At 37.3% G+C, this 129,357-nt stretch overlaps 1 protein-coding gene across 13 annotated transcripts; it reads left to right on the plus strand.

Annotated features, from left to right (window-relative positions):
• Positions 1–35,115: 35,115 nt before the first annotated feature.
• Positions 35,116–116,888, plus strand: LOC149575725 (delta-aminolevulinic acid dehydratase, chloroplastic-like). 13 transcript variants are annotated; one of them, XM_089815501.1, is made up of 14 exons: positions 35,116–35,147; positions 35,236–35,346; positions 57,176–57,533; positions 57,731–57,842; positions 58,022–58,095; positions 58,254–58,322; positions 58,397–58,480; positions 58,578–58,647; positions 58,773–58,828; positions 59,347–59,468; positions 59,577–59,648; positions 59,750–59,831; positions 59,969–60,046; positions 116,523–116,888. In XM_089815501.1, the coding sequence occupies exons 3-14, from the start codon at positions 57,231–57,233 to the stop codon at positions 116,688–116,690; spliced, it is 1,290 nt and encodes a 429-aa protein (XP_089671627.1). In that variant the 5' UTR covers positions 35,116–35,147; positions 35,236–35,346; positions 57,176–57,230; the 3' UTR covers positions 116,691–116,888. The 13 variants fall into 13 exon arrangements, with proteins under 13 accessions (XP_089671627.1, XP_089671637.1, XP_089671636.1 ...); XM_089815511.1 differs by having other exon boundaries at positions 57,189–57,533; XM_089815510.1 differs by having other exon boundaries at positions 35,236–35,337; positions 57,154–57,533.
• Positions 116,889–129,357: the final 12,469 nt, after the last annotated feature.

Genomic DNA, 129,357 nt, shown 5'->3' on the forward strand with positions numbered 1-129,357 from the left:
GTTAAGAGTATTTAGCCCTCTAAGTAAGTGGTCTAGGGTCATGTCAAACACTTTGAATAGGTCTTTGCATGGATCTAGTTGTTGCCTCCATTCTACTTTTCTCCCCCTATTTTTAGCCTTTTTCTAACAACTTTCTCTAAGAAACTAAAGACTTTGACTTTCTGGGTCAATGATTACCTGAAGGGTCAAGGTTGACCTCAACCCTAACCTAGATTAATGATGAACTCAATCCTAACCTAGGGCAGAGTCAACCTTGAATTTGTCCCTAAGTCCAAATTTCAAGTTCCTAAGGTTTTAGGATATCGAGCTTCAGAAAGTTTCATTTTCCTACTTCCAGGTCAGTTGTTTCGGGTTTTAGAATGGTAAATTCTTAAGTTGGATTTAATCTAGGCCCATTTCTAGGGGTTAAGATTAATTGGGATTTAATTCTCCAATGTCGACCTCTTTAGAAGTTTGTGCCCTAGATCACTATATAAGGAAGCCTCCTTCTCATTTTCTCTAACAAACAAGAAATAGAAGATAATACGAAACTAGAAGGAGACAATTTTTTTATATTGGGTGATCTATTATCAAGCATTCAAGAATTCAAGAATCTAATTCATCAAGGAGATCCATTGTTAGCCATTGAAGGATTTAATCTCTATGGAGCCCTCTTGTTGAATATTTCTCCATCCACTTTCATTCAAGCCTCTTCCTATGCTAAGATCCATTCAGGATTGGTGTTGAAAATATAATGTCATTGATTTGAGACATCTTACACACAATTCTACATTCATTTGGAGCATCCATACTTGCAGATTCAAGGATTCAAATCCTCAACAAGGATTTCAACATAAGCAAGGTGAATAGTTCCATTTACTTTGTTTATACATATTGCAATTTCAATTACATTTCAAGGTTGATTCCAAACTAGGTTTTGACCAAGGCAAACCCCCTATCCAAACAAAAAAATCATTTTTCTTCTAGGTAGAGGTACAAGATAGCGAATTTAAGTTCAGATTTGGATACCCTTTTTGGAAAACTTCCAAGATCTGCGAACAAAATTTTCGTCAGAGTAGTGCAGGTCAAGGTCAACTTTTTAGGGTAAGATTGTGCCCCATTATCTAGATCAAGGTCAACCTACCCTTGGAAGGACAATTTTTTTTGGGTTTTCTTTGTCTTGACATTTCTAGTTTGAAGCAAGTTGCAGAATTCCTTGAAACTATGCACAGATATTAGAAATGAGTATTTTCCAATTTTTCCGTACTTTGAGGTTAGTATTTGTCTTCTATTCATTCAAGATTTCAAGTACATACTTTCTATAGTATATTATAGCATTTCCTCCTGTAATGACCCTTTCCAATAGGCCACTAAAAAAAACCCTAAATTTAATACATTGCTGAAAGTATATTGCTGAATAAAAGAAATAATAGTGCCAATGTATTCATTCAATGAAAACCAAATGTTTTTACAAATTATATGGCAATTTTTAGGACCAAAACATTATGACCTAGCACATTACAGAGAAAACCTAACTGGCTATATACAATTGACAACTTGTTACAACTACAGATTGAAATGAAGAACCTGGATTGATCAAATGGTGGAGACTGAATGCTGAAGATGATATGATGAAAATGCAACTCCAACTGAAACTCCAAACCAACAATTAAGCACAAGTGAAAGGACTAAAATATCCTTCCCACAGCTGCAATAATTCAAGTGATCTTTCACACCCTCAAAATTGCATACCAATTGAGAGTTTTCATTCTCAATGGCCAATTATGACTACTTGCAGAAATCCTAGGCTCCACAACGCACATCAGAAAAAAGAAATAATAAATCTCGATGATAGGCAATGAGCCCTCAATGCTTATTTATTCTTTTTTCCTTGATAGATCGGCCTCCTTTTTATTTTTTCTCTGCTTCTTCCAGCAACCTCTAGAAGATTTTTTTAATATTTAATTTATAAAGTTACCTTGTAATATATATATATATATATATATATTTCATTGGTAACTTTATAATTAACTCCTCCAAAAAAATGGGACATTATAGGTCCGCCCCTCCTAAAATTTCTTGGCCTCAAGCAATCTTAATGCTGGATGCTACAAAATCACTTCTCCCTCCCAAGTAGCATCTTCAATAGGTAAATCTTTCCACTTAACTAGATACTCTCTGATTACTCTCCTACAAAGCTACTTCTCTCTACTATCTAGAATGGATTCTGGCACTAAGATCAATTTCCCCTCATCATCCAAGGGAGGTAATACTATAGAAGGCATCACATTCTGACCCAATGCCTTTTTGAGGCATGATACATGAAACAAATTGTGCACTCTACTATCTGTGGGAAGCTCCAACTCATAAGCCACCTCACCAACTCGTTTGATGATCTTGAATGGTCCATAATAGCGTGGCTTGAGTTTCTCTATACCACTCTTCTTGAGAGTGGATTGCTTATATGGCTGCAACATGAGGTAAACCATATCATTTACCTCAAAACTATGCTCAGTCCTCTTCTTGTATGAGCTCTAGCAATGTTGTCTCTGAGAGTAGCAACTATATCCTTACTTTCCTATAATAGTTCACCTGCACAGGGTACTCAACTGTCTCCCAACAACAAATCTAAGAAACTAGGTGCCTCATAACCATAAAGTGCCATGAAGGGTGTCATTTGTATAGTCATATGATATGTAGTATTGTAACCATACTCATAGAGATATATCCATCTAACCCAAGCTTTCTGTTGATTTGCCACATAATTCCTCAAATACCCTTCCACCCATTTTTTTACAATCTCTATTTGACCATCAGTCTATGGGTGATAATTGGTACTAGGTGTAAGCTCAGTGCCACACAACCAAAATATCTCCTACCAAAAGTGACTCATGAAGTGGCTGTCCCTGTCACTCACAATGCTCCAAGGCAAATCGTGTAATCTAAAAATCTCCTTGAAGAAGACCTCTACCACCTGAGTTGTTGAGTATGTAGTAGTGATAGGGAAGAAGTGAGCATATTTTGTCAACCTATCCACTACCACATAGATACAATCACCCCCCTGGGCCCTGGGAAAGCCCATAATAAAATCCATAGAGATGCACTCCCACTTCCTATCAGGAATAGGAAGTGGCTATAGGAGCCCTGCTGGATAAGTGTGCTCTTATTTTTTCTGATAGCAAACATGACACTCACACACATACTACAAAACATCAACCTTAAGTCTCTTCCAAGTGAACCGTTCTCGTACTAACCTGTAAGTCTTGAAATACCCAGGATGGCCTATTATAGGTGAATTATGGAATGCTCTCAAAATCAATTGCTTCACTTTCGATCCTCGGACTAAGTAAATCCTATTCTTGTAAATGATCAAATCATCTATGAGAGTGTATCTGGTGTCGATTGTTGTCCCCTCCACTATAGCAAAGGCCCACATGTCTTTAGCATGTTTTGCTACAATCAAGTGTTGCCAATCCTCTGATATCTGAATCATAGAAGTGAGGTGTGGCCTATAGGATAAAGCATCTGCAACAATATTCTATGTCCCCTTAACATATGTGATGTCAAAATCATATGCTTGTAACTTACTCACCCACTTCTACTAACGATCATTCAGGTCTCGCTGTCCGAAAAAGTGCTTCAAACTATTATGATCAGTTTTAATACAAAATTTGTTGCCCACAAGATACTATCTGAATTTGGCCAAGGCATGCATGATGGACAACATCTCCTTATCATATATGTTGAATGATCTCTTAGCCCCTCTAAGTTTCCTACTCTCATAAGCTATAGGATGCTTGTCCTGCATGAGTACAACATCAACTCCCTCTCCAGAAGCATCACATTGAAGCTCAAATGGCTTTGTGAAATCAGGTAATGCTAATACTAGACATGTAGTCATTATTTCCTTGAACTGCATAAAACACTCTTGTGCCTCCCGAGTCCACACAAATGCCCCTTTCTTCAGCAAATCCATCATGGGCACTGCATGTCATGAGTAGCCACTAACAAACCTGCAATAGAATCCACATAGACTAAGGAACCCTCTTAATTGTGTAAGGTTCTCTGGTGGTGGCCAATCAACAATAGCACAGATCTTTTCAGGATCCATTCGCACTCCTTTGGCACTAATGATGTGTCCAAGATACAACAATTCTGTCATCCCCAAATCACATTTGGACTCCTTGGCATACAAGGACTCACTCTGTAAAATGCTTAATACTATCTCTAAATGCTCTAAATGTTCCTGCCATGTCCTGCTATAGATCAAAATATCATCAAAGAACACTAGCACAAATTTCCTCAACTGATGGTGGAAGACCTTGTTCATAGTGGACTGAAAAGTGGCAGGTGTATTAGTCAAAACAAAAGGCATGACTACAAACTCGAAATGCCCGTAATGACATCTAAAAGTAGTTTTTTCAATATCCTGCTCTCGAACTCTAATTTGGTGATAGCCTGATCTCAAATCATTTTTTGTGAAATAACAAGCCCCATGCAATTCGTCTATCAGCTCATCGATGCATGGGATGGGATACTTGTTCTTTATAGTTCTCTTATTCAACACCCTGTAATCAATACACATTCGTAGAGTACCATCCTTCTTTTTTACCAAAACAATAGAAGATGCAAAGGGTGACTTACTTGGTCTGATGTGTCCCATTGCTAGCAACTCATTGATGGTCCTCTCAATCTCATCTTTGAGTCATTTTGGGTGCCGGTATGGTGTGATCATGACAAGCTTAGCACCTTCCTCCAACTCGATAATGTGCTCAATACCTCTGTCTGGTGGCCTGCCTAGTGGAATCTCACTGAATACCTTCCCATACTTGATTCTCAATTTCTGAATATCTAGATGATATTCAATCTTATGTTGCCCCTCCTGGGTAGGCATCAAAGCACATATTGCCGCCCACTCTATATTGTTATGTTTGGCTAATCTATCCAACCGCGTAAATGAGATAGTCTTGACATCACTATTATGGATAACCTTCAGCACATGAGTCCTGCCATCCACCACGAATCATATCTCCCTATCCTCCAATCTTAGGGTAACCTTCTTCAAAGAATGCAACCATTTCATCCCAAGCACTATGTGCATTTCACCCATGTTGACCACATGATAGTCCACCTTAAATGCATAGTTGTGTAGGTGCAAAGGTAGATCTCGCACCATCCTATCACAACGAAGAGTATATCCATCAGCTACCTTAACTCTCAGTCCCTTGAACTCCTCAGTAATGAGTCTATGCCTCTCCAAAAATTGTGCATCAATGAAATTATGCGTGGCACCTGTATCCAACAGAGTAATAATCTTTTGTCCTGCCAAGACTCCCTGAAATCTGAAAGATCCTTCTCTTTGAATACTAGACAAACGTGCCTCCTGTAAATGTCTCTTTGGAGCCTCTTTTTTCTTAGCACTATCTACCTCTCGTTCACCCTCTACCTCATCAGGATCCTCATCATGGTGCTCTGAGATGTCTGAATTTGAAACTTCATAATAAGCCCACATCACCCGGTTAGCCTTCCCCTTAGGCTTCATGGGACAATCATGACCAAACTCATAGGGAACTTTGCAAAAGAAGCATAGCTTCTTCCTACATAGGTCATTAAGTGTTTCCTTATCCCAAGGAGTAGCTAGCTTGTCTTTTGAGTCACTAACCTTCTCTTTACCCTTGCTGAATTCCCCTTTGTTATCTCTAAATGATGAAGAACTCTTTGAACTAAACCGATTTGCTGGAGCTGCAAGTTCCATATTGCAGGCTTTCTTCATCACTTCCTATAATGTAGGAGGATCAAAGGCCTTTATCCACCCCTTGAGTGGTTTAGTTAATCCCTCTATGAATAAAATGAGTAGCCTCCTTTCTAAAATGTCGGGCACCATCACTGCAAGCTTCTAGAAGTCATTGATAAATTGTTCTAAGCCTCCTGACTATCTCAATTAGGCTGACTCTCGGAAATAAACTTCAAGATTTTTTTTATCAAACCTTTCTATCAATCTATCCACAAACTCCTGATAAGTGGTTACTTGATTGTGTTGCAATGTGATCATGCCATGTGTCGACCAATCATGTGTTGCCCCATCTAAGTGTAAAGTGACATACTTGAGTGCTTCAAATTCTGTCATCGTCTTCAAAGACAGGAAAGTATCCACCTTATGAATCCAAGCACGAGCAGTCATTTTTCCACTACCATCAAATGTGGGTAATACCAACTTTTTGGTGACCTGTTGCAACTCACTATGTTTATCTACTTGCTTCTGCCTGGTAGCTCTATAGTTCAGGTACCTGTCAAATGTCCATCCATCCTGTACATATTCTGGTAATGAATCCCACTCATTCCTCACTTGTCAGAGTTCATCTACAATATCTATTACCATAGCATCAGGTGTGTGTGCTGGAGTTTCTTCTCTGAATGTAGGACGTGTAGGTCTGTCAATTATTCCAGACTGTGTCCTATGTTGTGATCCTGCTATGCTCCTGTCATCCTGGTCATTATTATGATTATTCCTTCTATTTTCCCCAATCAAATGTTGCATCATAACCATCATTGCATGTGTACTTTCCTCTATTGATTGTAGAAGCCTCTCTTGTTGCTGTAAAGTCTCATCATCTCTCACACTTCTGGACGGGCTTTGAGAATGTCTCTCGGCCATATTTTCAGTTATGTTGGTTCTTTTGTAAACTAAATTAAATGGTGGTTGGATAACCCTATCAGGCTGGCAGGAAACTGCTCTGATACCACTGTAATGACCCTTTCCAATAGGCCACTAAAAAAACCCTAAATTTGATACACTGCTGAAAGTATATTGTTGAATAAAAGAAATAATAGTGCCAATGTATTCATTCAATGAAAACCAAATTTTTTTACAAATGATATGGAAATTTTTAGGACCAAAACATTATGACCTAGCACATTACAGAGAAACCCTAACTGGTTGTATACAATTGAGAACTTGTTGCAACTATAGATTGAAATGAAGAACCTAGATTGATCAAATGGTGGAGACTGAATGTTGAAGATGATATGATGAAAATGCAACTCCAATTGAAACTTCAAACCAGCAATTAAGCACAAGTGAAAGGACTAAAATATCCTTCCCACAGCTGTAATAATTTAGGTGATCTTTCACACCCTCAAAATTGTGTACCAATTGAGAGTTTTCGTTCTCAATGGCCAATTGTGACTACTTGCAGAAACCCTAGGCTCCACAATGCACATCAGCAAAAAGAAATAATAAATCTCGATGATAGGCAATGAGCCCTCAATGCCTATTTATTCTTTTTTCCTTGATAAGTCGGCCTCCTTTTTAATTTTTCTCCACTTCTTCCAACAACCTCTAGAAGATTTTTTTATATATTTAATTTATATATATATATATTTAATTGATAACTTTATAATTAACTCCTCTAAAAAATGGGACATTACACCTCCCTTCTTCAGATTCTCCATTGTTTGATTCATTTGTGCATTTATCACTTCTTTGTGATTAATCCATTTGGATCTTTCCTTTTGGGAATTTGGGTTAAGGATAGGTTTGATATTCCCCCTCTTATACCATACTCATATATTTCACTATTCAGACATCATCATCTATTTCCTTTCTATTCATTTTGGTGAACCTGACACACTTACTCTCTTTTCTTTTGTGGAATTAGATGCCCTATTGTATTTATTGATGTTAGATTTCCTTTTATCTTGTTGGTGTTAGATTTGTATTTTATGTTAAATCTTGCATGCTAATTATGTTTCTTGCATTTATATTTCAAAAGTACAAAAAATTGCAAGATCTTTTTCAAAATACAAAAATATTCATGCTTTATGTTTTCTTAGTTTAGTTCATTTGCATTGCATTGGTTTATGAGCTTTAGTACTTCTAGTCCTACTTCTAATATTTTGGTTACGCGAAGTCGTAGACTTATGGGTACCTTTGAGCTTGATTCTTCTTCTCCTTTCCTTAGAATCTCAGATGATAATTTGGTTAATCCCAATTTTAATCCTATTATGGAGCAAAACACTTCTCACTCATCTCATGATGAGGATGATGCTTTAATATTTTTTCCTAAACAAGTCCAAAAAATTTCAACTGAACTTGATAAAATAGGTAATTGGCTCATCCAAGAAAACCATAATCAAGATTCTATTCAAGCTATAGAGGCTATTAAGAAAGTTCTTCATGATATTAATCAAGGTGTTAACCTCTTGCATGGTATTACTCACCTTGTGCATTCAATTGTTAAACTTTAGCTCAAGAAGCTCAAGTTTCATGGTTGATTCCTCCTATCACTAGTGTAGAACCTTCTTCTATTCCTTTACATAGTATTCCTACCTATACTCCTTTAGTGACTACGATAGTTCCCTCTATTTCTATGAGTGTTCCCTTTGTGTCCCTTCCTACATCACAACCTTCTTATCATAATGTTCCTTTTACTATTCTAATCCTTTGCAAATTGTAGTTCCAAGTATTCCTGCAGTTGTGTCTTCCATTCCTACAGCTTCATACACTATACCTAGTGTTTCTAATGTTGTTATTCCTCTTATTTCTTCTAATGATTCCACAATTATCAGTTTTGCTCAAACTTTGTCATCTTTACAACAAAAACTTGCATCCTTGACTCAAAAAACGTTTAGTAATCCTATGCGTGACATGGCAAGTCCTTTTTCCCAAGATATCATTTGTACTCCCATTCCTCAGCAAGCCGATATGCCTCATCTTGAGAATTAGAATGGTAAGGGAGACCCTATTCCTCATGTTAAAACATTTCAAATCCTTTGTCATGATTATGCTCATGACTATAGGTTTTTAGCCAAGTTGTTTGCTAGAACCTTTTGTGATAAGGCCTTATAATGGTTTTGTTCTTTGCCTCTTTATTCTGTTGATTCATTTTCACAACTTTCCAATGCTTTTATTCAACAATTTCAAGACAACATTGGTCCACAAGTGTCTTTGACTATTTTGATGCATTATAAACAAAGTGCTAAGGAAAAATTGATTAAATTTATTGGTAGATTTAAGCATTTACATGCTCATATTTCCTATCCTATTTCTGATATTGATATTCAATGTGTGGTTATTTCAAATTTACAAAAGGATATTAGAGATAAGATTATGGTTACTAAATTTACTTCTTTTGAACAACTTTGTTAGTGCTTCATCATTTTCAATTATAAGTGAGTCAATTTGAGAGCAACACTGCAATGGCTCCTATTCTTTTTGATAAAAGTGATGCTACTCCTAATCTCAACAAATTTCAAAAATTCAACAACTATGTCAATGTAAACAAACCAACAAGTGTAGTTTTTGATCAAGTTGTTTTTGCATCTCACAATGCCGGATTTGCATCCACTACTTTTCTATTAAATCACACATTTACTCCTCTTTCTAAATCTTTACATTCTATTATGAATAGGTTGTTAACTGCTAACTACTAATATGATTAGTTTACCTCCTATTTGACCTCTTTTACCTACTATGATTGCATCTAAATCCTTTGATCGTAAATCTTTTTGTCAATATCATCGTTAGACTGGTCATGATAGTACGAAATGTTATTGTTTAAAACATAAGGTTCAAGATTTGATCGACTCTAATGCCTTATCTATTGATAATTTTGATGGCACTAGAAACAAATTTGTTTCTCTTCCTAATCAAAGTCTTTAAATCTATATGAAACCTTTACCTCAATATGATGCTAATACCATTGCTCAACCATCTTCCATGAATATTGCGTATGATTCAAAGATGGATGATCTTAATCACATTATTAATCAAGTGAAGCATATTGTTCAATATGTATCTCCACCTCAACCTTAGCTTCAATCTCAAGTTATATCACAACTTCAATTAAAACCTAAGCTTAAATTGAAGACTCAACCTAAACCTCAACATCAACTTAAGAATAAAAGACCTTGGGAACTTTTGATTACCTTTGATGATTCTAAGACTATTAAAGCTCCTAATGGTCCCCTTTATATTTATGCTAGGATTTCTCACATACCTACTTGTGGTTGTCTTGTTGATCCTACATCCTTAGTCAATGTTATTACTAAATAAAATCTGTTTATGAAAACATTGCAACTCGATTCTTATGATACATCTTATGTGTAGATTCAAACTTGTAATGGCTTTCTTTATTCATCATTTTATTTTTTTAATTTTATCCATTGAATTTTGTTGAAAAATTGTGAACACTCCCTTTTTTGTTTTTCCTACTTCTAATTAATTTCAAGTTAAGCTTGGTTTTTTATGGTTAAATACCATGCATGTTGTTGCTTCACCTATTCTTAAATGTCTTAAATTTGTTCATGATGAAGAAGTGAAGATGGTTAATCATAATTTATATCACCTTTCTAGGCCCAAAGAATGTGCTACCCTGGAATTCTTTTAGACTTCATTACTTAATTCATGTCCTCAACTTGATCATCTTTTCTGCTCATATCAAGCCTATAAGCATCGTAAGATTCTTGAGTTAATCTTCCCTCCTATGGATCTCAATAGTGGTCTTTTGTATACACCTTCCATACCTCCTTTTACCTATGGCTTCTACATCTATTAATAAATCTTCCCCTATTGCTTATCTATTTTTTGATAATCCTATTAATTCTCCTATATAACTTATGAAGGATCCAGTAATTGATCCTCCTAGTTCTCAACACATTTCAAACAAGACAAAAGGTAATCAATCTACTAATGAATGTCATAAGAAGCATCATGCTCAAGCTAAAGCTCATAATTTTTTTCTTCAAAAATCTTTAACTTCTTTGGATACAACTATGCATGATGTGTTAGAAGAAGTTATTGTCAATAATGATGTTATGATGCATGATTATGATGATTCCATTCATATCTTAGATCCTACATTGATTACTTTAGATAAAAATGATACTCTTGATGATACTGATGATGTTAATGATGAATATGAAACTATTGATATTGACATTGATTTATCTAATATGCTTTCATCACAATTGACACTTACACCTAGTATCGAACATTGTGATTCTCAAGAGGATCCTTGTTTGGAACTGGCTATCATTCTTACTATGTTGGATATAGTCCCTCTTGTGATTTATCCACCTTCTCTAAATGATATAAAATGAGATGGGGAGAGTAGGTGACACACTTGATTGGCTTTTCTTCTATTCATTCAAGATTTCAATTACATAATTTTTATAGTAGATTATAAGATTTCCTCCTTTCTTGATATTCTTCATTGTTTGATTCATTTGTGTATTGATCAATTTTTTGTGATTAAATCCATTTGGATCTTTCCTTTTGGGAATTTGGGTTAAGGATAGGTCTGATATTCCCCCTCTTATATCATACTCATATATTTCACCATTCACACATCATCATCCATTTTCTTTCTATTCAATTATATCTTTTCACAATTACAAGGAATTTATCAACTCATAATATTCATAACTTTCCACTCATTGACCATATGATTATGTGCATTAAACCAAGCCATCTTCAACATGCCTTCAACCTCTATCTTAACTCGCTCAACCAAATTCTATCTCTATTAGGAGATAAAATCCACACAACAGTAGCCACTTTTTAGAAATGTTGTCTTAAAAATTCCTTCACCAAAATCTTCATAACTCTGTCTAGTCTTCATATTTCCATACACACTCTTAGTTGTAGCATCTAGACATACTCTAGAACATAATCCAAAGTGCACATAAGTTGATATTCATCCCTTGAATTGCATGAAGCTAATCTATATTTTTTGCTCTGTCAATCTTTATAGAATAACCAGTATGTTGACATCAATGAAAACTTTGTCATGAATGCAACATATAATCACTAAATCATGTTTCCACACTACTAGGATACTCCCCCATAGGAATACCATCAAAATTTATGCTAATAGGAGTATCCAAAAAAAGTATGATCTTAGACACATGTAGGACATGATGTCTAGATTAATCCCTTAGGTTTGCAACAAAAGATTATCCAAATTGAAGGTCCACTACCATAAACATTGTGTTAACATAAATAATTTAGTTGATGAATTTTTTGAAGATGATAAGTTTTTGATGATCAACACACAATTGATAAACATGATATAAAATGTACTATTTTTCATTGATGTCAAACTATTTGACATATTATTTTGACTTGTTACCATATCTTTAGAATAAAAATCATCGTAGAAATTTTGAGAAGGGCACACAATTATGTTGATAAGGATCTTATTAGGTAACAATTAGAATGTGAGGCCTCACCCAATCTACCATAGCATAGATGACATAATTGCATTATGATATTTCCAATTTAATGTTTTGATATACTTTCGAGACTATAGGGTTATGTTATTTTAAAATCTACACTTTTGATGGCCTACACTTATGTCTCACATCAGGACCTAATTTATATATTTAATGATCCCAATTCATGTTCTAAATTATTGAAATCTCCTTGATAGAAAATAAATTGTAGAGATGCTTGAAATATCATATTTTAATGTTTAAGTGGAAATTAGAGTTAAAGGATAGATTGTGATATGCACTAGACCTAATCACATGCCCGAGGACTCAATAGTTATGGATTCAATATTTCATCACTATGATTGCAAATAGATTATGAGGTTATTCAAATTATTAGTTTGATCATGTTAAGTAAATTTTAATGTAGATAAGAAAAATTTGATATTTTAATTTTTTGAATGTTAATGTGAAAGTGATTATAAAAGAAAGTAAGTTAATTGGAAATGATGAAGTAGGAAACTGTAATGTTGAATGTGATAATGATTTATTGCACATATTTACATATTGCTTGCATTATTTTGTTGGATTATGAATGCTCAAGTTTAGTGTGCAAGAATTTGACCATGGAAATAATTGGGCAATCAAGGTTCAAATCACTATAAACATGACATAGCCAAGGTTGAATCTATGGAAAGATTTAGACCTCATTGTAATGTATTTTATTTCGTAATGTGAATAGTATGTGTGGAATAGTTAAATTCATGTATTATTGGAGACAAGTCACTTAAAATGTAATGTGTTTTTTTTTGTGTCACTTGACACTTTTGTTGTCCATGTGGAGATGACTTGGCATTTAGGGTTTTTGGGCAAATTAACCTAACCTAAATCTAACCCCAACATAGTACCCAAGTTGAACTCACATTGGAAGATGTTAGGATAAGTTCCTATCCATTTGAATTTCGAGTTCCAAATTTCCATTAACTTTTAGGGATCATAAGCGGCCCTAGGGGTTTACTTTGGTGAAAAATAAGTGCCCACGTGATAGCACTATGGGTTGGTGGTCTAAAATTAACTTTTAGTGAACCTATATTACTTTTGAGACCCTCCTAACAAGTCACTTTCATAGAATTTTGAAATTGAAGAGTTCACATGTTTTCTCCTGCTTGGTCAAGGTTATAATTTTAGAAAGGGGCAAGGATGCTAGAAAAGGGAGGCTTCTTTTTTGGGCCATTTTAGCTAAGTGAGAAGTTAGAGGCTTTTTAGAGGACTTGGGAAAAATTAGTGAGTTGTCTACCCACTCTCTAACTTTAGAGACTCTGAGAGTTTGGAAGCTTGGAGGGAGCTCTTCTACAACCTTTCATTACCATTTTTCAAAAGGATTGAAGGTTGGTGTTTCTTGCCCATGAAGCTTGTTTATTACATTTTGAAGTTGAATAATTGTGTTGCATTCATGATCATGAAGGAGTGTGAATTCATATTGTAAGTAGATTTCATTGTTTTTATTGTGATCTAGCATTTATGCAAATGTTGGAATGGTGATTTATGTTGTGGGAAGATTGTGATACTATTGTGTTGAGATGAAAATGTGTTGTTGCATTTGATTTTTTCTTTATTTCTCCATTTTGTTATGTATGTTGTTTATGGGTGTGAGGACTTCACTCACCCTTTGGGAAGGGAAGACAAGTCTAAGATGAAAGGCTTAGTTGGGCTTGACGATGTAGTTGAGAACCTTAGAGTATGGGCTCCATTACATGCCATATTCTTTTATATCTTGATTTGGGAGTGATAAGATAAGTATGGTGGAGAGGAAGTTTATGGAGTATGGGTTCCAAGAAAGTTATAGTTTATGGTAGTTTGTTTGGGAATTCATTGTGAAGAGGAGGATTTTTGTGAAAGCCTCAAAAGGGCATGGAAATTGTTTATTGTAGATATTGTTTGATATGGAAAGTCCCCTCTTTGTAAATCCCACCTTCATCCTATGTTCATGGTTCCATTTGTGAACCATTGTGAAATATACCTTGGGATGGGATTGTTCAAGAGTTACAATGTAATGTATATGAATTTGCATGATTGTGCATGAAACCTGGTTTGAGCCTTGTTCCTCTAGCTCGGAGTTGGTCTCTTTGGAGGCCTATGGTTTGGAGAAGAGTATCCATGGTTCTATTTGTTTTTGTGTTTGTAATTGCAGGTTTTGTGCTCTTTGGATCCAAGAAGAAACTTGGGATTTCCTTATCTAATGATGTAGCAAGGGATGTGCCATTTGTGTAATACATTGGAAAGATGAAAGTTTCATTTATGTAATTGAGTTTTGCATTGCAAGCATGCACTCCTCATTTAAGTCATTAGTGTTTTACAATTGTAAAAGTGAAATCTCCATCTTGTTCACATTATGTAATGCATGAGTTACATGATAGAAAAAAAAGGAATATGGAAGAAACATATATAATTATAATATGAATTAGTATGAAATGAAATTGGCAAGTTGAAATATGATTGCAAATGTAGTCAGGATGTGGTAAGAAATCACTCCAAGTAGATAATATAGTGTAGATAAGTATAAGTGAACTATGTCCATTTGGTTTAAGAGATGTTAAGAAAATCTACATTTATCATATGTTGATCTTGTAAATGATGCTTGCTGTATATTTAGATGTACTAACAGCTACATGGTAATAGTGAATAAATGAACAAATTGGTTCTCATGTAGGTCCATGTTTCAACACAAAAATTAGAATCTCTTTTCAATTTGAAGTAGTCCCAATATTTCCAATAGGATCCAAAAATATATTCATTTTGATGCATTAAATAAAATGTTAGTGTTAGCATTAAAATTCAATACTACAATTAAAATTCAAGCCACAATATATTAGTAAGGAAAAATAGAACTAAGAGGAGATCATTTGAAAAAAAAAATAGGAGGTAAGTGGAAATCTAGAAGTATACATTTACTCCTCTAGAATTTGTATGGGGATGAGATAAAATAACTCACTCTCTAACACAAATACTGTCTATTAAAATATCTGACCAGAATATTCGCCTAGTTTCTTGTCTCATTAAAAATAAATAAACAAACCTAAATAGACTCATAAGAGTCACATGCATGGAAAAAGACATCACAAAAATTTTCAATAAAAAGAGGAGAACCTCCTAATGGAGGGCATAGCCTTGGTCTTGGCATCCTCAACCAACTTCATAGGTGAATGAGGTTAAGAGAGGGGTGACATGGGAGAGATTAGAACAAAACCACGTCGAACAAGGGAGTATGGGGTTGGCCTAGGGAAGGGATAGTTAAGAAAGGGTTTCAGTTCAATTAGGAAGAGGTCACATGGAGTATGGGAGGAGTTAGTTAGATGGGTAATTGGGTAGGAAATAAAGTAAGTTAGTGGAGATTGATTAGTAATGAAAATATTTAGTTAGTAGATAAAGAAATTTCTTTTGTTAGTGATTAAGATAGGGTTGAAGAAAGTCGATACTGGTTAGAAATCAATATTAGATAGTAGTTAATGGATGGATTAGCAAGGTAATTAGGTTATAGAAAGAATGCCTATTTAGTAGTTGTATATTAAGTACCATAATTTAATTGGGGATTTTGATGGTAAAGTGTTAAAGTTAGTTAGGATATAGTATATAGTTAGTAGAATATAGTTGGATGAAGTAATAGCTATTGATGGTGGGTTAATTTCTTGTGATTTAATTATTATTTGTTAGTAATATTTCTTTCATGGTTAGATGATAGTAAATGGGAATTTGTTTATATCCATAGTTAGTAGGAAATTATTTATATGTGTGTGTGTGTGTGTGTGTGTGTTTCTATAGATAATTAAAATATTTTTAATGAGGTGAGGTATAGGAATTAATTAAAATAATTTAGTTAAAAAGAAATTATCCCATATCTGGTAGTAATTATAGTGTCAAGTAAATTTTAGAAGGGTATAGGTTAGAAATATACATATGTATACATATTGCAAACAAGTCTAATTTAGTATCATACATAGGTATGTTAAAAATGATTATATATGCATATGACATATTACTTAGTGTGATTGTATTATAGGTTTTCTAGGAGGTGGTTTTTAATATGTATGAATTCATTCATTAAAATCACCTTGTATATCAAAATATGAAACTCGAAAGGAAGGAAATGAAGCAAGGTTGCTATGTGTAAATGTTAGAAATATATGATGTATTATAAAGGTAATAAAATGATATTGGAGTTAGTTATGGATAATTAATCATCTATATATCCATTTATTTAAACTGAACTAATTTTGTGAACCTCTTCATAAAGATTTTATAATGAGTTGCATTGATAAATGAAAACACTCACAAGGATAGGTAATGGAACCAAATTGATGTCTTATATCTATGTCTATATAGCTTAAGTTTGGTAAACAAACATACCTTATGAAATTGAGTATCTAACAATGGTTTATAACTTGAGTTCTATTAAATGAAAGTATTGATCAATCATTTAACATAATAGATCTCTCATTGATCTATTGATGTTGTGATATTAGATTATTGAATGGAATGAGTCTTTTGACCTTGTCACCCAACTAGAATTATACACTTAATCTAACCACGTCCTATAGGTTCATACATCATAAGTATATGGCCCCTGTGATGCCTAAGGCCTAGTTAGAAAATGTTATAGCATCATAAATCTGTAAGTGTGGGTTGTTCGGTTAGTAAGTGCTTACATTATGGTTAGAAGGTGGTATAGGTTAGAGTAGTATAGATAACTTGATAATTGATATAGGGTTATGTTAGAAGTTGAATATAATATCATAATTAATTTAACCATAAGATATTATTGTTTTATCTAGTTCCATTAGGTTATGTTAATAATTGGATAGTGTAACCTTTAACTGTAGATTGGTTTCTCTAAGGGTCCATCCTAGTATTTTATAACAAGTGTATGATAATGAAACAAATATAATGTGACTCATGTTATGAATCAGATCAAATGATGTGTAACTCAATATATTTAAGTAAGGTTTACTAATCCATTATGTAGGGTTGAAACCTAAATATATCAATATTGCAGAAGGGTTCCATCCACATGATAGAAAATGATACTTGTGAACCTAACATCATTAAGTTTTATGATAATGAACCAAATCTAATGTGACTCATGCTATGAATCAAATCAAATGATGTGTAACTCATTATAATTAAGGTTGACTAAGCCATTATGTAGGGTTGAAACTTGAATATATCAATATTGCGGAAGGGTTCTATCCACATGACAAAAAATAATATTGTGAACCTAACATCATCAAGTTATACCTACTTATCTCAAAATAAACTTAGGGACTTGCTAACCTGAAACCTCTTAACCTATGAATATGCCTTTTAAGACCAAACCCTTTCATGTATACTTGTCCAAGATAATGTTTTAATTAGAGACAAGAAACCCTAGGACACTAGAAAACTAATTGTACAACTTCAAAAGACTTGAAATTGATCACCACAGTTCCATGGTACATTTGATGCCAGTATGTATTAACTTTTTTTTTATCACCTTTAAAATAAATAAAAAATTGTCATGTTTTTTCCCTAAAATTTTGGGCATGACATAGAATTGACAATGATGGATAGTTAAATATTTTCATTATTTTTCAAAAGATGGATACGCAGATAAATATGAGGATACTAATAAATAAAAATCCAAGTTAAAGTATGGAAGCTATAATAATTTTCCTTAGGGCAGAATTCACCCAAACCAAGGAACTCAAACCCAAGCACAAAATAGGCCAGAGTATGATCAGAATAACTGTATAGTATTCAATATAATGTACAAGTACATTAGGGGTGCCTATATATAAAGGCCTCTAAGATGCATCTAGAATGCCTAGGAATCAACGTCATGATAAGTCATACAACCAAGCACATGTCCACTAGATATGGGTTATCCTCCATTAAGCACAAAAGTAAGTGTGATGATGAGAGGATAAGTCTACAATGGTGTAGCACACAAATCAATGTTGTAGACAACATGTGCTAAATTAGGAGTGTGAATAACTGTGTTGTCTACATGACAAACTCAGTGAATGATGTAAACTCCAGTGTTGTAGACACCATGTGCTAAATTAGACTTGCACAAGTCTGTGTTGTCAACATGACAACTCAAAAAGGTACACAAACTCCTAAGTGTCTCATAAAAATAAATAATAAAATAATGCAATAACCTAAGTAAACTCAAGTAAAGTGTAAATAGTAAATATCAATTGACACCAACACCTCCCCTTAAGTGCAACTTAGGGGAATGCACTTAAGCTTACAAATGCATAGTGGGTCCCAACTATGAGGCCATGTTAGGTACCCATGTACAAAATTAATGCTCTACATTTAATGATGCAATGCAATCTCTCATAAGGTGGAGAAAGAGGGAAAACCTCATGGGAAAAACCCTCCTCCAAAAAGAGAGATAAGTACAATAAAGAAGATGAGAGAGAAAAAGACCTCGGATGAGGAAAAGATCCTCCTAGAAGAAGAAGAGAGAAGTTAAGGGACTCCCCTTTCTGCAACATCCCACAACCCCAAGAGATCTCACAAATGAGTATACTTGACCTTAGTGAAGGGTTTGGTGAAGATATTGATGACTTGCTCTACTGTAGGACAATAATATAGTGCAATGATCTGTTCATGTATCAACTCTCTGATGTAGTGCATATGAACCTCAATATGCTTTCTTTGTTGATGCTAAAATGGATGTTTAGAGATCTCAATAGCACTCAGATTGTCATAATGAATAACTATAGATTTAGGTAGATCAAATCCAACCTCCTCCAGGATGTGCTATAACCAAACAGCCTCTGTAGCTACATTGACAACTCCTCAATACTCAGCCTCTGTGGAAGAAGGAGTAAGATTATTTTACTTCTTACTTTATGAACAAATAGGGCTAGAACCAAGGTGAAATATGTACCCTGAAGTAGACTTGTGAGAATCAAGGTCTCCTGCATAGTTTGAGTCTATGTATCCAACCAGTTGAAGTCTTGTACCTACTACATAATGTATCCCATGTGTATGTGTACCCTTTATGTAGTGCAAAATGCACTTGGCAGCCTTCCAATGAAGCTCATGTGGTTCTTGCATAAAGCGTGAAACCTTGCCAACTACAAAAGCTATATTAGGGCATGTATGTGTCAAGTAGATAAGGCTCCCAACCAAATGTCTATATAATGTAGTATCAACAAGTAGAGTGGTGCACTTAGCCTCTAGCTTGACACTTGATAGAAAGGGAGTGGGAGCAATCTTGCCATCACTCATGTGAAACTGAGAAAGAAAGTCAAGAGCATACTTGGGTTATGAAAGTGTGATCCCCATTGAAGACTGTGTGATCTTAATACCAAGGAAGTAGTGTAGCAAACCCAAGTTTTTCATAGAAAATCTATCCTGTAGAGAGGTCTTGATAGTGGCAATGATGGATGAAGTGCTCCCTGTAATGATCAAGTCATCTACATAAAGCACTAGTATTAAGTGTGAGTTATCCTTTTGAAGAATGTAGACATTTGAATTAGAAAGACACCTGGTGAATCCTACAGAGAGAAGAAAGGAATCCATTTGGGCATACCAAGCTCGATGAGCCTACTTAAGACCATAAATAGACTTCTTCAATCTGCAAATCATAGTAGAATCCTGTATGAACCCCTGTGGCTACTCCATATAAATTTCCTTGTTAAGATCACCATTCAAAAAAAGCACTCTTAACATCCATTTGGTGTACAACCCAACCATGAGCTGCAACAATAGATAGTGTTAGGTGAATGGAGTTCATCTTGGCAACTAGTGCAAAAGTCTCTGTATAGTCAATACTTGGAACTTGAAAGAAACCTTTGGCAACTAGTCTAGCCTTATGCTTATCTACACTTCCATCCACTACAAATTTGGTTCAATAGTTCCACTTACATCGAACCACTTTTCTTCCCTTAGGAAGGAAAACTAAGTCCCAAGTTTTATTTTTCATCAAGTAGTTATATTCTTCCTCCATAGCCTTGTCCCATTCTGGAACCCCTGATGCTTCCTTAAATGACTATGGATATGAAGCAATGGTTATATATGCATGTGAAAATGACTTGTGTTGTGACCTAGTCCTTTGATTGTTTGAATAATTTCCCACCAATGAACCTTCTACATCAAGGGTTTGTTGTGCCCAACGAGGTTTAGTGGAAGAAGAAGAAGGAATGGCCTCAACTGTTTGTGAACCCTACAAAAGGCGGTGTCCTATGAGTCAAGATTGAAGGAATCACATCTTCCAAGTCACTATCGTCACTATGATCACTATCCACGAAGGAGGAAGAAGGATGAGTTGAAGAAGCCAAACTTGGACAAGTTTCTTCAAAGTGAACACTCCTCTCATAAAAGATTTCATGTGTCTCTGGATCCATTAGTTTGTATGCCTTGAGATGGTCAAGATATCCAACAAACGTACATTGTTTGCTTTGTGGTTCTAATGCCTTTCGCTTTTGTGGAGGTATCATTGCCCATGCTAGACAACCAAAAACTTTGAAGTGTTTGACACTTGGTTTTTTGCCACACCATGGCTCAAAAGGTGTTATTCCATCTAAGGCCTTATGCAAACTTTTGTTTTGGATGTAGTCAGCACAACACATAGCTTCTGCCCAAAACACTTGATCTAGAAACTTATGTTGAAGCATACAAGTGGTCATTTCCTTTAGGGTTCTATTCTTTCTTTTGACTACACCGTTCTACTGTGACGTGTATGCAACTGAATGTTGAAGATCTATACCCTCATGAGTGAAAAAGTCTATAAGCCTGGAGTTGACATATTCTCTACCATTATCTATTCTTAGGATCTTGATGGCTTTCCCTAATTTTTTCTCAACTTGAGTTTTGAAGATGATGAAGTTATCAAATACTTCACTCTTATGAGCAAGACAAAAGACCCAAGTGTACCATGAAAAGTCATCAATAAATGTGAGAACATAGCGGGCCTTACCAAAGGATGGTATTGGAAATGGACCAACTACATCACGATGAACCAATTTTAGAACAAAAATTGCCTTCCAAGACTTCCCCTTGTCATATTTCTCTTCAGGATGCTTTCCTATTTCACAACCTAGACATACACCCTCTAAAAACTTGACTTGAGGTAGACCAATGACCATATACTTGCTGCTGAGTTGTTGAAGATAGTGATAATTAAGATGTCCAAATCTCTCATGCCATAGTTTACTTTGTGTATTTGAATGAGTCTACAAGGCAAGGGAAGTGGACTTAGGCACAAAATGTGAGAAAGAATAAAGTCTTGTCTCATGATTAGCCTTTCCAACCACCACCATTGAATCATCTTGGACATTTTTCACCACAACTATATCAGGGAGAAACTCTACTTTATTTCCACATCCATATTCAGTTATTTGATAGATGGAGAGAAGGTTGGAGCTAAGGTTAGGAATATGTAGAACATCCTTGAAGATGCCATTGTCCATCTCAACATTTCCTTTCCCTTCAACTTCAACTTGAGTATCATTGCCCACATAGATGTAAGGTACATTTGATGGTTTCAAAGAGGAAAACTGCTCCCTTGAAGCACCCATATGATGTGTTGCTCTTGAATCAAGAACCCATTCCTTAGCATTGTTTGTACTTGCTACCAAAGCTTTTCCCTTACCCTTTGAAGTGGATGAAGATCCCTTGTCTTTATATGGATTTGGTACACCAATTTTGTGTTTCCTCATTATGTTGACAAATTCATCAATCTGCTTAACCTTGTACTCATGTTCATCATGACCATTCCTCTTACAATAGGAACAAGTTTTCTTCTCCTTTTTGTTAGAATTGTTCCCCTTTTGGTTATTTTTGGAAGAAGACTTTCCTTGTTGTGAAGACGATTGTTGAGTGGAAGCAGATTGATTTAAGGAAGATTGTTGTTTTGAGGAGGATTGTTGCGTGTCATCTTGTAGCTTAGCCTTCCACTGCTTCTACTTCTTGTTGGAGTTTTTACCACTTGAACTACCTTCATTTTCTACCAAGGCTTTGGTCTTGGAGGACTTAAGAATTCCCATACCCACTAGATTGTCATGTTCTAAGATCAACATTTCTAAAAATTTCTCAAATGAAGGCTTAATATAGGCACTACCCATCATTAATTTGTGTGTATTAAAACTAGAAATAAAAGGAGCATATTTAGGTGGAAGATGAGTCATGATGTGTTTGATCATCTTTCCATCCTTGATGGGTTCACCATAATCCTTAAGTTGTGCCCTATGCATGTCTACTTGCGTAAGATAGTCTTTGATGGTGTTGAAATTTCTAAGATCCAACTTGAGAAGTTTATCCTCTACGGTGTAAGTCATGTCTTCATCTACTATCCCATATAATGCTTTAGGTTTAGCCCAAACCTCTATTGGATTGGTAAGCTTCCTAATGTGAAATTTGATAGAATCGGAGATATTTTTCAACAAGGTTCCTAGGGCCATCTCTTTTTTGGATTCCCAATCTTCTTTCCAATCTTCATCAGCATCAACAAGAGGTTTCTTTGCTGCACCAGTTACATAACGTAGTAAACCTTTTCCTACCAATGGTTCCTTAATGTTTTCTTTCCAAGTAGCATAATTATGTGGAGTTAACTTTGAAAAAGAACCCATAATGAAAGAACACACAATACACAGTACACCCCCCCATTCACTCAATCAAAAAATCCCCCCCCAAAATGAATGATTTTGGCACTTTATATATAGTGCGTTTACAATAGGCCACTTATCAAAAATGGACAAAGTGGACTTTTTGATTTTGCTGATTATAACCTCTGTATAGAGTACCAATCTGGAATTTTACAATGTAGCTCAAAAATACAACAATTGTGAAGCAACACAATGCAAAATAGGACCTTTCTCTAAAAATGGTATTTTTTGTAAGGAAACTTGGCAACAAAGAATATAACTGTTTCCACATAACCCATAATAGATCTGAAATAAATACGGAATTAAAAATCCACATGCAAGAGAATAGACAACATACCCACAGAATGTGACAAAAGATATACCCTAGGAAACCCTCATTGAGGGAAAAACCTAGCCTCCAAAAGCATCCATCATCATGTATTATTCAGCAAAAATACCATTGCCATACAACCATGGAAGCCTTCATGGCCATAGCCACAACCGAGCAAACTATGTGAACAAGCATGAATCCACACATCTCATGCCATGCTTTCAACCTTCACAAATGCTCCCTTGGCTAACCTGTCAAGCCTTGTCCTGCTCGACTCTTGCCTTTTGTCTTCTCCTTGTCACTCTCTTACTCTCTCAACAACAACTACCCTTGTGGCTGCTTATATAGTAGCAAGTCCCACAAAACCACTAAGTGGTATTACATAAACCATGTGCTACCTAACCCACTGACCCCACATTTAATATTGGGCATTTAATTCTTTTTCCCAATATTAAATAATTACATGAAATATTATCACAATGTTACAATACAACTCATCAAAAATATTCTATGGGAATCTTTACATGTTGCACGTCCATCTAGGTGCAACATTACATAATAAAATAAAATAATAAAATAACAATATTATGCAATGTGTGCAACACCCATTATCTCAACAATCTCCCACTTGTTGTATACATTGCATAGGGTCAATCCGTAGCCACATAAATGAACAAGGGAACAATCCCTCCCAGCACATCCACCATCATGGATCAAAATACACCAAGTGCTCCATCCTGGTACCCGCAACAAAATCAAAGTATCCAACATCTCGAACATGAATGATCTCACCTTCTATTATGCCACTCCCACTGGACATACATAGAAGCCATCCAAAGAGAAAACCACCCAACCTGTCACATTAGAAGATCATAAAATTCTGTACCAACTAAAATTCCAAGCACAAATAACCTGATCCAAAGGTAATCACATGTATCCATAGTTGTCAAAATATCCATAGCTGAAATAGCACCCACAACAAGTGCCAAACCCATCCAACTATCCATACCTCAAAGGTATAACAAGTGAATCTCATATCACTGACATATCCAATCTGCAACCTGCAATCACAAGCCTCAAGAGCAATACCTACCACATATATACCAAGAAGCTCCCACTGCAAAAGATAATGTCAAATCTATAACCAATCCACTCAACACATCTCAAAGAAGTGAATCCATGTAGTATCAAGGACATCCACAATACATAAACTAATATCCTGCAAGAACAACTCTCGTAACAAATCTCTAATGCTCTCCCAAGTTCTCCACAACCAACAGAGGAAAGAGATAAAGGAATAACCATGTCATCTCTCACATGAAATACATGAGCACAAACCAGTGATCACAATCTCTAACCAATCTCAAATCCAATGTAGGCAAAATTGAACATCCAAGAAGATAACCACGACTAGAGAAACCATGCAAATCATAACCTGTATCATGTCCTTCTACACACACCTCTAGATGTAAACTGTGCAAGTATGATCTCCTCCATAAAACCCCAAAAAGAAGCCTCAACAACACCCAAACCATACCATATAACTAATCATGGATGTAAGCCTCTCACAAGAAGATCAAACTTAATAAACCCATTCCTAATCCAAGGAAAATCCATTCCTAATCCAAGGAAAATGCCCAATATAAAACCATCTCCCAAACTCAACCAGCATAACAACATATGCACATGGAGATAACCAATGCTAAACCATCTCTCAAATGAACCCTCCAGAACTAACTCATGTACCATAGCTCAAGATCCATATCCATGAAAGACAAGTATAAATATAATGCAACTGAGAGAAACAATGGGCTATACCTCTCAAGTAGCAAACCATCGAGTAGACCAAGAGTGGGGAATGAGAATACTCATCAAGATACCCAAGTCTCCAACCAAGACTCATCTAAGAACAATCTCCTCTCAAGTCCATATCAGGTGACTGCCCCTCAGACTTCTTGTTGAAACCATCAACCATCCCAATAAATACTTCTCTAATCCAAGAGAAATCAGCGTCACCACCATCTCTAAGTATCCATGAGCACCTGTAACCAATCAATCCATGCCAACTCCAAATGCAACATAGCAATATCATGACGTATCCAGCTTATGATCAGTGTACTCAATACCAACAAACTAAACCAAGATCAATGTCAAAGTTCCAACCATGGCCTCAGGAACATAAACATGACAACATGATCTTACCATCTCAACTAAAGAGATAACATGCTCCACATGAACACACCATAACACGTCACAACTCTAAACGCGTATCAAGAGTATACCATGACATAATAATGAAACCATCCTCACACCAAGGATAACATGCCAAATAAAAGCATAAACCACACCTTTGCCAAGAACCCTGTGAGTCCTCAAGATGCAACCATCTCCACACACCATGAAGAAAAACATCTCCACATACCAGGAAGAACCATCTCCATACACCATGAAGATAACCAAGAACTCCATGAGTCCTCAAGATCTAACCATCTTCAAACACCATGAAGATAACAAGTGCACCATGCAAATGTCAAAGATGCTTCTGCAGCAACAAGATCTAAGACAAACCTCCAACATTTGCAAACACTCAATAAATATATCAATGCCAACAACTCCCACTCAACCGTGGTACCAAATCACCTATGGCATCATAAAATCCATCTCCTATATGAAGATCCAAATCAAACCAGGAACTAATCCTGAACTGTCACCCCATCAATGTCACAAGCTCCCACTAAATCATGTATCCAAGTTATCCATGACATCATGATGAAAAACCATCCTCTAACCATGAGAATCAACCAAGGCATCAAACTATCAAAGAACTCAAAGTGCACATCATGAGCTCCTCAAAAGAAACCAAATAACCATGATCCTAAACCAAGAAGATATACCACCATAACTGAATCAAAAAATTCAAGCTAATGAACATCAAGGATGTACCTATATATCCAATCATGTCATGCCAAAATCCATGACACCATGATCACATCCATGAACTAAGCATCTGGCTCTCAAAGTGTCCAACCTGTCAGCATAAAATAGTCAACCACAATCCTCCACCATGACTATACCTGGTAACAACATCTCATCCCTTCTACATGAAGATAAAATCATGTGACTTAGGGCATAGACAACCCAAAACCAAGCCACCAATCTGAATATGCATCAATAATGAAAGATCAATGGACAAAGACAACCCATAACCAAGCCATAAATGCAACCTATAAGTATAGATCGCTTACAACACTACACAACTTGTAGACCCAACAAGTCATCATGCATATCCAAACCAAACACTGATAACCATATCATCATGAAACCAATCTGAGATATGAACTAAGTATACAATGACATCAAATCTTAAATCTCCAATGCCATAAACTCACAATGTTACCATAGTCAAAATATACCTATAAACTATTCAGATCAATATATCAACAAATAAATCATGCCAAACTTGCACCAAATCTGAACCAATTTGTAGAGCTCTCCAAGAGCTTTCCGTTGACTACTTGAAGTCCAAAATTCGACTCCGTATGCCCAAGTTATGCCCCAATTCATGCTCAAAATAAAAAACATCTAACTTTAGGGCTCTTAAAACCTAACAAAATTTCAAAATCATAAAACCAAACCTACACCATCTTGTAGTGCTCTGAATTAGCTTTCCAACGCCTATAAGAACTCTAAAATCCGATATTCTGAGAGAAAGTTATGGCCATTTTACTAAGACAGTCTTTTTACCATTTTCAGTACGATTTTTCATTTTTAATTTTTTTCAGTGACGAAAATTCCGACGGGATTAAATTTGACGGCCATCATGATCTGAAACCAAAAAAACTCTTTTATTTCCTCTTAACATGGCCAAACTAGGGCATATTATATATCAAATTTTATGGAAATGTCGACCCGGATCCAATGGTGAGGTTTGTTTTTAGCCAGGAGGTCATTTCTGGAAGCTACCCACTAAAACCCTCATTTAAATGAAACATCCGAAAAAAAATCTTTTTTTCAACAATTTCACATGCCCAAATCTTTTAACATCTCATCATAACATCAAACCTAAAGTCCTCAGATCTGCAATAAAACATTCATATATCTTGCCCTTTCTTTTATCCTCTCATGCATTCTCATGGATTCAATCTAGGGTTACAATAATAAAATCATAGCTCTGATACCAATTGTAAGGAAACTTGGCAACAAAGAATATCACTGTTTCCACATAACCCATAATAGATCTGAAATAAATACGAAATTAAAAATCCACATGCAAGAGAATAGAAAACATACCCACAAAATGTGACACAAGATATACCCTGGGAAACCCTCATTGAGGAAAAAACCCAGCCTCCAAAAGCATCCATCATCATGTATTATTCAACAAAAATACCATTGCCATACAACCATGGAAGCCTTCATGGCCATAGCCACAACCAAGCAAACTATGTGAACAAGCATGAATCCACACATCCCATGCCATGCTTTCAACCTTCACAAATGCTCTCTTGGCTAACCTGTCAAGCCTTGTCCTGCTCGACTCTTGCCTTTTGTCTTCTCCTTATCACTCTCTTACTCTCTCAACAACAACTACCCTTGTGGTTGCTTATATAGTAGCAAGTCCCACAAAACCACTAAGTGGTATTACATAAACCATGTGCTACCTAACCCACTGACCCCACATTTAATATTGGGCATTTAATTCTTTTCCCCAATATTAAATAATTACAAGAAATATTATCACAATGTTACAATACAACTCATCAAAAATATTTCATGTGAATCTTTACATGTTGCACATCCATCTAGGTGCAACATTACATAATAAAATAAAATAATAAAATAACAATATTATGCAATGTGTGCAACACCCATTATCTCAACATTTTTGTCCACATAAGACTACAATCTGACTATAGATCTAAAAAGTAGATGCAAAAATATGCACTTTCAAAAAAAATAGAACTTGAAAAGGAGTCTAGATGAGCCTGTACGATGCATTTGAAGTTGTAAAATGCAAGATTAGATAGGTACAATCACCAAAAAATGTTATTTCTAACAAATCCATGCACCAAAACTAGAAAAAAGATGCACCATTGAAAATTTTAGGAAATTTTACCCAAAATAATAAAAAATTGCACATGATTTGGAGTTCAGATAATCGAGTTATGGCCTCTGAAAGTCAGGTTGCCAAATCAAAACTCCATTTGAAGAGGGGTTTGGAGAGGAAAACATGATGTTAAATTTGATAGTCAAATTACTGTCACAACAATTCAAAATTTTCCTAGAATGGCGGTCAGATGACCTACAAATTTAGGCCAATAGATTGATGATGTCAGTGACTCCAAGCACTTTGCTGATGTCAGCTGTACAGCTTTGTATGGATGGCCGCGTGGCAAGGTACAATAGGGTAACTGAATATCAAGTTAGCGCTAACATGTCAGCTTACTCAATGTACAATTTTGGTGATGTGTCTGCCAGCTGTTTGGTGACATGTTGCTATGACCTCCTGCGTGGGTAGCTGCATAAGCAGTATTTTGTCTGACACGTGTCGCGCATTATGTGGCTACAAGTCTACATAGGTGGCACTGATGGGGTCTTTGTGACTATTGCATGGATGAGATATTGGATGAGTGGCAGATGCATGTCAATGGACATGGAGGTCAATGTCTATGCCAGGGTTGAGACGTTGGCTGACTTTTGGTTTTGCCGAGCACCGCAAAGTATAAAGTGACCACTAGAAACTTAACAAAAATCCTACATTCATGGGTTGAGCGGCTGTGGTGTTGTTTAAAACCACTAAGCTTGTAGGCTTATCACAAACAAAGGCCTCCCAGGTGTGTTGGAGCTCGCCACGGAATGGAGCTCGGCTAGTCCGGTAGTATGTGAACTACTAGATTTATTGTGGATGCCCAGATTTAGATTGAACTCGACCATATGGAATATGTCGCTTGTAAAATTGAATATTCCTCCTTGTAGGGCCAGGGTGTAATTGCCCAGTTCTACAAAAAAAATTCTCTGCCCAAATGCCCAACTAGGCTAAAAATTCAAAAAATATACAAAGAAAAATAGATCTGAAAATGAGTTAACCAGATTGATAAATGACCATACCCAGCTTGCAAATTGGGCCTTTGGGTTCCGATTTGCAAAAAAAATTTGTCTCATGATCGACTTTGGCCTAAAATAGGCAAATTTATAGTCGATCTTCACCGAATCGTTGCTCCAAATGCAATGGTGAGGTTAGCTTCAACTCTAGATGTTCCCACATTCGTGCAGTCCTTTGAACTTATCATGGCATTAGTAGAGAACTATGTACCTGAAGAGAAGGTAGTAAGGAGCATTACAGGGGAGATAGTCCTAGACCTTAGACCTAGGAACATTGAGAAATTATTCCATCTCCTAAGAGCTGATCAATATGTGAAGATAACCTATTAACGAGCAAAAGATGGTACAAGGAGAATGAAAAAGAAGTTACGAAAATGATATAATCTTCATTTTTGATTGATAGAACACCTATGGGATGCAGAGTTGGAAAGGTAGACATGAATCAGGCATATATAAAGGATGACATTAGATATGCTATAGTACTTTTGAGCTGAGTCATGGGCTTACCAATAGCTAGCCATCTTAGTATCTAGATGGTCCATTTCACAGATACAATCAAAATGACCAAAATGCTAATTGAATGGGCTACTATCCTTAGTGATAATCTACATGAGCAAGTCATAGGAGTACAACCTGATCCAAGATTCTCTATGACATTATACATGGTGTATTTACTAGTGGCTAGAATGATGGATTGCCCAGATCTTTATAAGAAGGGGAGTATGCAAGATGCTAATGCATGGCCTTATGTGGTATACCCCCATTTGGTGAAGAAAAAGCTCTTAGATCAAAGCAAGGAATAATAGATAGTGAATGATGCTTTCATATTTGTAGTCATCCAATTCATAGAGGGTGATTATGCTAAGAGGATGTTAGTAGAGCCAGTAGTAAGGATCACATAAATCGATGCCTATTACATCCAATTTAAAATATTCACTTATCTAAGGTAGTTGACACATAGGTGAACCCAAAGAAGCTCTTGAGATATCCATTGCATAGACTCATTCTGTTGAAGATTGCTAGACAACTCACATTTGCATATGATAGAGCAAGGAAATAACATAAGAAGACATGGGTATGGCAAATCACCATAGGTACATTTGAGGTCAAACAAAAATAGGATATCATGACCTTTGATTTAGAATGGGATCAATATCCCTTAGAGGATTACAACTCCCCTCATCCTTATTTTGACAATATTGGCAGAGTTCAACATTTGGCAGGGAAGCAGTTTGTGCACAAAGATGCTATAGAAGACCATTGGATGAATGCAATAGATGACTATGATATTTGAATAAGGGATTATTGTAGGATGACTCCATATTTGGCAGGAAGTGCCTTGAAAATGAAGATCCCACTTAAGGCTATCCAACAAGACACTAAGGATGACTTGGATACCTTGTATAACTACGACAAGATATATGACATGCCAATTATGAATGTAGAGATTAATAGGGATGAGAATGCATATATTAACCACAGAGCTAGGCATATAATTTAGTTAACAAGATAATGGATTAAGAAACCCTTTAAACTCAATCCAATTCCTCAAGAAACTATCTTTCAAGCCACAACACACCCAATTAAGGGTAAAGGTACAAAAGTTACAACACCAACTTTCCCTACTCAATCCCTAGTTAGACAAAAAATGGTGCATCAACATGAGAGGGAAGTTGAGTGCTTTAGGGTGGATAAGGGAAAGAATAAAAGAAAGAGGGAAACAAAGGGCAACAAACAAATTGATTAGGCCTAGCCATCTTAGCAACCTCAACAAGATCTGGTAGAAGTAGAGCCTCAAGATGAGTAGGCAACTCAAGATCAAGAGATTGAACAAGTGCCCCCGCCTAAATAGGAACATGAACTGGAGCAAGAAGCATAAGAGGTGTCACCACTTGGTCAAGAGGAAGAAGCCACTCCTTCAGCTACTAAGAAGGCTAAGGTTGGACCTACTGTGAAAAGGACACGAAGGGGAAGATTACAAAAGAAAGTTATTCCCTAAATACAATCCCTGAAGCTAACAATGAAGATGACAAAGGAGAAGAGGATAATCTTCCCTTAAGTCAGAGGACTCACTTGGCTAGAGAAACTCAAGAAATAAGAAGAAGCTCCACCATAACATTGCCATTTATTCCTAAGGAACCTATTCAGGTTACCATTTCTGAAGATGAGCAGTAATAGTGGATTGATGATCAGGAGGGGCAAGAAACAATATCTTTAGCATGTTTGATTTCAACTTGATGCTTGTGGGCATTGAAATGGTGGGTGATAAGATACAAGATACACCTACGAACCAACCTTTGGGAGAGGATTGGAACCAAATGCCACCTCTACCACAAGGATCTCTAGGTACACCATCACCACTATTTCAGGACTTGTCTTTCTTGGACAAAGGTTTAGTCACTGCTCTCCCTCATGTCACTAAAGAACAAGAGCAAGTAATGGATGAAGAAGAGCTCAAACAAATTCCAACCAATGAAGTATCAAAGGAGGGACAAATACCCAAAGAATCTCAACATACTTCTCAAGACACGAAGGCAATGACTTTGGTTACAATAGATATAGGGACTCCCAATATAGATCTCTCTTAGAAGGAGAAGACTCCATAAAGGAGTGATAAGGGAAAAGGGCCAGTAGTGCAAACCTCCTCTTCAACCAAATACATGTTTCCCATGGGCACTACACTAGCATGGCTGAAGAGGGAGGTTATGGCTCAACAAACGAGGTAGCTGGACACGACTCTCGAGGAAAGTATGGATTAGCTGATAAAAGCGATCAAGATGCCTGAGCCACCTATGGGTAATGCACAACAATTGGCCTTCATAACAAAGAATAAAGATAAAGACTTACTTTCCCATATAGCCATCCCTCCTCCACATGTTTATACTAAAGATTTGATTCTTAAGGACTATCAGATTAAAGGAGTCTTGTTAGGAAAGCCCATGGTAGACATGACTAAAGTAATGATCACTATGGGCATCAAGGAGGTGTTTAGACACTTAGATGGAAATGAGTTTGAATTGGTGATGCTGTGCAAACAGAATGAGCTTCTAAAAGGCTATTTGTATGAAATTGTAGGCCCTTTGGACTAGTATCACCCAAAACTTACTCTCTCTATGACATTGGAGAAGAAATATAAAGCAAATGTGCAAGTTGATTCATTTTCGGGAGCATGCCAATGATGGTGTGACAATTTTGAGCAGAAAGGTGTATAGATAATATAGGGTAATTTGAACTTTTTACACTTCATTCAGTCTAGTGCAGAGAAATTGGTATCTATAGTGAACTAGGAAATTGGTTTGATGGATGAAGTGTAGACTTGGGATAAGGACCTTAAAGTTTTGACAATAATAAAGGGTCAAAGATATCACACTCCCATGGGTGTATATATGACGTAAGAACTAGATAAATTGGAAGATTGGATTGAGAAGATAGATGTGAGGAATAAGGTCATGGAAGGGCTTCATAAAGATATTCAAAAGTTAAAAGACCAGACTCAAGAGAAATTTTTGGAAGCATAGAGGTATTATGATGCTATTGCCCTTGAGATTTCTGAAGATGAGTAAAAAATAAAGCTCAAGTCAGTGCAATCAATGGTTAAACAATTCCAAAGAACTTTTGAGGTTGCTTCATCTGATGCAGATATTAGGCAAGCATTTAAGACTGAAGAGGTATTGTTGGAACTTGACAGTAGACTTGAGGATTTTGCATAAACTCAAATGGATGTTAGTAATATTGACAAATAGTTAGGCATAAATATGAGGCTTTAGATATTTCAAAAGCTTCCCAAGTAGTTGAGATTATAGAGAAATTCAAAAACAAGTATCCAAACATCGCTTTGGGGTAAAGAGAGGAAAATTTCAAATGTTGGAAATTCATTTTTGACACTTGGAAATTTTTTGGATTTTTTGAACCTACCACTAAGGTGCGCAAGGTGTGCAAGGTGCACTATTCTAGAGGTGCATCGACAATTTTGAAAAAGTGATAGTGCGTAGACAATTAACTGTTAGTTGTTAATTTAGAGCTTTTCATGCACCAGAAACACATTTTGGCAGCAATTTAACTCTTACAAGCACTTAGAGAAGCTCAAGCTTCTATTTTTAGAGCCTCCAGTGACTCTTAAATCCTCTTGCAACTTCCTTCTTCTTATCTATTGCTTCTTTCTTTGTTTTAAGACATGTAAAGACTCATGCACCCATTAATTGATATAAACAAGGGTGGAGTCCTACTTAGCACCATTTAAAGAGTTAGTTTGTACATAATTATATTTTTTAAATTAGTTTTAAGCATATGTTTGCATCAAGAGATCTTTCACTCTCAATACAAATTAAGGAGATGATTTCTTATAAATTCAGGAATGCAATATGTATTCCAGGTCATTATTTTGATGTAATAATATGTGCTATTGGTGCTCTCATTCTGAGTGTAATTATTCTTGCCAGAGTGTGTTATTTTTGTAAATTTTCGTTCATGAATAATAATGGAGCCAATGGATTTGTTGTGTTGATTTGATTGTGCAATCTTTTAGTTTTGGTGTTTGCCACATGTTGATGAATTCCGCCAACGTACTAAGTTGGAGAAGAGATCACCCTATTGTTCCTACATAGTTACTTGTCTCGCATGAGCACACTTTTCGTGGCCTTGCGATTCGATGAGAAGTGAAACATCTTTCAGTTTTTACTAAGTTCCCATTGACGATTGCATCATTGGATTTGAGGAAACACTACTCCTATTTTTATTGGTTTCCTACCCAATATTTTTGATGATTTAACTCACAAGCATGTTGTTACTGTGGTTTATGTACGTTAGAAATTTCTCTTTCATGTCATTTGCTTTCATCTCTCATTACCTTATCTTCATTTTTTGCTTTGCTAACACTCACTTAAAATAGGAATTCATATAGTTGCATTGTTAGATTGCATTCATTATAAAGCAAAAAAAAACCAAAAAAATCTCTTTTGTGGTTACTTTTTGAGATAGCAAGCAGATTGAACATCTTATCCGAAATTGGTCAGAACCAACAAATGCCTACTTGTGAACAAATACATTTATCTTCAATTGAGCACATTCTAGTGGGTCACAAGATCGCTTGAAACCTTGGAGTTGATCCTAGGTTAACTTTTCAAGAGAGGAGTTCAAAAGGATTCCTATTGTTAAGCATCGTGCATAACAATAGCTCAACACATACCTAAGGAAAAATATCAAGTGGAGAGCTCAAATGCTCATAACATAGCTTAGGACAAGTTCTCATCATTTGAGGTGTGAAACAGGTAGATGGATGATACTTACAATAGAGTGATAGGACAAAATATGTTTATTTTGCAACATGAGAGTGATAGAGATAGAGACATTTTATCATGGAGTGACCAACATACAATGACATCTGCACCAACTACGAAGATATCCTAGAAGCAGACAATTTAGGTACTCGTTTTGAGAAAACACTAGACATGACAACAAACTTAGTGATCAAAGTTCATTATTGAAAAACGGAAATATAGAAACAATTTTAAAGGGCCTAAAATTTTGGCACCCTATTTTGAGGTGTATGGTTTTTTAAGGTGGTCCTATCGACTATTTTGGCCTCCATAAGTTATTAAAATATTTAATTCGTTGATTCAACTTTTAAGAGTAAGTGAAATATGACCAGGTAAGTGTTAGAAGGTTCTACTTTCTATATTTTACTCCCATACAAATAATTTAATCGGTCACTCTCAGCGGTCAAGAGGTACTGAAGACTGCCACCTGATCGATTCAGAAATGACATGGCAGGCGATCTACCGTCCGATTCAGATTACATTTTCTCGATTTACTGCAGGAATTTTGATTGGATTAAGTAGGTCAGATCCATTCCTTTCTGCCACTTCTCAAAACGCAGGGGTTTATTTTCACAGGTATTCCATTTAGTGGGTTCGTGTAGTTATTACTTACCTTACGATTTCTATTGTTTGAAATTAAAATGGTTGTCATTTGACTCAATAGTCCAATTTTGCCACTGGGTTCAACTTAGGTGGATCTTTTCATTCTCTGAACATACGTGTGAAGCAAGGGGGAGGTCTGTGTATCATAAAGACCCAAATTAATGTGCGTAAGGTATTTAATCCCTTCTTTGAATATTTTCAAGTTTATGCCAATTTTGTTTATTTGGGATTGGACCCCGTAGTGGGTTGGTATCACGGCATAGGTAGCAGTGGCTGTTCAATTTTTTAAGAATATTTGTGGAGTTGGCGGTCCATTAATATTTACATTTTTTTCTTTCATTTTAAATCAGATATCTTAAAAGTCTTGTTGATAATAATTTGTGGAAGTCAAATTTGAGTAAGGAATATAAACAAAATAGTGAAAAATAGGAAAAATATTTGTGGAGCTACGATAAGTAGTCACAGCTTATTTTAAGTACTCCCATTTTCCCACAGTTTATTTTCAGTTTGTAAATAGTAGCCGCTTCACTAAAATAGGAAAATATTCTAAATTATCCCTTTTACACAGTTTAAAATTTTCATGGAAACACTTCAACTGCTTAAATTTAAGAATAAAATGCACTTAAGCAATCACATGAAAACATGGGGTTATTCATCCATAAATGAGTCATCATTGTACCAATGACATTTTTTCATACTAAAAATTCATCATACTAAACAAATTCTAAACTATTAACGTGATGGTTTTTAAGTGAAATTATATATATTTCACACCCTATAGTAGCTTTTGTTTTAAGTGAAAATGCATCATGTGATATGATTTTTCCAAATTCAGGTTGCCATTTATTGAGCTGAGTGTCAAGTAGATTATTCATGTTCTCGAGAGATAGGATTCTGTAAATCGTATCATATTGGTTTGTATTATATGAGTGGTTACAATAGCCTAACTTTGTGATATAGAATGATCCAACTATACTTATTGTGTCTAGACTGATGTAAAACTATACATTTGAATCCTGAAACATCATGTATCTCATTGGTCTCTCCCATTGCAAGTGAATAGTTTTTTTCGTTTCCAAAAAGGATCTTATATGAAATCCAAGGTTTGATTTTATCGCATTCAATTTGCTTATCTTTTCAGTCATATTGCTTTCAATTTCTACCTCTATGGCAATCTGTTGTTATTTAATCTGGTTAAGAAGTTTTCTTCCAGTTAAACAGATCGAGGGGTATTAGGGCAAGTTGATTTCTTTGGGGGATGCATTGTGATTATTTTGTAGGTTCATACACACGACAAGGTCAAGTGGAGAGAATATCTAACCTTTACAAAGAGGCATTGAATCTTGAAAGATGAAGGCATGGAGAAGAATGGCAAAAAGAGGGGATATGTAGATGCTGAAGCAAGATCCCGAAGGATGGAGCATGCTGTTGCAATTTTATCTCAATCTTTGGGGTGTACTTTGTATATATTGGCTCATTATGTATGTTGGAATATTGTCTTTAAAGTCAAAGATGGCAAGATTTTGTCATTGTTATCAAAGGGCCAATCTATAGCATTCAAGTTGAATTATTTCAAGTAGAAATAATATTATACTTTGGAGAATATCTTTACGTGCTTTTTGGCGGACTTATTTTTTTACAAGTTGTTTTTTGGGCAGCAACCTCTATTTATGCTGGTTGCTTTTTCGTCAACCTATTTATTCATGGCTTGCTTTTTACTGACCTACATTTTTGTGACTAGTTTTTTTGTCAATTGAGTTAGAAAAGAGTATTTTAAATAAATAAAATTATGATATTGCTATTAGGATTCAGCTGTGTAGTTTTTGAGTCAAATTGATTGCCCCATGTTCCATGGGTAGTGGTTTACAAGAACCCATCTCTCATACGAATAAATGGAACACTCAACACTCATTGCATCTAGGTGATGCTCATAGAGGTGAAGCACTGGGACTTCTTGGGAGGTCACCCATCCTAGTACTACATTTAAAGTGTGCTTAATTTATTACGATAATAGATAGTTTCTATTATTGTCTATTATTATTTACTAGTTATCTATTTGTAATCTATTGTAGATATTATAATGTTTCTAATATTTAGTTAGTTAACTGTTAGCTAGATTAGAATGTTTCTATTCTTTACAATTGTTTCTTAAGGAAACATCATTTATTCATTTGCATATAGTGATCTATTGATCACTGTTAATAACAAGCAAGTATTTTACCAAATAATTTGTAATATGGTATCAGAGCAAGTTGTTGGGATTTCGTAAAAATTGGTAATTTTTAAGGAAAATTCGAGCCTCTTTTGATCTGGATTTTTTTTGAGAAATTTTCTTTTTCGATTTTTAAAAATAAAAATCGTTGGATTTATTTTATGAAACTTTTGTAGTTCGTCTTTGAGGATTTTTGCTGGGAATCACAAGCTTGGTAAAGGGTTTTGATCTTGCGATTTCTTGGTTGTAGCAAAAGTTTCTGTGTTTTGAGGGTTGCATGTTGCTTGTATGTGCTAGTTTACCATGTGAAGTCTTGTGTTTTGTCGTCCTTAGAAAATTTCTGATAGGTTTTTTATAAATTTTTCCTTTAAAATTTTCTGATGGGTTTTCATTTTTTTTCCTTCGAAAAATTTCTAATTTTGTAATTTGCAAAGTTGCATGGGATTCTTTTGTGGGTTTATAATTTTTTCCTTAAAAATCATATGTTGAGTTTTACCATTTTTCCTAAAAAAAATGAAGCTTCGTATTTTCTAGTTTTCATTGATTTTTCATCTCAAAAATCATGTTGGATTTTGATCAAATTTCCACCTCAAAGATCGTGTTTGGTTATTTCGATTTTATCCTAAAAATTGTGGCTTTTTGCAGTTTATTTTTGACGTAATGCAAGTCACGAAGAATCCCCAAACCCCCAACAGTAACCACACAATGGAAACACAACACAAGATACAAGATCTGATACCAAACTCAACTTCTTTATTCATTTCATAAAAGAATTGATTACATGCAATGTCCTAGGCTGTAAGGCTTTCTTGGTTATGACCAAATACAAAACAAGTAATAGTTCTGCAAGATCTCGCAAGTAATAGTTCTGCAAGATCTTGCAAGATCCAATAAACCCTAGCTAGTCCAAATCTGTAACAACACGGTGATCCTGTAGAAACCCCAAGCAATATCTAAACTTGTGTTCGCAACCCCTAAGCAATCTTCTTGTTTCTTAAACCCACACTTAGCTACTAGCTTTGCTCACAACTGACAACTCCAGATTCCTTCCTGAATCTTTGCTACCGTTGAATGCCTACAACTCTACCCGAACCCCTTTTATACTTGCACAACCACAAGTCAACCTGTTATAAATAGAATCATCTAGAAACCCAAAGAAATACAAAATGCTTTAGTCGGTTTACAACAAGCATTAAATGCATATAGGATAAATAACCAAGACCCAAAATAGGTCCTCATACATCCAAAGATCGATCCACGTCACGATCATGCGCAACATGAATTAAATGCACCAAGTCGGCTGATCAAATCTCCCAAGATCACCATTCGATGAGCCAAACCACCGAGCAAGCCAAGCATACAACGAGCATATTGAGCAAGCACGTCCACAGGCTCCTACAAGCACCACCGAGCACAGGTTCCATTGAGCAGATCATCAACTGAGCACCTTAAGCATCACTGAGCTCCTTTAGTCAATGAGTTTCTTTGGTGAAACTAGAACCAGCAACTACCCCAATGGTGACCGAGCATCATCTTTTTCAACCGAGCTCGCCAACTCCAAGGTCAAACCCACTCCAACATACACAAATGCCAACTACCTGAGGATGCTCCTGCATAAGACACTCTAGGTGCAAGAAGATGTTCTTAGTAGCTAGAACATATTTCAGGATTCAACATATAAACCCTGAATTGGTTCTTCACATATATGTCCTCCAAATCTTCTACTTGTACACTCTTCCCCTTGTTCCACTTTTGCAAATTCTTTCCTAGCAATAAACAACTTCACATCTGTCCTCTTCACATCCTTCCTCGTAGTTCTTTCCTAGCAATAAACAACTTCACATCTGTCCTCTTCACATCCTTCCTCATAGTTCCATAGGTCTATTTTCCACGCTGGTCTCTAATCCCATGAGAATCCTTCAACTCAACTCACCTACCAAAACTTAGGTTCTTCCTACCTAGCGCTTCATTCTGCAAAGGAATTGGTGAAAACTTCCTGCTACCCTTCTTAATAGTAAATACATTCTTGACACAATCATGCATTGCCTTGCAATCATACTGCCAAGGTCTACCAAGTAATATGTGGCAACTACTCATGTCCACAATATCACACAACACCTGATCAATATACTACCCAATCTAAACATCAACAAGTCACTGCTCCCTCACTTCTAAAGCATATTCATCTTGCAACCAACCAATCCTACAAGGACAAGGATGGCTTACCCTCTTCAAGCCAAGTTTTTCAACCATCTCCTCAACAACTAGGTTATCAATATTACCACTATCAACGATTACATTCCAACATTTACTTTCAGACTTACATCGAGTCTTGAACAAATTCTTCCTTTGACAAGGTTCCAGTACCTTCTTACCAAACAACACTCACAGAATCAACAAGTTCTCCTCCTCCCGCTTGGGCTCATTCACCGAGTGATCAACCTCATTCACCACAACAGTTCTACAATCACCAACCTTCTAGGAACACTCAAAAGATCTGTGATCTTCTCCACATTTGAAACAAGTACCCTTAAATCCACCTTTTCTTGTTCTTCTCCTTTGTTCAATAGGTTTTGGTTCATCCTTAACAATTTGTTTATCCTTCATCGAGTTATCATTCTTCTCCTTCGCTCGAGAACTACCTTGATGTCTTCTCTTCAACTTATCTCCTGCTTTTAGATCATACTGATAAGCATCCTCAACTGAATCAATCTCTATGATACCAATTTCATCCTGAATATTGAATCTCAAACCATTAATATACCTAGCCACCTTTTCATTAGAAAGTTCTCTGTGTCCAGACTTAATTGTTAAGTTGTAAAACTCCTTGGTATAATCCTTCATAGACATCCTTCTATTTCAGAATCTACAATTTCTTAAACAATTCAAGTTCATAATCAACACAAATGAACTTTGCTTTCAATTTAGTCACCATCAATCTTTACCTAGTGATCTTCACTTCACCTTCCTCTTCTCTATCCCACTGCAATTCTTTCCACCATAAAGCAGCACGTCCTTTCAACTCAGTCTATGCCAACCTCACTATGAGTAGATCACCAATATCCTCTAATTCAAAGTAGTCTTCCAATTCACCAATCCAATCAATCAAGTCTTCAGGATTCAAAGTACCCAAGAAATTAGAAATATCCATTATGCTTCAGCTTCAACTAAGCTTCAGACCTATTTAACTGACTAGTTTTGTCCTCTACAGATGTCTCAATACAATCGGTTCTTTCTTCACCACTAGTCCTAGCAACGTCAAAGTTTTCAACAACTTCCTCATAACCATCTTCCGTACCCACGTTCGTCAGTACACCAGATATAGCTTTCATGATCTTGTTGACCATATCATTCTTCATCAACTCCATCTCAAATTTGAAATTTGATCTAACCTTCTCTAAAATCTTAGTCTCCATAGCATCACAGAGATTTGCAATCGCCCTAGGGTCCAATCTTCTCGGAGGCATCTTCCAAGAACGTCAAAAACTCAAAGCAACAAATCACCCACCAGATCAACCTTCACTCTGATGCCAACTGATGCAGTGCAAGGCCCAAAGAATCCCCAAAGGAGAGGTCCAAGCCCCCAACAATAACCACACAACAAAAAACACAACACGTCCCATGTGTCGGGTTGTAAGGCCTTCCTGGTTACATCCAAATACAAAACAAGTAATAGTTCTGCAAGATCTTGCAAGATCCAATAATCCTAGCTAGCCTAGATTTGTAACAACACAACAATCTGGTAGAAACCCCAAGCAAGATCTAAGCTTGTGCTCGCAAGCCACTAAGCAATCTTCTTATTTCCTAAGTCCACACTTAGTTGCTAGCTGTGCTCACAACTTGCAACTCCAGGTTCCTTCTTGAATCTTTGCTACCAGCGAATGCTTACAACTCTACCCAAACCCCTCTTTTATACTTGCACATCCACAAGTCAAGCTATTACAAATAGAATTATCTAGAAACTCAAAGAAATAAAAAATGCCTTAGTCATCTTACGACAAGCATTAAATGCACATAGGATAAATAATCAAGACCCAAAATAGGTCCTCATGCATCCCAAGATTGATCCACGTCACGATCATGCACAACACAAATCAAATGCACCAAGTCGGCCAATCACATATATGACCTTGTTGAGAGCCCCACTTAGCTTGCAACTTCATTTGCAAAATGTTTAGCAAGTGTTGTGCCTTATGAACCGTTCATTATAAAGCCTTTTTAGCTCATCAATTAATAAGTAGGATATATTTTCCAGAACAAGTCAAATTGTAATATTGCTATTAGGATTCTGCATGTATTTTTGAGTCAAACTCATTGTCCCTATGTTCCATGAATAATGGTTCACAAGAACCCATTTCTCATGAGAATGAAAGGAGCACTCATCACTCATTGCTTCTAGGTGATGCTCACAGAGGTGAGCACCAAGACTTTCTAGGAGGTTACCCATTCCTGTACTACTCCAACTCAAGCACACTTAACTAGGGAGCTTCTTCCAAGGTTAAGTCCACTTAGCTTGTAACCTTATTTGCAAAACCTTCAGAGATGTGTCTTATGAAACATTCATTATAGAGCCCCTCTATTTCGCTCATCAATTGATAGTTAAGTAAAAATTGTTGGCCGACCTTGTTGAGAGGCCTTAACCTTTGGTGAATGATCACATTTGAAGAGATATAAACAGAGCTCACTTGAAGTTCATTTTACTATCAATACATTGAAATCATTCATTCTTTAAGAGCAGAGCTACAACAAAAGAAGAGCAGTTTTATGAAATAAAAACAGACCATTTTAGAGCAGATGTAAGATATAATTTTGCGAAGATATCTTTCAGATTTGAGAGCATTCATTGAAGATTCTATTGCAGATCTGAGTGGAAGTGTGTTGCAAATTTAAGAGCAAAGTATTACATGACATAGTGTTGATGTGATCATATTTTAAGATAATTTAGATCAGATTTAAAACACTATTATTACCTTGAGATTTGAAGGTTGAAGCCTTCTACTCGAAGAGATTGAGAGGTTGGTGCCTCTCATTGATGAGTTGGATCTCAATGGAGGGGACCAATGTCTCATGTGGGGTGATGCCTATGAATTTGTAAGAAGTTTTCTAAAACAAGCAATATTTTTTCATGATTTGCTCTCACAAGGGTTTTCACGTAAAATTGTGTGTGCATCTTGTGTTCCTTTTGTTAGATCTTAATTGTGTGGATGCTTTGTTCAGTGCTTTATGATTACATAAAATTGCTAAAGTTTTAAGGTGAAAATATTATTTCTTATACTGATTCATCCCCCCTCTTAGTAGAAGTGTGTGTGTTTTCTTCAATTGTTGTTCCTTCGAAAAATTCCAACTGCTTGAAGGATAGGTCTTAAGAACAAACACAATGAGCCAAGAAGTGTTTTTTCTGAAGATGAGCTTCATTGGTTGATGGGAATTGTAAAGTTTCTTACCAGATTTCAAATTCGATGCTGATTGATGCACAAATTTTATTGCAAGTATGAACACTTATGTCAAAGAATAGATTTGCTCCAGAATCTATATATGTTAGTACAGAAATAACAGAGATAATAAAATGCTCTTGAACTTGGAATGTAAATCGATCCTTTGATGTGCTTGCATTAATTGATTTCGATGCCTTGTTTATTTGGGCAGATCAAGTATACATATCACACGGAGGGGTGTGATGGTGAATGGGCATGTCTCCAAGTGGAGACATGAACATTCACAATCACACCTATTGGGTGATGGTTTAACAAACCCGATTTGTATAGACTTAACACAAGTCTTAATCATGTATTACCAATTCATTGTGAACTGTAACCCGATATAATATAGATCGATAGTGATCTAAAATTAAAGGAATCAAAATAAGTTTTGATCATGCCTGAAATGATCTTAGATCATCGGTTTCAATAGTGCATTGTTTCATATATATATATATATAATAGTATGTGCATCATACTGGTATACATATATACATATGTATATATATGCTGGTCACAGTTATTGTCGGACCGAAGCTACATGCTTTAACAAGAACAACTATGTTTTTTGAGTTTAGAATGTACACCTATTTGATGGCCAATGGACTTGATATATGGAAAGTAATTGTGGAAGGCTTTGGGTCACCATTGTTTACCGTATGGGGTAAATATATTAATGCACACAGACAATAGATAAGAACAGCATAACTCCTTTTCTTATTCGCATATGCCAAAGACATTACATTATGCTTATGATGATGATTACAATGACCCAAAAGGGTGTATATATACTTTCTGCAAAACCTTCCTGAAGGGGTCCATTGACTACATAACAAGAACCTTCCTGAAGGGGCCCATCAGCTGATATACAATAACCTTTCCGAAGGGACCCGTCGGCTACATAACAATAACCGACGGTACCAACCCGTTGGCTACTCAATATTTACTGATGACAACCATCTACTCCTATTGACAGCCGAAAAAGAGCATTCGAGAACAATGCAAAAGCTATGAATACAATCCTAAGTGTACTAATCAAAACCAAATTAGTCAAAGTAATTCAGTGTACATCAGCAAAAGAAATATGGGATAAGCTTCAAAAGACTAATGAAGGAGACGAAAAAGTGAAGAAGGCCATGCTCCAAATTCACTAAGTCAATTTGAAAGCCTTAAGACAAAGGAAGAAGAAATTGTTTTTGCCTACTATCTCCATTTCAACGAAGGTGTAAACACTATTTGTGGTTTGGAGAAAAGATTGAAGAAGTTTTTATGCAAATATTATTTTGATCTTGCCCTATGATATTTGATGCATAAGTTTGAGCTATCGAAGAAATGAAAGATTTAAATACCTTGAAGATGGATGAGTTGCATGACATTCTATCAGCATGTGAAATGAGGAAAGAAAATGGAACAACATCAAAGTGAGAAGCTGCCTTCAAGGCATCAAGGGAGATGAAGAACAAAGTTCCAACATCAAATGAAAGGTCAAGCAATGAGGAAGAAGCCTACTTTGTGAAGAAGTTCAATAGAGTATCCAACAAGTGCAAGGGTAACTATGCAATTAAATACTTCGATTGTGGTAATTATACAAGGAGGATGGTGTAGTAGATCCTGAGGAAGAACTTACTATTGCTATTGACGAAATCAAGATACTCAAGAAAAGGAAATCAAATTCAAGAGGACAGTGAAATATCTGAGAAGACAATCATGGACTTAAAGAATCAATTTGAAGTAGCCAAACAAATTGAGGTGTCTTGAAGCACAGAGAAGAACAAGTTCCACCTTTGTTTCCCATCTGGCGATGAAGATTGATTCCTCTAGAACCCCAGTGAAGGCTGCAACAGTAGAAAAAAAAGGACAAAGACCTAAGTAGAAGGCCACAAAAGCAAAACCAGGTTTGGAAGAAATGATTGTGGAAGATTGGGTGAGAAACTGTATTACTGATGAAGAGAAGGAGAAACAAATTTTTTAAATGAAGAAAATAAACAAAAGAGTGAAAGAAGAAGAAGAGAAGAATGAAGATGAAGAGGATAATGTGCCCCTCATATAGAGAAAGAAAACCAAGGTCTCTCCGACAGAGACACCTGTTGAAAAGAAGAAAGAGAAGGAAAAAGAAAAAGGAAAGGAAAAGGAGAAAGAAAAAGAAAAGGAAATAGAGAAAGAAAAGGAAAAAGGGAAGGGAAAGGAGAAGGGATAGAAGAAGACAAATGATCCTCTAATTGATACTTCTTATCAACCTATAGATTTTAATAGTTTGGTGAATGCTATCAGTTAACATGTTGCATTAGAGATGACTGCTAGATTGTACACGCATGCCCCTCTAGTAGACAAGGTGACAATAGAAAAAGCTATTATCCAGCACATGATTAATTTTGACATGGCTATAGATGATATATCTGAAAAACTTTTGAAAGAGCTAAAGGAAACCTTGAGTAAAAGGAGAAAGGAAGCAATATTAAAAGAAGTGAGTATCAAGAGATATGCATTGGATAAGGTATGTGGTTCCTTGTCTCACGAAGACAAAGCAAAGATTGCCCTAACACTTGGCATAAAATTCAGAACAAAAGAAAGGGTTAACTCCCTTATGGGTGAGGATTTGGATGATTATCAAAGATTGATCAACTGTATAGAAGAATAAAGAACATAAGTAGCAAAAAAATTGAAGAAGATTGATACAAATAATGTTACGGTTGACCCCTCTCTTCTAGAAATTGAAGTTAAAACTGTAAATAGTGTTTCTGAAGACACAAGTGTTGGTCTAGGTCCAGAAAAGGAGACAAATGAACCAAAGAATATAGAAAAAGTTCTAGAGATGAGTTCAGAATAGATTCTGGAGAAGAAGATGAATGTGGCGAAGAAGAAGACTAAGGAAATGATGGCTGTGGAAAAGAAGGCTGAAGACGAAAAGAGTGTGGAGCTAGGTGGTGAATCTTTTGGACCCTTCGGAGGTTCTATTTCTGATTTATTAAGTCTTTAAATACAGTTTGAAACGGTTGTTACTCCAAAGGTATTGCAAGTACCTATGAGACAAGGTCAGGTGGACCTTACCCAGTTAACTACCTCGCATAAGCTTCATTTGGGTGATATCCTTCACTATTCTGTCTACAAGGAGTTTATCAAATCCTATTTGCAGACACAAAGTTGATGGATGATACGGTGAAGGTCCGTCATGATGGACTTCTGGAGATACAAGTGGATGAATCATTGACTAGTGCGGAACAGTTGCAGTTGCTGCATGAAGGTTTTAAGGAATGTAGTCGGCAGATTGTATATTTTGTAGCCGACAGGGTGTTGTCGTCGGTAAAGATTTTGTTGCCGACGGGCCAACGGGTAGATTAGGATTCTTTTGGAAGGTTCGGCGGAAAGTATTTATGCCCCGTCTGGGATCATTGTAAATCATCTTATCTTATCGCCAGTTATGTAATCTGTTGGCATATGCGAATAATCTAAGGAGTTCTGCTGTTCGTGTTCATTATCTGTGTGCATTTCTTAATTAACCTATGCAGTAAACATTTGGCGCCGTTGCCGTATGAACCTGGAAGGTGGGAGGAATGAAGATTAATGCCAAATCAGCTTAACAAGGATTGAAATAAGGCCAAGGGAAAAGATGGAATCCGTACTATGCAAGAACATTTAATTTTGGCACAGCAAGCCGAACGCCGAAGGAGATTCCAGAAGATTGCCGACGGAAATTAGAGCATGGAAGAATTATTGGAGGAAACTCGGCAGCGGGTGGAACTGGTAGAAGAAGCATAGGAGGAGTTTTTGAATTTGTTTTTGCCGAGGGAAGAGAATCTAGATGAAAGAACATCGATTCGCACGGCTTGGAGTGCTGACGGAGCAAGAGCGTGGAGTGAACTCTTCGTTCGGGATATACTTCCGCAGGGGACAACTTCAGAAGACCCTTCTTCACCAAGGTTCATAGCTGTTGAGACCGCCGGTGTCGGAGAATAGTCCGTCGGTGTGGGAGTGCAAAGCCACGGTGTGGGAGTAAACATCGCTAGTGTTGCAAGATCGAGCAATGTCTGTTTACAAAAACCAATTGTGATGGCAGGACCAAAAGAGAAATTGCCGAAGTTTGATGGCGATGGTACGACCGATCCCATTCGACATTGCAAAACATGTGAACGATCTAGAAGGCAAATGGGATAACTCATGAAGACGACTGGATGAGGCAATTTACGGACACCCTATGGGGCGTGGCAATTGATTGGTTTACTAATACAGATCCGCAGAAGCTGGATAGTTGGTATAACATTAAAAAGGAGTTTCTGCCTAATTTCAATTGTTGCGTGACGATAATGAAATTGTAGCAAAGATCTTCAATACTAAGCAAGGGAAGAACGAAACTGTCTGTGTCTACGCCAGGAAATTAAAAGATTTGATAAACAAAATGGAAAATAAGCCGGCGGATGGACTTCAGAAAAGGTGGTTCGTGGAACGTCTACGCCCAAACCTGCGGAAGAAAATGAAAATTGTGCCGCCATTGTCATACACGGAAGCCTATAACAGAGCATTGAACCTCGAAAGTGAACAGAAGACAAAGAAGAAGAAGAAGACTAGCTCATCTGATTCGGATGATGATGAGCCTTCTGGAGAAGATAGCAGGGACGATGAAGGCAGTGGTAAGAAGGTCCGCACCCTACAGAAAGACATGATCTGCATGATGAAGGAATTTAAAAATATGCAGAAGGAGACGAAGGGCAGTGAGTTGTGGTGTATGGAGTGTAAGACCGATGGTCATACTAAAGGATCCTGTCCAAAGAACCAATTCTGTGACATTTTTCAGATCATGGGCCATTCGACCAAGGAATGTCCCTTTAACATGAAGACCAGAGGATCTCTGCAGGTACTTCTTACACAGGAGGCGTCCCCGTCAGGCAGTAGCGGAAATACCAATAATGCTGGTGCTACGTCGGGAGGATACAAGAATAATAGACGCTGGCAGAATAATAATAACAATGCAAACAATAACACTAACAATACCAGCAGAAGCCAAGTATGATGCGAACAAACGGTTGATCGTACAATGCCGCGCATGTAACTTGTGGGGGCACCTTGCCCTGGAATGCCCAACTGCAAATACACCCCAACTATTATGCAGATGGTGTGGACCTGGCGACCATGACAATGCCAAATGTCCAAAATTCGGAGTCAACTTAATCATTGTTGGGACAGCTGAAGAAGAGGTGTTGGCAATCACACGAAGGCAAGCGAAAGAGTACTCGGACCCGGCAGAGGAAATTTGCGGAAGCGCGGGCGGAGATTGAAAATGCATCACAAGCGGAAACATCTCGGTTGAAGGACATCACTAGCATTTCGGCAAGGAATTTTGCGGAACAAAACATAGTACGGAAAATTTTGCAGACAGAGGTACCAGTCAAGATAAATGATTTGCTTCTCACGATGCTCCAGCTCCGATCTGCTCTCACAAATATTGCACCAGCTTCGAGGATATCAGGAGAACAAGGTAGTGGGAAGGAAACTGATGCAGGCTGAGAAGACCAAATGTTGCTAGCCCTCACATCTGGCTTGCACCACACGGTTGTCGAGATGGGGATCCTCGGACATGTTCTCATAGATACAATAGTCGACGGAGGGTTTGGTGTAAATGTCTTACCCGAGGAGACTTGGAAGAAGCTGGGGCAACTGACATTGTGGCCCCCTACATTTCAGTTGCTCACAGCGGACCAGCATGGCATTAAACCTTTGGGCATACTCATGGCACAACCGATGACGATTGGCACATAGTCGTTCCTATTGGACTTTGTCGTCACCCCGTTGAAGAGAAAAGGGTATGATGCTATCCTTGGCCGCAGATGGCTTATTCAAGCCAGAGTAAGACACGATTGGAAGAACATCTTGTCACTCGAAAGTAAAGGCCGGCAATTTGTTATTGATCTGCACACTCAAATGGTCGGGGAAGAGGCCCTGCCATCAAATTCCGAGGGAGAGGAGGATGAAGGAAGACAACCTATGGAACTAGATGGAGAGGGAGTCTTGCGATTGGACGGAGGATCAACAAATGATGACTTGGATTCGGTCAACGGTCTCTACCACTGGCAAATAGAGGATTACAAACTATTCCAGAGTTGCAATGTACTAATGATTGAGGAAGGTCCGAAGGGGGATGAATTTCCAAAGGAGTTCATGGAGGTAAATGAGGGGGATGCACCGTTGGATGTTACACCTGCCCATGCATTCAGTGAAGGGGAGACAATCAAGTATAATGAAGCTACACTACAAGCAATGAATTTGGGAGATGAAGTAGCACCGAAGAACATTCTGGTAGGAGATAATTGGGATCCTGTACTCAAAGCGGCAACATTCAAGATATTCCTGGAATACAATGATGTATTTGCATGGACATACAAGGACCTGAAGGGAGTACCGCCGGAGTTGTGTGTGCACCGCATTCCACTGATCGAAGGAGTAGTACTTGTACGGAAGTGACTCTATAGGATGAACAAGAACTACGCGGCATGGGTCACGGAAGAAATCAACAGGATGTTGGAGGCCGGAATTATTTTTGAAGTGTAGACAAGTGAATGGGTGTCACCTATAGTTATCTCACTGAAGAAAGACACCACCCAGATTCGGATATTCGTGGATTTCCGATGCCTAAATGTAGTCATGGTCAAGGATCCCTTTTCGATTCCATTTACAGACAGCATTCTGGAGGTTGCTGGACATGAAATTTACTCCTTTATGGATGGGTTCTCCGGATATAATCAGATCTCTGTAGCGGAGGAGGACAAATTAAAGACTACATTTGTCGTTGAAGATGGAGTCTATGCATACAATCGGATGCCATTTGGATTGTGCAATGCGCTGGCAACCTTCTAGAGGATTATATTGCACATCTTTGACAAGATGTCCGTGGGCAACTTCAAAGCATTCCTCGACGATTGGTCAGTATTCAGTGCGGAAGATAGACACCTGGCAGCACTCGGTGAATGTATGGAGAGATGCCGCAGGGCGTGATTGGCATTGAACCCCAAGAAGTGCAGATTCATGGTTCCGTAGGGAAGATTGCTCGGACACATCGTCTGTAAGGAAGGATTGAAGACGGACCTAGACAAAGTGAGAGTCATCCTAGAAATGCAGCCATCTACTAATGTGACAGAGGTAAAGTCTTTTCTCGAACATATAGGCTATTACAGGAGATTTATCAAAAATTTTGCCAAGGTGTCATACCCGTTGGACAGGTTAACCTGTAAAGGAGAATCCTTCAGATGGGACAAAGAACAGGATGAGCCGTTTGAAGGGTTGAAAGTACGACTGGCTATTGCACCCATCTTAGCATATTTCGATTGGAATAAGGAGTTTCATGTGCATGTTGATGCCTCAAATTATGCGATCGGAGCAACCCTGGTACAGACGGGCAGCCATGGGTTAGATCATCCAATATACTTTGCTAGTCGACTGTTATCAAAAGCGGAGCAGAACTACAGTACGACTGAACGGGAAGCACTGGGAATGGTCTACGTTGTGCAAAAGTTCCGTCATTACTTGCTCACCACACCGTTTGTATTCTATGTAGATCATTAGGCTTTATTGTACATGATTAATAAACCTGTCATTCAAGGGAGAATCAGCAGATGGCTACTTCTGTTGCAGGAGTTTACTTTCAAAATCATTGGCCGGGGAAGAAAAATGTCAGTGTTGACCACCTGTCGTGGATCAAAACAGGGGAACCGGCAGAAGGGGTGAATGATGACTTTCCTGATGCACAGCTGTTTCAGATTGCAGTACTTCTAGACTGGTACAGGAGTAGTGGAGAATACCTGTCAACAAGACAATTTCCTAGTGATATGCCAGCAAATGAAAGGCCCAAGTTGATAATTAGGAGCTGTACTTTTCAGTTGATCAACGGATTGCTCTACAAAATGGGACCGGATCATATACTTCGGCGGTGCATGTTAGAAGAGGAGATACCGCGGGTGTTAAAAGAAGCACATGAGGGTCTAGTGAGACAACACATGGGACTTGACACCATTGCGTGGAAGATATTGCTCGCAGGACTCTAGTGGCCGATGGTGTACAACGACGCAAGGGAATGGGTCGTCGGATGTGACACTTGCTAACGGGCCGGGAAGCTACTCAAGCGAGACTTCATGCCACTTAACCCATCCCACGCGCAGGAACTCTTTGAGCGGTGGGGATTGGATTTCATTGGACCCCTGAAGGTGAGCAAGGCTAGGTGGTGCCGATACATCATTGTCGCAACAAAGTAGCTCACCAAGTGGGCGGAGGCACGCGCATTACTAGATAACTCGGCCGTGAGCATAGCGAATTTTATTTATGAGCAGATCATTACCAGGTATGGCCTTCCATTGCAGCTAACAAGTGATAGGGGAGGACATTTTGTTAATCATGTCATTCGACTGCTCACCACCCAATTCAAGATTTGTCATTCATTGTCGAGTCCGTACTACCCGAGAGCAAACAGATAGGCCAAGGCTACAAATAAAATCCTGTATCAATCATCTACAAATCCTGCGTGGTTGAAGTTGCAGATTGGGAGGAAAACTTACCCGCCGCCCTTTGGGCTTACCATACGGCGTACAAGGTGACGATAGGGCACATACCATTCCAGTTAATGTTTGGATAGGAGACGGTACTACCAACAGAATTCATGATTTCGAGCTTGTGAATTGCACTGGAAAACAAGCTAGGTGACGTCGAAAGCTTAACGGAGTGGCTGCATAATTTGAATAAGCTCGAGGAGAAGCGACTGTTGGCGTAGTGGGTAATAGAAGTGACACAGAACAGACGCAAGGTTTGGCATGATAAGCATCTGAAACTCAGCCGGTTCTAGCCCGGGCAGTTAGTGTTGAAGTACAATGGCTGCAATGAAATCAAACCGGGGAAGTTCAAGATTAGATGCGTCGGACCCTACTAGATACGGAGGTCAGCGACAATGGAGCAATAAAGTTGTGGACGTTGGATGGGCATAAGGTACCTCATGCAGTCAATGGGTCCAATTAAAAAATCTATCATGCGAGAAAGACCTCGCCGTCGTCACAGAAGAACCAAATGACTTTCTGGAATGGCGACGCCTTGAGCCAAAATTGAAGAACTGTATTTTGTTCAAAAAAAAAAAAATTATTTAAAAAAAATTAAAAAATTAAAATAAAAATAGTGAGTGTGCTAGCAGGTGTGTTGCTTCTTGGGCAAGTTGTCCCGTGGGCATAATCTCGGGAGTAACTCCCGTGGCTGCTACTCCGCGGACATCATCCCGCGGGTTGCTGTCCAGCGTGGATGATTTTCCGCAGACCTCCCTATCTTCTTGTGGGAAGCTTCATCTTCCGTGGAGTTGTTTCTTCCTTCAGCGGTAAGCTTTGGTTCTCGTGGAGATTTTATAGTTCCGTGGATGTGGTTTGGTTCTTGCGGAGATTTTATAGTTCTACGTGCTTGTCTTGTCTTCATGCAAGATGCTGAACAGGTGCAGGTTCCAATGGTCGTAACACAACAGACTTGTCTAGTGGATCTCCAGGCACTATGGACCAGTGATCGAAGACGGCTTTGCTTCATCAGTTGTGACATGCGCTCGCCTACGGGACAACACCGTATAGATTGTAGGGATACAGTCAACAGGAGTTTGTTGAGGTCAGGGGTTCAAGTTTCTGTAGGTTCAGGTTTTTACGGAAGGCGTGGAAGTTGTTCATTGCAATTGCGATCTGGGAGTTAGACGGGTTTTTGGAGACGGACCTTCAATGGTAAAACCTGGCCCCTATCTTTCCACAAGGATATTTTGTTGTTTTGCGGCTGGGTTCCCTCGCTTCTGCAGACGTTAGTGGCCCCGCTTGTCGTGGACATCAGTTTACTTATACTTTGCAAGATTTTCCCCGCATGGAAGAAGTGATGGCGGTTCTTGTGGATCCATGACCAATGTTGGGGCGTGTACTCCCAATATTCTTCTTATACGTATAACCTGTTTATTCACTAGCATTCTCTGTTCTGTTTCCCGTGGCGTGAGAATCTTATTGTTGTATCCGTGGACAAGAGGAAGTATTGCGTATTGCTGAAGGGATATTCAAACAAAAGTAACAGAAGGAGGTACTCTATAAATGCACAAAAGGAATCGGTAGGCAAACAGAACCAGTGGAAGAGTCAACTGGTGGCGAATATGGGAAAAAATGCAAGAGTTTTGGCTTCTGGGATCCGAGTTGCAGGCTTGTCAGGTTCTAGCAATAAGAAACAGAAGGTCAGGGAGGAACTCACTCATCTCACTGTCTAGTTTGAGGGTCTCAATGGCAGCGAATGCCAGAAATGGTGGCTGGAGACCTCGGAGGCAGACCAAATTAAGCAGATTTTGGTACGGGCACGTATATTGGGCCATCCAGCTTCCAATTTTCTCCATCCGGTTATTTGAATCAGTTTTGCGAACTATGATAAAGACATATAGTCGGCATAGTAGAACAAGTACATTTATGTACAAAACATATTAGATGACGATGTCCTTTAATCCAAGGGATTTTACTAGGGGTTTAGGCATCCCTGGCCCTAGTGGTAAGAAGGTGGAAATTAAGAACCGCAAGCTCTCTCAGGAAAGGAAGGAACATTGGATACGACTAGTGGGCCGCGATCTTTCACCTGATGAGATGGATTCAGTGATTTAGGGGTCGAAATGTAGAGGGCTCTGCAGAGATTTCATTCGGGAGGGTCACTGGAGGTGCATTATGGATGTGATCAAGAGTAGGTTGACAGGTGTGACTCGAGCTTCAGATATTGCATTACCATAGGTTGTATTCATGAATGGTATCATGCAGGGTATGGTGTATGATTGGGCTTCAGTCCTTGCCGACAGGATGGAGGAATTCATGACGCTTCAGCACTGCACTTTCTTCATGCCATATCATGCAATTGGCTTGTTTCTGGAGGCAGCGGTTAATCAGATACCCATGGATGATTTTGAAGCGCCACCTCGGGGGAAGTTGGCACAGGGAGAGCCTCTTATATTTTATTGGAGACATCTGGACATGGGTGGGACAGCCGCGGGACAGAAAAAGGTAATTCAGGGATTGCAGGTAGCGCATGGGGACATTGACAACGGACGGGAGGAAACTTTAGAAAGCAGCGGGGTGGAGTATGAGGAAGAGAGTACTTCTGCGGAGGTTGGCAACGAACCAGTAGATAGTGAGCCCACATTTTTCACCCCGTCACAGTTGTCAACTTCGGCGCACTTGTCCGCTTCCACGTCACACATTCCCCCTTTTGGTCAGCGCCATACACCAGTTGTGATGATTTCGCCGGCCATAGCAGATGTCCCTCCGATAGTAGCAGAGCACGTCCCACTGCCAGCTGTTGCTACACTGGCATCCACTCTAGGAGAGACTTTTTCCGCAGGCATAGCAGATGTTGTTCCAGTGGAGCCAGCCTTGCAAGAATTACTAGTGCCGGAGATTGAGCCCCAGGTTCGCTTGGAGGTGATTGATTGTGATGCAGTCGTCACTGTTTCGTCTTCCCTGTTAGCATCCGCTGAGCCAGTAAAGACAGTCCAGTTAGCCCAGCCAGCATAGCAAGACGAGAGCATGGAGTCCGCAGAGGAAGAGCCGAAGGTGATGGATAGAGCCAGTGCTTTCTTGAGACAACAGTTCCGACTTATCCCTGCCAAGGTTGGTCCGTCCATCCAATCCCTCGGGCACCTCGGTGTATCAGCTACAAGACCAGAGCCTTAGAAGGTGGGGGTGTCACAGGCCGTGGTTGCATTGAGAGCAGAGGAGGCTGCACGGGATGTGGGCATGCTCCTCGCAAATGAGGAACAAAATCGTGATGCCGAATGGAAGATGGAGGGCTTTGCAAAGGAGGATTATGGGTCGGATGAGGACAGGTGCAGAGACTACCTCAGGGCTATGAAGGTTGTGCTAAGGAAAGGACATGATGTGGCACTGCAGGCTATGACTTGGCGGAGGAAGTGGCATTTGGTTCGAGCTTTCATCAGGGAGATCTGTCCACAGCGGTTCCGTTCATGTTTTGAGGAGAAGGGTTGGCCAGCAATCAAGACACCAGAGATGTTGGCGGATTGGACCAGTGAGCCGGAGTTGGGGCCGCGTAATACTCCATTGGAGAAGCTAGCACATGAGATTGTGGCACTGTATAAGGAGATTTATTATGCTCGTAGGCGCGAGGAGGCGGACAGGGCAGCAGAGAGGATTGCGGTCGAGAGATCTTTGGCGGTTGAGAGGGAGGCTTGAGAGAAGTTAGCAACGGATTTGGCCACTCAGTAGGCAGCTTGGGCAGTTGAAAGGGCAGCGTTACTGCAGGATAAGGAAGCGGCTGTACGGGATAAGGATGCAGTAGAACAAGAGTTGCAGGTAGCAAGGAAGTAGGCTATGGATGCGGCACTTCTCCTGAAGGAGGTTGTCGAGGTTAATTCACAGATACAGAAGGATTTGAGCATCCGGACGGAGCAGGTCTATGAGTTGCGTCGGTAGCAGTATTCTTCAGGGGCACCACCTTCTCTTTAGTGTTTCTTTGTTTTACTGTATGAGGTTGTCTCCTATTTTTTTAGTCGTTAGGAGACGACTTTTCTTTTTGGGGGGGATGATGTAGTCGACAGATTGTGTATTTTGTAGCCGACAGGTTGTTGTCGTCGGTAAAGATTTTGTTGCCGACGGCCCGATGGGTAGATTAGGATTGTTTTGTAGCTGATGGACCTCTTCTGGAAGGTTTGGCGGAAAGTATTTATGCCCTGTCTGGGATCATTGTAAATCATCTTATCTTATCGCTAGTTATGTAATCTGTTGGCATATGCGAATAATCTAAGGAGTTCTACTATTCGTGTTCATTATCTGTGTGCATTTCTTAATTAACCTATGCAGTAAACAAGGAACATGCTTCTAGATTGGAAGCTACAAATTTGAAAGATGTAGAAAAAAAGTTTAAGGAGAAAAGGTTGGAAGATCTGGTCAACAGATGGACAATAGCACATGTCCGGCTGTAGAAGAGCCTAAAAGATTTTAAAGAGTGAAAATGAAGTAGTTGTGGTGTACCAATTTTGTCCCCAGTGGCCCATATCGACGAAAAGCATTAATAATCAGATTGATATTATAGTCACAAATTGTACAATTTACAAACATAGTTGATTTGAAGAGGGATGTGGATGTTAATGGCAGAATACAAATAGAAAATCTTTACGTGCAATTGAATCTTTACCACAAGGACACAATTGAGAAGCCAGATGAGAACAACTGAATTCTTTTGGATTTCTAAATGAAGTATCAATACCATTTATTAATGATGTTCGCAGAACTATTTCATACAGACAGTTCCATGCTAAGAATAGTCCACTTGCATTTAAAGCAAGCTTAGTGTATAATTTTATCCAGAAATACTAAATCTAACTCAAACAGTTTTCCTGTAGACTTTTGATAAGAAAATTAAAATAGATCTCTCAGACTGTGCTTACCTCCTAAAACTTGCTGACAGCTAAAAATAGTCTACACCATAGATAGCTCCTGCCCAAATTTTGACTGGCAGCTCCATAAACAATTCTGGCACTGCTCATATTCACCGTTCATGGAAAATCCTGTGATTAACTTATTTAACTTTGATAATCCTGTTGATATTCACACTCTTTATTGGGGTTTTTGTCCTGGTCACCGGCTGTATGAAGCTGACAAAATACAATGTTTCTGTTGGCCTGTTGTACAATGATCCTATTCCCCTATTCCAATGGAATATGTCATGAAGTGCTTAATCTGTGTCATAGAAGTCCTTTGAGAGGCTGAAACATTAGATAAGGAGAGAGGGCTACAGAGTTTATGGCTATGTCAAGTAATGTTGTTATACATGCAATGGATAGCAGCCTGTGCACCAATTGATATTGACAACCTCAAACGTAATGCTACAAGCAAGCATGATCTTTTTTCCAACGACAATGGTGCCATACTTAAGAGAGAGAAAGCTAGCAATCTCAAACATTGGTCCCGCCAAAACTGACTAAAACATTTTTTGTACATAAAGATAACTGCAAAATATTTTCAGCATGCTAATGCACCGCTTTTGACAACTACAGTGCTTTGGTGAATGTAAATTGTGAAATTTAAGTGAAGCTTTTATAATGGTCTCAATTCAGATAATATTTGACTGCTTATGTGAAATATCCAGCAGATATCTATGAAATGTGTTACCACTCTCTATTTTCCAATTTGAGTATTTTACATAACTGTGCTAGAGGGGGCCATTCTGCTCTGGAATATTTATAGTTTTCCGTTGTCTTTAGTATTTGTTAGCAGATAGTTTCTCTGTCGCTCAGTCTTTTTCTATTTTTGATGAAGCTCAGGGTTTTTGTGTTTTTGATTAAGGCACTTCTTTTAGAATCAAGGTACCAAATATTCATTTTTCGAGCGCACAACGACGATGGCCTTTGCAGTGTTTGGTGCACCCTCAAATACTTTGGCACTGAAAAGCACAAGTTATGACAGACACACTTTGCCACATACAGGATTTTTATGTCAGCCATCTACATTGTGTTGTAAGAGTGAAATAATTAGGAAAAGACAGATAATAAGAGCAGTTGCTGAGAATATCACCCTGAGAACAGGGACAGCAAAAAGTATTGATGAGTGTGAGGCTGCTGTTATATCTGGAAATCCACCCTCTGCACCACCTGTTCCAGCCAAGCCCCAAGCTCCACGAGGAACTCCATGTGTCTCACCTCTTGTACGTAACTTAAAGACATCATTTCATTGAGATAAAATTTAATTGTTAGAGTTTAAATGTTATAAGAGTTATAGATATACATTGACATCTGACAAGAAGAGAAATGGATAAAGCTAGCACGGTCAGTCACTATATTAGGAGACATCATTCTAACTTTCATGCTGTCTGCATTGCACATGTTTTGCTGCTGTTGATAGCCACTAAGTAGACGCCTTCGTCGCAACCGTAAGTCAGTTACTTTGAGAACTGCCTTCCAGGAAACATCTTTATCACCAGCGAATTTTATCCTTCCTCTTTTCATTCATGAAGGTTGGTAAACAATTTGTACATTTTAATGTTTTGAGTCAATTGATATTTCAAACAAATTTAAAGTATAAATCCACTGATACTAAAGGCTAAATGATTTTTCCCTTTTATTGCAAACATGCAAATGCAAACACCGATCTCTTATGTCATGTTACATTGGTTTTAAAATTTTCTATTCACAGGTGAAGAGGATACCCCAATAGGGGCAATGCCAGGTTGTTCCAGACTTGGTTGGAGACATGGACTAATTGAAGAGGTTCTTACAGATACTTTCTGAAAATTTTAAATTATAATGGGATTTTTATGTTAGTTTTCCTTTAATTTCTGGTCGTTCTGTTTAGTTGATCATGTTGTGATCTTATTCAGTTCCCTACATTTCCCATTGAGTTTATGGTCTAATTTATTGTTGTGCAGGTATATAAAGCCCGTGATGTTGGTGTCAACAGTGTTGTCCTCTTTCCCAAGATTCCTGATGCTCTAAAGGTGTGTATGTGTAGGGTTTGATATTTTCTGCATGTTGTTTTGCTTGATGTTTCGGAAACTAAAATCTTAATCAGTCAGCAACGGGGGAGGAAGCCTGCAATGAGAATGGACTTGTGCCACGAGCAATACGTCTTCTCAAGGACAAGTATCCCGATCTTGTAAGTTGAGTCTTCCATTCCTTATCTACTTCAAAATTTTTGTTGGATTTTTTATATTTATTGTAGAAACTATATACTTTCCATTTCTTGCTTTTAGGTAATTTACACAGATGTTGCATTGGATCCATACTCTTCTGATGGACACGATGGAATTGTTAGAGAAGATGGTATGTATTGCAAGTACATTCTGCTTCTTTTACTAATTTTGATGTGAGAAGCATTCCTCCAGGGTTAGAAAAATAGATATCTTCTATTTTCCAATGGTTTTGAAAAGATTGCATATATTTTTCAGGAGTGATTATGAATGATGAGACAGTCCACCAGCTATGCAGGCAGGCTGTGACCCAGGTAAAAGTTGTGCAAGTTTTTACACACTTAGAGCAGGTCCCCATGTTGCTGCTTAGCTTCTTTTTGCTAGCAGCAGCTGCTTATTTTTTTGTGACACAATTTGTGGAGCTGGTGGTCCCATGGGTCGTAATGTTTGCTGCTAAATTTTAAGCAGTGTTTTAAATATTATATTTAAATAAAATTTTTAATCATTTTTGTAGCAAATAATTCTGAAAACTAAATTGTAGATGTGTCGCTTTCTGCTTATTTCTAGCCCCCTCTTCCCCCACAGCTTGTTTTCATTTGGTAAAAAATAGCTGCTCCACAAAATTAGGAAAATATTCTAAATTTTCCTGTTCCCATAAGTTTTATTTTGCATGGGAACACTCTAGTACTTAAATTTAACCAGAAGTGGCAGAATGGGGACATGACATTAAACATGTAAGATGTTTTTTTTGGGGATTTTTTGGTTGTTTTTTCTCTCAGAATAGTCATTATTTAAATGACACCGCTGATTTGTAAATCCATTGTTGAGACAGGCTCGGGCAGGAGCTGATGTTGTAAGTCCAAGTGATATGATGGATGGGCGTGTTGGAGCCATTCGATATGCATTAGATAGAGAAGGATTTCAAGATGTGTCCATCCTTTCTTATACAGCAAAGTACCATTTGAAACTTGCATAGACACTATGTTATTAACTCATTCTTCAGCTTATGAATTTATGTAGAAATTAAATTTCCATTTGTAACTAATCTATGTTTCCTTACAGATATGCAAGTGCATTTTATGGTCCTTTTAGAGAAGCTCTTGATTCTAATCCTCGATTTGGAGACAAAAATACGTACTGCCTATCCTTTTCTCCAGCAATATTTTTATGCTCCAATGGATTGTTGATTACAGGATTGCATGATTTCTTGTATCTAAACACAACTTTGGAAACAGATACCAGATGAACCCAGCAAACTACCGCGAAGCACTACTTGAAACATCTACTGATGAGGAAGAAGGAGCAGATATTCTTATGGTATGCATTCTTTTATATTTTTTTATCAAACACAATTTCATCAAGGAATAAACAATTAGGTGGTTTCTCTTTGTTGCATTACTACAAATAAATGATTCTGAAGTAAGAGAATGTGGATGAACTATCTTGGAGGACAGGTCAAGCCAGCTATGCCATATTTGGATGTGATTAGGCTTCTTCGAGACAACTCATCATTACCTATAGCTGCATACCAGGTAACACTGTGATCTGTTCAGCACCATTTTTTAAATTTCTAATTTTAGAGTAACGAGAGTTTTCTGAAGATAGTTGAGATTTATTAAAGATTGTGTCTCAAAATTTCAGTTTATTCTTTTCATGATAATTCATTCCAAGAGGATATTTCAGATGTCCAAAATTATAATATGTCTAGAGGCTTTGATCAATACACTTTAGGGGTTTTGGGAAGTAAATTAGCATTTTATTAGTTATCAACAATTTTGGGATAAAAATCCCTCTTGTTTTCTAAGGGGAGGCTTCCTTATGGAAAACCAAAATCTAATTAACCATTTACGATAGTTATAGAGACTTTACAAATGTTCATATTTGAAAAGTGTAGGGTTCACAGCTTGTAAATATAAGATGGTAAAACTTAAAAAAGCACTGTGCAATTAAGCTGCATAAATACAGAGTTCAAATTAATAACGCACGGGAGATTATGTTATTTTTAAGGATAACAACTAAGAGTTGTCACCATATTTTCTAGAAAAGATAGAAAGAATATGAATTTTTTTGATTGGTAAATTTAATTTTATTAATATTTATGAAATAGAACAGTACATAGAGCTAAACATCTAGAGTCCTCTACATAGTCTCAAACACCAACCACCCCCCTAAAACCATCCACCCAATACATTCATCAGCTACAAAATAAGCATCTGAATATAATCAATTACTTCCAAGTACTTCCAATCATAATTGCGGCCCTCCTGTACAAATCCCAAAACAGAACTGATCTGAAATACACTTAGTTATCCACTTAAAATAAAATAGCCCACCATTATCAACAATGGCATTCAATTAGGGTTCTACAGCAAAATACTATACTACAGACTAAACACCAGACATAAATCAACCACACAATACCCAAAACCCATATGCACCCGCCATATAACTATATAGTATTCAGCTATAATGAAAAACATATATCAAAATTGTCGTCGGTAAATATTGTGTAGCCGACGGGTTAATGTTGTCGGTAGAAACTGTGTCAGCCGACTTGATTGTTGTCGGTGTTTTTGTATTATGTAGCCGATGTCGTCAGTAAAGATTTTGTAGCGGACGGGTAAACAGTTTGTAGTGGACATAATGTTTGTAGCCGACGGACTCCTTTGGGAAGGTTTGGTGGATAGTATTTATATCCTGACTAGGATCATTGTAAACCATCATTGATCTTATCTTATGAAGCATAATGTAATGTTTTGGCATATGCGAATAATCTGAGTTCTGCTGTTTGTGTTTATTATCTGTGTGCATTTCTTAATTAACCTATGCGGTAAACATTTGTTGCCGGTAAATATTGTGTAGCCGACGGGTTAATGTTGTCGGTAGAAACTGTCAGCTGACTTGATTGTCGTCGGTGTTTTGTATTATGTAGCCGACGTCGTTGGTAAAGATTTTGTAGCTGAGGGGTAAACAATTTGTAGCGGACATAATGTTTGTGGTCGACGGACTCCTTCGGGAAGGTTCAGCGGATAGTATTTATATCCTGACTGGGATCATTGTAAACCATCATTGATCTTATCTTATGAAGCATAATGTAATGTTCTGGCATATGTGAATAATCTAAGGAGTTCTGTTGTTTGTGTTTATTATCTGTGTGCATTTCTTAATTAACATATGCGGTAAACATTTGGCGCTATTGCCCTATGAACCTGGAAGGTGGGAGGAATGAAGATTAATGCCAAATTAGCTTAACAAGGATCGAAATAAGGCCAAGGGAAAAAAAGGAATCCGTACTGCGCAAGAGAATTTAATTCTAGCATAGCAAGCTGCATGCCAAAGGAGATTCCAAAAGATTGTCGATGAAAACCAGAGCATGGAAGACTTGTTGGAGGAAACTCGGCAGCGGGTGGAATCGGTGGAAGAAGCACGGGAGAAATTTTTGAATTTGTGTTCGCCGAGGGAAGAGAATCCAGACGGAAGAGCATTGACTCGCACGGCTTGGAGTGCCGACGGAGTAAGAGCGTGGAGTGAATTCTTCGTTTGGGATATACTTCCAGAGGGGACAACTTCAGAACACCCTTCTTCACCAAGGTTCGCAGTCCGTCGGTGTGGGAGACTAGTCGGCCGGTGTGGGAGTGCAGTCCGTCGGTGTGGGAGTGCAGACCGCTGGTGTGGGAGTGAAGAGCACCAGTGTTGTAGGACCGAGCAACGCCTATTTATAGAAACCAATCGTGATGGTAGGACCAAAAGAGAAACTGCTGAAGTTCAATGGCGATGGTACGACCGATCCCATTCGACATTGCAAAACATGTGAAACGATTTGGAGGGCAAATGGGATAACTGATGAAGACGACTAGATGAGGCAATTTCCGGCAACCCTACGGGGTGTGGCAATTGACTGGTTTACTAGTACAGATCCGCAGAAGCTAGACAGTTGGAATAACATTAAAAAAGAGTTTCTGGCCGAATTTCAACTGTTGCGCAATGATAATGAAATTGTTGGCGAGATCTTTAATACCAAGCAGGGAAAGAATGAAATTGTCTGCGTCTACGCCAGGAAATTAAAAGATTTGATAAATAAAATGGAAAATAAGCCAGCGGACGGACTTTAGAAAAGATGGTTCGTGGAAGGCTTACGCTTGAAATTGCGGAAGAAAATGAAAATTGTGCCGCTATCGTCATACACGAAAGCTTATAACAGAGCATTGAACCTCGAAAGTGAGCAGAAGACAAAGAAGAAGAAGAAGACTAGCTCGTCTGATTCTGATGATGACGAGCCTTCCGGAGAAGATAGCAGCGACAATGAAGGCAGTAGCAAGAAGGTCCGTGCCCTACAGAAGGACATGATCCGCATGATGAAGGAGTTTAAAAATATGTAGAAGGAGACAAAGGGCAGTGAGCTGTGGTGCACGGAGTGTAAGACCGACGGTCATACTAAAGGATCCTGTCCGAAGAACCAATTCTGCGATATTTGTCAAATCATGGGCCATTCAACAAAGGAATGTCCCTTTAACATGAAGACCAGAGGATCTCTGCAGGTACTTCTTACACAAGAGGCGTCCCCGTCAGGCAGTAGCGGAAACACCAATAATGCAGGTGCCACGTCAGGAGGATACAGGAATAATAGCAGAGGTAAAAACAACAACAATGCGAACAATAACAATAATAATGGCAGTCGAAGTCGAATCCAGTATGATGCAAATGGACGGCCGATTGTTCAATGCCGAGCATGTAATTTGTGGGGTCATTTTGCGCAGGACTGTACAATGGCGAACACACCAAAATTATTATGCAGATGGTGCAGACTCGGCGATCATGAAGATGCCAAGTGTCCAAAGTCTGGAGTGAATCTGATCACCGTCCGGACGGATGAAGAAGAGGTTCTGGCAATTACGTAGAGATAAGAAAAAGAGTACCCGGACCCGACAGAAGAAAAGAGGAAATTTGGGGAAGCACGGGCAGAGATTGGAACGGCATCGCAGGCGGAGACCTCACAACTGAAAGACACCACCGGCACCTCGGCAAGGAATGCTGCAGAACAAAACATTGTACAACAGATTTTACAAACGGAGGTACCTGTCAAGATTGGCGATCTATTGCTCATAATGCCTCAGCTCCAATCGGCAATCACAAATATTGCGCCAACTGCCAAGTTACTAGAAGAACCAAGCAGAGGGAAGGAAATTGCCGCCGGTGGAGAAGACCCAATGTTGCTAGCCCTCACATCCGGACAGCATCCGGTGGTTGTTGAGATGGGGATCCTCGGACATGTTCTCACAGACACAATAGTCGATAGAGGGTCTGGCGTAAATGTCTTACCGGAGGAAACTTGGAAGAAGTTGGGAAAGTCGACATTGTGGCCACCTACATTCCAGTTGCTCATGACAGACCAGCACGGGATCAAACTGTTGGGAACCTTAAGCGCGCAACCGGTAACTATTAGAACACAACCATTTTTATTGGACTTAGTGGTCATTCCATTGAAAAGAAAGGGATATGATGCTATTCTGGGACAGACTTGGTGCAAGCAAAAGTAAAACATGATTGGAAAAGAAATACCTTATCAATGGAGCACGGAGGCAAAAGATTCATAATTGACTTGCACACACACAAATGGTAGGTGAGGAGGTAGCATCGTCAGATTCAAAAGGTGAAGGCGAAAGTGACGACGAAGGAAAGAGGAGAATGGAATCGGACGAAGGAGGAGTATTGACACTAGGAGGAGGATCAAATGACGACGACCTAGACTCGGTGAATGGCCTTTACCACTGGCAAATAGAAGACTATGAACTCTTTCCGAGTTGTAATATGTTAAGGGTCAATGAAGGTGAGAAAACAGAGAAAAATGAATGTCCGAAAGAATACAGAGAAGCAGAAGAAGGAAAGGCGGTTACGGCTGAAGTTGAGGAGAAGAACATACAGTCCAAACCCAAAAAAAGGAAAGATCCCACCATCCGGTACACGGTGAATGGACCGCACAGGAAGAAAAGAATGCATCGCACCATAAAATTATTTGAAAGGTGTTGACAGCAAGGAAATAAGCTAGATGCACGACGACTGCAGGCACAGTGGGCGACGGAGGTGACACATAACAGACATAAGGTGTGGCATGACAAACTCAACAGGTTTTAGCCGGGGCAATTGGTACTCAAGTACAACGGTCGGAATGAAATCAAACAGGAAAGGTTTAAGGCAAGATGGGTTGGACCATATCAGATTTGGGAGGTTGGCAACAATGGAGCGATAAAGTTGGAGACGTTGGATGGGCAAGAGGCATCTCACACAGTCAATGGATCCAAATTAAAAATATACTATGCTAGGAAGAATTTGTCGCCGTCACCGTTGCCGTCGCAGAATGATCAGATGACTCCCTCGTCGTTGTCGTTGTAGAACGGCGATGCCTCAAGGCAAAATTAAGGTGCTGTATTTTAAATTTAAAAAAAAAAAAGAACAAAAAGAGAAAAAAAGAAAAAAAAAAGAAAAAAAATTGAAAAAATTGAAAAAAAAAAAAAAAAACAGAAAAGGTCCCGTGGATAGCCTGTCCATGGATTGTGGCCCGCGGGCAGACTGTCCCGTGGACACAGGTCCCGCGGGTAGACTGTCCACGGAAGGCTTTTCTCTGCAGGGTCTTGCCTTCCCCCGGAGCCTTTCTCTCTTCTTCGGAGTTTCTTTTCCCGCGGAGCATTCTACTCTTATTCCACGCAAAATGTTTTCTAGCCTGAGGATTGGCTGCTCGCCGAAGATCACTAGCTCGCATGCGGACCTCATTCCTTTCTTCCGCCACGGATGACTTCATTTTTTTTTTCTGCATGTTCTGTCTTACTCTCCACGAGCTGCCTTGGCTTGCGACTCAGCTTTGTCTGCAGGCTTTTCGCAGGCAGTTGTCCGCGGGTGTTTTCCTGTGGATTTAACATCTTTGCACTCGAATCTTTCCATTGCGGATTCAACGTTTTTCTGCATTCCCGTGGAGTGTTTGTTTTGGATGAGATGGCGACTTCCCTATTCGACGTAGTGCAATAGCCTCACTCAACTCTTAGCTAATATGTATTCTTTGATACTTATGTGGACCACTGAAACTATTCTCCATCGATAGGAACTGAGAACTGCTACCTCTGTTCCCAGTTTAGGGAAACAATGGCCCCCTTTGATGCCGCTGATGTTTGGTATATTCTTTGCCTTATTCTCCAAAGAAGTGGTATGTGTTCACTATTGGTTTCTCGGCCTTATTAGCTGCAAGGAGAAGGGGTTTCCATCAGATCAGAATGCTCATAGTTGATGCCGACAGATTTCGTGGGGTGAAAAGTATTATAATCTTCTGATCAAGGAACGTCTTCTATTCTAGCTCTCCCGCGGCTAGCCTTTCTCTCCCACAGATGGTATTATGCGGATTGTTTTAAATTCTTCCGCGGATGGTTATTTAGCTTGCACCTCATTTGTTTAGTTTGCATGCAAAAGGAGGAACCCTATACTATATAAGGAGGAAAGACATCGTTATTATATGGAATCCGTGCAGGGAAGGAGAAGAATTTTTGTGTGCCGAGGGATTTGTGGTGGATTGTAGAGGAGCAGGAAAGAGGAAGAGGAAATCGCTAAAAAAAAAAAAAAACGATAGATTGAAACAGTTCGAAATGAGTAACGCATGATGCCGGAGGAAGGGAAACACATAAAAGGTAGTAAAGCATCAATGGTTGCTAGAAAGAGTGTGGAATCGGCAGAAAATGTCAGAAATAGTCCGTTCCGTGCATTTTTGTGTGAGTTTCAGAGTGCTAATTTGGTCTTGGCGGCGAGGGGCGTTGCCCCCTGGACCCCCAATCATTGTGGATATCAGTCGTGAAGTGTGACCAGTTGAGAAGACTTGAAGCTGCTGTAGACATGGAGTGTCTGTGTACCAGAGGCACTCGGAGTAGGTGTTGGCCGAGAGGCTGTCTTGGTGGATGCATAGAGAGCTCGGGAGGAGTGGGTCATCCAGAAGGCAGTACAACAACACTTAGCTCAGTGGACCCAGTGTTGGAAGTAGAGAAAGCAGCAGAGGTGGCTATCAAGGTCGGCTTGAGGAGATAGTATTGTGTTAGCAGAGGCTATAGATGTAACGGGATGAATGTGGAAGTGATGTGACAGAAGCAGATTTTTTGTTGTAGTCACTCTGTTAATGTATTTTGTTTGTTAATTTATCTTAGATATTTTGTAATTGTCGTCCGAAGGCGACTTTTTCTTTTGGGGGGGATGATGTCGGTAAATATTGTGTAGCCGACGAGTTAATGTTGTCGGTAGAAACTGTGTTAGCCAACTTGATTGTCGTCAATGTTTTTGTATTATGTAGCCAACGTCGTTGGTAAAGATTTTGTAGCTGATGGGTAAACAGTTTGTAGCGGACATAATGTCTGTGGCCGACGGACTCCTTCGGGAAGGTTCGGCGGATAGTATTTATATCCCGACTGAGATCATTGTAAACCATCATTGATCTTATCTTATGAAGCATAATGTAATGTTCTGGCATATGCGAATAATCTAAGGAGTTATACTGTTTGTGTTTATTATCTGTGTGCATTTCTTAATTAACTTATGCGGTAAACAAAAAAGGAACCAAAAGAGTAAACTATGCTTTTCTTTCCCGGTTTTCCTAGAGGCTTTACTGACCCAATAGTCTTTTGGACCAAATTCCAAGGAAGGTATTTTCTCTATCTTTTTGTGCTCGGCTTACATCTGCATCTTCTTCAGAAAGGCTTAGCCTATAATCGCATCCTCTCTCCACTCTTGCACATTTGGCACTGCACTCCATAACAAAAAGTGTTGAAAAGAGATTGCTCTCATTCACAAAATGGCAAAAGCCTTTCTCTGCATGGAACCCTTTCCCTGGTTTAGTCGTAGCTACTATTGGTAGCACCCCTTCGAGCCACTCAGAGAAAACACATGCTTTCATAATCCACACCGCTTCCTCTCCCGATCCCAACTCCAATGTTCACGCCAAAAGCATGGAGGCAATATCATTATTGGAAGAGTACTTTTGATCCGAGTTGAGAAAGTCCTCTCTAGTCAGCAGGTGTATAATTCTCCAGAATTCCCTGTTATCCAGAGAGATTACTTTTTCATTTGCTTCACTGAGATTTTCCCTAAAAAGCATTTTTGTTGACTAGCTGTGTGAAGGGTAAACTTGGCTGCCGTTAGTGCTGAATCCACACCATTACTTGCACTCGCAGAGAAAGGTGTTAAAACTTGAGCCTAGAAAATAAAGATGATAAACAACAATGAGAAAGATCCAAATTTGAAACAATTAACACTAGAAATATCGAGGGAAAAACCCCTTAAGAATTGAAGGGAAAAACCTAGCCACACACAACAAAGATCATTTAATTGATAATGAAATTCAAGTGTACAATCCTTTCACTTGAAGCGAAATATACAACCAATAAAGAGACCCTTCACATAACAATCGAAAGTCTCTTTAGTTTCCCATAACTCCTATAAATCATTACATCTCTTCCTATATTCATGCCTCAACACATGTGAATGACACATGTCATTTATAGTTAATATTACAATAAATGTCATTTTCAGCTGAAGGTGGCCATATTGGTAATAACATCTAGATTTTGAGAGATAAAGATCTCTATTGCAGATACAATCTTTAACACTCCCTCTTAGCAAGAGAGATCTTTTGCTGAACAGTCACACAAGGCTGCAACCAAAAATGTCAATGATAAATTCTGATCATACAGATTCAAAAACATAATTCATGGAATCATTCAACATGAAAACCTGTAACAATTACTCATATTCATAGAATCACTCAACATAAAACCTATAACAATTGTTCATATTCATGGAATCGCTCAAGATGAAAACTTGTACAATTGCTCATATTCATGGAATCACTCAAGATGAAAACCTGCCAAAAATCGTAATCAACTATCATCACGGATTTTCTCAATGTGATGCTGTCATGAAATCTCTCAACATGACAAGTTAGTAAGGTTTACAACCAGCATTTTTTAATCACAGACTCTCTCATCGTGATACAGTCATGGGCTCTCTCAACATGACTTCCAACTCTCATTACAAAATCTCTCAATGTGATGTTATCATGGACTCTCTCAACATGATGTTCACTTCCTAGAATGAAAGAGTTATCAGATTGTCCTTACTGACTCATTATGAATAAGAACTCGCAATCAGAAAGAAATGCAATCACAGTTAAAACTCATTACATTAAGAGTCTCAAAAACCTACTATACCAAAATTTTAACAACATGTGTAAGAATAGAGGGGATTCAAAGACTCCCTCTTAATCAAGAACTACTTTCATCACCAAGAAGAGGTAGCAAATGAATCCTCCCTCTGAATCACAAGCTCCCTCTAACTCTCAACATCTCTCTCTGAATCAAATTTCTATTATATGATCTCCCTCTGAATCAAAATCTGCATGACTTTGCATGTAATCATCCCATTGCTTCATAATAGAATCAAACTATCATAAAGAGAAACGTAGAGATCAATGCTAAAACAAGTCAGATTGAAGTCTAATCTCAGTATGTTCACAAATATACAGAAATGACAAAATGGTCAAATCAACCAAATATTAATACTATACACAGATAAGAGAAGGTAGCACAATAGAACTTATCTGTTTAAAGGAATCCCTGACTGAAATAAATTAACAATATTGAGGAAAACTTGCCATTAGTCTGCAATGTTGCTGAAATGCTGCCCCTTGCCCATCCTTTGTGGACTGTAAGTTACAAAGACACTTGAAAGCGTGCTTCCTGACAATCCTGTTGAAGTCCTATATTATTTCTGAGGCTATCCGTAGAGATTCAGTTTCCGGAAGACACCACTTTTATAAATCTTGATAACTGACACGAGAAAAAAAGAATGGGACCTCACGATATATTGAAATCTTAGAGCTTGCGAAAGAATTGACACCATTCTGCCGTTACAGACAGAAATGGTTTTCAAATAAAAGATACGTCAAGAATGAATCAACATGATTCCAAAAATACCAATACCTTTTGATTAAAGAGTCACATGAAACAGATTGGTAAGCCAACTTTACTCTCCTCCTTCGAATTGTCAGCACTCGTGGCCTTGAATAATAGAAACGTTGGACTTTGATAAGAATGAGACTTCATCATGTCCAGACACCATATAATGAAAATAGTATTCTCCAGCATAGATAGTAAAAAATGGAAAATAAAACCTCTAGACCGAGCTTGAATTTGAATGGGGTTCCCTAACCCACATTGAACACTATGACTTCATCTCTGGAGTTAGGAGTCTTCTTTAACAAGGAATTTCTTTAAACCCAATAGCCTTGTAATAGTATTTAACAGAGAGCCAAATCAAGAAAATGCTGTTTTAAAATCTTCAAATCAAAAGTAACTAAACTTTAAGATAAAAACGTACCTTGAGAGAGCTGTCAAATATAAAGAAGACAAAACAAAACATTCACAATAGGAGGCTTTTGCCAGTTGAAGAAGACAAAAGCGATGCGGTCATCAATTTCTCCTCTCCTTCCAAGAACGATATACAAAGAAGCAACCAACATGCATTAGATAAAAATCATCCTCCTACTCCTATGAAGCTATGATCACATCACAATGGTGTAGAGACAGACATTTGCACCTAAAATAAGGAGAAATCGTTCTGCAAATAGGGGTTATAGAACCACAAAAAGAAAAAAAATATTGACATGGTAACTTCCAGATTTTACGCCAAAACTAAGCATCCAAGCACTTGTATACTTCACGATAATTCCAGACTTTGCCTTTCAAATCATGCACACTTGCTTTGCTGTCATTCTGATCTCCCATTCTAACTGATAGCAGGGATGTTCTTTTGGATTCCTATATTGCTGATATCAATCCTGGCTCTGATACCTTGTTAAAACTTGAGCCCAGAAAATAATGATGATAAACAACAATGACAAATAGCCAAAATTGAAACAATAAACACTAGAAATATCCTGGGAAAATCGAGAATGAAGGGGAAAACCCAACCACACACAACAAAAGATCGTTTTATTGATGATAAAATTCAAGTATACAATCCTTTTGCTTGAAGCAAAATATATAACCAATAAAGAGACCCTTCACATAACAATCGAATGCCTTTTCAATTTCCCACAACTCCTATAAATAATTACAACTCTTCGTATATTCATGCCTCAACGCATGTGAATGACACATGTCATTTACATTGAATAGTACAATAAATGTCATTTTCAGTTGAAATTGATCATAACAATAATAATGTCTAGATTTCGAGAGATAAAGATCTCTATTGCAGCTACAATCTTTAATAGAAGGCACTTGAGAAATATCTAGAAACCCATCAAAAGGAAAAATATAAGCCAGTCCCCGCACACAGGCCAAAGGCATCATTATTATGAGAGGTCATAGGTGCAATGGTACCAAGCAGTCATAGGGCACGCTATGTTGTCTTATCAATTGGTGAATTACAATTCATCCCCCACTCAAACACATAAGCAATTTGGCATGATTTGTGGCATCATTGTGAAAACAAAGTCCCCCAAAAAGTAAACCAAATACCCAGCCAACCCTACAAATTCATTGAGTACAAAACTAGTTAAAGAAATTGTCCCATTCGAAAGAAATGTGAAAAGCTTAATCATGTATAAGTGCCTTTACTTGTCATTAATAGTCATAAATTTAAATCTGCCCCTTTATTGAACTCCAAAAATGAAAGATTGCTACCTCTGAAATCTTCAAAGACACATCCAAGACCTTGGAAATGTTGAGGATTGTAGCTATGATAGAGATCTTTATCTTTGATTTTGCTATATGTTGAAATTGAGATAGTACATATTTATTGTTTTTACAGCTGGAGAAGATATTGTAAAGTTTCTGCAAATTCTTAGGTGAATCAAACTTAGATTATACCTTCTTTATTTGCTGTAGATAAACTTCAATGCTCTGTCTTGAATTAATCTAGAAATTTCTTTTACTTCTGCAAGTTGTATTCAGGCAGTATTGACTAAGGAGCAGACTTTCATTGTTTCTTGTGTGTCCTTAGACTTCAACCACACCCTTATTAAATATATAGATCAAGTAAGGACACGTCCCTTTCAAAGTCTACTTTGAATCATCTTCTTGAAGTCAGTGACTTTTCATGCAAACATTAGTTTAGGTTCTAAACTAACCAAGGGTGATTAGTAAGTTTTCAAACTAATATTCCATTATAGGCGCCGATATTCTAAGAGGATAATACAATAAATTTTAGACCTATTTAATGCAAGATCAGATCAGAATGATTTGTACTCAGACCAGCATGATTGAAAGTTATGGATTTAACACTACCTTTTAACTTGATAATCATACTGAGAGATATCATATCTAGCAACATCAATTAAGATGAGCAAGCAAGGATTGATACTCTATATTTATCTGAATCTTCTTAGCATGTGGTATGAACATATGATACAATGTCATATTAAACTTGTGATATGACATATAGCTAATACTAGTAATAATAGTATTGCAAAGAATAAAATATATAGGATAAATTCGAAGAATAATGAAATTCTTCATTTATCCAAGTTATGACTCAGAGGTAGTGGTATTCCTATTTCACAACATGATCCTGAGTTTAAGATCTACCAGAACACAGGATAAACTCTGGAGAATATTAAAATTTTTCCTTTATCCAAATTGTGATTTATGAACATAGCAATGTCCACTTCACAATGTGATTTTAAACTCATCTAGATCTTACAATAGAACTCTACTATTTATGTAATGGGCACCCCTGAATGTCCCAAAAAACTAAACCAAATTGCTGAAAGGAATTATTTCAAACAATTTGCATTCAACTTTTTATTTCTCCGTTTAATGTTCTAAACCCCTTATAACTCCGGAAATCAAATGTTTATTTGTTTGTTGTGTTTTGTGCATGGAATTGGTATCATACAACATAAACAAGAAAGAAACTACAATAATATGCAAAGTGGAAATGAATTGCTGCCAATAAAATGTTATTTTCAGAATTTATAAAACCAAATACATGGTAGATTTTATCAACTCACTAATTACTTCAGCATTATTGACATAATACTCCAGCCCATGCTTTCGAACTTGCTGCTACAGTGCCGCGTGAATAGTGTTGCGTGAATAGTGCCGCGTAAATAGTGTTGTGTGAATAGTGCCGCATGAATAGTGCTGCTACAGTACTTTATCCTTCAATCAGTCCACTACCTTCGTAATATCATTCCCTCAAAGCGGCATAAGCGTCAGACAAGTAGTGAAGAAGATATGAACAAAATACCAAATCTGCCTGTAGTTGGAAATGCAACTGAACTGCCTGATAATAAAGCCGATAACAAAGAATTCCAAAGGCCAAACCCCAAGGGAATGATGTCTAGAATGTTACAAGAGAGGATAAACGTCCTCAAATGCCAAGAACGGAGCTGCAACTCACACACCAATTTCTTTTCATATTCAACCTGTCTAATGAAGCCACAAATGCTTCCTTTTATTCTATTTCCAAGGGTCCGCTCAACTCATATGGGCAATGTGGGATAAAAGATGTGTAATATATAAAACATATATTAAAATACCCCTTATGTCTCCCTTGGGTACACATCCCCATAAAATAAATATTAAAGTAACACTTCAATATTTTACAATTAAATTAGACGTTACTTTAATAAAACTTCAGGCATTAAAATGTATTAGCAATCAGACTCCGAATAATGCGAGTGATAGCTCATCGGAAAGCTCTTACCGAGGAGTATCAAATCCAATCACCAAAATTGACTTGCACTGTGTCCTGTCGACTTACTAAAAATAGTAAGTATGCCTGAAACTGAGTAAATCAACTTCGTTTTGGCCCAAACTGGAAATGACTAGGCCAAAACACTCGAGGATCCCATTAAACTCTTCGTTAGCTCTCGGGACCATGTAGAACAAGGCTAACGCACACATACTTGGTCAACTGCTAAAATGGGGACATTACAGTCCACCCCCCTTGAAATTGCTTGTCCTCAAGCAATCTCAGTCTAGCCTGCTGAATAACCTGCTCACTCTCCCATGTAGAATCTTCCTCCGGTAGGTCTTTCCATCTGACCAAATACTCCTTCACTATCCTGTTTCTAAGCTTCCTCTCTCTGGTGTCCAGAATAGCCTCGGGTACTAACACAAGCTTCCCCTCCTCATCCAAAGGGGGTAAATTTGTAGAAGACACTACATTCTGACCAATGGCTCTCTTAAGCCTAGACACATGAAACACATTGTGCACTCGATTGCCCTCTGGAAGCTCAAGCTCATAGGCGACTTTGCCCACTTTGCGAATGATCTTGTAGGGACCATAAAATCTAGGTTTTAACTTTTCAGCTCCGCTCTTCTTGAGCGATGACTGTCTATACGGTTGTAGCCTCAAGTAAACCATATCCCCTATCTCGAAGCTACGCTCTATTCGGTGCTGATCAGCATACAATTTCTGTTGATTCTGAGCCTGTTGTATATTCTCTTTGAGCACTTTCAGGATGTCTTGACTATCCTGCAATAAGTTTTTGGCTTTGGGCACTCTACTGTCCCCCAAAACTAAATCCATGAAGCTAGGTGCTTCATAACCATAGAGTGCCATGAAAGGAGTCATCTTGATGGACATATGATAAGTGGTGTTATAACAATACTCTCCCATATGCAACCATCTGATCCAAGCCTTTTGTTGTGCAGTTACATAGTTCCTCAAATATCCTTCCACCCATTTATTCACAATCTCTGTTTGTCCATCTGTTTGCGGATGATAACTAGTGCTAGGTGTAAGATCTGTACCACACAACCTAAACAACTCTTGCCAAAAAACACTCAAACTTACTATCCCGGTCGTTGACAATGAATTTGGGCAGCCCATGTAACCTGAATATCTCTCTAAAGAAAAGATCTGCCACCTGTGCTGCTGTGTAAGTGGACGGAATAGCAAAGAAGTGAGAAAACTTCGTTAAGCGGTCCACCACCACATAGATGCAATCCCTTCCCTGCACTCGTGGTAAACCAGTGATGAAGTCCATCGAAATACTTTTCCATTTCCTATCAGGAATGGGCAAGGGCTGTAATAAACCTGCAGGAAATGTATGCTCTCCCTTATTCTGTTGACAAACCACACTCCCTGACATACCTCTGAACATCATCCTTGGGCCCTTTCTATGAAAACCGCTCTCGGATCTGCCTGTAGGTCTTGAAGACCCCCGGATGTCCAGCTGTGGGTGCATCATGAAATGCCTTCAGTATCGCCTCTCTCAAATGTGATGACGGAATCAAATAAACCCTGTCCTGAACTGTGATCAATCCATCTATCACCTCATATCGATCATCCTGTATGGTACCTGAAATCAATCCAGAAGCCCAAGCATCTCCGACATACTCTGCTATAATCCGATCTCTCTAATCTCCTAAAATCTCTGCCAGAGCACATAAGTGAGGTCTTCGAGATAAGGCTTCATCCACCACATTTTTCTTACCTTTGAAAAACTCTATGTCAAAGTCATAAGCCTACAATTTAGTCACCCATTTTTGTTGCTGGTCATTAAGATCACGCTGGCTCATGAAGTATTTAATACTGTTGTGATTAGTCTTGATTACAAAATGTCCACCTACCAAATATGATCGAAATTTGGCCAATGCATGCATTATGGCCAACATCTCCCGGTCATAGACAAAATAACTCTTCTCAACTCCCCGGAGCTTCCTACTCTCGAATGCAATGGGATGCTTCTCCTGCATCAATACTGCTCCAATCCCATCACCTGATGCATCACAATGAAGCTCAAAAGGCGTCATGAAATCCGGTAGAGCTAGAACTGGACATGAAGACATTACCTGCTTGAAATGCTTAAAACACCTTTGTGCTGCCCCTATCCACACGAAGGCTCCTTTCCTGGTAAGATCTGTCAAGGGTGTAGCAATCTGTGAGAATCCCTTAACAAACCTCCTATAAAAACCACATAAACCAAAGAATCCCTTAAGCTGTGTAAGGTTTGTGGGAGTAGGCTACTCTACAATAGCTCTAATCTTTTTGAGATCAACCCGAACGCCATCTGCACTAATGATATGATCAAGGTAAAGGAGCTCAGTCATGCCAAACTCACATTTAGATTCCTTGGCATACAATGACTCTCTCTCGAGAATAGATAACACCTCCTCCAGATGATGTAAGTGCTCCTCCTAGGTCTTATTGAAGACCAAGATGTCATCAAAGAAGATCAAGACATCTCCTCAGTTGCTTCCTGAATACCTGGTTCATACAACTCTGAAATGTAGCGGGTGCATTGGTTAGACCAAATGGGATAACCATGAACTCAAAGTGGCCATAGTGACATCGAAAGGCTGTTTTCTCAATGTCCTTTGCTCTCATCCTGATCTGATGGTATCCGGATCGCAAATCAATTTTAGTAAAGAAGCATGCCCCATGCAACTCATCAATCAGCTCATCAATCCTAGGAATAGGATACCTGTTTTTAATTGTTTTCTTATTCAGTGCCCTGTAATCGATGCACATGCGCATCGTCCCATCCTTCTTCTTTACCAATACTATTGCTGAAGCAAAGGGGCTCTTACTGGGCCTGATATGCCTCATCGCCAACAAATCCTTAATCGCCTTCTCTATCTCATCCTTGTGTTTCTTAGGATGACGATAGGGAGTAATCATAACTGGTTTGGCTCCCTCCTCGAGCTCAATAACATGTTCCATCCCTTTGTCAGGAGGAACCCCATGAGGAATATCGCTAAATACTTTAGCGTGTCTATCAAGTATCTTCTGGATATCTGGTGGATGACCCTTTTCTTGTGGCTTTGGTGAAGTTGGCATAATGTAGCACTCTATCGCCCACTCTATGTCATCATGACGAAAAAGTCTCTGCATTCTCCTCAAGGACACTACTCTGTAACCTCCATCTGAAAATCCTCTAAGTACCACAGTTCTGCCCTCATGCTGGAAGGTTGAGTGCAAACTCAACTAGTGAAGCCATCCATGTCATGCCGAGGATGACATCATAATCTCCCATGTCCACAACATAGAACTCATCCTCCAACTCGTAGCCATCTCCAAACCTGATGCGAAGATTAGATATCTTCCGAGTGCATAATAATTTATCACCGTTAGCCACCATGACTCTAAACCCATCATGCTCCTCTGTCTGTAACCCTTTCCTGGCTACCAACTGTGCATCTATGAAGTTATGTGTAGCGCCAGTGTCAATAAGAGATATCACTTTCTGCCCCTGGATAGTACCCCTGACCTTAAATGTGATTGCCTTTTGGGCCCCTGTCAAGCGTGCCAACGATCTATCATCCTTAGGAATGCTGCTCTCCTCTACAGTGTTACCCTCATCTGAATCAGAGTGCTGATCCTCCCCCTCTGACTTTGACTCTTCTGCTGAAAAATACTCCATTTGATTTGCCTTAGCCTTGAATGCTGCTCTCCTCTATAGTGTTACCCTCATCTGAATCGGAGTGCTGATCCTCCCCCTCTGACTTTGACTCTTCTGCTGAAAAATACTCCATTTGATTTGCCTTAGCCTTGAGAGAACATTTATGAGATAAGTCCCAAGGCTCTCTACGATGGAAGCACAACTTCTTCTTTCAAAGTTCATTCAAGGTTTCATTGTCTAGTTCTTTTGATCCTTCTTTGGGTTTGCTATACTCTTTTTGAAACGGTTTTTGTCTTTGTCCTTGCGGTAGGAAGAATCTGTTGAATTGTTTTTTCCTTTGTATACCGAAGGGGCTAAATCTCGTGCCTTTTTAGTTGCTTCAGCTAAGGTGAGTGGATCATGTCCCTTCACCCAACTTCGTAATGGATCAGCAAGACCATCACAAAATAACACCACCAATCTCCTAGGAGAGATATCAGTAACAAGTACGGACAAGCGCTGAAACTCGGCAATGTAAGCATTCACAAAACTTGACTGTTTTAACTGTGCTAGCTCCTTGAAATGTAACTCGGGATCCCTAGTGTCAAATCTCTCAATCAATGTTTCGGTGAATTCCTCATAGGATGTAATCTGATTATGCCCCAAAGTCACCATGCCATGATGCCACTATTCATGTGCAACGCCATCCAAGTGCATAGCCGCATACTTGATAGCCTCCTCCTCAGGCATAGGATTTAGCTGCAAGTATGTATCTACCTTCTGCACCCAAGCTCGTGCAGTCATCTTCCCTGAAGCATCATAATAAGGTAAAGAAAGTTTTCCAACTTTCTTTCTCAACTCAAAGTTTTGATTCCTCCCTCCTGCTCTAGGCATGTGTCTCATCCTCAAGTCCATATAATCTCTGAGGGAAATATCCTCCTGAAACTCCGGTCCACTAGCCTCCCAGTCCCTCTTGAACTGATCTTGTAACTCGGTAATTTGCGGTTCGTTTACTAGTTGAACTGGATCTCTGGGTGGGAAAGTGGGTAGAAGAGGTCTCGAGCTCGCAATCCGCTCTGGGCGTGCAACGTGTCTAAAGTTATCAGCCTCATTCCCATTGTTGCCATGTCCATTATTACCATTAATGTTATTCTCAAGACCATTGTTGTTGCCTTGGCCTCCATGGTTATTGTTTCCCCCATTGTCTTTGTTTCCCTCATTGTTATTGTTTCTATTGTTGGCATCACCTGGATTAATATTGACACCCATCTGTCTAGCCATGAGCTGCAACATCATGTCCATTCGCCTATTCAGCTCCTGCTGCATACGCTGCCCCTGCTCTAATGTATCCAATAATTGTCTGAACATTACCTCCCCCTGATTTGGACCGACATTCCCGCCTCCTCCTAATCCTGTATTCCTGTCATCTCGATCACCCATATTGTTGTCCTGATCAAAGAATATCTCCTCTGTGTCTGTATGGCTGGATTCAATGTCCACCTGCACGGATGTACTAGACTGTTTGCTTTGCAAGTCTGAAATCCTATTTTGTCTTGCTCTGGTATCGCGGAAATTATAAGGCCCTTGTCGCATGCTCAAACATAAATGCTTAGCCTGTTTTTATTTATTTATTTCTGATTTTAGTGTTTTGACATTTCGTCAAACACTTTTCCCTCTATCCGACTGTTCCAAATTCCCTATAAGACCTTCGCAAGATGGCAGGACTTATAGCTCTGATACCACTGTAATGGGCACCCCTGAATGTCCCAAAAAACTAAACCAAATTGCTGAAAAGAATTATGTCAAACAGTTTGCATTCAACCTCTTATTTCTCCGTTTAATGTTCTAAACCCCTTATAACTCCGGAAATCAAACGTTTATTTGTTTGTTGTGTTTTGTGCATGGAATTGGTATCATACAACATAAACAAGAAAGAAACTACAATAATATGCAAAGTGGAAATGAACTGCTGCCAATAAAATGTTATTTTCAGAATTCATAAAATCAAATACATGACAGATTTTATCAACTCACTAATTACTTCAGCATTATTGACATAATACTCCAGCCCATGCTTTCGAACTTGCTACTACAGTGCCGCGTGAATAGTGTTGCGTGAATAGTGCCGCATGAACAGTGCTGTTACAGTACTTTGTCCTTCAATCAGTCCACTACCTTCGTAATATCATTCCCTCAAAGCGGCATAAGCATTGAACAAGTAGTGAAGAAGATATGAACAAAATACCAAATCTGCCTGTAGTTGGAAATGCAACTAAACTGCCTAATAATGAAGCCGATAACAAAGAATTCCAAAGGCCAAACCCCAAGGGAATGACGTCTAGAATGTTACAAGAGAGGATAAATGTCCTCAAATGCCAAGAATGGAGCTGCAACTCACACACCAATTTCTTCTCATATTCAACCTGTCTAATGAAGCCACAAATGCTTCTTTTTATTCTATTTCCAAGGGTCCGCTCAACTCATATGGGCAATGTGGGATAAAAGATGTGTAATATATAAAACATATATTAAAATACCCCTTATGTCTCCCTTGGGTACACATCCCCATAAAATAAATATTAAAGTAACACTTTAATATTTTACAATTAAATTAGACGTTACTTTAATAAAACTTTAGGCATTAAAATGTATTAGCAATCGGACTCCGAATAATGCGAGTGATAGCTCATCGGAAAGCTCTCACTGAGGAGTATCAAATCCAATCACCAAAATTGACCTGCACTGTGTCCTGTCGACTTACTAAAAATAGTATGCCTGAAACTGAGTAAATCAACTTCGTTTTGGCCCAAACTGGAAATGACTAGTCCAAAACAGTTCGGGATCCCATTAAACCCTTCATTAGCCCTCGGGACCATGTAGAACAAGGCTAACGCACACATACTTGGTCAACTGCTAAAATGGGGACATTACAATTTAACAGATTATCTAAGAGATCGTTATCTCTCATGGTGCTGTTCATACAAGTGTTCATTAACTCAGAGATTGTCACCTCTAAAATAATGAATACAAATTGTGGAGCCCATAACAGTCAATAGCAGTCAATAGCCTGACAATAAAATTATTTTATTAAAATTTAAAGAATACAAATGAATTACAATTTAACCATACCAAGTCTTTTCTTGAAGTGATCCATCTTCACTCTAGGGTTTGGTGAGAATATCTGCTGTCTGATCTGTAGTGCAAATGTATTATAATTTTACATTATTCCTATCTACCATATCTCTTACATAATGGTAAGGAATTTCGATATGCTTGGACTTGTCATGGAAATCTGGATTCACTGAAAGTTTGATAGAACTTTGATTATCACAATAAATAATCGTAGGATTCATGGCTTGACCAAATAATCCCACAAATAACTTTCTAAGCCAAACTGTTCTCGAGAGGCCATTGCTGCTTCAATGTATTCGGCTTCTGTGGAACTTTGTGTTACTGAAGATTGTTTTCTGCATATCCAAAATATCATTGTTGATCCTAAACTGAAACAACATTCTGAAGTACTTTTTCTATCCTGAACACTTCCACTCCAATCTAAGTCAGTAATCCATGTAAATCCAAGTCAACTTTCTCATATTTGAGTCCAAGGTTAAGAGTGTCTTGTAAGTATCTCATAATGTGTTTGACTGCAACTAGGTGAATTTCCTTTGGCTCACATATAAACTGACTTAAGGCATTAACAACATAGCAAATATCAGGTCTTGTATTTACCAAGTACATAAGGGACCCAATCATTTGTCTGTAGAGAGTAGAATTTATGGAAGGTGATTTTGCTGCTACTTCTTTAAATTTATGTAGATTAGTCTCCATTGGAGAAGACATAGACTTGCAATTCTACATTCCAAATTTATTCAAAATATCTAATATATACTTCCCTTGATTAAGTATAATGTTGTCAGAATTCTGCCGTACTTCTAGTCCTAGGAAGTAATGAAGGAGTCCAAGTCTTTCATCTCGGATTCTCTAATTAGATCTTTCTTGCATTGATCTATGAGATGATCATCACCTGTTATTAGTAAATCATCAACATACAGTATCAAAATTACCATATCATCTTTATCCCTTTTATAATATAGATTTGGATTGGCTTCATTTTTGGAGAATCCTAAGCCGGTGAGATACTTATCAATTCTTTCATACCAACCCCTTGGAGCTTGTTTAAGCCAATAGAGAGCTTTCTTGAGCCTGCAAACAAAAATGTTAGGATTATGAGTTTCAAATCCTTCAAGTTGCTCCAAATATACTTCTTCTGTAATCTTTCTATTCAGGAATGCTGTTTTTACATCCATCTGATGTACTTTCCTTCCCTTCGATGCTGCAATGGCTAGGACTAATCTTATAGAGGTGTATTTGACAACAGGAACAAAGGTTTCTTCATAATCAATCCCCCCTTTCTGAGAGAGTCCCCTTGCTACAAATCTGACTTTATATTTTTCAATGCTACCGTCAGCAACATGCTTTATTTTAAATATCCACTTGGAACAAACAATAGATTTTCTTTCAGGTCTTGGAACAATTTCCCAAACGTCATTTATCATAATAGATTGGTATTCTTTTGTCATAGCATCTTTCCAAGCTGTATGTTTAATAGCATTGGAAACATTGGTTGGTTCTGATTTAGACAAATCATTCATGTTTGTTGTATAACTAGAAAATCTTTTAGGTCTTTTGCTTTCTCCGATTGTTTTGGATGGTGCAGCAAAGTCTTGTGCTTCCTCTACTGTCTTAATAACCCAAAGTGGTCTTTTCTTAAAATTTTGAGTTTCTTCAAGATTACAATTTTGAATTTCATCTTCAATTTCTTCAATGTTCTCCCTCTGAGACTCAATTTCAATATTTCTTTTAGAACTAAGTAAAGGAGAGGGTTCTTCGGAACTTAGGGTTCTTTTGAATGCTAAATCTTTTTCAAAAATGACATCCCTACTAAGTTTAATTTTTTTTGTCCAGGTATGAAAATCTTATATATTTTAGATGTTTCACTGTACCCTACAAAATTACCTTTCCTCCCTGAGGGTTCGAACTTATTTTTCTTTAGTTTTGGAACATGGATATATACGGGGCACCTGAAAATCCTAAGATGACTTATATTGGGTTTAGCCTTAGTAAAGACTTCTTTAGGAGTTTTATCTCTAAGGTAGGAGTGAGGGCTTCTGTTTTGAATATAGATAGTAGTACAAGAGGCTTCTGCCCAAAGATAATATTCTAGATTTTGATCAAATATCATAGCTCTAGCAACTTCTATAATTGTTCTATTCTTTCTTTCTGCTACCCTATTTTGTTCTGGGTTATAAATAACGGTATACTCCCTCTTAATTCCTATTTCTTTACAAAACCTTTTAAACAAATCTGAGCTGTATTCCCCTCCATTATCAGTTCGAAGATTTTTAATTTTATGTTTTGATAAGTTTTCAGTTAAGGTTTTAAATTCTTTAAATCTTTTTAGGATTTCTTTTGATTCTTTGCATTTTAAGAAGTAAATCCAAGTTTTCCTAGAGAAGTCCTCTATGAACAGAATATAGAACCAAAATCCTCCAAGAGAAGGAACATATATAGGTCCACATAAATCTGAGTGGATTAATTCCAAAACATTGTTAGTTTTTCTAGTGCCATCATGAAATGGACTTTTGGTGTTCTTACCCAGAGTGCATCCTTTGCATATGCTCGAGTGATCTTTATTTAGTTTAGGTAAACTAGTAACCATCTTCTCCATGGTTGATAAAGTTTTGAAATTTAGATGTTTTAACCTTTTGTGCCATATTTCATTTATGTCCGTAGCTTCATGAATTAAGGCTTGACTAGTTCGACTAGGTTCTAAATTTAATTCACAAAAATACCCTGTTCTTTGACCAATCAATTTTGCTTTCTTAATTGAGGAGTTTTAAGCCCAGGTTATGACTTTACCGTCCATGAATGCAAGATTATGTCCATCATCTTCAAGTGCCGTAACCGAGATTAGATTCCTTTTTATTCTTGGTACGTAGAGTACTCCTTTGAGAAGTAGAGAACTACCTAACTTTAGTTTCATGGTGCAATTTTCAATTCCTTTGACAAAATGTGCTGAATTATCATCGATGGTGACTTCACCATTAACGTTTTCTGACATAGAGTCTAGAGCTTCTTTGTATCCTTTAATATGACGAGAAGATCCACTACCAATCACCCATGCTTTACTTGAGACTTCATTAGATAGTGCTGAATACAATACGTTATTCTCAGGATCATAGTTATCTTCTTCCCTAGTGATGTTTGTATAGTTCACTTGTTGTTTAGAATTCTTAGGGTAATTAGATTTGTAGTGTCCAAACTTTTCACATCTGAAGCATTTTATTTTGAATAGATCTTTCTTAGGTTTGTCATTATTTTGATTACCCTTTTTCTTCTTGAAATGCTGCTTCTTTCTTTTATAGGAATTTGTATTAAGAACATGAAGTTCTTCATCTTCTGTTTTCAATTTTTCTCCTTTCTTTAGTTTTTTGGATTCTTCTTGAAGACAATCTCCCTTAAGTCTATTGAAGTCAGGAAGATTATCTTTGGCACTTACTCCTTGTGCGAATGTTTTCCATGAGTCTGGTTATCCATCTATACCATCAGTGTTAGTTCCGTGTCATTAATGATGGTTCCTATACTTGCAAGTTCATCTCTTAGGTTGGCAACCCTTAGGAAGTAATAATTCATTGATTCTCCCTTCTTTATTTGTATATGATTTAGTTGCTTGTTTAGTGCGAGAACTCTAGTTGCATTGTTAACCTAATATGCATTTAGTAATGCATTCATTATAACAAATGCTGTTTGATGTTTCGTTAGCATAGGTATTATATCATTTTTCATTCCATCTTAATATGATCTGAATGGCTTTCCTATTTCCTTTACTCTAGATAGATTAATGAGGTTTAACAGTAGGTTGTTTGGATGTTAAATCAACAAATTGTTTTACATCATTTTCTTCAAGAATCATCATGATCTTGAATTTCCAGGCATCAAAGTGTTCTTTCTCATCAAAACTTGTCCTCGGGTCTAATTGTGTATGCCATTGAAGATAGGAGAATGATGCTAGATATATATCAAGTCTGATTATTTAATTTGCAAAGCCTAAGTTCGACTACTAGAGCTCTGATACCATGTAAAGCTTCTGCAAATTCTTAGGTGAATCAGCTGTAGATAAACTTCAATGTTCTGTCTTGAATTAATCTAGAAATATAAATCTGGAAATGTCTTTTACTTGTGCAAGTTGTATTCGGGCTTTATTGACTAAGGAGCAGACTTTTATTGTTTCTTGTGTGTCCTTAGACTTCAACCACACCCTTATTAAATATATAGATCAAGGGGCACGACCTTACGAAGGACATGTCCCTTTCAAAGTCTCCTTTGAATCATCTTCTTGAAGTTGGTGACTTTTCATGCAAACATTAGTTTAGGTTCTAAACTAACCAAGGGTGATTAGTAAGTTTTGAAACTAACATTCCATTATAGGCGCCAATATCCTGAGAGGATAATACAATAACTTTTAGACCTATTTAATGCAAGATCAGATCAGTATGATCTGCTGTACTCAGACCAGCATGATTGAAAGTTATGGATTTAACAGATATTTATGGTAATCTTTGATATAATATTATATAAAGAGACGTGTCTTGCGAAGAGTCATACGTTTGGAAATATGAAGAGTCTTGTAATTTGGAAATTAAAGAGACCTTCGATTGTAATGTGAAGTATCTCTTAATTCTTTATATATGTGTGATTTCTTTGGATGTATATAACAACTGTATCATGTGGAAAGTGTTGTACTTGAACATTTATTACCAATAAAAAGAGATTTTTCTGGTGTGGCTGGGTTTTTCCCTTCAAGTATAACGGTTTTTCCAAGGATAATCTCTTGCGTCTTTTGTGCAATTATATTTGACTTTTCTTTTTGTTGTATATCATTATTTTCTGGCCAAAACATTTATAGGAAAGATACTGCCTATTTTTTTAGAGCATCAACTATCTGATTGCCTTCCCTGAGTATATGTGTGAATTTAAGTTTAAAATTTTGCCGACTTCTGACGAATAATATTGACAATCTTAGCAACTTTCCATGTATAAAACTTCCCTTCCAAATTGTTACACAGGCTAGATGATAGAGTAATGGGGTGTATGAACAAAGGACAACATTCTTATATATTTTACAGTTTAAGATGTTTCTAAAAAGGAACATACATTAACATAATATAGAATAGGAAACTTTCCTATACAGACTAAAGATGACTAGATAACCATTAAAGAAATGTTCCATCATGGAAGATATTATTCTAATACTCCCCCTTAATGGTCAATGATGACCACTAAAGAAATGTTCCATCATGGAAGATATTATTCTAACACCCTCCCTTAATGGTCATTGTACGAATGTCAGAACATTTTGTAGTGGTTGAGATCCTCCCCGGTTCTACAAAATGCTAGAGATCAAGAACTTTTGTAGAAGAGTATGATGACTCAAAATAGTCTGCAAGAAGCCACGACTTTTTGTGATAAAAACTGAAAAACCCAGAAACTGAAGTCTTACAAAGCATCAACTTTTCTTAGAAATGGTAAAAACCTTGAATCCCACACAACTTTGCATATTACAGAACCCAAAGAATGATTTTTTGAGGAAAAAAAACAAACCCAGGAAAAAATTCTCATTCAAACATCGTGGATTACGTATGACTGGATATGATTTTTGAGGAAAAAATTGATCAAAACCAAATAGGCACGTATTTCAAGACAAAATTATTGGAAGACCCATAAAAATCTGACAAAGACCCAGAAGAGATTTCAAAAAACCCAGATGAATTTGAAACCAAAATAAAATTTCAATTGGTATTGAAATCAAGGCACGAAAATCAAAGCACCTTCAAAATTCTGATGACAATCTAGTTAAGGGTTTGAAAACCCACCAAGAATTTGCAAGTAGATTTTTGAACTGACAAGAGAACATTGATTTTCGAAGGAGTGTAGCCTTCTAAAAATACCTTAAAAAAAGTGCAGGTTACTGATAACTTATGGATGAGATATGGGGTGCAGAAAACAAAGGGCAAAATGAGAAAGCAGCAGAAATAGACCAAAAAACTGGCCTTGATTGAAAAAAGGAGTCATTTTTAGTAAAAAACGACACAAAAAACCGTCTCAAAGGTCGTGCAGGTAAAAGATAGCAAAATCACAGGTAGCAGAAGAAAAGCGGACTGTTTCAGATGGCGTTGAATGCAGGAAAAAACATGAGGCCTGGATTGAAGTGTTCAGACCAGAACGAAGCAGAAAAATGTGAGTGGAAACATGAGCCAAAAACAATAACCAAGAATATGGCAACAGTTTGAAGAAATGAGTCACGCGAGTTATAGAACACAATAGCAATCCTAAGAGGAGGGGGTGAATTAGGATTGTACTTAAATTCTTTTACCAATTTAGTTTTGCTGCTGTATTTATTGTTTTAAAACATTTCATTACAACAACATATTAGCAACAATAGAAGAGAACCAATAATCCAGAAACATAGTGCACAGTATGTAACGTGGAAACCCAACCTGGGAAAAACCACCAACAGAAAAGCTGCTATGATCTACTGTCCTAATCCAGCTTCAAATCTTAACCAATTACACTGTGAGGGCTACAATCCTTAGGAGCTTCAACTCCTATTCTCAGAGCTACGGCTCTTCCCAACAAGACTTCTATTCTTTCACAATGATCAACAACTCAACTGTCAATTTTGATACACCTTCTGAATTCTGTATATCTTCTTTAATCAAATACGAAACAAAATAGTATTCAACAGTTTTCACTATTTTGAAACACTTACCTTTTAACAGAGAACGAAATAATAAACAGATTTTTACTGTGCAGTACTGTTTGTGAATCTTCTCAAAATGAATTAAAAAAAAACTTCAGATAGGACTGTATTAATCTGACTCCCTTTTAAGTTCTTAAATATCAATCTGAAACTGGCTCTAGATCTGTTTGCTTGATTAATACATCTGAACAACTTGGAATCACTCTGAGTATTAAACTTATCAAGTTTCACTGTGTTCTATGTACTGATAAGCTAAACAATTTCAAAACTGCAGATTATATTGTCATCTCTGTTACTTGCAGCAACATTATTCAAACATGAAGATAATATCAAGATATGAAAGCTTTAATATTCTGAGAATAATATACGTGTTCATAACACTGAATTGAATACCTGTATATTCCAAAACCTCTTCTTTATTAATAGACCAGAAGTCCTCTTTCAATTCCTCCAGTTACTTCTTTCCTTTGTCAATTCCTTTCACATCTGCTTGCTTAGAAAATCTTATATCTGCAATTTTTTATCCTCCTCAGATTATGCTTTTTCATCGTGTATCTATGAACAGGTGTAGCTTTGTTTTATAATGTTTGAAGACCAGTTATTGTGAGTAGTTTTAGTTTGGTTTTAAAGCCTTCTCAAACTGCCTTGTACATAATGGTATTTTTATAACAAAACTATTACTTAATCCAAGACCCAGTAACTTTATTCCATGATTCAGATAACACAAAATCTTTATAATGTATTGACCTTGAACATATTAATTAGTTTGGTAAAGAGGTATCGGTTCATTGCTAATAAATTAATAATCACCGTTCCAAGTAAAGTAATCTGTTTCTTGACTCAAATAAACCTGTTGCTTGTCAGTCACATATGACATTTTTATTTTGTTTTTCATTCACCTCCTGTGTGTCTGCTTGCCTGATAAAATCCTTATACTGAGAATGTCCAAAATAAAGATAAAATTCCCTGCCATGTGTCTACTTGGTAGGATGCTGCTCAACAATACTTATGGCAACATTTATCATTAATAAATAAACATAGACACACCACGTCATCCAACTCAACATAGATGTATACCTTTCTTCAATATTGGCGGCTTGGTTCAGATAATCGTCTGGCTTTGAAACATGAAGAATTATCACTGTCAAATAGGTATCTGCGATTATCAATATGAACTACAGGAGAATGTATATCATCATCTATAAGCACCTTTCCTTTTATTTATATATCAATTCACTGTTCTGAATCAGAGTATTTAGATAAATTTACATATTTCTTTATGAACTATTCCCTGTGTATACGCATATGAATGAAGCATCCCTGTGAATATCATGAGCATCCTCTTCACTGTGAAATTACAAATATTTTAGACAAATATCTGCATCTGACTATTACTGCCATTTTGACATTAATGACTTCACTGTTCAGCAGTTTTTAATAAAAAACAACACAAAAAACCATCTCAAAGGTCACATGGGTAGAAGATAGCAAAATCACAGGTAGTAGAAGAAAAACGGACCGTTCCAGATGGTGCTGAATGCAGGAAAAAACATGCCGTTCAGATCAAAGCTTTCAGACCAGAACAAAGCAGAAAAATGTGAGTAACATGAGCCAAAAACAATAACCAAGAATATGGCCACGGTTTGAAGAAATGAGCCACGTGAGTTATAGAAAACTATAGACGGGTTGAATAAAGGTAGAACAAGAAGACCCACGAAAACGCTACAAACTTATTTTTGAACAGAAAACCTTGACGAGTCTCCGGATAAACGGTTTGAATGGATTTATTTCGAAAAAACTAAAGAACAGAATAATTCATAATGATTTTTTTTTATTTTTTCAAAAAATATTTCCTATGCTGTGATACCATGTTACACAATCCAGGTGATAGAATAATGGGATGTTTATTAACAAAAAATGGAAATGTTCTTATAGAATTTACAAACAAGATGTTTCTAAAAGGAAACATAATAATGGGATGTTAATAAACAAAAAACTAAAACGTTCTTATAGAAAGTCAAGATTGGCTTTCATTTGATCAAAATCAAGATCGGGAAGCCAGTTTACAAATGAGAGTTTGAATGGTGCAGTAGGCATGTTGGTTATTTTTGGGGCATTTTCGAGGTCAAATGGACTTGTCCATTTCTCAAAAATCCCTATTTCTATATAAATCTATCAATTTTGGTGCAAGTGTTTTTAGGGCTATTTTCATTGCTCGACATAATGTACAACCTTGTGTAAACTGTACCACAGTCGTCAAGAAAAAATATTTAGGTTGGTCATATGTGACACTATGCAAGCAACTTGTTAGCTAAAATAGAACCATAATGACAACTTGCCTGTAATGTCCGGAAGGTGATTTTCCTCTCGAAGGTGATTTTTGTCCCAAAGGTGATTTTGTCCATACAACTTCCTTGTAATTTTTGAAGGCAGACTGGGTGATTTTGGCTGTACATCTCTACATATTGTTGCATGGAAATGAAATTGTCTTTGGATGCCAATTATTATCGATGTATGCTAGATCTAGAGTTACTTAAGAACACAATACTTTATAAATTGCTTAGTTTGTAATGAAGGGATTTGCACAGATGTAGGGATGAGCCCTTAAAAATAACATGGAATTGATACATAGGGTAGATTTGGTTACAGTAAGTAGGTAGAATAAGGCGAGTGATGATTCCCACCAAAACTAGAAAGCACCAGAGTAGGGGGGATCTTGCACCTCCGAAATGGAGGACAATGCTAAACTTCCAACTGGATTTCACAAATGCCTACAACAATAAACTAAGTTGGTCATATATATGAGCTATGAGAAACTTCCCAAAAGATTACAAGTGTGTCGACATGACCAAAATATTACTAACTAATGAATAAATAAGGGACCTGGAAGTTATTTATTATTTAAAAAAAAAGTTTTAGGGCCATACAACAGTGAACCTTTAATTAAATTATTTAATTACATCCGGGACATTAAAGACCTCTTGGCCCAAGAATTACTTTCCCTTAAGCAATTTCAAACTTAGATACTCCAAGATCTGTTCGCCTTCCCATGTGACATCCTCAATCAACAGGTCCTTCCAACTAACTAGTTATTCTTTGATAGTACATGACGTCATCTTTTCTCTATGATGTCGATGATCTCCATGGTTTCTAGAATTAGTTTTCCTTCTTCATCCATGGTTGGAAGCTCCTTCGAAACTGTGACACGTTGACTGAATGGTTTTTTGAGGCATGAAACATGAGAAATGTTATAAATCCGACTTCCCTTAGGAGACTCCAACTCATAGGCAACTTCATCCACCCTCCAAATCACTCTGTAGGGTCCATAGAAGTGCAACTTCAATTTCTCCACACCACATTTCTTTAGGGAGGATTGTATGTATGATTACAACCAGAGTTAAACCAAATCTCCTACCTCAAAACTCCGCCCTACCCTATGTTGGTCAGCACATATCTTCTCCTGATTCAAAGCCCTCTACAGGTTATCTTTGCGAGATCTCAGGATTTCCAAACTTTTGTGCAACTAGTTGTTGGCTCTCGATGCACAATTGTTGCCTAATGTCAGCTACAAATGACGATGGTCATACCCATAAATTGCCTTGAAGGATGATATAACAATTGACATGTAATAGGTAGCATTGTAACAATGCTCTCCTAAATGCAACCAATGAATCCACGCTTTCTACTTTGCTGAAATGTAGCTCTTGAAATATCCATCCAATCAATTGTTCACAATCTCCGTTAGTCCATTCCTCTGTGGGTGGTAGCTAGTACTCGACAACAATTTTGCTCCTGCCAAGCGAAATAATTCTATCTAGAGAGTGCTGAAAAAATGGCTTTCCTTGTCATTGACTATGCTCTGCGGAAGTCCATGCAAACGAAACACCTCTCGGAAGAACAACTCGGCTTCAGGAATGACAAAGAAATGGACATATATGGTCAAACAGTCCATGAAGGCATAGATGCAATTCCTCCCTTGCACGCGAAAGTCTAGTGATAAAATCCATTGAAATGCCATCCATCAATTTACAAGCAAAATGTGCCTTCTAATTGGCTGAGACTGTCGTAGAGAACATATGATAGGTTTTTTGGAAAGGACATTAACCACCACATAATTCTTCCCGTCATGTACTCAATGTCAAAATGATATGCTTGTATTTTGCTCACCCATTTCTATTGTCACTCGTTCAAGTCCTTTTGTTCCAAGAAATGCCTCAGATTGTTGTGGTCTATCCATACAACAAATTTGGCTACAATGAGGTATTGCCGAAACTTGGCTAGGGTGTACATGATAGTGAACATATCCATGTACTCAATGTCAAAATCATATACTTGTATTTTACTCACCCGTTTCTATTGTCGTCCGTTCAGTCCTTTTGTTCCAGGAAATGCCTCAGACTATTGTGGTCTATGCGTACAACACTACAATGAGGCATTGCCGAAACCTGGCCAGGGTGTGCATGATAGTGAGCATCTCTTTGTTGTAAGTGGAATATAATTGTTTAGCTCTCGAGAGTTTCTCGCTCTCGAATTTGATGGGTTGATGGTCTTTCATTAGCACCGCTCTAATGCCTTCACCCAATGCACCACTTGAGGATGAAGAGACAAGTGAAATTTGGAAGTGCTAACACCGAACACCTACTCAACCTCTAATTTTTCAAAGGTGTGTTGCTCCTGTTCATAACAATGAAAAGATCCCTTCTTTGTTAGGGCTGTCAATGGTGCTTCGAGCTGTGAGAAACACTTTACAAACCTCCTGTAATAATTGCATAGTTCGAAGAATCCCTTCAACTTTGTGAGTGTCTTGGGCGAAGGCCAATCGAGTATAACTTAAATCTTTTCTTGGTGCACCTGAACCCCTCAATCACTTATGACATGACCCAAGTACAAGATTTCAGTTGTCTCAAACTCACATTTGGACCTCTTTGCAAATAATGAATGCGCCTCCATGATTTTGAAGACTTTGTCTAGATGCCTCAGATGTTTCTCATACGTCTTGCAGTAGATGAGTACATCGTCAAAGAATACCAACAAAAACTTGTGTAGTTGCTTGTTGAAGATGTGGTTTATGTAGGACTAGAAGGTGGTCAGAACATTAGTCAACCCAAACGAGATGACCAAGAACTTGTAGTATTTGTAATGGCAATATAAAGCTATTTTCTCAACATCTTGCTCTCGCATGTGGATCTGGTAGTAGTCGGAGCGAAGATCAATTTTAGAGAAGTAGAGTATGCCATGTAATTCGTCCAACAACTCATTAATCATGGCAATGAGGTCTCTATTTTTGAGTCTTTTTGTTGAATGCATGGTAGTCAACACATCTCGAGGAATCCATCCTTTTTCACTAGTAACACAAAGATGCAAAGAGACTAGAGATGGCCTAATACATCCCTTGTTGAGAAGTTCCTGGACCGCCTTTTCTATCTCATCCTTGAAATTCTTAGGATGGAGATAGGGCGTAGTTATAATAGGCTTGGCTTCTTACTATAGCTCGATGGTATGTTCAAAGCCTCGATGTGGGGGTATACTCAGTGGAATATCAATGAAGACCAAACTAAGCTTATTCAATATCACAAGCTCCTCATCTTGGTAATAAGTTTGTTGCTCATTCACGGGTTTTGCCGAGACCAAGTAGTGTGCCGCCTAGATGACCTCTTTCTCTTGCATGTGGATTTGGTAGTAGTCGAAACAAATATCAATTTTAGAGAAGTAAAGTACGCCATGTAATTCGTCGAACAATTCATTAATCATGGGAATGAGGTATCTATTTTTGTGTCTTTTTGTTCAATGCATGGTAGTCAACATATCTTGAGGAATCCATCCTTTTCCACCAGTACCACAAAGATGCAAAGGAACTAGAGCTGGCCTAATCCATCCCTTGTTGAGGAGTTCTTGGACCACCTTCTCTATCTCATCCTTGAACTTCTTAGGATGGGGATAGGGTGTAGTTATAATAGGCTTGGCTCCTTACTCTAGCTGAATGGTATGATCAAAACCTCGATGTGGGGGTATACTAGGTGGAATATCAATGAAGACCAAACTATGCTTATCCAATATCACCTGAAGCTCCTCATCTCGATAGTAAGTTTGTTGCCCACTCAAAAGTTTTGTCGAGACCAAGTAGTGTGCTGCCCAGATGACATCGTCATGTTCGAAAATGGCTTCCATTCATTTGTTTGAAACCTCCCTCAGACCTCCATTCGACATTCCTCTTAGAACCACCTTCCCACCTTCTTACCTTCCACCTCGAATGAGAATTTCATCCTTTTGAAGCTATGTCCATTGAATGCCCAATCTAACATCTATATCATCTAGATCTACGACAAAAAAATCATTTGTCATTGTGCAGTATCCCAGAGTGATGGTTAGCTGTGGAACCAAATGAGTGGATGAGAAAAGATTTCCTCCTACTACCTTGACCTCAAACCCTTCATGTTCTTTTGTATGCAATCCTCTTCGGGTGATGAGTTGATGAGGTTGAACGAGGCCCCATTGTCGAGCATAACTATGGTTCACTGTCCTTGGAGTATACCACATACCTGAAATACCCTGCACCTTGAGTGCTAGCTAGTGCGGTAATGACGCCTCCCCTCCATACTTGTGTGGAAATTCTCTTCGCATTATTTATTTCTAGTGTAGACTTCTCTTTTGGTTGCTTAGAATCCTAATTCTCTTCCTCACCATTGGGCAACACCTCAATACAGTGGATCTTTTCCTTGCCTAAGCATCAGTGCCCTAGTTTCCACAACTCTCAGCAAGCGTAACAAAGTTTTTTCCTCTTGAGCTCCTACCTTGTGGCCTCATCCAATCATGGATTTTTCTAGTATGGTTTGTTGTCTTTCTCCTTTGGGGGGAGGGTAGGTTTGGCCTGTGAGTTCTTCCCTTGGAAGAAGAAGCAAAAGAAGAGCTGTCCATGTCGCATGCCTTCTTAATTGTTTCGGTAAGTGTGTTGTGTTAATTTTGTAAATTTGGTAATCATGACTGATCTGAACTACAGATTGTAGAGATCCTATAATGCATGAATATCCTTATTCGGATTTGCCTCTTTAATAACCTTATATGATTAACCTTATCGGCGGCCTCCTTAGAAGCATTTAATAATGTTCTTTTGCATGATTGTTGTAAGTATAATAACTAACTAATAATGTTTTCTAGGAGATGCGGATCATGGAACATAATCAATAGTTTATTCATAAGGGCCGACCTAGAAAGAGACATGTCTTTTGAAAGGACATGCCTCTTGGGTGCAATATAAGCATGAGGTAAGAATGAGGTTAGAGAACAAACAATACACAAGCAAGTCTGCTCCTCTACATTATTGCCTTATGTGATTTATTGCAGGGATAAGAATAGTTTCAGAATAGTTATTATACTACTGGTAATACTTCATACAAGTCTGATATATAAAAGATCATCTTCAGCAAGTAGCTTAAAGGCATTGTAAAGTTTGGTTGTTCAGAATTTGTAGAAATTTTACATGGTATCAGAGCTCTGGTAGTCAAACCTAGGCTCTGCAAATTGACAATCAGATTTAAATATCTAGCAGTATCCTTCTACCTTCAACGGCTAGCACAATCAGACCCGAAGACAGGTTTGATGGAAAAGAACACTTCATTGCTTGGAAGTTCAGAATTATGATGATTCTTGAAGATAATGATGTGAAATAGTTTGTTGATAAAAAATTCAAGCAAAATAATGCCGATCCTCATAAAACTATCTGGATTAAAAGAAACAGGAAAGCCATACAAATCCATATTAGTTGGGGTTAAAAATGAAATAGTACCTATGCTAATGAAACATTAGACAACATTTAATATGATGAGTGCATTGTTAAATGTATATGAGGTTAACAATGCAACTAGAACCGTTGCACTAGTGAGACAACTAAATCATATAGAGATAAAGAAGGGAAAATCTATGAATTCATACTTCCTAAGGGTGGCTAGTCTAAGAGATGAACTTGCAAGTATAAGGACCACAATTGAAGACAAAGAGTTAACACTTATGGCTATAGATGGGTTACCGGATTCATGGGAAACATTCTCACAAGGAGTAAGTGCTAGAGACAATCTTCTAGACTTCAATAGACTCAAAGGAGATTGCCTTAAAGAAGAATCTAGGAATCTTAAGGAAGGAGGAAAATTGAAAACTGAAGATGAAGAACTTCATGTTCTCAATACAAATTCTTATAAAGGTAAGAAGAAGGACTTCAAGGAGAAGAAGGGTAATCAAAGAAATGACAAACTTAAGAAAGATTTATCCAAAATAAAATGCTTCAAATGTGAAAAATTTGGACACTATAGATCTAATTGCCCTGAGAATTCAAAGCAACAAGTAAACTGTACAAACGTTAATAGGAAAGAAGAAAACTATGATCTTGAGAGACATGTATTGTATTTTGCACTATCAAATGAAGTATCAAGCACAACATGGGTAATTGATAGTGGATCATCTCGACACATTATAGGATACAAAGAGGTACTAGACTCAATATTCAGAGAAGTTAATGACGAAGTTACCATAGGTGATAATTCCAATCATTTAGTCAAAAAAATTGGGAATTGCACCTTGAAACTGAAGTCAGGTATTTCTCTCCATCTCAAAAGAGTACTCTATGTACCAGGAATAAAGAGGAATCTAATCTCTGTTACAACATTTGAAGATGATGGACATAATGTTGCATTCATGGATAGTAAAGTGATGACCTGGTCTAAGAACTCTTCATTTAAGAAATCAAAGTTGATTGGTCAAAGAAAGGGATACTTGTATCAATAAAACATAGAACCTATTCAAGCCTTAATTCACGAAGCTACTGATATAAATGAAATGTGGCATAGAAGGTTAGGACATCTAAACTTCAAAGCCTTATCAACTATGGAGAAGATGGTTACTGGTTTACCTAAGTTGAATAAAGATCATTCAAGCATATGTAAAGGATGCGCTTTGGGTAAGAACACCAAAAGTCTATTTCATGATAGCACTACTAACAATGTTTTGGAATTAGTCCACTCAGATTTATGTGGACCTATGTCTGTTCCTTCACTTGGAGGATTCTGGTACTATATAATTTTTATAGATGATTTCTCTAAGAAAACATGGATTTACTTCTTAAAATGTAAAGAATCAGAAGAAATCCTTAAGAGATTTAAAGAATTCAAAACCTTAATTGAAAAATTATTAGGACACAAAATTAAAACTCTTAGGATTGATAATGGAGGGGAATATACTTCAGACTTGTTTACAGATTTTTGTAAAGAAGCAGGAATTAAGAGGGAGTATATTGTTCCTTATAACCCATAACAAACCGGAGTAGTAGAAAGGAAGAATAGAACAGTTATAGAAGCAACAAGAGCTATGAGATTTGATCAAAATTTAGAATATTATCTTTGGCAGAAGCCTCTTGTACTGCTGTCTATATCCAAAACAGAAGTCCTCACTCTCACCTTAGAGATAGAACTCTTGAAGAAGTCTTTTCTAATGTTAAACCAAATATAAGCCATCTTAGGATATTTGGGTGCCCAGTATACATACATGTTTCAAAAGAAAAGAGAACTAAGTTAGAACCCTTCGGGAGTAAAGATATTTTTGTCAGGTATAGTGAAACATCTAAGGCATAGAATTTTCATACCTGGTCAGAAAAACATTGAACTTAGTAGGGATGTAATATTTGAAGAAGATTTAGCTTTCAAAAGAGCCCTTAATTTTGAAGATCCTACATATATGCCTAGTTTTGAAGAAAATTATGAATCTGAGTTTCAGAGGGAGAACATTGAATAAATTGAAAATGAAATTCAAAATCTTCATCTCGAAGAAACTCAAAATCCTAAGAAAATACCACTTTGGGCTATTAAGATTGTAGAGGAAGCACAAGACTGCGCTGCACCATCTGGAACCTTCAGAGAAAACAAAAGACCCAAAAGATTTTCTAGTTATGCAACAAACATGATTGATTTATCTAAATCAGAACCGACCAATGTTTTAGATGCTATTAAATATATAGCTTGGAAGGATGCTACGACGGAGGAATACTGATCCATTATTAAGAATGATGTTTAGGAAATTGTACCAAGGCCTGAAGGAAAATCTGTTGTTTCTTCTAAGTGGATATTTAAAATCAAGCATGTTGTTGATGGTAGCATTGAAAAATATAAAGCCAGATTTGTAGCCAGGGGATCCTCTCAGAAGGAGGGAATTGATTATGAAGAAACCTTTGCTCCAGTTGCCAGATACACCTCTGTAAGGGCAGTCCTAGCTATTGCAGCATCAAAGGGATGGAAAGTACATTAGATGGATGTGAAAACAACATTTCTGAATGTTAAGATTACATAAGAGGTATATTTGGAACAACCTAAAGGATTTGAAACTCATAACTCTAAAGTCTTTGTTTGTAGGCTCAAGAAAGCTTTCCATGGGCTTAAACAGGCTCCAAGGGCATGGTATGAAAGAATTGATAAGTATCTCTCCCGCTTAGGATCTCGAAGAATGAAGCTGATCGAAATCTCTATTATAAAAAGGATAAAGATAATATGATAATTTTGATACTATATGTTGATGATTTACTAATAACGGGTGATGATCATCTTATAGATGAATGCAAGAAAGATCTACTTAGAGAATTTGAAATGAAAGATTTAGGACTCCTTCATTACTTCCTAGGACTGGAAGTATGGTAGAACTCTGACAACATCATACTTAATCAAGGAAATTATACATTAGACATCTTGAAGAGATTTGGAATGTGGAACTGCAGACTTATGTTTTCTCCTATGGAGACTAATCTACATAAACTTAAGGAAGCAACAACAGAATCATTCTCCATAGATTCGACTCTTTACAGACAGATGATTGGGTCTCTTATGTACTTGGTAGATACAAGACCTGATATTTGCTATGCTGTTAATGCTTTAATTCAGTTTATGTGTGAGCCAAAGGAGATTCACCTAGTTGCAGTCAAACACATTATGAGATACTTACAAGGCACCCTTAACGTTGGGCTCAAGTATGAGAAAGTTGACTTGGACTTACATGGTTATACAGACTTAGATTGGGTTGGAAGTTATACAGACTTACATGCTTTAATTCAGTTTATGTGTGAGCCAAAGGAGATTCACCTAGTTGCAGTCAAACACATTATGAGATACTTACAAGGCACCCTTAACCTTGGGCTCAAGTATGAGAAAGTTGACTTGGACTTACATGGTTATACAGACTTAGATTGGGTTGGAAGTGTTGCTGATAGGAAAAGGACTTTAGGATGTTGTTTCAGTTTAGGCTCAGAGGTGATATCTTGGATATGCAAAAAACAGGCATCAGTAGTACAGAGTTCCACAAAATTTGAATACATTGCTGTAGCAATGGCCTCTCGAGAGGCAGTTTGGCTCAGAAAGTTACTTGTGGGATTATTTGGTCAACCCATGAATCCTACTATTATTCATTGTGATAATCAAAATTCCATCAAGCTTTCCATGAATCCAATTTTTTATGTCAGGTCCAAGCATATTGAAATTCCTTACCATTATGTAAGAGATATGGTAGATAGGAATACTGTAAAATTAGAATACATTTGCATTGCAGATCAGACAACAAATATTCTTACCAAACCTCTCTCTCTCAAGTGAAGATAGATCACTTCAGGAAAATACTAGGTATGGTTGAATTGTAATACATTTGTATTATTTAATTATTAATGAAATAATTTTGAGTTAAAATTATTCTTGTCAGGCTATTGACTATTATGGGCTCCACCATTTATTCATTATTTAAGAGGTGATGATTTTTGAGATAATGAACACTTGTATAAAAGATATTATGAGAGATGACGATCTCTTAGATAATGTATTGAACAATAGAGAACTACTGTCGGATTTGGATGAGTTCAAGATCACATTGTGATATAGACATTTCTATTTCTATGAGTCACAATTTGGATAAAGGAATAATTTAATCATTCTCCGGATTTTATCCTGTAAATTGATAGATCTTAACTCAGGATCATATTGTGATATAGGCTTGCCAGTACCTATGAGTCACAACTTGGATAAAGGAAGAATTTAATCATTCTCCAAATTTAATCCTATATGTTGCATTCCATGCAATACTGTCATCACTAGTATAAGTGATAAGTCATATCACAAGTATAGTAATATGACATAGTATCATGTGTTCAATGATACCACATGCTTAGAAGATTCAGATAGATATAGAGTATCAATCTATGCTTATTCATCTTAATTGATGATGCTAGATATGTTATCTCTCAATATGATTATCAAGTTAAGATGGAGTGTTAATTCTGTAACTCTAGTAATCATGAATGATCTGAACTATAGATCGTATAGATCTTATAATGCATGAATATCTTTACTCAGATTTTCCTCTTTAATAACCTTATATGATTAACCTTATCGACGGCCTCCTTAGGAGCATTTAATAATGTTCTTTTGCATGATTGTTGTTAGTATAATTACTAACTAATTATGTTTCCTAGTAGACAACAATCGTGGAATATAATCAATAGTTTATTCATAGGGGCCGATCTCGAAAGAGACATGTCTTTTGAAAGGACATGCCTCGTGGGTGCAATATAAGTATGAGGTAAGAATGAGGTTAGAGAACACGCAATACACAATCAAGTCTGCTTCTCTACATTACTGCCTTATGCGATTTATTGCAGGGATAAGAATAGTTCTAGAATAGTTATTATACTATTGATAATACTTCATACAAGTCTGATATATAAAATATCATCTTCAACACGTAGCTTAAAGACATTGTAAAGTTTGGTTGTTCAGAATTTGCAGAAATTTTACATGTTGGGGTTGAACCCTTTGACCCATCCCTTTAGGAGTTCCATCAACCCATCCATGAACAACAACACGAGTCTCTTCTTTGAGGTGTTGGTCATTAACATTGGCAGTCTCTGAAATTCTGTAATATAATCATCCACTAGTTCAGACTACTTCAGATGAGCCAACTCCTTGAAGTAGTTTCAGGTCCATTTTGTCGAAGCGGTCCATAAGCCTCTTTGTGAATTCAACATACCAAGTTATTTCATTGTGTTCGAGAGTGACCATCCCATGATGCTACCATTTATGAGTGATTTGTTTCAGGTGAAGTGCTGCAAATTTGATTGCTTCATCCTCAGGCATCAGATTAAGATGGAAGTAGGTGATCGGACTATGTCGTTTTGTCAAAGATTAAAGGAGAAGACAATCATTCCTATTTCGCGGCATGTTCCTAGGGTTTGCAAAATAGCGATATCACCATTTCGCAAGGTAGTTTGTTTGGAGTTTGCGAAATAACAACTTGGTGTGTTTCACATAGAGGAAAAGGTAAGTTCTGCGAGACTACGAACACATCATTCCTTTGACAGATGTCATGTGACTAGCGTTAAATTAACCGTGCAAATTCAATCAACAAGACAATAAATCAATACTTGGGCTTGACAAAAGATTGTAATCCTTGTTGAAAAGAAAGTTATTAATTGCATACCGTTGACGACAAGTGGAATGGAATGACAGATGGACAACATGTCAAAGGTGGTTAGCTGTGGATTTCATTCTCGAGGGTAAGTGCTTCGTGTAAAACATCTTTCCGCATTTATATTGGAATGGGCTTGGTAATGAAACATTCTTTAAATTGGCAGATGCATTGGTTCTTTCCTTCAAATGTGTTGGTGTTTGGTAGCTTCAGTTAGATAAACCCATGAGACTAAACTGATATATATATATATATATATATGCGTGTGTGTGTGTGTGTAGTTAAGTAATCAATTGTATCTGCAGTGGTCCTTCAATCTTCAACATGGTACCAGAGGTAGGCTGCAAATGTAAGAATCAATTAGTAAGGAACATAGGTCATGCAACCCGACGTAATAAAATAATTATCCTTATTTGCAGAGAAGTATCAACTTCTGAATGTCGACTTCAGTCAATTCAGAGTTCATGGTATTGTCTTAGATTTGGTGCTAAGGCCCTGAGGGGTATCAGACACTAGACAAAGAAGACTATCACCAACTCAAACAAAAGAATACATACAACGATTAATCTGTCAACCAGTGACCAGAGGGATATCAGACGCCAGACAAGAAGACTATCACCAACTCAGACAAAAGAATACATACAACGATTGATCTGTCAACCAGTGACCAGAGGGATATCAGACACCAGACAAGAAGACTATCACCAACTCAGACAAAAGAATACATACAGCGATTAATCTATCAACCAGTGGCCAGAGGGATATCAACTAATCAATGGAAGATTATGAGAATGTTGAAGCATTAGAGAAGTAACGACATATATTTGGCAAAGATAATTTATTATAAATGAAAGCCTCCAAGACATTCAAACTGCTAACATACGAACGGTCCAGTACATTCATTATAGCATACAGACTCTTATTTATCAGGCCACCATACAAAACCAGGACATCTCTGCTATTTACCTGTATTGTATTACTTTTTTGAGAGTTGTTCCACTATCATAAAATCGAGGATATGTCTGAAGTCTGAAATCAGAAACTTATAGAGATGCATTATAGGAAATATATCCGGAGCAGCGACAAAGGAAGAAAAAGCGAATAAGAAGGCACGGTAAATAATAAAAGGGCAGGTATATTTCGATATTGGGAACTCCGTTCAAAATACCTTTGTGCACTAAGGAAAGCATTCTCACAGAAGTAAGTATTATGATATGGATACTTGAGAAATTGATGATTATAATCAAGGAAGTATTTAAAAAAGGAACATAATACAAACAAACAGCAAGGGCAAAATGTTATATGATTGACCTGATTGTACTGCCACTCTGGACTGTACAGGTCTGGAAGAAATTACATCAGAGAACAAAATAATATATACATGGGCATTCAAGACAGCATGCGATTGGTGATTGTGTATAGGGTCATCAACCAACTAAATGTAAAGAAGCAAGGTGAGATGGACCGATTGACTAACCTAGGTGATTATAATGGAATTGGTATGAATTCATTGAATTTGCATGATAAGGATTTGGAAGGACAAAAATATGGGTCATCCCATAAAGGAGGGAGGATAAATGTTAAACCCATAAGTCTGGTTGCCCAATCACCATTCGCAGAAGGGAAATGGAACAAAGACCAAATGAATGTAATTATAAGCACATTGTGCTTATATAAAGAGATTAAAGGGAACAAATAAACATCCCCCCTTGACGATTATTCACACACTGTGGGTATAAAGGGACCAACCACAAGGGAATAGTGATGTCGGTCAATAAAACATTATAGAATCCACAAAATAAGTCAATAATGTTACCAAGGTTGGAGGTAAGTATTAATTGTTTATTTCTTATGAATACAAGTGTATATGGATTGGGAAATTGATCACCTTAGATTATTATGTGGCATTAATAAGGAAATCAAATAATATGTTGAAAATATTGATTAAAGTATACATACATAAGATTGAATAGATGAATATGTTCAAAGTATATTTTATAATCTATATTCCATTGGAATGATCTTATATTATTTTGCAGAATTACTTATTATTCTTGAGTATTATATCAGTCTCTCTTTTATTATTTCAATACATACTATACGAGCTATTTACCTTAATCTTTTCCTCCGATTATGTTCTTGCAGGAAAAGGGAGTTTGATATCAGATTCAGAGGGAATTGATGCTTCTTCAAAGGCAACTTTGGATGAGGAGCTGAGAAGATTGATATTCAAAGGGAGTATGAAAATCCATGTGTGTGACTACATGATTTTGATGGGCCTGCCTACCCCCTGTGTAGATCATGAGGAAGTGACAACCTCCAAATGATTAACACTTGTAAAAGTTATTGTAAGGTGATGATCTTTCAATAACTTAACCTTCTATTACAATAAACATCTTATGATGTCGAAGCAGATCATGATAGATTATAACTTGCATAGTGGATTTTGTCCTTAAACAAACCATGAATGTTCTTATGGTAAGCATCATTGAGGATATGCATGCACATACCCTAAGAAAATTTTTGAGTACCCAGTGAATGTTATACAACTTGATGATCAGGAGGCCAATACTCAAGAGTACTCAGTGAATATCACGCTACTTGATGTCCAAAAGGCCATTACTCAAGAGTATTTGGTGAATAGCTTGAAACTCGACATTTCCAAGGCCATTACTCAAAGGGTACGACTTGACATTCAGGAGGCCATTACTCTTAATACCATTTCTCAGAGTACTTGGTGAATGTCATGTGACTTGACATTTAGGAGGCCATTACTCTTAATACCATTTGTTAGAGTACTTGGTGAATGTCATGTGAGTTGACATTCAGGAGGCCATTACTTTTGGTATCATGAGATGATATCTAAATGGTGGATATCTTCTAATTAAAGATATTCTTAAAACTTGCCATTCTTGATTTTACATTGAGGTAATATCTTGTGTTTATCCTCCCTGGCTAAAGGGAGTGTTGATGTTCGGTAGCTTTAATTGGATAAACCCATGAGACTAAACTGAAGATATACATACATACATACATACATACATATATATATATATATATATATATATATATATATAAATAATCAATTTTTAGATTAATTAAATAATAATGAATAGACATGTCTCGTCCACAATATAATTAAGAGAGAGATCGCTGCCCTTGAAAAACACATACCTGATAGGCAGTGCTATTACATTTGCAGCGGTTCTTCAATCTTCCACAAAATAGATAGCCATGGGACTATTGGTGGTTGAAGGCTCTTCGAATGAAGACTTGTTTTTTGTTCTGTAGCCAAATTTAGATGAAAATGAAGAGGGAGAACGAAATGATATCCTAGCAAGTCTCATGGCAACCTCCCAAAACATTTTTGTTAATTTCAAAGAGGACATGGCTATGCTCAAGAAGTAATAAGATAAAATAAAGCTCTGAGCCTTCTTCGGAGATCTTGGGATAGACCTAGATGACTTCAAAGAGTAGATTGAAGATGTTGCGGAGAATTGGGATCATGATGATTTTTGGATGTTTTGAAAATCTAAGCGTCACTTTGCAAGAATCAACGGTTGTAGGATTTTGAAATTTTGATGTAATTATTGAAAACTCAAAGTGTGAAATGGTTGGAAGCTTGTTGCTTCCTCTTTGAGGAAACCAAAACTATTTTTTGCTCTTTTAGAGTGTACTAGGACTACAAAGGATATATATGCAATGATATACGAACATATGGAGAATGTAATGTAAAAAAGTATAATACAATATGCAAACTTTTTCAGATTTTGGGTGTAGTGTGTTGTCATTTTCTTCAAGTTTAGTCTTTTGCGGTAATTGAATTGTACATTTGATTATCACCTTTAAAACCTGTAATTGATTGAATCCATGTATTGTTAATTTGATCGAGTAGGAGGCAATTGCAAAGTGTTGTCCTGTTGTTTTCCATCTAATTGGTTCTTTTGTGAGGATTAAATTCAGTTGGACAGGTAGAATTGGGTGGTTGATGGTTCATGAAAATCCTGGATCTGTCTTGTAAAATTACATGGATACTTGATGCAAAATGGACTCTGTAGCCCAATGGAAAAGGTAGTTGTCCATAATACAATTCATCTTTTTCACAAAATAGTATTTGGGGTTTTGTAGTAATCTTGAAGTGTGTTTTTTAATTGTAGGATTGCTTTATAAATCAATTAAATCTGCCTAGAGAACAAAAAAAATGCAAAGGTACATCCACCTTGGTATGCAAAAACCAAGAGTAGAGTATTTGACCTTATAAAGGTTGATCCAGTTTGTTGGCCAAGATTGTAATTTTGGGGTTATAAATGTTCGAGATTAAATTCACCAAGTTGCAGTTTTGAGACCTTACAGTAGGTATCAACTTTTTGTACTCAAGGTCATGCTAATGTCATCCCAAATCCATCAAAGAATGATAAGCCTATCTTCCTTTTGATGTCATCATTGTAGTAGCCATTACTATTTCCACACAAGTATCTCACTCAAAAATCTACATATCTTTATCTCCTTCAAGCTTCACATTCCTCCAGTCTTGCCTTAGTTGCTCTTGCATTTCTTGGAAAGTGGGCTCTTGTTCTCTGTGAGGTGCTTTGATTTGTTTGGGAAACGTTGGCATCAAAGGTCAAGGGTGTGAGCGTTTGAATGTTTGACCTTCCTGTGATGGAATTGTCACCTTGTCCGAGGTGATCCTAATTAGTTTTTCCTTCCACCAATTTTTGTGATGTCTCCTCCATGGCCTCTTGTCATTGTTCTCCTCTGATTATAGCTTTATTGAGTTGCCTTAACAATGTGGTGACAACAAAGTCTTGTGAAGTTCCTCCATTCTATGGATTTTGTTTGCTGAATAACACCTTTTGGTATATATTGTAAGCTCGTTTCACATGCACAACCCAATAGACTATCAAAATCACGGGCTCTAGTACCACTGCAATGTCTCGAAGTTGATTTTCGTCCTAAAGTTGATTTTTGTCCCAAAGGTGATTTTGTCTATATAACTTCCTTGTAATGTCTCAAGGCAAATTTGGATGATTTTGGCCGTACGTCTGCACACACTTCCACATGGAAATGGAATTGTCTTCCAATGCCGATTATTATCGATGTATGCCAGATCCAAAATTACTTAAGAATACAATACTTAATAAATTGCTTAGTTTGCAATGAAGGGAATTTGCATAGACATAGCAACGAACCCTTAGATATAACAAGGAATTGATTCACAAAGTAGATATGCGGTTATAGTAAGTAGGCAAAATAGGGTGAGCAATGATTCCCACCAAAATTGCGAAGTGCCAGAGTAGGGAGGATCTTGCACCAACAAAAGGGCGTTGAATGTATGAGCGCTGAGGGTGTGAGTGTTGAATGATTGACCTTCCTGTGACAGAATTATCACTTGGTCCAAGCTGATCCCCATTTCATTTTTCTTCCACTAATTTCCGTAATGTCTCCTCCATGGCCTCTTGTCATTGTTCCCCTTTGATTATAGCTTTGCTGAGTTGTCTTAATAATTTGGTGATGACAACATTAGGTTTGTGCGGTTCCTCCATTCTGTGGGTTCTATTCACTGAAGGATACCTTCTTCTAGCATAAACTTAAGCTCATTCTACATCGACAACCCAGATGATGGAAAAATCATTGGCTTTGAAACCACCGTAATTTCCCAAAGGTGATTTTCGTCCCAAAGATGATTTTCTTCCTGATGGTGATTTTGTTTGTATAACTTCCTTGTAATATTTGAAGGCAGACTTGGGAGATTTTGGCCATATGTCTCCACACACTTCCACATGGAAATCGATTGTCTTTGGATGATGATTATTATCTATGTATGCCTGTTCCATACTTAAAACACAATATGTAATAAATTGCTTAGTTTGTAATGAAGGGATTTCCACATAATAGCAATAAACCCTTAGAAATAACATGGAATTGATATATAGAGTAGATCCATGGTTACAGTAAGTAGGTAGAATAGGGTGAGCTTCCCACCGAAACTGCAAAGTGCCAGAGTAGGGAGGATCTTGCGCCTTTGAAAAGGTGTTGAATGTGTGAGTGTTGAATGTTTGACCTTCCCTTGGCAGAATTGTCACCTTGTCCAAGATGATTCCCATTTGTTTTTCCTTCCACAAATTTTCGTAATGTCTCCTCCATGGCCTCTTGTTGTTTTCTCCCTTTGATTATAGCTTTGTTGAGTTGCCTAAATAATGTAGTGATGGCAGTGTTAGGTTCATCCACTTCCTCCATTATGTGGATTTTGTTTGCCGAATGGTGCCTTCTTGTAGCATATACGCTAAGCTCATTTCGCTTCCACAACTCAACAGGCTGTCGGAGTCATTGGCTCTAGTATTGTTTTAATGCCCCAAAAGTGATTTTTGTCCTGAAGGTGATTTTGTCTGTAATCTCTGAAGGAAAACTTGGGTGATTTTGGCCATATTTCTCCACACTTCCATATGGAAATGGAATTGTTTTCGAATGCTGATTGTTATCGATGTATGCCAGATCCACAGTTATTTAAGAACACAATACTTAATAAATTGCTCAATTTGTAATGAAGGGATTTGCATAGACACAATGATGAACCCTTAGAAATAACATAGAATTGATAAACATAGTAGATCCAGGGTTATAGTAAGTAGGCAAAATAGGGTGAGCGATGATTCCTATCAAAATTGCGAAGTGCTAGGGTAGGGAGGATCTTGCACTTCTTAAAAGGTAGACAATGTTGAACTTCCAACTATAGGTCACAAATATAAATGAAATTTACGAATCATTACCTACAACAGTAACTAACTTGGCCATATGTATGAGCTCTGGAAAACTTCTTGAAAGATTACAAATGTGTTGACACGACCAGAACATTACTAACTAATAAATAGAAAAGGGGTCTGAAAGATATTAACTTTTTAAGAAGTTTTGGGGTCAGACTACAACTAATCTTTTATTAAATTAATTAATTATATCTGGGACATTACATTGTCCCCAAGTGACGACTAGTGCCAAAACTAGTGGATAGCCACCAAGGGGCCACCATTGTGCCATTGCCCATAGGTGGATCCTCTTGCACAAACGACACCTCTATTATACCACCATGACCACTAGAGTGCTTAGCCTATGCACTATCACCTGGGGCCATAGCTCATCCCTTGGAATATTCACCTAGAAAACCAGCCAATAGTAAGTAGGAGTTTTTCCATTCAAACCATAGTTTTAGTTTGAATTTAGCAATTTTGATGCTTCTAAGGGTCTTTGTGGTAATTTGATGCAAGTTTTGGAATCATGATGGAATCAAGGAATATATCAGAAAATCTTCTGTTTTTTGGCCAATAATGTATCATGATATCAGCATTTCTTACTCTCAATTTGTACCCCTATTCAATGTAGTTTTGATTCTAGTAGTCCACCTTCAATAGGCTTGTTTTTAGCCATGCAAAGACCTTTTTCAATGTTCTTTTTTTTTGGACGTGGGCATAATATTATGCTTTGCATGGTGGTGTTATTTTATGATGTGATGCTTTTTTTTTTTCAAAATTAAATATTCTTCCAAATTTTTCTTATGGTTTTTGTATTGAGACTTTTCAAGGCCATAATAGACAGCATTTTGGGTCCAATTTTTTACCTAGTGTATTATTTTTGCATTCTTCACATTGATGCTCTCAAACTGATATCATATTGTTCTAGAACTATAGTTTCAGTATTTTTGCCATTTTTTCAGGCACTTTTAAGAGTTTGAGAATTTGATAATTGCAATGCAAATCTCAATAATAACAAAGTGCCACACATGGTACTTGATGCGGGGGCCCTTTCAAGCACTCATTGAGGGGTTCATTGGAATGTAAATCTCAATAATAATAAAGTGCCTGTAACAACTAAATTTCTAAGGACCTAAAACCTTAAGATACTCTTTCTTTTATTGAATAGAGGTAAAGCTAGCTACCCATTCACATGATAAGGAATTAATGGAAGATAACTAATTAACTACTAAATTGTAATTGTTTTCTCATGAAAAGATCTTGACTATCAATTGAAAAAATTTAACTACCTTCTTGACGAACTAGAAAGAACGATCAAAATAGATTAACTAACTATACTGCAGATGATAGGTAAAATAATATCTAACTGCAAAATCTTAACTACCATTTTATATGAACAAGAATATAATTGCATAATATATAATGTTGAAACTGAGATAAAGATGTAACTGAAAGAAATAACGGATTATTAAGAAGGTTTAGATCACACCACATCAAGAGAAGTAGAAACTGGTCTGTACAGTGCAAGTCTAGGCATTTGGAGTAGAGGGAAAGCATTGACAGAGGCTTAACCTTCCAACCACGGACCTAGTATAATCCCCACTCATTCACTACTAAGAATGACCTTACCCTGCATGTGTAAGTCATGTGTACACCATTTTGTCTTACCACCTGAGCAACTTAGTGTTAGAGTTGTCAACTACACAACCAACTAGACTGCGGGTAGCTCCCAACAGTCTATCCATCCAACTATGAGTTATCCTTGATCTCTGGTGATCATAGAAGCATCATTCGCTACTAATCGTATGGTGGCCAGGGATTTCCAAAGACACTATGTGCCCGATCACCTACTGCTCGACTTGACAGACTAATTTAATATCTAGTTCCACTATGAGTAGACTAGATTCTGATTATGTTGTTTTTTAGAGTTCTAATTCATCTTTTTGATTTTGCAAGTTTATCCATCTTTTCAATTCATATGGACTACAACACTCATCTCAGCCATTCTTGGCTATCCTTGATGATCTCCAGTGTGATTTTCCAGCTTGCATTTTGAAATATTCAATCATGTAAAGTAAATTTCTTTCTACACTCAAACTAAAAACCAGAAAAGAAAGAAGGAAGAATCTTTTAGCCATGTACACTCTTCTATAAATCTCAGGGACATTTTTAATGCCATTGTATTTTGGAAGTATAATGACATGCTCCACTATTTCTTCTTGACACATTTAATTAAGTTCCAAAATTAAATTATATAGCAAAGGCAATTTGCAACTTATGAAAATTGGTAAGATGATTCCGTTATAGCTCATACAAACTTTTCATTTGTAGACAATGGTCCAACTGGACTGCCTATGTGCATGCTATGAATTATAATCTAATGACAATGAAATAAAAAACCTAGAGGAAAATACAACTTGAGTATGGAGCTTTTGAGTTGTAGTTTACTTGTTCTTCTAGCTCGACTTAGTCAGTGATCAATGAACTTTAATGAATTTTTTTTTTTGGTGTCACAGTTCTTATGTTTCTAGTCGAGTATGGTAGGAAGATTTGAATGAATTATACAATTGTAGACACAATTATTATAATGAGCGAGTTGCCTAACCAAGGATCGTCTGCGTCTGATAATTATATAGTAGAATGATTGATAATCATGGAAAAAGAATGAGCAATATGGAGTTACAATTTGCATGAAAGAACAAGGTGGTAGAGACATGCGTCTATATGTTACAATCTTGGTCGATGGAATGACAATGTTGGAAGAAATATAAAAGGCCAAAGTAATAAAAAGAATTATAAGAGGCCGATGGAATTTTCACGAATTAAAAATTAAATTTGATATGGATATTGAATCTTTACCCATACTATTATATAAGCAATACTCATATTGTTCATGTATACTTGTACATATATTTCTCTCTCTCTCTCTCTCTCCGTGCATATATATACACATTTAAAATATAAGTATATATGTATATTTAATATGTACACATATATAAAAAGACTATGGGCATTTACTTATATAATATACATCCTACATCAGATAATGTTGAACATCCAAATTCCAATTGAAAGGTAATTTTATTTCATTTATTATTTATATAAATATTTTAAGATCTTTTTAAATTAGATGACCTAGTTAGCTCAGAGTGGAAACTTGGTATTATTTACTATGCCCTAGTCTGCTTTTCCTTGGCCAAGGTTGTTTTGACGAATAGCTAACAAACTCGACGACAAGTTGGTGTTCGAGCCCTAATCCCTCTCTGTTAATGCTTCCCCCCCTTCACCGCACACCTACAAAGAAAGTAATGTAGTGAAAGTACATTTCCAATAAATTCCTATGCAAATAATTTAATCATAACAAATAATCAACTTAACCAACCATTTCCAATTCACATGAAATCATAATGAGTAGACCAATTTAACCAACCATTTCCAATTCATACGAAATCCCAATGGCTATAAATTATATTCAGAATGTTTTAATTAAAATAAAATATGGAATGTAACAGTGCCACACATTGTTCTTGATTCGGGGGCCCTTTCAAGTACTTGTTGAGGGGTGATTGCAATGTAAATCTCAATAGTAATAAAGTGCCACACATGGTACTTGATGTGGGTTCCCTTTCAAGTACTTGTTGAGGGGGTCATTTCAATAATTAGTAACTGGGGGTGTACTTTTGCTATCTTTTTTTTTGTGCACTTTATTTTTGAATTTCCAGTTTTCCTATATCATAGATCAAAATTGAGTACCTTTGTTCACATCACACAATTATTTTCAGTGAAATAAAAAATGGGAATCTACATAAGAAAGGTTAGTTTACACAAAATAGTAAATACCAATAGGTTTATAACTTGAACCTACTTTGCCTGTGGAATATTGTATTTGTATGTATCTCCTAATCTCTTCTTTCATATTTAATCACTAAATTCACCAAAGGAAATCTAGACTGAATTGAAAAGTTTGTTTGAAACTCAAGATTCTATAAGAGGCCATCATTTGGAAAACAAGCTCGTTAGTTTGAGCTTAGACAATTTTGATACCATTCAAGACTTCCTTACAAAACTGAAATCTTTAAAGTTGTGCTTGAATGTACTTGACGTCATTGATCCGAATTATTGTTTGACTGTTCAGGTTTTGATTCTGCCTTTTATGCCATCAAGAGTGCTCTTGGTACTTGGTTCACCGTGCTTTCCCTTTGCCATTTCTCTTATCGGGGAATAGGATAAGCTCACCTAGTTGAACACTCACAAATACTCCAAGTCATATGCCTTGCTTGTCAACTGAGGCATGGACAAATATAAAGGAAAGAAAAATAATTAGAAACTGTCTGCCTCAAAATTAGCCAATGGAGCTTTTCTTCAAAAGTAGACTAGCCTAAGAAAGAGGTCCAATATGCCTACTGTAGAAGAATTAATCACGATGACCATAGATACTTGAAGAAATAGATTTATCATTTGGCATACATATTGGAGAAGAATAGTATAAGTATTCTTGAGTTAAGTAGAATTGACATGAGGGGTCTAACAAGGCAAAGTACTGTTACAGAAAGGGGAATGAAAATGGTGCGGCCCTTGTAGCAGTTGCCTCACAAATATCTACATGGCTTCATTTTGAGATTCAACGTCTATGGAGATCTTCTATTAATCATAAGGGAGAACCAAAAATGTTAAGTGATTAATAGATGGTTTCCTACTACTTCAAGCTTTAAAAAGAGTGGAATTTGCCATTTCCTCCAAGGACCTATTTTTTTTTTCTGCAACATCATCCTGCTGAGTATTTTATGGAGCTGAATGCTGCAAAACAATCCCCTGTAAAGTGAAAATCTACTCAACACAATGTATTGGTGCGCAAAACTTTGACAACTTTCTGTGACTGCTATTTTACAAAAGTTTTGAATTCCTAAAAAAGCTTGAAGACTTCAAACTTTTGTCTGAGGAAATACAACCAAGTATATACGGAAAAGTTACCAATGAATGTCAAGATATATCTGTAGCTACCAAAGGTAGGGTGTGAAATGGACAATCCAAATCACCAACTCCAATATCTATAAAGCTCTCCATATCTTCCCTTTGTCATGCTTCCCTTGAAAATGCTTAACAAGAATGCAACCTTGGAAAACATAATTATAGATCGAATTTAAAGCAACCCTATAAACATGCTTTACTAACTGAGCTTCTACAAGTACTGCAATTAAGATGGCCAATCCACTTCTGCTATAACGTATGTAATCAGAAGCAGTGAGCAAACCAATCAAAGAAGGACCAAGAACAAAGTGAGAACGGAGATAAAGCTAAGACTGATGATCTACTCTCTCGGTTGCAACTATCAAACTACCGTGCATCTCATTGATAACAACTGAGTCAGAGATGAACTCAACATGCTTTCCTTAACCTAAGTGAGGGATTTGATAGACTAATAGGAAATTGGTTAACAAGGGGGCACACAAAGGACATCCTGAAAGATGCGCCTCACATTGACAAACCCTCTCCCACATGCCTTAACTAGGGTACTCATCCATCAGACTTGTATGCATAGAAGAAGACTCCAAAGTGATATATCTGTTTTTTCAAACATCTATTACAAATATGGAAGAAACCATCTATTAATCACTTAAGATTTTTTGGTATTTGTGGAGCAGGCCTTGCCTATTTGTCAGATATCTAGATGGCGTAAAGGGTTATCAGGAACTCTACCATGCTACACACAAGTTGCACATAAGACGACTATTCTGAAGAGCTCTTTGAGCTCCACTCATGCCACTTCTTCACATCTTTTGACATTGGATTTACTTGGAATCAATGAAAGATCTTCCGAAGATTCAAATCTGCCTTTGCAATTTTTTTTTGATGTGCCTTCTTCTCCACTTCAAATATTGAGAGCAATAATGAGGATTCACCTCACTCCTCTCCTAGTCATCCTTTAAAGGTTGATGTTTCTACTCAAGATTCTCCTTTGAGGTCCACTTTCAACACAAAAGACACTACAAGCTGTAGATAATTAGGTTGGGAATCCATCAAACAGTAGGCTAACTCATTGGCAGTCTTTGGGTCATTATTAATAAGCAAATATCTACATTGTTTGCCCCATGTCATGTTCCCGAATTTTAATGTAATAATTAAATAAAATTAATTAATTAATTGGTCCCAGAATTTTAATAATAAAATAAAAGGACCTCTAATCAGTTACTTTAATTAATTAATATGGGGCCCAAGTTAATAATATTTGTATTTGTGGTTCTGATTGATTTTGTATATCTGGAACCCATTTTTATTTTAATTGTTTTAGTAGGTGTTGCCGTCGGCTATCTTTGTAAACCCTTGGGAGTTCCTCCAAAGGGTATTTAAGCACGGCATGAAGGTAGTAGTTGGCATGCGATTTGGATTATTTCTTTGTACTGCGAATTTCTGTTGGAGTTAAGTATTGCTCGCCATTTCGGAGGTGAAATTTCGGAGGTGAAAGATCTTCCCTACTTGGCTAATTCGGTTTCGGTGGGTTCAACCCTCACCTTACTCTGTCTTTGTATTACTTGCTCGGATTTGGCAATTCCAACACCATTTTTGTTTGCAAATACATATAGCTATATATCTGTGTTTGGATTTCAATATTTGTACTGGTATTAATTGACATTTCTAGCAAATATAAACTTTGTTTTGGCATCTCAAAGTGCAGCTCAACTCATCACCCCGATGGCCCTCTGTGATTGCCGTACCCATCCGCACAACTCCTTGACTTCGTTGTATGGCTACATTTCAAACTGTACAGACACCTCAATCAATACCGTACGACTGCTTGTGTCGCACACAAACCATACAACCATTTACATACTGTACCACCATCTTGCTCCATACCGTACGACTATCTCCAACCAGTCGTACAGACACCCCTTATCACTCTCAGGCCTCACGGCCATATTGTCTTTCTAATCTGAACCGTACTGACTACCTAAGGCATAAAGAAAGACTACCCGAAGCACTGAGGGAGAACTACCTAATGCACTAGCTACCTAAAGCATTGAGGAAGACTACCAAAGCATTGAAAAGGACTACCCGAAGCATTGAGGAACACTACTGAAGCATTGAAAAGGACTCCCTGAAGCATTGAGGAAGACTACTTGAAGCATAAAGACGGAGTACCCAAAGCATTGAGGAAGACTACCAAAGCATTGAAAAAGACTACCCGAAGCATTGAGGAAGACTACCTGAAGCATTGGAAAAGACTAACCAAAGCACTAAGGGAGAACTACTTGAAGCACTGGCTACTCGAAGCATTGAGGGATACTACCTGGAGCACACGAGCAGACTACCTAAAGCAAACAACAAGACTACCTTAAGCATACTACAAGATGCTGTTGGAAAGCTGGAAAATAAAGTGACAAAGAAAACAACATGCAAAGGGATAGAGCAAAAATTCTGGACTTCGTAAGGCAACTCTAGAATGGGACATTACATCCCATCAAAAGAATCACTTAAGATCATTGTTGCAAGTTGTTTGCAACATGTGCTTTCTGTGTAGTTAGTTGTAATGGTTTCGAGCCTCAACATTCAATTGATTTACACAAGCTGATTCATCAAATTTGGATATCTGATGCCAACCTGAAAGAAAGTTGCTCATCATTTCAATCAAGACCCAGAAGTAGTCATGCAAATTGGCAAATTTTGCCAATTTTTTTTTTCAGAAATTCCAAGAAATGGTTTGGGATGTTCTATGGTTTATCTGATGTGGCAAATTCTTAGATCAAAATTCTCTCTGGTTTGTGAGACATTGAAAGTTCGATAATTACACCACTAGGCTTGCAAAAATGAAAAATGTTTAAATCAAAGGTTTAATCAAAGTTGGTGCGAAATGGCTTCATGATGACATTATTAGTGATGTGGCAAATGGTTTCAGCAAAATTGTTTTTGGAATTTTTTTGCATTTGGTGTAACTGGGATAACCATTAAACACGCTTTAAAGCTCTGATTCCCCACCAATGAGGGGATTATCAGACTCTAGGAGCTCATCGGACTCTTGGAATTTGGATGTAACTCGTTAAAAACTACACACCTGCATGGAAGGTCTTGTTTCCTGCCAGGATGTTGCATACCAGAGTTTTCAAAACCTTTGTGTCTGTTTGCACAAAATACACAATTGCATGAGAAGTCTGCTTCTCCTGTTGTTGAACTTTGGAACTTTTGTGTGATTTTGCAAAAACTGCTCAACTGCATCAAAGTTCTGGTTTTTGTTCTAAGTTCATTTTGAGACAGTAAATGTTTACCGATTTTAACTTTGATCACCTATAACCACACACACTTCAATGTACAAACTTTTTCCTTTGGATTGCCTAAAATTGAGAGTTGACTTCATGACTTAAAATATAAAGCAATTCAATGACGTGGGTATTATTCATTGCTGCAGAAAACAAAACAAAAACCAATTGAGTTGCTCCGATTTTCAAATTCATATCTTGGCAACAAGAAATGTGATTTTTTTCCCTCAATTCTGTAACATGTCGATTAACACAAACATACGAAATTGTCATTCCTTATGAACAAATGATAAAAGCACCCTTTTCAATGTTTCTATACAATTGAATTTTTTCTCTGCTTTCTTCCAAAATCTGCCCCTGATGTGTGCTGGGGTTTTTCCCCTACATATTCTGTGCAGCCCACTTTATTTTTCCGTTTTTCGGTTGATGCCTATTTTTTAACATTTCGTAAAAGTTCAGTCTTTTATGCTGTATCAGTTTCATCTTCCTATGGTTGCTTTACCTCCTCTGTTCATACTATGCCATGCCTGCAGCTTTTGGCTAATTTGTTCAAATTATTTACATTATCATTGACCTTTCACATTTTCCAATTTGCCATATGTCTATGTTCTAACTTTCAATCTATCCTTCAATATTTTAACTATAAGCTGTTTGTTTTCTTCACCTTGTCATTTTATCAACATTTCTTCATTGACAATCGAGGAAGCTGGCTAAGGTTGCCAAATTTGGTTTTACGCCTACCAATTTCATTTTCTCGACACTCCATTTCATGTATATCCTGCAATCTTTGTAGTCTGTGGTCTCAAGCTGCGTTGAGACATTCTGTCAAATTATTCATGTGCTATTCTTGTGCTTGTGCTTGCTTAGTCTGCATACGTCTGTACATGGGCAGTTGCAATTACAACCTAATAAAAGTCTATATCTATAAATATTCTCACAAATGTTTATACTCGATTCTAAAAGCTTCGATTTCACAGACTGGCCATTAGAGAGTGGAAGTATAATTTAACTTTCTTATCACAGGCAAAGAACAGAGAGATGCCAAACAAACCAAAACTTAAACAAAATGGAACAAAATATTTTTTGGGTCGTGCTGATTGCAAATGCACCCAGGTGGAAAAGGTGTACTACAAATTCTAGTGCAATAATGGGAGAATGAAAATACAAGGCATTTCTTGCATCTAGTTTTATTGGTTGACCATTGTGCATAAGGGAGGGAATTGAGCCAAGTCTGGGCATTCTCTTCATCACTAAACTAGCTCAATGTTTTAGTGTTTTTTGTTTGTTGAAACAATTTATTTCCGCAGCGATTTGTGTTTTGGAGTAATAATTCCTGCATGTTGATTTTCAATATAGGTTTCGGGAGAATATTCAATGATTAAAGCTGCAGCTAGTTTTGGAATGCTCGATGAGAAGAAGGCCATGTTAGAATCACTTCTTTGTATTAAACGTGCCGGTGCAGATGTAATTCTCACATATTTTGCTCTGCAGGCAGCAAGATACTTGTGTGCAGACAGGAAGTGAATGACTTGCCTTAACTTTTTGATACATTATAGAAAATATCGTTGGAAGTGTAATGCCCATTTCAATAGGAAATGTAATTTGACTTCCAATTTTCAGATGCTGTGGTTTTTGGCATAATTTATTTTCTAAATTTTTCACATGAAAGTTGATTTTGCTTGAACTACTTATAAATCATTGAAGAAAAGTATTCCTTTGGAACTGATCTCACAACTTTAGGGAGTTCCTAGATGCAATTAAGGGGAAGAAAATATAGTGCATCACATGTCTATCAAGTCTGTAATGCACATCGCAGGTTGAGGAGATAACAATTTTAACGAGAGGCATTCAAAACCGGGAAAATGTTCCTAGCTAATCAAACCTATGAAACTATACATAACATGTTATAATTAGGCTCTACAACATAGAAATGGAACCGCACGCAAATAAACCCATTGACTGTACTTAAAATTCTACTTATATAATTTTATTCTGCCTAATTTCATCCCTCTTGAACTGGTTTTATGTAGAATTCCTCATTTATTAATGGTGGTCATTGTGTACCTTGTATACTTTCTTCAGAAGTCTTTCTTTAGGCTAAGGATGCCTCTCTCATCTAACTGATTAATGCTTTAGCATCATGATGGTAAAGTGCTTTGACCAGCAATGTATGGTGACTCGTCATTAGAGGAATGCAATACCACAAATATAAAATACAAGAAAATTTGGTTCTTGAACTACTGTATAATGAGTTAATTTCTTGTTTGATGTGGCAACATACTGAGGATAATGATTTGGATATGCTGCAAGAGTCACCAGGTTTTCTGCTAACCATTTTTCTTTTGGGGAGCGCATTAGGTGATAGTGACATGTGAAATTTTCTTGTGTACTCATAACAACTCGTATTTATATGTTTCTTATGCCTCCTTTCATCTCAAGAAGTGAAACTTATCCCACCGAACTCATTACATGTATTTCTTTCCCTCCTTTGCGTGGAATCATTTCTAGTCTTTAATATCAGCATGTCATTATATCTTTTTCCACTTTTAACATTCGTCACAGCAGTTTTAGCCTATAATTATGTTTCTTCCTTGCTCAGTATTGGATGTAATTATTTATTATTTATTTTAATTTTTTATGCATCGGTTTTGCAATTTGTTTTGGATTTGGGGTTTGAGAATCACTCTCGCGTCTCTACTCTTGTAGGTAATATAAAATTATATAAATCTACAAATTTGATTACATCTTCATGTAGTTCATGTTGTGCATGTTGGAATTTATTTTTCCAAGATGATGATAATCCACAGGTTGCATGTTGTTTTCTTGAATAGTGAGGAGTTTACTGCTCAAAGTTTATGTTGATAATATGGGGTTTTGCTTGATGCTTTCTTAAATACTTTTGAGTTTACTATTACAGGTGCTTTCCTCTGTTTTCTTTTTAAAAACATTGGATTTTATGTTCATTGAAATGAGTTGAGAATACTTTTCTTTTGCACCATTGAAATTCTTGTACATAAGAAATCTACAAATGTCAGGGAACATAGGAACTTCTTATCATACCTCAGTATCACTAAATGTCTTCATTTGAGTGGTGTTTGAAAGGGGCAGCAGAACTATTGAGCCTTTAAATTACGAGTACTGAAAAGATCTATTGCTTAGGCTTTCAATAAAATAGTGTTTCATGCTCAATCTTCAATACTTTCCTTAATTCCAATAAGGTGACAAACATCCACATTTATTGTTATAAAATAAAGTTTGAAGAGATTCCTGAATGTATATCTGGAAGCTAATTCACTTGGAGTATTTGAAGATCGCAATTGCTAGCTTGCCACCACCTCAAACGGATAATGTGCATAGAGCCCTGTTATTCTCTAGCTCGCCAGCACCTAAAACCGATTAGATGGTTAAGTTGCCTTGGATAAGTTTAATGCTTGTTAGTTCCCAAGCAAATGATGCTATTTTTAAATGTTTCTCTCTTTCCATCTAGTTTGGAGGCAAATCATCAATCTAATCAACCACTTGTGGTTTATGATTCCTTTTGTGTTGCAATTGATTTGAGATCATGAATTCTGTATATGTATGATCTAGATCAAATGATAGTAAATTGACAACTTTAGCAATAACAGTGAAATGCAGAACAAAAAACCAACATAGTAGTCTAGATCTAGAAAGAGGAGACAGAGGATACTATAGCCGTTCTTTAGAGTTGAAACTGTTGGATAGGGTTAGAAGGCACCCATTCTCATTGTCTATGTCGACATATAATTCCAAATCCAAAATATGGGGTTATCTCTCACTATTTGCTTTGCACAACTATAGTACTCTTTGTGGTGATACATGAACACGCACACTCGAAAAAGGGGAAAAATGATTGCACGTTGTACTAGGGCTTACCTAAGTCAAACTAACTACGATATTTGATAAAAAGTGAGCTTATTTTTAGAAAGAACATAGGTTGAAACAATAATATAAATGCTCAAACTGACGAATACTATGTTAGATATTAAATCCTTGGCTTAAAATCTCATGTAAGGCTTCATGTTGCTTGAACGATGTTTATGCATGCTTTCATCATAGAGGAACAAATTAGATAGATCAATAGATGAATTTTTAATGCCCACAAGACCAAAAATAGCCTATGGGACATCCTACACACTAAACCAATTTTAGTAATTCAGTTATCTCTTTGTGCAAGGTGATGATGAGCCCACCTAATTGCTCAATGTTCTCCTTGTTGAGTAGATTTCACCAAGAGTTGTCAGATATAATATCCATAAATTTGACCTTGTTGTCTCTGTATGCATCACATTTTAAAATAAAGTGTTGTTAGGTTTCCACCTTTCTAGAATTGCTTAATGTGCAAACTATCTCTTCCCAAGGCTCTTTTGGCTTCTTCCATCGTCTGGTCTCACATCTAAGCTGGAGGGAGTTGTTTCTAAGCTAAGCAATAAGAGTTTTAGCTCTCCAAGAAATGTTGGCTTCTATGTACGCCTTTAGGAGTTGGTCACAAGTAGGGTTGAGCTCCCTAATGTAATATGCCTTTTTCCTTCTAAGCCCATTTTCCCAATTCCTCTTATAGAATTTCTCCATAACAAATGCTTTTATTTCTTAATTATTTGTGGGACACATATTGTAATGGATATTTCATTTGTTCATCCAGTTGATGTTTTGTTGCATCCATGTCTTTTTATGTTTGCACAAAATATCATTAAAGGCCACTTTACATAACTATTTGCACACATTTTTTCAGTTCTTTTAACATAACTAAAGAGGCAAACCATAGTGTTGGTAAATAGATTGTTCTTTCTGATTTTAACTCTTCAACGCCCTAATTTGTGAACATCTGATTACAACAATTGGAAAGTCGCTTTTGAAAAGACTTACTTTCCTCTGAATTATTAGGTACAACTCTCTATTGCAAAATATGCAATGAATTTTGTTTACTTCTAAATCTAAACAGGGCATGTTCTTAACCAGAGAACAGGAGAGGTAAACCAAGTCAAGCCTATACGGGATTTAACTTAGGCAAGAAATGATATTTTGAGGGTTGATTAAGTCTATGAACTCACACATCTTATGAACTCATAGTTAATATGTATTAAGGCTTACTGATCTATCTAGAAACTAAATTGCAGAGAGAGATTAAATTGAATGAAAACATCTAAAGGATCTCTTTTAAGCCTATAATGACAGTACTTAGCATATTCAACTTGTCATTTCAAAACAAGGGAATGAAGCTCTATTCGTTCCTCGTTTCAATCCAGAATAAAGAGAAAACAAGCAATTAACAATTAACCAAAATGGAATAGAAAATAATTGATAAAGAAATACCATTCAATTGACTTTGCAACATCAAGTACTTCACACCAAAAATTTGTCGACCTTTTATTAATCTTTCATTATCATACATATAGGATTAAAGAGATCAAATTTCCACAATCCATTGCATAATATATTTGTTTCTTGATTTGATTGTGCAAAGATTTTTACCATCAACGTTTTGAATCACACTACGTGATCCATCATTAGGATGAAAAGAGAGCAAGAGATTTTGTTTTGCATCTCTTGCTCTCTTTTCATCTTGACGATGGATCACGTAGTGTGATTCGAAACGTTGATGGTAAAAATCTCTGCACAATCAAATCCAGAAAGAAATATATTATACATATAGGATTCCGAGATGATCGTTACAATGGAATTTCAATTGGTTCATCTCCTAAAAAATGACAAATAGCAAGGAGCTAGTTTATCTATTACAATAACTACATAACAAAAATGAAAAGGCGGAATATGAATCACTTCGCCTTCTTTCCTTTTTCTGCCTTTGCCTTGTAGGCTTTGGTGGCAACAATGATTGGAATTAGCTCTTCATGTTTATGGACGTGCACATTAGTGTATCTTAAGAGCCATTTAGAATGCTCTCGGGTTAGATCTTTAATGGCACCCAACTGGTCTTGTAATTCTTCCATGGTCACGTGTATGCATCCACCAAGCCTTTGAAGCTCAGAGATTTTGTCCTGGTGACTAGAAGTCATTCCTATAAAATCATCTATGAAATTGGAGAAATTTGTCTACATGACAATTACTCCAATTATTGGCTTCCCTTGCCCACTAGATTGCGAGTTTGTATGCAAACCTCTTAGTAGTTCATAATCTCTATCTTGCTCTTTTACTTTGACTTCAATTTCTTTAAGTACCTCCTCTGCTGCCATGATCATTTCGGATTTGAACTGCATGCTCTGAAACCACTCATCTAGGGGCTCATCTCCTTTAGGCAAAATCTTTGCTTCAACAACCTCCTTTACCTTCATGTGGATGATCATCTTCAACAAGGAAACACAATCATTGTTCTTGGTTTTTTCCGCAGCCAAGGTGGCTCTATTTGATGATATGTTATCTTTCTCTGTTTCCAATCTTAATATAGCATTACAAATTTGCTCTATAATGGAGAGTCCTTCTGCCTTGATCTTCTCGCTCCACTCTCTACCGATTTGCCCAAAATGCTTGTCTTCCTGGAGCTAGGAGATCAGTGCCTGGACATTTGCAATGGTGGGATCTCTAGTAATGGGCATCCTGAAGATGCTTGCCAAAGGGGTGACTAATTGCCTTATGAAACCATTCAATTCCTGTATTTATGCCTTCATCTGGACCTTTGACAACTTAAGGCTTTCCAGCTGTCCTTTGATCACTTCATTTGTAGACTTCCACAAGTTGACTTTGGTATCATGTCTGGCTTCCCCAAGATCCACCAATGCATGATGAAATCATCTATAGTCATATCCTGAATCCTTCCTTCTTTAGTAGGTTTTGCTATTTCCACTGTTAAATGCCTTGTTTTAGGGTCTTGCCCAAGGATAGACAAGGTCTTTTGTTTCTTAACCTTAGTCAATGCAGATCCAGAGTGGACAACAAGGGATAAGGTATCCTTGTTGGGAGCACCTTCATCCTTCCTCTTTCTCTTCCTATCCAGAGTATCTTCCAACCATGAATCTGTGCCTATTACCTTTGAAGCCATCCCAAAAGACTCTACGCTAAACACTTTCCTTTTGACCTGAGTGATTGGTTTTGCAGTCGAAGAGAAGGGATTCTTTTGGGCTTGTGAAATGAGCTTCAAGGACTCTTGGCCTTTCTCTATCTCTGCAATCTTCTTGGTTGCTTCATTTGACTCAGTGGACTTGCTATCACTACTTTCTCCATCTCCTAAGTCCACTACTTGCACATGAGGGCTTCTTGGGAGGAGAAGTGTGGCGCTTGCAGATGGAATTGGACTACTATGAGGTGAGGGAACTAGAGTAACGACACTATTTTTTGGTTCATCCACCTTCTCAACCTCTGGCTGGGCACCAATCACTGGGGGGAGCCATCTTGACAAGTCTTAGCCATAGGGATATTTTTGTCTGGAGGTTGATCACCACCACCTACTGGTTGAGTTGGTCTTTGAGTTATGGTCAAGGTTACACCTGATGTGCCACCTTGTGAGGAGGAAGCAGGGCCAGTTGCTGGAGAAGCTTGAGTGGGTATGCTTTTACTTTGACTCCTTGCTGTAGTCCACTTGACCCACTTCCCGGTCCTTTTAATAATTCGGGCCATCATGACATCTAGGTCTTCTCCAGTATCCTCATAAGGCTCTGAGCTAATAGGAGTATTTCTTAGCTTTGTTAAACAGGTATTACTATACATATTTTGCTCGTCATCTTCCACTCCATCCACATTGATATCAACTTTATATATTTTTCACTTGATCTACTGTGAGTCTGGAGAAAGCATGATCACGGCTCTCGAATTCATCCTTGCAATCGGCCCAGTAATCTTCAATAGTGGTGATATGTTTGATAACACTTCCAATCTACAATACCTCCCTGGCATATCCATTTGGATCAAACATACGCCTCAAAACTTCATACATCTCCAATTTATATTTCATCTCGAACACCTCTAACATGTTCTTTGCATCAGAATGGGACTGACGACTGAAAGCCCCCACCTTCATAGGAAACTCGTAACCTTTCTTCTTTAGACTCCCACTCAGTATGTTCACTTGAATCACTTGCCTCATGATCTTGATCAACACAATCATATCGCTTGGATATCTCTACAACTTCAAGGGGAATCCATCAAAAGTTGCAAGACACAAATATGAAAATGATGAGAATTGGATAAAATAACTCCCAAATTGACTAATGGCTGCCATAGCTTCGGGACTGAATCTCCTTTCTGGGCATCCTCGGAGCTCCCTGCAAATTCTCATGGTCAATGCATCATTAACTCTTATATACTCTGCATAACTATTTTCCAATTGTAAACACAGGTAGAACTCATAAGACTTCACGTCATTAGGAAAATTTTCTACTCTTGGGAGACCTAGCCATAACTGTAGAGAAGCTAACATGTAAATCACAAAGGAGGACATATAGAAGGTGTTGTAGAATTTCACAACACTGAGAGCATTGGACAGAATCTCGCTTACCTCATGAGCCTAATCAATATATTGGGTGTCTGAGCAGATAACTTGCACCAGAAAGAAATATTGCTCAATGAAGTTTAAAGCTTCTACCTCACCTTTCAGTTTGTGCAAGAGAACCAGGATGTCGACAATCTCAAGCTTGAGATTAGTACCAAAAAGAGTCTTAGGAACCTTATTCTTGGCGCTTCGTGGTTTTTGAAACCATGATTGCATGATTTCCTTTCTCCAAATCATTTTCTTCGCAAAAAACTTAGAGATGGCTTTGCCAATTGTCAAATTTGAAAACTCCTCTCGCTCCGAAACTCGAAGGCAATTTACCATAGTTTGTCTATCAATGGAGATCAATACTGTGTCATCTGGCAATACAATATGTATAGTGTCTAGGTTATAATGATTTATGCATTCATATATCAACTTCGGAGCTTAGACTGCGATTGGAAAACCTGCTGCTTCAACTAGCCTGCATCCTTAGAGCTTCTCAATAATGGGATGAATAGGCTCTGATCTCACTCTCTCCTAGAAATCTTGCATGTCATAGAAACGAAGAGAAGTGTCCATGAAATTCTGTAGTGAAGACTTGATTCCATTCAATCCGTCGAAACCTGCAAATCTAGTTGCCATTTTGTTTGAAACTGAATTTTGAATCTAGAAAATGAAAGGAATAGAAAATGTACATATACTAGCCTTTTGAAAAAGTAATACAATTTTAACAGAATGACAGTTCAAGAAGGAGTGGTAGTTTTGTAACTGTTCACGTTTCCACCTATATAGGGGCTTCGATTCACCCATTGATCTTCAGAATTTGTGCCACATGAATGAATTGAAGGAGAGATCCATTGGAACAATAAATGCATAGTTTTAATGGGTATTTATGTGTCTTTTCAATGTTCCATTGGCCCAACGGTAACTTTCTATCTCTCATGTTTACTTTCCCATTTCCGATTAAGTTTCGGGAAGCTATGAACAGAGTACTCAGTAAAAAAATATTCGCAGAATCGAAGTCTGCTTAATAGATCTTTCCCGCAATGGTTAGATTAATTCCATTATCATCTTGAGATGTCTTGCACACGAAATATGGGTTCAATCTGCTTACCAACATGATTTTCTTTAAAATTCGAAAAATTGTCCTCATGGGTTGAAAACCCACCAAGGAGAAGACAATTTCTATTTCTTCGCCCAGGCTTCACTTTTAACTTTACCTTTTGATTATGTTTTCCCTTGAGTTTGGAAATGTAGAAAAGTAGTGCACAAAATCATTAGGGGCCCGCCTTTTGTTTCTTTTCCCTCATAATTACCTTTTGCAGGAAACATACTTCATGGGTTGAAAACCCGCCGAGGAGAAGTCAATTTCTAGTTTTCCACTTGGAATGATTATTAGAGCTGAAATGAATCTTGAATACTTACTGAGATAGATAATTGTAAGACGAACATTAATTTGTCATATTAGCACGTTATTATCCTCTTATTTTGACCCATATACATCATTTGTTGCTCTTTGCGAGAAATCACCTTCATGGGTTGAAAACCCGCCGAGGAGAAGACGAAGTCCAGATTTTCGCAAGCTTCCATTCTCATGGAGAAAACGATGGGTCGCAAGCAAATATAACTCTTGCGAAAAACCTTTGCATGTTTCCTGAATCTCCCTCGGATTAGGTACTAGGCCACTCACAACATCCCTCGACACAAAGGAAAGAAACCACCCGGCTATGAAATGTGGAGAAAAGGAAAATGAAAAATCCAATGAAGATTCCTTCCACCTAAGGGGACTTAGACTTGAATACACCCGAGACCTTATTAAAGCACAAAATTTCACTTTATGAATTGGTTAGAGGATGAAAAGTGGGGCAACACATAGCAAGAGCTTCGATAGGAGCAACTCCCACTTCACTAAGCATGATATCATATGAAATGATGCTTTTGATTTTAAACTTGCTTGTGATCCAACGCTTTGGAATCCTCTCATTTTGTTTCCATTGTAGGGTTGAAGTGCTATTGGCCCATATTTCACATCCATAAAGAACAATTGGTAACACAAGAAACCTAAACAAAGTTTGAGTAGTTTTCTAGTTCCAAACCTCAGCATCACAACATCTATTTTGATTTGTATAAAGTTCCTTCCATCCTCCTAGAACTTTTTTCTTTCTACAACCTTCCCAACTTAGATTTTTGTTGAAGTCAATCCCAAGATGCCATGATTGTTGAAACAAATTTATATACTTGAGAGATTCACTCCTTTATTGTAGATTTGTACTCAATTATGCTTTGGTTGAATGCTTGTGTGTGTGTGTGTGTGTGTGTCAGAGAGAGAGAGAGAGAGAGAGAGAGAGAGAGATGTGACTATGCCTTTTCAAATTTAATTTTTCAAGGAGGTCAACATTGGAGGGAAATTTCTTGCTACTTACAAAGACAACATTCTAATCAAATGTACTCCCCTTACTAACGAAGATACACCAAACACAACAAGACAATAAACAAAAAAATATAAGAACAAAAACACTTGCTTTCTATTATCTTCAATGAGTCGACATTACAACCTTATAAAACTAATATATTGCAACAACATGGGCATTTTTATTACAATAATCAACAAGACAACCAAAAACTACCATTTTTTGAAATAATCCCAAAACCCACATTCATTTTTGTATATGTAACACAAATAACCACCTTAGAATGTTGACCGGTTCAATTTTTTGCCTTGGTGTTTATTTTCCCTTCTTTTTGGAAATTTGAATCTTTATGGCACAACTTTAGAAGCTATAACCCATGAACGTTGTACTTGATTTTCTTTTATAACCACTTTTTAGAAACCTCACAAAGTGTTTTACAACAAGGATCACGTAGTATTGTTTTGGACAAATTTTGACCCCTTTTGAAGACTTTAAAGCCTTCAAAATTGAATTCAAAGTTTTTATACCACATTGTCAAAACAAAAACTTCAATATCTCCAAAATTAGACTTGATCTTGTTACAAAACTTTACCAACAAGCTTATATATCCAAAATGACCCTCTAGGAAAGTAATTGGAACAATCCAAAAAACTTGCTAAAATAGCCCTTATTGAAAAGCTAGGCATGATTTTTGGGTGATGTAAGATTGCTGTTAGATCTTGGATGCTCATGCATCAAACATCTGAGGTAATTTGAGAAGTGATTTGTCACATCTTAGGTGCTTAGAAGAAAATATGGGCAATTAACCTCTTCCTTTAACAACCATTTATGAATCTTCAACTGATGTTTTCTATTTGAACAAAAACTTTTCATATTTCCTATTTTTTTTCCCTTCTACCAAAACAACTATTCAAGATGTCTTCCACCATGCTCTTGCTATCTCATTTGTAATACTACTTTCATGGTACTTTGTGAAGTCTAAAATATTAAACACATGTGAAATGTTAAGTCCACTTGGCAACTTTACTTCATAAGCATTTTTAGAATCATGCTTTATCAGTATACATGGCCCAAAAATTTTCATCTTCAATTTATTATATGTTCTCATTAGAATTCTCTCATATCTAAAATAAACCATGACTTCATCTCCGAAATGAAATTCTTGATAACTCCTTTTCCGATTCACCTTTTCCTTGTATCAAATGATTCATTTCCTTTATATGTTTTTTCACTTCCTTATGTAAATTATTTAGGTGTTATGTAAAGCTTTGGCACTACCCTTTTCTCCTTTGTCCAACTTACATAGTTCTGAAACATTTCTTGACTACTTTCATGTACAATATGGAAAGGTGATTTACCAATGCCCCTATTGACATAATTATTGTATGCTAATTGTAATGCCCCGCCAAGGGATCCAAAGAATTAATCTAAAATTTCACTAAGTTTGCCAAACAATTTTTTTTTTTAAAACATGAAAGTAAAACCATTCATAACATTCGCAGAAGCAATAGTAACATCCAACTGAAAGTAAACATAACATACATAACAGATTACATTCTTCATGAATCCCTTAACGTTGAATCACATCTATCATAACTAATTATGTTCCATCTAATACTACATCCACATAATGAAAAGTCCAACATTCTTAAATTACATTTCCAATTGCTCAATCATCCACTGTACATGCCACAGGGTATGAAAGGCATAAAAGAATAAACATCCATATAAATAAAGTACATCATCATCCAATATTAATCCATGATGCAATAACATAAATGAAACCATAAACAATACATGATACATCATCACAAATGATATAAACATCCATCATAAAAGATGACCATATATTACAAACATAAATAACTAAGTGCACGGTTCCTCTCAACTGTAAATAGCATCATTAGATCATCATGGATCCTAACCATCCCTTCGTGCCTAACATTCCAAAGCACCGAAGAGATCATCGGCTATTAACATAGTAGGAATGTCACTCCTAAAACATTCTACTAACATGCAAAGTAAAACATAAGATAACATCATCTAACATATGCAAATCATCAATGTAAGAAATATACCAGTAAATACATCCATCATAAGATATATCATCTATCATAATGATCCAAGAACATAATGAAGATAAATACCAACCAAGAATGCTCCAGCTACGGTGTCTCAGACGGATCTCAAATGATAAGAGTGATAAAACACTACCACCCAACTGCGCGGAACCTAAATGGTCCACTCCCACCGTGCTGAGGAGATAATCTCAAGTCCCAAACAGGCTATCAAAAATCACATAACAAAGATACTCTCTAAATCCAGGAATCCTAAAAGTATACTAACTTAAAGGTTCCAATCACAAACCGACATCTACTTCCCAGAGGCACACAATGACATGTAGGAAACCTATTATGCAAGTGGCAAAGTGTCATCACATATATCATGTACAAGTTACCCTGGCAATTAGCTAAACTCCATGGGTCCATACTGATCCTCATGAGGCCACTAGTATCCTCTCATACTGATGAGACATACTATGGAATGCAAGGTCACAACCATGCATTCTCTCTACTTCCATCCTAGTCTGTACAAGCACTCGAGGCATGGGCAGGAACATCAACAATTATCTTTTTAGGTTCATTTAATTCCCATTTAGTGTGTAAATGTTATCACTTATTAACAAACTTACAATGAGTTACCCTGGCAGCCACTTAGGGCCCCGACCCCCATTGCAAGCCACTTCCCGACACTACAAGTAGATAACCTACCCTAAGCTCATGGAATCATAAAATCACCCTAGTCCTATACGAGCGACTGGAAAGAAATACCAAAAGATAATCCACAATAAGAGTCATCAAATATCCATAAAAGCATCAAATCTCCATGAACATCTGAAAAACATCCATAGAAAATCATGACCACAACAGTTCTCTATTGGCAATTGAAGGCATCACTGATAATCATAAGTATCTATTGGTTCTCAATAACCAAAATATATCTCAAAATCATACTAATCGAAGACTCCAAAATGGTTGAGTCAAAACATGTCACAACATGACATCATCAAGAAATAAATCAACATTTCAGTCCCATCATGGCGACTAGAAAATATCCCAAGGATAACTGATCGATGACTCAAAAATGGTTAAGTCAAGTGTCTTAGATACAAATAACTCAGCTTCACCCAAGAAGACTGATGAACAATAACAATCAGTAAATGCATACATCTCATAGAGCATTCCATCACATAACCATGGTTGGGTTTATAAAGATCGAGACCAAATAGACCAAATAAGATCAACATGCCATCACATCTCATAACCCCCGAGCCTCT

Source organism: Cupressus sempervirens, chromosome 2 (genome assembly GCF_028749045.1).
Source record: "Cupressus sempervirens isolate cs-2001-9-10 chromosome 2, ASM2874904v1, whole genome shotgun sequence".
Classification (NCBI taxonomy): Eukaryota; Viridiplantae; Streptophyta; class Pinopsida; order Cupressales; family Cupressaceae; genus Cupressus; species Cupressus sempervirens.

Coding starts and splice junctions, on each gene's coding strand:
- LOC149575725 (XM_089815500.1), top strand. CDS start 57,231: ATGGCCTTTGCAGTGTTTGGTGCACCCTCAAATACTTTGGCACTGAAA. Junction 58,648..58,772: donor TGGAATTGTTAGAGAAGATG/GTATGTATTGCA, acceptor TATATTTTTCAG/GAGTGATTATGAATGATGAG. Junction 58,829..59,346: donor GCAGGCAGGCTGTGACCCAG/GTAAAAGTTGTG, acceptor TTGTTGAGACAG/GCTCGGGCAGGAGCTGATGT.